The sequence below is a fragment of the Neoarius graeffei genome, chromosome 9 (assembly GCF_027579695.1).
Source record: "Neoarius graeffei isolate fNeoGra1 chromosome 9, fNeoGra1.pri, whole genome shotgun sequence".
NCBI classification, from domain to species: Eukaryota; Metazoa; Chordata; class Actinopteri; order Siluriformes; family Ariidae; genus Neoarius; species Neoarius graeffei.
The window spans coordinates 90,072,016-90,179,515 of NC_083577.1; the positions used below are offsets into that span (position 1 = coordinate 90,072,016).

General features: G+C 42.3%; 3 protein-coding genes across 4 annotated transcripts in view; 1 reads left to right on the plus strand and 2 right to left on the minus strand.

The window, feature by feature from the left end:
- The first annotated feature begins 8,142 nt into the window (after positions 1-8,142).
- si:dkey-69o16.5 (Alpha-aspartyl dipeptidase-like) lies at positions 8,143-20,663 on the plus strand. 2 transcript variants are annotated; one of them, XM_060930442.1, is made up of 9 exons: positions 8,143-8,224; positions 9,167-9,297; positions 11,051-11,139; positions 11,267-11,341; positions 11,427-11,506; positions 12,685-12,858; positions 16,012-16,071; positions 16,144-16,226; positions 19,035-20,276. In XM_060930442.1, the coding sequence occupies exons 2-9, from the start codon at positions 9,203-9,205 to the stop codon at positions 19,102-19,104; spliced, it is 726 nt and encodes a 241-aa protein (XP_060786425.1). In that variant the 5' UTR covers positions 8,143-8,224; positions 9,167-9,202; the 3' UTR covers positions 19,105-20,276. The 2 variants fall into 2 exon arrangements, with proteins under 2 accessions (XP_060786425.1, XP_060786426.1); XM_060930443.1 differs by lacking the exons at positions 8,143-8,224; positions 19,035-20,276 and adding an exon at positions 20,283-20,663 and having other exon boundaries at positions 8,975-9,297.
- A 5,709-nt stretch (positions 20,664-26,372) lies between these two features.
- itgav (integrin, alpha V) lies at positions 26,373-86,318 on the minus strand. The gene is made up of 30 exons (XM_060930444.1): positions 85,727-86,318; positions 78,989-79,119; positions 75,432-75,520; positions 75,205-75,319; positions 74,756-74,817; positions 70,491-70,536; positions 58,292-58,414; positions 57,150-57,194; positions 56,764-56,807; positions 56,600-56,656; positions 54,938-54,990; positions 54,563-54,768; positions 53,741-53,932; positions 53,426-53,471; positions 52,979-53,086; positions 52,413-52,468; positions 50,108-50,262; positions 49,334-49,471; positions 46,839-46,906; positions 46,585-46,732; positions 46,288-46,377; positions 46,066-46,145; positions 45,868-45,948; positions 45,676-45,781; positions 33,677-33,835; positions 33,312-33,437; positions 31,748-31,861; positions 31,343-31,450; positions 29,088-29,210; positions 26,373-28,919 (listed from the first exon to the last, which is right to left on the minus strand). Exons 1-30 carry the CDS (start codon positions 85,882-85,884, stop codon positions 28,821-28,823), a joined length of 3,126 nt encoding a protein of 1,041 aa, XP_060786427.1. The 5' UTR covers positions 85,885-86,318; the 3' UTR covers positions 26,373-28,820.
- A 10,142-nt stretch (positions 86,319-96,460) lies between these two features.
- The window catches only part of zc3h15 (zinc finger CCCH-type containing 15), a 26,227-nt gene continuing 15,187 nt past the window's right edge, over positions 96,461-107,500 (minus strand). Inside the window, exons 8-10 of the mRNA XM_060930445.1 lie at positions 102,911-103,018; positions 97,919-98,051; positions 96,461-97,773 (exon numbers count right to left, since the gene is read on the minus strand). Coding sequence (XP_060786428.1) covers positions 97,565-97,773; positions 97,919-98,051; positions 102,911-103,018 — 450 coding nt within the window. The 3' untranslated portion in view covers positions 96,461-97,564. The remainder of the gene's footprint in view (positions 97,774-97,918; positions 98,052-102,910; positions 103,019-107,500) is intronic.

The following is a 107,500-nucleotide window of genomic DNA, read 5'->3' on the forward strand; positions in this document are numbered from 1 at the left end:
CAGCATCTCATACACTACACTTTCCATCAGCATCTCATACACTACACTTTCCATCAGCATCTCATACAACTACACTTTCCATCAGCATCTCATACACTACACTTTCCATCCAGCATCTCATACACTACACTTTCCATCAGCATCACATACACTACACTTTCCCTCAGCATCACATACACTACACTTTCCATCAGCATCTCATACACTACACTTTCCATCAGCATCTCATACTCTACACTTTCCATCAGCATCTCATACACTACACTTTCCATCAGCATCACATACACTACACTTTCCATCAGCATCTCATACACTACACTTTCCATCAGCATCTCATACACTACACTTTCCATCAGCATCACATACACTACACTTTCCATCAGCATCACATACACTACACTTTCCATCAGCATCACATACACTACACTTTCCATCAGCATCTCATACACTACACTTTCCATCAGCATCACATACACTACACTTTCCATCAGCATCACATACACTACACTTTCCATCAGCATCACATACACTACACTTTCCATCAGCATCACATACACTACACTTTCCATCAGCATCTCATACACTACACTTTCCATCAGCATCACATACACTACACTTTCCATCAGCATCTCATACACTACACTTTCCATCAGCATCTCATACACTACACTTTCCATCAGCATCTCATACACTACACTTTCCATCAGCATCTCATACACTACACTTTCCATCAGCATCACATACACTACACTTTCCATCAGCATCACATACACTACACTTTCCATCAGCATCACATACACTACACTTTCCATCAGCATCACATACACTACACTTTCCATCAGCATCTCATACACTACACTTTCCATCAGCATCACATACACTACACTTTCCATCAGCATCTCATACACTACACTTTCCATCAGCATCTCATACACTACACTTTCCATCAGCATCACATACACTACACTTTCCATCAGCATCTCATACACTACACTTTCCATCAGCATCACATACACTACACTTTCCATCAGCATCTCATACACTACACTTTCCATCAGCATCACATACACTACACTTTCCATCAGCATCTCATACACTACACTTTCCATCAGCATCACATACACTACACTTTCCATCAGCATCTCATACACTACACTTTCCATCAGCATCTCATACACTACACTTTCCATCAGCATCTCATACACTACACTTTCCATCAGCATCACATACACTACACTTTCCATCAGCATCTCATACACTACACTTTCCATCAGCATCTCATACACTACACTTTCCATCAGCATCACATACACTACACTTTCCATCAGCATCACATACACTACACTTTCCATCAGCATCCTCATCACATACACTACACTTTCCATCAGCATCACATACACTACACTTTCCATCAGCATCACATACACTACACTTTCCATCAGCATCTCATACACTACACTTTCCATCAGCATCTCATACACTACACTTTCCATCAGCATCTCATACACTACACTTTCCATCAGCATCACATACACTACACTTTCCATCAGCATCTCATACACTACACTTTCCATCAGCATCTCATACACTACACTTTCCATCAGCATCTCATACACTACACTTTCCATCAGCAATCTCATACACTACACTTTCCATCAGCATCACATACACTACACTTTCCATCAGCATCTCATACACTACACTTTCCATCAGCATCTCATACACTACACTTTCCATCAGCATCACATACACTACACTTTCCATCAGCATCACATACACTACACTTTCCATCAGCATCTCATACACTACACTTTCCATCAGCATCACATACACTACACTTTCCATCAGCATCATACACTACACTTTCCATCAGCATCTCATACACTACACTTTCCATCAGCATCACATACACTACACCTTTCCATCAGCATCTCATACACTACACTTTCCATCAGCATCTCATACACTACACTTTCCATCAGCATCACATACACTACACTTTCCATCAGCATCACATACACTACACTTTCCATCAGCATCACATACACTACACTTTCCATCAGCATCTCATACACTACACTTTCCATCAGCATCTCATACACTACACTTTCCATCAGCATCTCATACACTACACTTTCCATCAGCATCACATACACTGCACTTTCCATCAGCATCTCATACACTACACTTTCCATCAGCATCACATACACTACACTTTCCATCAGCATCTCATACACTACACTTTCCATCAGCATCTCATACACTACACTTTCCATCAGCATCACATACACTACACTTTCCATCAGCATCACATACACTACACTTTCCATCAGCATCACATACACTACACTTTCCATCAGCATCTCATACACTACACTTTCCATCAGCATCTCATACACTACACTTTCCCATCAGCATCTCATACACTACACTTTCCATCAGCATCACATACACTGCACTTTCCATCAGCATCTCATACACTACACTTTCCATCAGCATCACATACACTACACTTTCCATCAGCATCACATACACTACACTTTCCATCTCATCTCATTATCTGTAGCGCTTTATCCTTCTACAGGGTCGCAGGCAAGCTGGAGCCTATCCCAGCTGACTACAGGCGAAAGGCAGGGTACACCCTGGACAAGTCGCCAGGTCATCACAGGGCTGACACATAGACACAGACAACCATTCACACTCACATTCACACCTACGCTCAATTTAGAGTCACCAGTTAACCTAACCTGCATGTCTTTGGACTGTGGGGGAAACCGGAGCACCCGGAGGAAACCCACGCGGACACGGGGAGAACATGCAAACTCCGCACAGAAAGGCCCTCGCTGGCTCCGGGGCTCGAACCGGACCTTCTTGCTGTGAGGCGACAGCGCTAACCACTACACCACTGTGCCGCACACTTTCCATCAGCATGCTTTTTTAAAAGAAACAGAGTACTGTCCAAACCAGTGCACCCAAACCTCATCCTAGAGATAATATCTTTCTCGTGAGTGGATGTAGCAGTTGGTCTTGCACCGCCCACAAACCTTTGAATACTGTAATATTTCCTACCAGTGTTAGCATTATTCCAGTCACTTTGCCATTTTTCCTTGGACTTTGACTTGACTATCATTTTAATTTCAGATTTACTATAATGAATATCCATAGTGATCTCAGGAGATTCACATGCCTTCTTAGCGTTCTTATCAGCTAGTTCATTACCTCGTACTCCTATATGAGCCGGGACCCATAAAACACTGACATTTGTATCAGAGTTTAATAGTCTACTTATCTGTACAATTTCTAAAACAATGTCTTGTCTGGACTGAGACATAGCACTCTGGATGCTCATCAATGCAGATGCAGAGTCTGACGCGATTAGCACCCCATTCCTTACCTTTTTCTCTCAACCCAGGACCGGGCAATAAGAATAGCTACTAGCTCAGCTGTGTAAACTGCAAGATCATTACTCAATCTTTCTTTTTTTACAGATCTTGAGGCTAGGTATTACAAATGCAACACCAACTTTACCTTCTATTGACTTTGATGCATCTGTAAATACCACCAGTTTATCTTCATACACATCTCTAATATGATACTCAACTATATCTCTGTTGAGTTCCTCATTCATTTTCAATTCTAACAGGTCTAGGTCAACTAGAGGTTCTCTCAATAGCCACAATGGAACAGCTGGATAAGACACTGATGGACACACATTAAGCACCTGGAGGCCCATTTCACTTGCTTTCTGAGATATAATCCACCCAAAGCTTCTAACTTGAGACTTCTCTCTCTCTCTGTAGTGAATTAAAGAAGAATAACTTATGATCTTCCTTCTGCCCTCTAAGGTTGGCCCAATAAACCAGAGTTAACTGATCCCTCCTGATATGAAGAGGCATTTCACCCATCTCAACCTGAATTGGGGTATTTTTCATAGCACCACAACATAACCTCAAAGCTTTATGTTGAATAACATACAACTTCATTAAGAGTGATTTGGATGCAGATCTGTAAGCCACACACCCATACTGTAGTCAAATACACATCTAATGAGGATAATGTAAATAGTTTTCATGGCTGGCCTATTTGCACCCCAATCCACCCCACGTGACAAGGGGTATGAAGACTTACGCAAGCACAGCACAGCCCAGCACTCACATTATGATTTACAGGAAATCAAAGTACTGACTTTGATGACAGGATGATGTGTGTGTCTGTGTGTGTTTTAATTGTAGATGTTTATCTCGGTATGTTTAGTTTTATTTTAACTGCACATTGGAGCCTAGTCAAATGAAATTTCAATCTTCTGTGCTAACATATATTGACTTTGACATGATAATCAGCTTTTGAATGTTCTTTTTGTAAATGTAAAGATATCTTTTTATCCTTGGAAGTATAACCATGTGATTAATTAAATGCTTTTTTTTGTCACAAACTACCGTGAGTCGCTGTCACTGTTTTATACTATTACTGACTCGGGCAGCACATTTGTTATTATGCTATGATGTGAGTTTACATTTGTTATTATGCTGTGATGCGAGTTTACATTTGTTATTATGCTATGATGTGAGTTTACATTTGTTATTATGCTATGATGTGAGTGCATTCGGTTTTTGAGGTGGATGAAGTATTTCTGAAGTTTCAGAAGTGAGTAAGCTGTTTATTTAACTTTAGCTTCCCCTACGGCCCTATCACGTAAAAATATTTTCACTAAAAATTGGAAATAAATTGTATGGTTATTTGTCCTAAGGCCACAGTTATCCATAAGTATGCAGTGTTCGGCTTCTCACAGCAGAGGAATTTCAGCATGCATCCTGTCTTACAGTCTGTAGTATACTGAAATATTTCCGCCAAGCTATGCGTATTTTTTTAAACATAAAATGATTATTCATCATTAATATCATAAATACATACTTCCGTTTGTTTTTTTATATATATAACAAACCAAACCGTTTGAATATCGATTGAAATTTGAGGAAGTTACGGTCATCTGAAAAGTACATATCACTACCAACACAATGTAATGGGTAAGCCAGCTGTCTGAGGTAAGATGGCCGCCATGTGCGGACGTTCGACTTCGTTGACGGGCAACGGGGACGAGGCATCTAGTCTTCTATGTAAATCTATGCACTCTACAACCCTGCATCCCCACAGATAGTGTTGAAGGCATGAAATAGAGTTGCGCCCAAGGATTTATATGGCTGCAATGGAAGCAATCCCGAAAAGCTCAGGGAAGCTGGTTAGGAATGCAGTCCTGTGGTGGAATGAGGAGTGTGAGATGGCTGTGAAAGTCAGGAATAGGGCTTTTAGAAAGTTGAGACAATCACATAACTTTCAACGCTTTATTGAATATAAGCAGGCGCAGGCAGTCGTCAGGAGGGTCATTAGACAAAGGAAAAGGACTTACTGGAGAGAATACTGTAGCTCAGTAGGTAGTAGTGTGGACATAAATGAAGTGTGGGGTATGATTAAGAAAATGGAGGGTAACAGAAGAGAGTGGGGGTTATCCTATTCTTTCAGATGGAGACCAGCTGGCTGTGTCTGACATGGAAAAAGCGGAAATGATGGTGAAGACTTTGAGCAAGGTCCATAGTTCTGATAATCTGTCAGAAGAGGAAAGACGCGGGAGAGAAGAGACAATGGGTATATTTGGCGGGGTTGTTCAAAAGAAAGAAAAATCAGAGGATAAATATAATGTTCCTTTCACATTGTTGGAGCTTAAAAATGCTTTGGAGAGGTGTAGGAATTCAGCCCCTGGGCAGGACGGAATCTGCTATCGAATGTTATCTCATTTGAGTGACACGAGTTTGCTGACAGTTTTGAATCTGTACAATAGGGTGTGGGAGGAGGGACATATTCCAGCAGGATGGAAAGAGGCGGTCATTGTGCCTATAAAAAAACCAGGGAAGGATGCTAGTAACCCTGTCAATTACCGGCCTATAGCTTTGACCTCACAGTTAGGTAAGTTGATGGAAAAACTGGTCAATGGACGGTTAAGGCACTTTGTTGACGAAAAGAGGTTGTTGACAAGGTATCAAAGTGGTTTCAGGAAGGGGCGGAACACAATTGACTCTATTATATGTCTTGAAGATGAAATCAGAAAAGCTCAGACAAATAGAGAAACTGTAGTGGCAGTGTTTCTGGATGTTGAAAAAGCGTATGATATGCTTTGGGTGGAGGGTCTTTTGATTAAGTTGCACCTGTTGGGTATTGGGGGGAATATTTTTAACTGTGTGATGGATTTTTTCAGGAACAGAAGCATTCAGGTCAAGATAGGGACGGACATATCAAGTCGATGTTTGGTTGAGAATGGAACTCCACAAGGAAGTGTGATCAGTCCTCTATTGTTTAATATAATGATCAATGATATTTTTTCTGATGTTCAGCTTGATATTGGACAGTCCCTGTTTGCAGATGATGGTGGGTTGTGGAAGAGGGGGAAAAATGTGCGACATACTTTGAAGAAGGTCCAGGAGTCTCTGGCTCTTGTAGAGGACTGGGGTAGGAAGTGGGGTTTTAGATTCTCAGTTGAGAAAACAAAAACAATGTTTTTTACAAGGAAGAGGGTCTGTGACAGCCTAAAGCTATATCTTTACAACCGTCCTGTGGAAAGGGTTTCTTGTTTTAAATTTCTAGGAGTGTTCTTTGACACTAGACTTACTTGGAGAGTACATATCTCAAGAGTGGCGGATAAATGTAAAAATGTATTGAACCTGATGAGATGTCTTGCTGGAAGGAACTGGGGAGCAGATTTAGCCTCTTTAAAACTGATTTATGTTTACCTGATCAGAGCAAGGATTGATTATGGGTGCTTGGTTTATGCATCTGCAGCGGCATCTGTACTGGCTAGGCTGGATGTAATCCAAGCTGCTGCGTTGAGATTATGTACTGGAGCGGTGCGATCTTCCCCAGTTTGTTCTCTACAGGTTGTGACAGGAGAAATGCCTCTTGGTCTGAGGAGAAAACAGCTGCAGGCCAATTATTGGGTTAATTTGATGGGACAGAGTCCCAGTCACCCTGTTAGAAGAGTGATTGAGCCAAGCTAGGAGAGGGAGGTGGCGAATCTGCCCAGTTTTGGGTGGACTGTAGAATCTGTTGCCCAGGAATTGAATATTCTTCAGAGGACCTTTTGCCCAGGAGTATTGTGGCCATTGATCCCTATGTGGCAGCTGGAGGTCCCAGACATTGACCTAATATTGCTTAAAATTAAGGAGCGAGATCCTGAAGCAGAGATGGTTTATAGCTTTCATTGCCATGTAGAAGACAAGTATCGTGATTATGTATTAATATTTACTGATGGATCAAAGGATCAGGATACAGGGGTTACTGGGGCAGCTTTTGTAGTCCAAGGAATGAATGTGCAGGCCTCAAAGAGGACTTCTGATCTGCTGAGTGTGTTTACAGTGGAGTTGTATGCAATCCTGATGGCTGTGCAGTGGGCTGGAAAACTTCAGAATAGGAAGGTGCTGATATGCAGTGACTCTGTGTCGGCTATCAGGAGTCTTGGGAAGGGAATGTCCAAGGGGCGATAAGATATAGTACATGACATCCTTTTGGCAATTAGAGATGTGGGAAGATATGGAGTGACAGTGGCATTTTTATGGATACCTGCCCATGTGGGAATCAAGTTTAATGAAAAGGTGGATAAGCTGGCTAAGGAGGCGACTCGACGGGAAACCGTAGATGTTAATCTGTCCTTATCAAAGTCTGAAGGCAAATCTATTGTGTGGCAGCAATCTCTTTTGAGATGGCAACATCTTTGGGAGCGAGATATAAAGGGCAGGCATCTATTCTCAATAACTAGTAGTGTTGCTGATTCAGTTAATGTTTGCGGAAGTGGTAAACGTAAGGAAGATGTCATTATTACTAGATTGAGAATAGGTCATACGTGTCTGAATGGCTCATTATTTATTTTAGGGAAACATCTGGATGGGTTATGTTCTTGCCAGCAGATGGAGACAGTCCACCATGTTTTATTGTCTTGCAGGAACTATGACTGCCATAGAAAAGTATTGATCAGTTCCTTGATGCAGAATGGCATGAAAGAGGTATCATTGAAAAGTGTGCTGGACATGGGGACAAGTGTGAAGGGCAAACGTCATTTGTTCAAGTTTTTACGAGATACTGTAGGTGGCAGCAATGCAACATATTGGATGCCAGCTGCCGTAAAACTCCAACGAAGAAGAAGAACCCTGCATCCCAGTACTTCCGGCTACATGACCAACAGGTAGGTGGCTATTTATGTGCCTGATATTTTTGGAGCTGGGTGAAGACAAACAAACAAACAATATTTATTTATTTATTTATTTAGGTAAGCAAGCTAGTTAGCTAACATGCGAACACCTCGCGTTTCAACGGCAAACTACATGACCAAAATAATTTCGCTCGCGAAAACAGCTGTTAAAACGTTTCATTTTGAACATTGCTCATTAGTTTAATTTAAGTAATTGAAATAGTTTTTAGATCTTTTAAATGTAATTTATAAGACTCGAAAATAACTTGGCTAGCAAATTGATTTTAAGATTTTAAATCAGGCGAATATGATGGTAACCAAAATAAGGTCCTTGGCTGCAGAACACAACAGACTCTGTTTTTAAAATAAAATAAACTCGACATTGAAATTTAAATTTAATTCAGTTTAAATTAAATTAAATTTAGATGACAAGGTAATATTAAACTGTGGGATGATTTTATTTTGAGAAAATAATTGTATATAATTATTGTAATAATTAATGATTATCGTTTTGTGCGTGACCTTTAATTTGTAAATATTTAATGGCGGACAGCACTCTGAAACAATCATATATTTATTTTTATGTTTAGTTTCGGTTTCATTCTGTTCAACTTTATTGCTCTTATAGTTTATGATTGTTCTGCGTTCTGTCTGTTTTGCTCCATTTTGAAGCCTGTTTTTACTAATAAAGCTGTATAAATGATATTTGTGAAGCCCTGGTTTGATGTGTGTGTTCTCTAACCTTTCACCTTTGACCCTCTGGGTGTTCATGTGTCATAAACACTTGCGAACATGCTGTAATCTTATCTACACTCCCTCCTTCTTCAGTGTGAGAATAGCACAGTGGGATTAAAGATCAGCGTCAGCACAAAGATTATTTCCCTTTTCTGTGGTCATGTGCTGACTGACTGACTGACTCTTGGATTGGACTTTTAGGTTGGACTCCTGCTGGACTCGGACTGTGCTGTGACCATGAACAGACGTCTGCTTCTGGTGTCCAACTCCACGCTGTATGGAGGAGGATATCTCGAGCACTGTCAGCAGAACATCTCTGACTTTTTTGGAAAGTAAGTCACTTCACTCAGATTCCTCTCTCACTGAGTGTAAACTTGTTCAACAGTCGAAAAAAACTTTACTAATTTCACTTCAGAAACTCTTCTCAGTCAGGGAGATCCTCAGGGCTTGCTCTTCTGTCCCTTTACCTTTTACATTTCACCTCTAAAGCTGAATATTTGTATCGATTACAGCTCAGAGGATCGATATATATCTGTACAGGAAGTTACTCCAGATTGTCTATCACACTGTGACGTCACTCTTAAGGGCAAAAGTTTACACTCTTCGGAAAAAGTAAAAAGTGCCTCTGGTTTGCAGTGAAAAGGCTCTTAGAGGAAACACAAGTAGACATTTATCACCCAGAGGAAAACAAATGAATTCAATCTGATCCTCAAGCAAATAGAAAAGAATGGAAATGGGTTTGGATTAGAACTTTTTTTTGGGGGGGGGGACCGGAAATGATTATGTAGCTAATATCCAGTGGGTATTGATATGGACTGATGATCAGGGTTTAGGTTTTAATATTAGGAAAAAAAAAGTGATCTTGGGCGGCACGGTGGTGTAGTGGTTAGCGCTGTCGCCTCACAGCAAGAAGGTCTGGGTTCGAGCCCCGTGGCCGGCGAGGGCCTTTCTGTGTGGAGTTTGCATGTTCTCCCCGTGTCCGCGTGGGTTTCCTCCGGGTGCTCCGGTTTCCCCCACAGTCCAAAGACATGCAGGTTAGGTTAACTGGTGACTCTAAATTGACCGTAGGTGTGAATCTGAGTGTGAATGGTTGTCTGTGTCTATGTGTCAGCCCTGTGATGACCTGGCGACTTGTCCAGGGTGAACCCTGCCTTTCACCCGTAGTCAGCTGGGATAGGCTCCAGCTCGCCTGCGACCCTGTAGAACAGGATAAAGCGGCTACAGATAATGAGAAGATGAAAAAGTGATTTGTGTTCCTTGTGGTTATAAAATAATGTCTGTGAAACTTTAACTCACATTAAAAGTTTTTTGATTTTCACAACTGATCATGTTGGAGGTGTTTCAGTAACATTTATGGAAGGAGTCTCCACTGTCAGTGATGTAAAACAGTGCACATGGATCACAGCTTTATAAATTACAAATCAGCGCCCTCTGCTGGTAAAGTATCACATCTGCAACGATCTAAAGTTAATGTGATTTTATACTCATTTAGAGTGAGGGAGGGAATGAGGGAGTGTGTGTGTGTGTGTGTGTGTGTGAGAGAGAGAGAGTGTGAATGAGTGAATGTGTGTGAGTGTGAGAAAATGAGTGAATGAGAGTTACTGAATGAGTGAGTAAGGAGTGAATGAGTGAGTTAGTGATTGTGTGTGAATGAGTGAGTGATGTCGATTGAGCAGTTTGTCTGTATGAAGGAATGTGTGTTTTGGTGTACTGGTGAATAAACCCGTTTGAAACTGATAAAGTGATGAATGCAGTGATGAAATTTGATGAGACTGCAATTGGAGTGTAATTCCATGCAGTTATCCAGCTGTGAGAGTGAGTGTGATGTAGAAATGTGTGAACGTGCACATCATGGAAACATCTGGGGGGAAAAAGAACTAAACCGACTGTATAAACTGGAGATTGTGACGTTTTGTTGTATTTCAGTGTTAAAAATTAAATTTCTGCCATAATTCTGAATAAAACAGTAAAGTGTTGTAGTTTATCAGGCACTCAGAGATGGGCTACTGGTTGTATCGTTGTTTTCAGACTCTGTGTGTTTATGGTAATCTGGATGTTGTGTTGTGACAGCACTGTGTGTTTCAGACAGGTGACGAGGATCCTGTTCATCCCGTACGCTCTACACGACCGCGACGCATACACCAAGACGGCCAGAGACAAACTGAACAGTCTGGGTTCGAGTCCTCTCTGTGCTTTTACATCACTGTGGAATCATCATCATCTCTCAGCCTGATTCTCATCAATACACAATGTGTGTGTGTGTGTGTGTGTGTGTGTGTGTGTGTGTGTGTGTGTGTGCAGGTTATGAAGTAGACAGTGTTCATGAGGCTGCAGACCCTGTCGAGGCCGTGCGTAAAGCCGAGGGCATATTCATTGGTGAGTCACATGATACACATTTAATCCTATTTCCTCTGGTTTATAACAAACACACTTAGTGTGTGTGTGTGTGTGTGTGTGTGAGGTGGAGGAAACACGTTCCGTCTGCTCAAAGCCCTCTATGATGATAACCTGGTGACTGAAATTAAAAAAAGAGTGCTTCAGGTAAATACAGCACACGATACACTGTAAAGTACTGTTTTATACCCTGTGTGTGTGTGTGTGTGTGTGTGTGTGTGTGTGTGTGTGTGTGGTATACAGGACTGCACAACACAGACTAAAACATCATACAGCGATGAAAACAAGTTTGTTCTGTGGTTCTGTTTTTTAAGCCAAAATGATTCAAAATAGTGCACTGAATTATGAGTCACAATTCATTTGATTCAACCTGGATTTCATCAACATAAAGACACTGTTTGTTTGATTCATGTGATTAATTTTTTTTATCCAGTTCAGGAAATCTACAGTTTGATTCATCTGTTAAGTTTTGTCTGTCGATTCATGCGATTCATATGAGATGTATTTGATTCATCCGATTCATTCATGCAATTCACATGAATCATTTTAATTTTTCTGACATTTTCTTCATGTGAGTCACAAAATTTGAGTTATCTGATTCATAATTAATCTGACGCATGATCCATCTGGATAATCTGAGCTGCAATTCACTTGATGGATGTGATTTCATGAAAAACGTTCATTTGACTCACAAATTCATTGAATACAAAAGTATCTCTGCTTTATGCAAAATGTGGTTCGTCTGAGTCATTTGATTCATAATTATTCTGATACACAGTTCATTTAATTCATGTACAATGCATTTCATTTGAATTGTTGACTTCATATAAAATTCATTGGATTCATACAAATGATTCATTTGACTCGCAAATCACCTGATTCATACAAGACGGAATTCATTTGAATCATACAATTGAATCAAAATGTGATTCATTCATTTTTCTGACTCATAACTCTGTGCTACACTCTTCATCTGATTCATTCAAAATGAGATTCATTTTCACTGACTTGTTTGATTCATAATTCATCAGATTTATCAGAGATACAATTTATTTGGCTCATATGATTCATCCAAAACAGTTCTTCTGACTCTTTTGATATGTAATTGATCTGATACACAGTTTATGTGATTCAAATTTGACACACTCTGCATATGACTCATCTGGTACATGAATCATTCGAGATTATTCTGATTCATCAGACACATGATACCTGATTTTTGAAAACAATTAATATCATGGGAATGACACGCATGATATTGGGGTGCCTTAGTGATGTATGCGCCTCTGAGGGTCTTTTGGTGTGTGTGTGTGTGTTTATTACAGGATGGAATTCCGTACATGGGTTCGAGTGCCGGCTCTAACGTGGCCACCATTAGCATTAACACCACTAACGACATGCCCATCGTTTACCCTCCCAGCTTCTCTGCTATTGGCCTCGTCCCATTCAACATCAACCCACACTACCTGGACACCGACTCAAAGAGCAGGCACATGGGGGTCAGTAAGGCCACGCCCACTCTGGGAATACTGTACATGTACAGCCACAACCCTGCCAGGAAAGAAAGAAATATGTATTTTGTGTGTGTATGAAGAGTTTGGTTACAAAACGCGATAAGCACTATTTAAAAAAAAAAAACAATTCATGTTCCCGCAAAAGAAGTTTGGCATTTGATCACTCTTCAAAATTCCAAAATAAATTTTATGTAAATGTGATAAATGCCATGTTTCTCTGCAATGTACATCCCCTTTCTTTCGAAACCACAACAAACGCCACAACTGTTTTTCCACAGAACGCGTTCTCTCGGTTTGACCAATCACAGCACAGTAATAGCCCCTCCCACTGATTGTCAACATCTCAGAGAATCGCCATCTCAGTGAGATTTTGAATGAAATAAAAGAATAACTTTGATGGAATTGAACATTTCTGATCTTAAAGTTATTTTTTTCGTGGTCTGGTTTCCATTAAATCCTGCGCTCTGATTGGCTGGCGAGCGGGCCCGTATCCTACGATACGGACCCCGGTTGTGGACTTCTGGAGACTCGCTTGTTCACAACAACAAACATGGTAGCATTTTTGTCAACATTTTTTTTTTAAATAAGATTTATTTATAAGATTATAAAAAGTCTTATAAATGTTTGCCAGCATTTCTCAGGAGAATCGCATTAATTTTACAGCATGGATAGCGATAACGACAGTGTTCACAGCGAAAGCGAGTTTTACTGCCCTGAGGAAGAAGAAATAAAAGAAAACTTCAGGAGAAAGCTAAAAACCTCTAACTGTTGCTAACGCCGAGCAAAAACATGGCTGAATCCTGAATGACTCCTATTTGTATAAATAGGGGACTACATAGGCAGCAAAATGTAGTTTTTTTTTCCTGCCATGGAAGTGCACTTGTATACCGAGGAGGAAGCCATTTGCATTACAGCCGTGAATGAGGATTCAAAATGGCGGCTCGGCTCGGTTTTAGAATAGAATAGAATAGACGGGCGCTCTCGTTTTCTGTTAGAATTTGGTAAAGAAAAAAATATATATTATTTACCTGCTTAAGGTCGGTCCGTATGGTGAAATACCGTGACCTCGGCTCAGAGGGCCTCGCTCAGCACTTTCAAGACCTCGGGCACGGTATTTCACCATGCGGACCTCCCAGCTGGGAAATAACATATTTATTATTATTATTATTATTATTATTATTATTCCAGTAGATAATGTGGTCTGATATTTTCCACTTTGAACACTGGATTCCTCCTGGGATCGAGATATGACCGTGAATATATATATTTATGCACTGTGTAAAAGCAGAGTCCCGATGAGTGTAAAATGTTTTAGTAAATAATCCTACGTTATTTTTAAAAAGTAAATTAAAAATAAGTGCTGGATGAAAACCAATTTATCTTCTGGAAATAAAGATACAGATTTCGTTGCTCAGTGGTGAAGTGTTTGAGATACATTGCCTCATGTTTATAATCAGGTTCCCTGTGGTGGTACATGGATGTTATTCGCACGAATGTCATATGGTCACAACAGCTATCAGAAATCAGGCTGATGCTTTACTGTATTCTCCTCAGTGTGGAGCTTCACTCCGCTATGAATGTAACTGTACCTCCTGTACACGGTGTCTAAACTTCTAAATTTATGGTTCAGGATAAAAAAGTTTGTCCTTTTTAAAGAAAAAAAAAGTTTCCATGTAAACATCTGACTGGTTGATTAACATTCCTCAGAGCTTTGTGTGGGGCGGCACGGTGGTGTAGTGGTTAGCGCTGTCGCCTCACAGCAAGAAGGTCCTGGGTTCGAGCCCCGGGGCCGGCGAGGGCCTTTCTGTGTGGAGTTTGCATGTTCTCCCCGTGTCTGCGTGGGTTTCCTCCGGGTGCTCCGGTTTCCCCCACAGTCCAAAGACATGCAGGTTAGGTTAACTGGTGACTCTAAATTGAGCGTAGGTGTGAATGTGAGTGTGAATGGTTGTCTGTGTCTATGTGTCAGCCCTGTGATGACCTGGCGACTTGTCCAGGGTGTACCCCGCCTTTCGCCCGTAGTCAGCTGGGATAGGCTCCAGCTTGCCTGCAACCCTGTAGAAGGATAAAGCGGCTAGAGATAATGAGATGAGATGAGATGAGAGCTTTGTGTGTAAAATAGATTTGGGCTTTTAGACGACAAGAAGAATGTAATTTTGGAAAATCTGTGGTTCAGTATAAGAGATGATCTGAGGCTGTTATATGTGTAGATCAACTTTACTTCTTATTTCTAGTTATATTTCACAAACAAAAATCATTCTTATTGATGTAATGGATTTATAGCATTTTGAAAGGTTTTTTTTTTCATTAAAATTTTAAAATCAATCTCAATTTGTATTTTTAATGTTATTACAACCTCAGTGTGATATTAAAGTTTCAAACAGAAAGTGGTGGTTTTCATGCTACCAATTTTTTGGTAAAGAAAATACTTTTTTCCCCTCAAAGTTTATCACAGTGGATTTAGAACCGAACTCTTATATAAATGCAGTAAACGGAGGATATTACACAGCTGTGTGAAGATACCGTATGAAGTTTATTTTCGTGCGGTGAACATTGCCATGAGTGAGCTCAGCAAATGAGTGAAAATATTTTTCAACACGAGAAGATAAACTTCATATCTTCACCCCACCGTGTAATGTTCTTTATACTATATGGACACATGCACCAAAAAAAAAAACACAAGTTAATCAAAAGAATTTTAATTTTAACCCGGTTCACCATTTTGACAGCGCGCATCTAGTCAGTGGGAAAACACTGGGAGTGACATCATCAGAGTGAAATATCAGGAAGTATGTCCCTCAGATCCGTGATGTATTTCATATGAAAAATATGAGTTTTTCAACATGAGAAGATAAGCTTCATGTGGTATCTTCAAGCCAACGTGTGATTTTTTTTTTTTCTTTTTATTATATCGACACATTCACAAAGAAAAAGTCCCCAAATTTATCAAAAAACTTCATTGATTTCTTCATGAGTGACAGATAGAGCTTTATGTCCCGGTTTTAGTTCTCCATGTCCCGGATTTCCTACTAAAACACTCAGGTCCAGCCCCATATATACATTATACACACACACACACACTCTAATATATGCATATAATGTGTGTGTATGTAAAATACATTTACTATGTGTGTGTTGAAGGAAACACGTGAGCAGAGAATCACTCAGTATCACGAGGAGCTGAACACACCATGTGTGCTGGTGAGTGTTCTTACTGTCTTACACACACACACTTTCTCTCTCTGAGGGAGTAACAGTGAGTCCTGTGTTCAGGGTCTGAGAGAAGGCTCCATGCTGCTGGTGGAAGGAAATACAGCCACGTTACTCGGCACCACCAACGCTCGACTCTTCCAGAGGTAACACTCGCACACCAAACATCACCACACACACTCGCATTTAGGCATCTCATCTCATCTCATTATCTGTAGCCGCTTTATCCTGTTCTACAGGGTCGCAGGCAAGCTGGAGCCTATCCCAGCTGACTACGGGCGAAAGGCGGGGTACACCCTGGACAAGTCGCCAGGTCATCACAGGGCTGACACATAGACACAGACAACCATTCACACTCACATTCACACCTACGGTCAATTTAGAGTCACCAGTTAACCTAACCTGCATGTCTTTGGACTGTGGGGGAAACCGGAGCACCCGGAGGAAACCCACGCGGACACGGGGAGAACATGCAAACTCCGCACAGAAAGGCCCTCGCCGGCCACGGGGCTCGAACCCAGGACCTTCTTGCTGTGAGGCGACAGCGCTAACCACTACACCACCGTGCCGCCCCCTGTTTGAATGTTGAAATGGGAAAAAAAATAAACTTGTTGCAATGCTACACGTGTCGTCAACTTGATTCAAGATAGTCTCTGGTCTCATATCTAGAGTATTTTACTAATTACAGGTCACAAAAGGAGAATCTTTTAAGCTAGCAATGCTTAGTTGTAGAATTTAACAATCCTAATATTAGTATATTTATCTTAAATTCAGTTTTTCCTGCTAAGACTTTGTCATGAATTTAAGTGAAATACCCTTAAAATGAAATAAATAAAAATGACTTGAATGGCTAAATGTAAGAAGTACGATCTTGTTATAAGAACTATTTTGATTATTTTGAGTTAATCAGATCTCGCATAATAAGTTCCCCAATCTTATTTTGGAATTATTTCATCTAAAAACAGGTTCGATTTTTCATCTTACTTTAAGAAATCTTACCAAGTCAAATTTGACTAGTTCCATTGGCAGATTTTTTTCACCTGATTCAAGCAAATATGCTTTGTTTTAATCTTTTATTTCTTATTTTTGAAAGGCCATTTTTTGCAGTGAATATACTTGCACTCAAACTAAAATCATGCACTGCAAAAAAATGGCCTTTCAAAAATAAGAAATAAAAGATTAAAACAAAGCATATTTGCTTGAATCAGGTGAAAAAAATCTGCCAATGGAACTAGTCAAATTTGACTTGGTAAGATTTCTTAAAGTAAGATGAAAAATCGAACCTGTTTTTAGATGAAATAATTCCAAAATAAGATTGGGGAACTTATTATGCGAGATCTGATTAACTCAAAAATAATCAAAATAGTTCTTATAACAAGATCGTACTTCTTACATTTAGCCATTCAAGTCATTTTTTGGGGGCCTTTTCCACCTTTATTGGATAGGACAGTGTAGAGATAAGAGATGAGTTGGAGAGGGATTGGGAAATGACCTCAGGTCAGAATTGAACCCGTGTCCCTGGATTTATGGTATGGCGCCTTATCCACCTGAGCCAAAGTGGATGACAAAGTCTTAGTAGTAAAAACTGAATTTAAGATAAATATACTAATATTAGGATTGTTAAATTCTACAACTAAGCATTGCTAGCTTAAAAGATTCTCCTTTTGTGACCTGTAATTAGTAAAATACTCTAGATATGAGACCAGAGACTAGATTGAATCAAGTTGACGACACATGTAGCATTGCAACAAGTTTATTTTTTTCCCATTTCAACATTCAAACATTAAAACATCTCTTAAGATTCCACTTCCCCAGGACCTCAGGCACCAAAAAAAAAAAAAAAGTCTACGCATTTTGACTTGCAGTGCTTACACAACGCCAAAGCAACAGTGCATTTTGGGGGCAAGATTCAAAGATTTCAGTAAAGTTCATTTATTCCCAAAACGAGCATACTTTTTTTTTTTCTTGAAACAAGATGAACCGCATTTGACAAATGTCCAAAATGTACTTACTTGTTTTAAAAAAAACTTGTTTTATTTTCAAAGGTGCTCCAAATAAGACTTTTTCAAGACATTTTGTCTATACAAGATTTTCAAGATGGACTGTCTAAAAACTAGCCTTTCTAGCTAAATGAGGTTTTGCTTGTTGGGCAATCATGTCTTATAATAAGGGTGGCTAGATGTTTTGACTTGAAAATAGACAAATAAACTTCCTAAAGGCCCGGTCCCACTGGCCGATGGACACAAAATGTATGCAAAAAGGACACAGCGGACGAGCAAAATTTTGGGGGTGGCGCTATCCGTTTTCATCCGCTCCAGAAATGGACAAAATTGGCGAAAATTTGCGAAAACAGAACGGAAAAGAACGGACGTGGGTAGTATATAGCGGGGATGTTAAACGCATGTTCATAGGAAGCCTAGCAGATGAAAGCGGATGGAAGTGGATGACAGCTCCGAAGGGGTTACCGGTGATAACTGAGAAGCGGACGCATAGCAGAAAGAGCGGATGCGTAGCAGATGAAGGGGATGCATCACGTACGCCTAACGGAAACAAAGGGGATGTTGCGCGGATGTATATCGGATGCAGACCGTTCACTGCGCATGCGGGGGGTATGAATTGCGTCTGCTCCGCGGATATAAAGGGATGCAGCATGCACGCCGTCAGCATAAAGCGGAAAGACGTGCTGGCGGCTACATCGATACATCTCTACTACTAGATGATTTTCTCCCCCTTTTTACACAAAATATCGATTGTCCGCTAGGTGTCCTTCTACATACTCTAGACATACTCCAGACATCCTAAATATACGAGATACATCCCAGATATAAACGCTTTGTCCGTTTTGAATACTTTATATACGAGATGCATACACTTACATCCTTTCTATTTCCGTGCTACTAACGATGAATAGACGTTTCATGTACCTTATCTTTCCTCCCTCTTTCCGTTTTCAGCTGCAGCGGATGTGAGTTGCGAGGATGCCCAGAGGATGCAGAGAGGATACAGCAGACGTTTAACGGATGATAACGGACATAGAACGTTTGTTGCTCGTATATGTCGCGGATTTACATCGTACACGGCGGAAAGTTCATCCGTTCTAAAAGTTTTGTGCAGCTCAAATGAAATCACAGTGGACGGATGCTCGATGGATAGAGCGTATGAAGCACGTATGCAATGAGTACACAACGGATGCATAGCGTTTTCCAACGGATGGCAAAGATTTTTTTACGTTTTACATCCTCTTTGCATCCGTAAGTGCAGTGGGACCGGGCCTTTAGATTTTTATTTTTTGCAGTGTAAAAGCACAACTTTATTCATCACACACTTGTGAAATTCCTCTCTGCATTTAACCCATCTGAAGCAGTGAACACACACATGCGAGCAATGAGCACACACACACACAGCAGTGGGCAGCCATGCTAACAGCGCCCGGGGAGCAGTTGGGAGTTCGGTGCCTCGCTCAAGGCCGTCCCATATTAACCTAACCTGCATGTCTGTGGGGGAAACTGGAGCACACCCATGCAAACTCCATGCAGAAAGGCTCCCGCTGGCCGCGAACCCAGAACCATCTTGCTGTGAGGCGACCATGCTAACCACTTACACCACCGTGCCATACTTATTGATCAGTATTCTTAAATCAGGGTTGGTCATATTTCCCGGTCAACGACTTATTTCCCAGACGGCGTCCGATAAATAATCTCCGTAAAAATAATTATCATGGGGATGTCGTGGCTCAGATGGCTGGGGCACCATACCGTGGGTCCGGGGACCCGGGTTCGGTTCCGACCTGGGGTCGTTTCCCGGTCCCTCCCCGTCTCTCTTTCCTGCTCGTTTCCTGTCTCTCTACACTGTCCTATCTATTGAAAAAAAGAAAAAAAAAAGGTAAAAAATAAATAAATAAATAATCATAGTAAAAGAGCTATTCACAGGGGAACACAGTTTAAGCTACACTGAATGTCGCCCTCTGGTGGTTTAGCGGTGAAAAACCTCTAAACACTGGAATATATTGGCTGTTTCGTTGTTAAGTGCGAGTCCTTAGTGTCACATTTTAGTCATTTAAACACCACCTTAACCTTTTATAAATACTAATCAATGCTTCAGTATATCCATAAAATGAACACTAAGATTCATCGTCATGAGCAAAAACTGCTTTCATAAATTTAGCGTAAAGACTGTGTTTGTTTATTTGTTTGTTTCCACAGGGGGAAGGAGGCGACTGAACATGAACCTGGAAGTGATTTGAGCTTTTTACTAACTGATGCACACTAATGGATGAATGAGCAGATCAGGACACGAGACACAACTCCAACACGGCAGAGATTTTTGTGAAACGCTGCACATAAAAAAAAGTTTATATTTTAAAATACCAGAAAAAAAGAGCCACGTGTGTAATAAAATCTGTTCTGTAAAGTTCCTGAGACCCGACTGAGTCGAAATACAAATCAGAATCGAAAACCGAGCTTAAAGTTTAAAAGGTTTGAGATCATGCTTGATATTTTCTTCATTTTGCAGTGAGCGGTGATTTCCTTGTGTGTATTGTGGCTTAAACACTTTACAAGAGAATTAAAGTTCAGCATGAAAGACGTGACGTCTGGACATTTGATTTGTGGAATAAAGTCACTGTGACACTTTATAACATTACAATGCAATAACAACGAACAAGCTGACACTTAGCATAGCATTAGCTAGCATCGTTCCAGCTGCTGGTTCCAGGACGTTATTTTTCTGCTCCTGTTGTAGAAGGTGACGGTGATGACATTTAAACACTGATATACAGCACATGATACGACTGCAAAAAGGATTGACTTTCGCTTTACTAAAGTTGCAGGAGTGTGATGTTTAAATCAGCACTTTTACTGATCTGATAAAGAAATAAAATCCATTTTACAAAATGTCCCTCGATGAACGATGGATATTAAACATCTATAAACACCAACATGCACTGATTTTGAATTTTATTTTTAGCGCTTTCTGAAATACAGAGTTTCTGAAATCCTCCAGTTGGGCAATAAGCACAGAGGTGGAGTTCGTCTTCCTTTTGATGGAATTAAATCAAAGAATTCCAAGAAGAATGACGTAATTTAGGCCTGAATCAGATCCTTAGGTTAAAAAAGATATTTTTCAAACCTCTTTTTATTTTAAACAAATACAATTAAAATGCAAAGTCAAAACAGATATTCAGTGCTTTATTTATTTTTGTTTGTTAAATCACAGATCATTCTGGAACGTGCAGAATTTGGGCGACTCGCATAACCCTGGAGTGATAATCTCAGAGTTTAGGATGAAGGCTGAGAAAAAAGGGGAAAAAAACAATACGAATTTTGCCATTTGTGCTCCGGCGTGTAGCTCGGACACGCCCAGTAATAATTCATCAGAGATACTACAGTAATTATTAAAATAAGTCCAATACAGTGTTACACAATAAGATATTTAGTGAGCTAATCTGTTTATAATTCTGACCAAATAGACCTTAGTAGAACTTTATTTTAAGAAAAACAGTTATAGTAAATGTGGCAGGTGGGTGTGGTTTAACAGGAGTCTGCCACAGGAAGTTAAATCTACTGTATAATTTAGACTCTGCTTAAAACGTGTATGAGGTGATCGGGTCACGTTTGGGCAGCATGGTGGTGTAGTGGTTAGCGCTGTCGCCTCACAGCAAGAAGGTCCGGGTTCGATCCCCGTGGCCGGCGAGGGCCTTTCTGTGTGGAGTTTGCATGTTCTCCCCGTGTCCGCGTGGGTTTCCTCCGGGTGCTCCGGTTTCCCCCACAGTCCAAAGACATGCAGGTTAGGTTAACTGGTGACTCTAAATTGAGCGTAGGTGTGAATGTGAGTGTGAATGGTTGTCTGTGTCTATGTGTCAGCCCTGTGATGACCTGGCGACTTGTCCAGGGTGAACCCCGCCTCTCTCCAGGTGGATGGATGGAGTTGGACAGAATCACGCTGTGAATGAAAACCAACCGTGAGTGAGTTCAGCTTTTGCTGTCGTAAAATTCCCCCAAAATATTTTACCACGTCCCTGATGGTTAATGTGAACCATACAAAAGAAAATACAATAAAAAGTCAGAATGAAATGAAGATTCACCACAGATATTTATTTTATTGAGGTGTTTGATCGCCATTTCTCTGATTTTGATAAAAGTCTAATAATCTAGAATTAGATATTACACCGTGGTTATTTTTTACACACACACACACCTGCTGTACTTGGCTTCCCCAGAATTTTGTAAACAGTAACACAGCTGGATCACTGAGGGGATTGAAGTGGGTTTACTCAAACTTTATTGATGTAACTCTTGAATAGTGACGATAAAAATGGTGACTTTCAACAAATATTCAACTCATTGTGTCGGACAGGAAGATGCAGATTTGACCAAATATTCGGTTGTCCTGGACAGTCGGACTACCATTAATGTTGAACGTTGCTGTGGGACACATTAGACCACATAACTTTTGTAGCATAAACGCTAACATGTCCTAATATATCCATGACAAGGACGTAACCAGAAAATACATTCAAAATATGTCTGAGTAATAATATACTGTATGCACCTCACCACGCTACTGTATTAAACGTACATTTATGTCAACTACTGCACAGAGCTTTATAAATGATCTCCCAGAGTTATCAACTTTGATTGGGTCACTGTCAGCCCCTGCAGAACTTGATCAGGCAACTGAATGCTTAGAGTCAACATTCCGCCGTACCTTAGATAATGTAGCTCCTCTAAAAAGGAAAATGATCAGAGACAAAAAATTAGCACCCTGGTATAATGATGACACTCGCACTTTAAAACAGACCACTCGAAAATTGGAACATAAATGGCGTCAAACAAAATTGGTAGTGTTCAAATTAGCGTGGAAGGAGAGCTTCCTGAAGTATAGAAAAGCTCTTAGTGCTGCGAGATCAACATATCTCTCCTCCCTAATAGAAGATAACAAAAATAATCCTAGATTCCTGTTTAATACTGCAGCAAAATTAACCAGGAATAAGTCCACTATGGACACATGCACACCTGCAGTATGGAGTAGCAACGACTTCATGAATTTTTTTAATGACAAAATTGAGAATATCCGACAAAAAATTCAAACTACTAATTTAAGGTTAGACAATGTAAGTGACCCTGTCGTTAACAATATAACTGTATCAGATCATCAATTAGAATGTTTTACTCTCCTTAGAGAAACTGAATTACTTTCATTAATCTCCGCATCAAAAGCCTCAACTTTATCTCTAAGATCCTTGAAAAAGCTGTGGCACAGCAGTTATGCTCATATTTACATAGGAATAACATCCATGAAATGTATCAGTCAGGATTTAGACCTCATCATAGCACAGAGACAGCTCTGGTTAAAGTAGTAAACGACCTACTGTTGGCGTCTGATCAGGGCTGTGTCTCGCTGCTTGTGTTGCTTGACCTTAGTGCAGCATTTGATACCATTGATCATTCCATTCTTCTGGATAGACTAGAAAATGTTGTGGGAGTTAAGGGAACGGCCCTCTCCTGGCTCAGCTCTTATTTAACTGATCGCTATCAGTATGTTGATGTAAATGGTGATATTTCTAGACGTACTGAGGTAAAGTTTGGTGTTCCACAAGGTTCTGTCTTGGGTCCACTGCTTTTTTCTTTATATATGTTCCCTCTGGGTGATATTATTCGTAAACATTGTATTAGTTTCCACTGTTATGCTGATGACACACAGTTGTATGTTTCTGCAAAACCAGATGAGAGACACCAGCTTAGGCAAGTTTATTTCTATAGCGCATTTCATACACAGTGGCAGTTCAATGTGCTTTACAGAGGTAAAGGCAAAACAGTAAACAAGAGAAAATAAAATTACATAAAATAAAGGTGGAAGAAGAGAGAAAAAAATAAGAATTAAACAATAGTAGAAATAAAATAAAATGAAGTAAAAGTTCAGTAAAAAACAGCAGAATAAAATAGAATAAAAGTTAAGTTTAAAACATGTAAAGATGATGATATTTATCAGTTAGCAGAAAGCATCTGAGAACAGCTTGGTCTTTAGTCTAGATTTGAAGCTGCCAACAGCAGGAGCATTTTTGATGTCCTCTGGCAGTTGGTTCCATAGCTGTACTGCATAGTAGCTAAAAGCTGCTTCACCATACTTTGTTTTAACAACAGGTTTTACCAGTAAAACCTGGTAAAATAGAATTATTAATAGAATTGAGGAATGTGTGAAGGACATTAGACACTGGATGCTTATTAACTTCCTTCTGCTTAACCCTGACAAGACTGAAGTACTTGTACTCGGACCACATGCAGCTAGAAGTAAGTTTTCTGATTCCACAGTAACTCTGGATGGCCGTTCTGTTTCTTCACGTGCAGCAGTAAAAGACCTCGGAGTGATTATTGACCCCAGTCTTTCATTCGAAACTCACATTGATAACATTACCCGGATAGCTTTCTTTCATCTCAGAAATATTGCTAAGATAAGAAATTTAATGTCACTACGTGACGAGGAAAAACTAGTTCATGCTTTCGTTACCTCCAGGTTGGATTATTGTAATGCCTTACTGTCTGGATGTTCCAATAAGTGCATAAACAAGCTCCAGTTAGTTCAAAATGCCGCAGCAAGAGTCCTTACTAGAACTAGAAAATATGACCTCATCACCCCTGTCTTATCCACACTGCATTGGCTCCCAATCAAATTTTGTATTGATTATAAAATACTACTATTGACCTTTAAAGCACTGAATGGTCTCGCACCACAGTACCTGAGTGAACTTCTGCTCCTCTATAACCCGCCACGCCTACTTAGATCAAAAGGTGCAGGCTATCTGCTGGTACCTCATATAGTGAAGGCTACATCAGGGGGCAGAGCCTTTTCTTACAAAGACCCACAGTTATGGAACAGCCTTCCAAGTAGTGTTCGGGAATCAGACACAGTCTCAGTGTTTAAGTCTCGGCTGAAAACATATCTGTTTAGTCAAGCCTTGTGTTAATGGTGTTTGAGGTAAAGGTGTAGATCTGGAGGATCCTCAGACAGAGTGTTTTGGTAAACTGGGATGTATGGATGCTGTCAGTCCCCACTCGCTTGCTCACTCGAGTTTGTTGACGGTGTAGTGGCTGCTGCTTTATGTCCCGGGGCTCCCTCATGCCTGTGTTACCTTCTGGCTCTCTCCTTTTAGTTATGCTGTCATAGTTAGTTGCCGGAGTCCCTGCTTGTACTCAGTGCAATATGTATACTGTTCCTACTTATTCAGGTGACATTGGGCAGACCTAACAACCTGTGTCGTCCCCCCCGCGAGATCGAGATGCTGAACCTCTTCTGCTCCTTGCACCTGCCTGATCCATCCTGATGCCCTACGTCTGGTCAGAGTCTCATTACATCACTCCTGTAGAGGACGGCCCCATGTGGACAGTTGAAAGTCACACTTGGAAGACGCTCTGGACTCTTACAGTAATGCTTTTATGGCTGAGGACTACAGTTGACTTGCTAACTTTAGGACTGCAGTTGTCATGAACAGTTTTGCACTCAAGTTTCCATCAATGAAGAGTTTATAACATCAACGAAACTGACTTCTTGTTAAAACTGTTAATATTATAGTCAGGCTGTCTGTTGTTGCCCAAATGAGGATGGGTTCCCTTTTGAGTCTGGTTCCTCTCGAGGTTTCTTCCTCATGTCGTCTGAGGGAGTTTTTCCTTGCCACCTTCGCCACAGGCTTCATCATTGGGGATAGATTAGGGATAAAATTAGCTCATGTTTTAAGTCGTTCAAATTCTGTAAAGCTGCTTTGCAACAATGTTTATTGTTAAAAGCGCTATACAAATACACTTGACTTGCTCTTGAAAAATTTTTTTCTCAGCTAGCCCGTGCTAAACAAATCTGATGCATGTCTAAAACAACACACTGAATGAAATCATTCAGAAGTTTGAAGTTAAAACAAAAACAAACAAACAAAGTCAACATAATTAACCAAGCACAGAGATTTCAAACACAACCATTTCGAATCATGATATTTTCTGTTGTGTTTATATTCGTAGCTGAACACAGTTCCTTCCTTTTTCAGTTTTCATTTCTCAAACTAGTTTAGAGCTCCGGTTCTGGACACACATTTTATTTCAGACACCTTTATTTTCCATACCTGTCCTGCTGAATATAAACACACTGAAACAGAACTGGAGAACAGCAGCAGGCTGAGAAGAGAGCCCTGTGGGACGCCATAATGCTCTTTTTAATCTAGCAGGTTAATAAAGCGGTTAAATAAAATCTATTTCTTGTCAGTTTAAACCACCTGAGAGACACAGACTGATGAGAACACAGCCCCAAACTTTAATCCATTATTTATTTATTTTAAAATCAAGGAAGCGTTACAAAAATCACCAAAACCTCGCTGGGGGGAATAAAATCCTCAGTGGAGTGTGAAGGATGTTAACGAGTCGAGTTCTTCTTCCTGACATGATGTTTGAGACACAGAGAAAAACTGCAAATGCTGCCAGTTTGGATGAGGAGGAGTTGATCGGATGATGATTTGGATTGTAAATGTGACCCAATATGGGTAAATTCATCAAGCAAAGAGAACAAACCAACATTAATCATGTCTCAGCTATATCATGTGAGTATCTTATACGGGACTGTAAATTAATTACAGTATAAACACACAGATCGTTAACAAAAATAACAAATGTGCATTTTAGCAACTTATAAACCTGATCTGTTTGATTCATTACTTTTTGTACAAATCCATTTGATTTGTAGAAAATGGTTTAAAAAAAAAGGAAATACTGAAGGAAATAATGGTCCATAACAGTTAAAAAAAATTATATATATATAATATTCACTGTTTGAAACCTCATTGTGAAGCAGGGTGCCTCTGTAGGCAGCATGTTTAGGGAAGACGACGGAGGGTGTGTCTCAGAAAAGGTGATCATTCAGAACACGGGACGAGACTGAAGTTATGTCACAATTTCACATCGCACTTTACCACATTTTATTCGTACCTTATCCATTTCAACTTACAACAATGATTATCTCCTTTGTGTCAAATTTTAACGTTCTGTTCGACTTCTATGAATTTTGAGTTTCGCAAACTGTTAAAATGAACAATGTTGCTCATGAGCTGGTAACCAGTTTGTTTACGTTACCATGACAACCGTTTGAGAAACACTGGTTGCCCGTGCTATCGTTTCAATGTTTTTCATCACGTTGTGTCACTGTAACAATTTGTCATTTTTTTTAAATACTTTGTTGCTATGGTAACAGTTAACAACTCCAGATAACGTACAGGAATCTGATGAAGGTTACTTAGAGTAGCTGTGACCTTTTAGGAAAATACATATATATTATTTCCCAGCTGGGAGGTCCGTATGGTGAAATACCGTGACCGAGGTCTTGAAAGTACTGAGCGAGGCCCTCTGGGTCGAGGTCAGTATTCAAGGCCGAGGTCACGGTATTTCACCATACGGACCGACCTTAAGCTGGTCAATAATATATTTATTTTTTTCTTTACCAAATTCTAACAGAAAACGAGAGCGCCCGAAAGGGAAAACCGAGCCGAGCCGCCATTTTGAATCCTCATTCACGGCTGTAATGCAAATGGCTTCCTCCTCGGTATACAAGTGCACTTCCATGGCAGGAAAAAAACTACATTTTGCCGCCTATGTCGTCCCCTATTTATACAAAATTGAGTCATTCAGGATTCAGCCATGTTTTTGCTCGGCGTTAGCAGCAGTTAGAGGTTTTTAGCTTTCTCCTGAAATGTTTTCTTTTATTTCTTTTTCCTCAGGGTAGTAAAACTCGCTTTCGCTGTGAACACTGTCGTTATCACTATTCATGCTGTAAAGTTAATGCTACTATGCTGAGAAATGCTGGCAAACATTTATGATTTTTGACAAAAATCTTATAAATAAATCTTGCAAAAAAGATTTTTGCAAGATTTATTTGACAAAAATTGTGACTATGTTTGTTGTTGTTGTGATCGAGCGAGTCGCCAGAGGTCCGTAACTGGGGTCCGTACCGTAGGATACAGACCCGCTCGCCAGCCAATCAGAGCGCAGGATTTGATGGAAACCGGACCGCAAAAAAAACACTGTAAAATATTAAAACTAACATGATGGACACAGTTACTCGAGAAAATTTCCACTATAATAGTAAAAATATTTTAACCATGATAAAATGTTACACTGTGATTCATCCTGAACTGGACATTTACGTAAACACAGCATCCTCATACACCGTATCACTGATGCAATGTTTGTTTACTCACCATCGCTAGCTGGATCCTGAACAAGCAGTTAAAACGCTAACACGCTTTAATGGCTGGCAAATTTATCCCATTAATCGAGCTACATTCTGCCCCAAAAACACTTCCTACCTGGGTGTGGTTTAATACAGTACTGCGCTAATGCTAATGATTATCGGTAATATCAGCACGTGCTTTCACAAAGTACAGAAAGAAAATAAAGCAAACTTGGTACATTAAAAACATATAAACAAAAGAAACATCATGATATCATCAGAAGTTTAGTTTCCAGCTGTTACTATTCTGTATTTATTTATTTATTTTAAATCTCTCGTCTGTTTTAATGCATTATTTATGTGACTTGTGTTGAACTCTATCACTCTTTCATCAGTCAAAAATCAGCATGTGTTAATGTTCAACAGGTCAGTGCAGTAGAGGAAGGAAATGAGCCAGGAACACACACACACACACACACACACACACACACACACACACACACACACTCTCTCTCTCTCTGTGTGTAAGTTTAGTGTGTGTATCAGGCCTCAGTGTTCTTGTCTCCGTTCTCCTGAGGCTGAAGCTGCTCCTTCTCCGTCCCATCCTCCTGTGGGGGGCGCACTCGCTTAAAGAAGCCCAGCTGTAACACACACACACACACAATTTTCAAATTTAGGGTCACCGTCCCCGCCCCTAAAGTCACTCCAACCAATCAGCACACAGTCCCCGCCCCTAAAGTCACTCCAACCAATGAGCACACAGTCCCCGCCCCTAAAGTCACTGTAGTTAATGTAAAGGAGTTGTTCACCTTGTACATGATGAAAATTAGCAGCGCGAGCAGCAACAGACCGGCTAACACGGCTACCACCACCACCCAGATGGGGGCAGACTGGGTCAGCTCAGAGTTCACCCACACCACGTTGAGACTCGCCTACACACACACACACACACACAACAGCTGACTGATTGCTAATAGTTTGCTTCTATTGAACAACTACATTTTATTGTGGGAGACGTTAGTACTTAGCTAGCCGGTACGCTAACTTGGTCAGCTGACTGCAGTTGGAATATAACGTTATTATGACATCTGTTCATACTAGTATGAGTTAGTAATTAAATAATCAAGAGCTATATTTCACAGTTGTTCATCGCTGTTGTTTGTGTGCACATCACTGTTCATTTAAAGAGACATGCTCACAATTACCCATATAGGGTATGTAAAAGTTCTAACTACAGTGGGGCAAAAAAGTATTTAGTCAGCCACCAATTGTGCAAGTTCTCCAACTTAAAAAGATGAGAGAGGCCTGTAATTTATCATAGGTACACTTCAACTATGAGAGACAGAATGGGGGGAAAGAATCCAGGAAATCACATTGTAGGATTTTTAATGAATTAATTGGTAAATTCCTCGGTAAAATAAGTATTTGGTCACCAACAAGCAAGCAAGATTTCTGGCTCTCACAGACCTGTAACTTCTTCTTTAAGAGGCTCCTCTGTCCTCCACTCATTACCTGTATTAATGGCACCTGTTTGAACTCGTTATCAGTATAAAAGACACCTGTCCACAACCTCAAACAGTCACACTCCAAACTCCACTATGGCCAAGACCAAAGAGCTGTCAAAGGACACCAGAAACAAAACTGTAGACCTGCACCAGGCTGGGAAGACTGAATCTGCAATAGGTAAGCAGCTTGGTGTGAAGAAATCAACTGTGGGAGCAATTATTAGAAAATGGAAGACGTACAAGACCACTGATAATCTCCCTCGATCTGGGGCTCCATGCAAGATCTCACCCCGTGGGGTCAAAATGATCACAAGAACGGTGAGCAAAAATCCCAGAACCACACGGGGGGACCTAGTGAATGACCTGCAGAGAGCTGGGACCAAAGTAACAAAGGCTACCATCAGTAACACACTACGCCGCCAGGGACTCAAATCCTGCAGTGCCAGACGTGTCCCCCTGCTTAAGCCAGTACATGTCCAGGCCCGTCTGAAGTTTGCTAGAGAGCATTTGGATGATCCAGAAGAGGATTGGGAGAATGTCATATGGTCAGATGAAACCAAAATAGAACTTTTTGGTAAAAACTCAACTTGTCGTGTTTGGAGGAGAAAGAATGCTGAGTTGCATCCAAAGAACACCATACCTACTGTGAAGCATGGGGGTGAAAACATCATGCTTTGGGGCTGTTTTTCTGCAAAGGGACCAGGACGACTGATCCGTGTAAAGGAAAGAATGATTGGGGCCATGTATCATGAGATTTTGAGTGAAAACCTCCTTCCATCAGCAAGGGCATTGAAGATGAAACATGGCTGGGTCTTTCAGCATGACAATGATCCCAAACACACCGCCCGGGCAACGAAGGAGTGGCTTCGTAAGAAGCATTTCAAGGTCCTGGAGTGGCCTAGCCAGTCTCCACATCTCAACCCCATAGAAAATCTTTGGAGGGAGTTGAAAGTCCGTGTTGCCCAGCGACAGCCCCAAAACATCACTGCTCTAGAGGAGATCTGCATGGAGGAATGGGCCAAAATACCAGCAACAGTGTGTGAAAACCTTGTGAAGACTTACAGAAAACGTTTGACCTCTGTCATTGCCAACAAAGGGTATATAACAAAGTATTGAGATGAACTTTTGTTATTGACCAAATACTTATTTTCCACCATAATTTGCAAATAAATTCTTTAAAAATCAGTCAATGTGATTTTCTGGATTTTTTTTCTCATTTTGTCTCTCATAGTTGAAGTGTACCTATGATGAAAATTACAGGCCTCTCTCATCTTTTTTAAGTGGGAGAACTTGCACAATTGGTGACTGACTAAATACTTTTCTGCCCCACTGTAAGAACTCAAAATACCTTCTGTAGCCTCAAATTCATGAGTGGGCGTGGCCTATTTGTGGATAAACCGCTCAGAGCTCACAGCTCTGAAAGAAAATTAGCCCGGTCCATAAAAACAAACTATTTAGAAAAGCATGACCCTTTAACATGGTGACCCTGAGAGCTTATTTGCATAATTAGCACATAATGGTTCAGCCATTGGGACGATTTCATAAAATCACAAACTCACAGATGTGCTGTTAACTGGCAGCTCAAATTCCAGGTTTTTGTACGGCATCTCAATCACACTGAATGCAGCTGATGACTTCACCACGTATGAGTGGTTCTGAACATCGGCCTGGGAGCAAACACAACACACACCTCGTTACATTCCCATGTTACTGCGTTTACAATAACCACTACCCATTCAGTAACGCATGCCAGTAGCCTACATATAATTTTTGTGACGCTAGCTACCTAAATGTAACCATAGGACACAAAGACTGCCAAGAAAATGTGAGCCACATTACAGCTAGTTCTAAACTTCAGTATATATTGTATGATGGTGAACTTTTTGACTTGGAAAAAGTATTTCTAGCTTTTTCAAAACTGTGTGAATGTGCTACATAAATATATAAATAAGGTGTAAAGAGACCTGCAGGAAGGTGGAAACGGCCAGTCTGGAGGAGATGAAGAGGATCACACTCTGATCTTTCTCCAAGCGGCCAACCTGACACTTAATCTTCAAGCACTGAGCCTTCTCACAGTCCTGTAAAGAGTTCACAGTAAAAACAGAACTTGGATACATTTCATATAAAAAAAACTGTCGCAAAATCAACAAGAAATCAACAACATTGAAGATTCTGTGAACTGCAATTCAAATTGGGTTGAAGTCCCTAAGCTGCTATTCAAATCAAGTCAAAGTCCCTAAGCTGTTAATCAAATGAAGTTCAGGTCTGTAAGATACTATTCAAATCAAGGCCATAACACTAAGCTTCTAATCAAATGAAGTTCAAGGTCCCTAAGGTGCTATTCAAATCAAATCAAAGTCTCTAAGGTACGACTCAAATCAAATTAGGGTCCTAAGCTGCTACTCAAATCAAGCCAGGGTCCCTACAATGCTCCTCAAATCAAATCAAATCAAGGTCCCATAAGGTGCTACTCAAAAAAAGTCAAGGTCCCTAAGCTAATACTCAAATCAAATCAAGGTCCCTAAAATGCTCCTCAAATCAAATCAAGGTCCGATAAGGGGCTACTCAAGTCAAGGTCCCGAAGGTGCTACTCAAACCAAATGTCGCTAAGGTGCTACTCAAATCAAGCCAAGGTCCCTGAGATGCTACTCAAATCAGGGTCCTTAAGGTGCTACTCAAATCAAATCAAAGTCCTTAAGGTGCTACTCAAATCAAGGTCCCTAAGGTGCTACTCAAATCAAATCAAGGTCCTGAAGGTACTACTCAAAAAAGCCAAGGTCTCTAAGCTGCTACTCAAATCAAATCAAAGTCCTTAAGGTGCTACTCAAATCAAAGTCCTTAAGGTGCTACTCAAATCAGGGTCCCTAAGGTGCTACTCAAATCAAGGTCCCTAAGATGCTCCTCAAATCAAGGTCCTTAAGGTACTGTTCAAATCAGGGTCCTTAAGGTGCTACTCAAATCAAGTCAGGGTCCTAAGCTGCTACTCAAATCAAATCAAGGTCCTGAAGGTGCTACTCAAAAAAGCCAAGATCCCCAAGATGCTCCTCAAATCAAGATCCCTAAGCTGCTACTCAAATCAAGGGGCTCTCAAACTGCTGCTCATCAGTTGATGCGTCCCGATGTCAGGATCTTATGCTGTTCCTGGACGACTCTCAGATCTCACCTTCTGTCACTGCAGGCAAACTTGGGGATAACCATGGACAATCAACTGCCCTTTCCTGTCACGTTGCTAAACTGACATGCTCATGACAGTTTCTCCTTTGCAACATCAGAAGGACTGATCCATTTCTATCCACACAGGCCACTCAGGTGCTTGTTCAGTCCCTTGTTATTCTGAGACTGCACTACTGCAACTCACTCCTGGCAGGTCTGCCTCTCAGCACCATTCGACCTGTGCAACTGATCCAGGATGCAGCTGCAAGATTTGTTTTCAACCTTACTAAGTTCTCCCACACCACCCCATTGCGAGGTAGTGATGTTAGTTAATGAGATCATCAGTAGATATGATGTAATGTGTGATGGAATTACCAGCGTGAGCATGTCTTCCTCAGCCTTCTGCTCCGACAGGTCTCGCCGGTGAACACGGTTCCGTGAACGCCCCTCGGTCCGGTCGCCCCCGGAAACAGTTGCGTTCTTATTCCAGTACATGGGGTTCTAGAACACAGATGGGCCATGTCTATTCATTATTACATTCCAACAGGAGATCAGCCTGGTCTGTTCGCACTGCTTATATAATAATACTACTCAGATAAAGCAAGCTACAATTCCAGACGAGTGCTTTGTTCTGTGGGGTGTCGGTTCACACTGCACCACCTTCAGAAAGGTGATGGAAACAACACTGGTCAGTAGTGTGTGTGTATACAGTATGCACGTGTGTGTATGGTGAGATGTACCGTGACGTTGAGGGGATTGATCTCGATGTCGGTGCTGCAGTTCATGGCTCCGTCCACCTCATACTTGGTGATGTAGAGCAGAGAGCCGTTGTTGTAGCGATATGGCCACTCCACATCCAGCATGGCTTTTGAGAATACACTCGGACCTTTATTTCTCAACTGCAACACAGAACCATAAATACACACACGCACAGTGTTTACTGAGTTTATAGCTACACATCACTGACAACTAAACAACAGTTGGTCATTCTGTGAAACCCATCAGAGATATTCAGGATGTCAAAAGTTCCTGTGCTTCCCTCAGGTTCCCTAAAGAGTCCCTAATTGCTGAAACTGTTTCAATATTCGTATCAAAGTTTTGGAGTTCCTGAAACATGGCCTCAGTTCAAGAGTTAGCTCCAGATTTCTGGAAAAAGCCCCCGAGTTCCTAAACTGTTCATATCAGTTTGTTTCTACTAACCTCATTTTCAGGAAAGTTGGGATATTTTCCAAAATGCAATAAAAACAAAAATCTGCGATTTGTTAATTCATGTGAACCTTTATTTAACTGACAAAAGTACAAAGAAAAGCTTTTCAATACAACCCCGATTCCAAAAAAGTTGGGACAAAGTACAAACTGTAAATAAAAACGGAATGCAATGATGTGGAAGTTTCAAAATTCATATTTTATTCAGAATAGAACATAGATGACATATCAAATGTTTAAAGTGAGAAAATGTATCATTTAAAGAGAAAAATTAGGTGATTTTAAATTTCATGACAACAACACACCTCAAAAAAGTTGGGACAAGGCCATGTTTCCCACTGTGAGACATCCCCTTTTCTCTTTACAACAGTCTGTAAACGTCTGGGGACTGAGGAGACAAGTTGCTCAAGTTTAGGGATAGGAATGTTAACCCATTCTTGTCTAATGTAGGATTCTAGTTGCTCAACTGTCTTAGGTCTTTTTTGTCGTATCTTCCGTTTTATGATGCGCCAAATGTTTTCTATGGGTGAAAGATCTGGACTGCAGGCTGGCCAGTTCAGTACCCGGACCCTTCTTCTACGCAGCCATGATGCTGTAATTCAGGCATCACCAAATGGCGGACCTCGGTCTGGATCCGGACCCAGTGATGGTTCTGTCCGGACCCGTGACCAATGGTAAATTCACGAGATTAAGTAATTTTCATGGAGCATTATTTTGGACGGTCGTGGCTATTGACAGCGGGCGCTGCTACTCCAGTTAATACGACAATAGCTTCACTCAGTTGAGCCAATAAAATCGTTAGTTTACCCAGCGCACCACAGCACAGCAACAAGCAGAGAGGAAGAGAGTTAAGTTCAGAGACAACCGACCGAGACAACATGGCGTGCTCCAAAAGGCGGCGGAAAGTAGACAAGAAAAATCGTTTTAAAGATGAATGGACGGAGAAATATATGTTCATTCTTCCGGCGAGCAGTTCAAAACCAGTGTGCCTCATATGCTCCGAAAACGTGGCATTAATTAAAAGCGGCAACGTGAAGCGCCACTACGAAACAAAGCACAGCTCTTTTGAGCAAAGTTATCCCCTGAAGTCTGAGCTGAGGGCGCAAAATAACCCAACTGCAAGCACAGTATGATAGGTCTACCCGACTCATCACACATACACTTACAGCCCAGCAACGTGCAAACGAATGTTCCTTAAAAGTAGCGTGGATTTTGGGGCAACATAAAAAAACATTTAGTGATGGGACAGTTGTGAAGGAGTGCTTAAACGCCGTTGCTGAGACATTGATCTGCAAGGAAATGCTGCATTAAGAGAGCATTTTGAGACAACTGACCCTGCTACTTTCTGGTTACAGACTGTTTCTGAGCCCATGTTTACATTAGACCGTATCAGCGGATCATCAGATTAACGTTTTTAAAACGATTAGTGTGCACACAGCAACGCCAATACACAATTTGCGTGCACACAGCAACACCAATACACGGATACGCTCGGCTCCGCAGGCATCCTGCGCTCCAAATCACTCCGCCCTGAACAGCGAGTGCCCTCTGGAGGGTGCGCACTCCGGCCCTGCGCAGCTCACAGAGCGCGCAAGTGAAGTGCACAAGCTGTGATTCGGGACTGAGCCGCTGTGTGTGTGATCCCAGCGCATATCACTTACCACTTGCAAGTGGAAGGATGGCAAGCCTAAAGACAATCATAACTACACAATGGGCAGTATTTGCATCAGTATTTTCATACTTTTATACTCTTTAATGAAAGGTGATACAAGGTGGAAGTCCGCGCCGTTTTTCAGCAGTCACGTCACATGACCAACGCCAGCGAATCAGGAAGGTGGATGTCACAGTGACGTTGTCCAATGACGACGCCAGCTAGAGCTCAGCACAGCGTATCCGCGTATTCTCAATGTTTACACAGCACCGGACCAGACACGATCTTGATTGAATACGTGGACCCTGGCGGATTCCCGTTTCCCGCCGTTTCCAGGCGGTTTAATGTAAACGGACAGTGCATCCGTGAAGAAAATGAAACAGATACGGTCTAATGTAAACTTGGCCTGAGAGTGTGTTCCCTGGTCTAACCAAAGGAGCACTGCACACCTTGACTATGTTTGGATCGACTTACAGCTGTGAGTCAGCTTTTTCCACGATGAACATTGTCAAAACCAAGTACCGTTCTAGGCTCAACAATGAACACCTACATATCTGCATGAGAATGGCACTAACTCCATTCCAACCAAGATTTAAATTACTGGCAGGTCAGCCACATGCCCGTTTTTCTCATTAAGAAGAGTAAAAGAAGAATTAAAAGACAAAAGTTCAAAGAAAAATGTTCTGTTTGCATTTCCCCCCCAAAAAGCTACTTGTTTTCTGAAAATGTGGACTTTTTTTTTCTTGAAAAGTCGGCCCTCATTTTTTTAGGCTGGGACCTCCTTATTTTAAGAACAAAGAAGAGAAAATGTGAAGTCAATGCTCTGTTTGCACTTTTTAGTTAATGTTTTCTGAGTTGACTTTTTTACTTGAAGTGTAGGCCTTCAATTCTTCAGGTTGGGACCTCTTTAATTTAAGAGAAAAAGGAGTTATTCCACTCTGTTTGCACTTTTTTATTTATTTTATTCTGAGGTTTCTGTTTTCTTTAATCTGAAATAAAGGCCTTGAATTTATATTCCTGGGACGACTTTTATTTATGGTAAAAGAGATAGTTGTGCACTCAGTTCATTTCCTGGATTGGAAATTAACAATAAATATTGTTGAAACCATATGAAAATGTGGACATAGGGGAAGGCTATAAGACACAAGCTGGACTTCGGTTCGGACCTTCTACTTGGACAAAATTTAATAACTGGACCTCAGTGACTTTTAATTGAATACCCCTGCTGTAATTGATGCAGTATGTGGTTTGGCATTGTCATGTTGGAAAATGCAAGGTCTTCCCTGAAGGAGACGTCGTCTGGATGGGAGCATATGTTGCTCTAGAACCTGGATATACCTTTCAGCATTGATGGTGTCTTTCCAGATGTGTAAGCTGCCCATGCCACACGCACTAATGCAACCCCATACCATCAGAGATGCAGGCTTCTGAACTGAGCGCTGATAACAACTTGGGTCGTCCTTCTCCTCTTTAGTCCGAATGACACGGCGTCCCTGATTTCCATAAAGAACTTCAAATTTTGATTCGTCTGACCACAGAACAGTTTTCCACTTTGCCACAGTCCATTTTAAATGAGCCTTGGCCCAGAGAAGACGTCTGCGCTTCTGGATCGTGTTTAGATATGGCTTCTTCTTTGAACTATAGAGTTTTAGCTGGCAACGGCGGATGACACGGTGAATTGTGTTCACAGATAATGTTCTCTGGAAATATTCCTGAGCCCATTTTGTGATTTCCAATACAGAAGCATGCCTGTATGTGATGCAGTGCCGTCTAAGGGCCCGAAGATCACGGGCACCCAGTATGGTTTTCCGGCCTTGACCCTTACGCACAGAGATTCTTCCAGATTCTCTGAATCTTTTGATGATATTATGCACTGTAGATGATGATCTGTTCAAACTCTTTGCAATTTTACACTGTCAAACTCCTTTCTGATATTGCTCCACTATTTGTCGGCGCAGAATTAGGGGGATTGGTGATCCTCTTCCCATCTTTACTTCTGAGAGCCGCTGCCACTCCAAGATGCTCTTTTTATACCCAGTCGTGTTAATGACCTATTGCCAATTGACCTAATGAGTTGCAATTTGGTCCTCCAGCTGTTCCTTTTTTGTACCTTTAACTTTTCCAGCCTCTTATTGCCCCTGTCCCAACTTTTTTGAGATGTGTTGCTCTCATGAAATTTCAAATGAGCCAATATTTGGCATGAAATTTCAAAATGTCTCACTTTCGACATTTGATATGTTGTCTATGTTCTATTGTGAATACAATATCAGTTTTTGAGATTTGTAAATTATTGCATTCCGTTTTTATTTACAATTTGTACTTTATCCCAACTTTTTTGGAATCGGGGTTGTAGTTTTACTGACCAACTTAATTGTGCTCTGTAAATATAAACAAAGTTAGAATTTGATTCCTGCAAAACACACAAAAAAAAATTGGGACAGAAACAAAATAAGACTGAAAAGTTTACAGGGTATTCAAGTTTGGCCATTTTGGAAGATTCCACAATAAGCAGGTTAATTGGTAACATGATTGGGTTTAAAAGGAACAGCACCAAAGGCTCAGTCTTTGCATGTAAGGATGGGGCGTGGCTCACTGCTTTGTGCCAAAGTTCGCAAGAGAATTGTTCATCATTTCAAAAAGAACATTTCTCAGTGCAAGATTTTAGGTCTTTCAAAATCTGCAGAACATAATATTGTGAAAAGATTCAGGGAATTTGGAGACATCTCAGTGTGTAAAGGGCGGGGCCAGAAACCACTGTTGAATGGGCGTGACCTTCGAGCCCTCAGGCAGCACTGCCTGAGAAACCATCATGCTAATGTGACAAATATAGCTACATCAGCTCAGGAGGACTTCAGAAAACCGCTGCCACTTAACACAGTCTACTACTGCATCCAGAAATAGAACCTGAAACTGTATTGCACAAGGAGGAAGCCATTCATCAACTCTATACAGAAACGCCACCGATTTCTCTGGGTCTGTACTCATCTCAGATGGACCAAAAACAGTGGAAACATGTGCTGTGGTCAGATGAATCCACATTTCAGCTCATTTTCAGGAAAACTGGACATCAAGTTCTCAGTGCCAAAAGGGAACATGACCATACAGTTTGTTATCAGAGAAAGGTGTAAAAGCCAGCATCTGTGATGGTGGTGGTGGTGGGGGCCATCAGTGCCCAGGGCATGGGGGAGTGGCATGTGCAGAGTCCGTGTGCTTGACTGGTCTACTGCCAGTCCAGATCTGCCTCTTATTGAGATTGTATGGAGCATCATGAAGAGGAGAATCAGACAATGGCGACCACCAAATGTTGAGCAGCTGAAGTCTTGTATCAAGTCAGAATGGACAAAAATTCCAACTGCAAAACTGCAACAATTCGTATCCTCAGATCCCATACGATTAAAGTGTTATTACAGTACAGGCATTTAGCGGCACGGTGGTGTAGTGGTTAGCATGGTCGCCTCACAGCAAGAAGGTCCGGGTTCGAGCCCCGTGGCCGGAGAGGGCCTTTATGTGCGGAGTTTGCATGTTCTCCCCGTGTCTGCATGGGTTTCCTCCGGGTGCTCCGGTTTCCCCCACAATCCAAAGACATGCAGTTAGGTTGACGTGGGGCGGCCTTGGGCTGAGGTGCCCTTGAGCGAGGTATCTGCTCCCTGGGTGCTTTGGTGTGGCTGCCCACTGCTCTGGGTGTGTGTGTGTGTGTGTTCACTGCTTCAGATGGGTTAAATGCAGAGGATGAATTTCACTGTGCTTGAAGTGTGCATGTGACAAATAATAAAGGTTTCTTCTTCTTTTCTTCTATTTAGCAGATGCTCTTATCCAAAGAGCACACACACATACCCAGTGCCTGGGGAGCAGCTGGGAGTTAGGTACCTTGCTCAAGGGCACTTCATTCAACCATCCATTATCTGTAGCCACTTATCCTGCGCAGGGTCACGGGCAAGCTGGATCCTATCCCAGCTGACTATGGGTGAGAGGTGGGGTTCACCCTGGACAAGTTGCCAGATCATCACAGGGCTGACACATAGACACAGACAACCATTCACACTCACATTCACACCTACGCTCAATTTAGAGTCACCAGTTAACCTAACCTGCATGTCTTTGGACTGTGGGGGAAACCGGAGCACCCGGAGGAAACCCACGCGGACACGGGGAGAACATGCAAACTCCACACAGAAAGTAGCGCCTCCGATTTTCTGCGATCGCGGAAAACGGACGGAAATCGCGGAAATTGGGGTCGGAAACGGAATCTACACATTCTGACCTTTTCAAAACTTTTTTCGGAATTAAAATCCGTCAATTAGTCCTTTGGTGTGACTGATTGATTGTCCAGGTGAGAACATGACACGATTGCATTGGTCTCATCTTCTGAACAACCCCCAGTGTGATTTGCTCGCAGTGACGAATTGATTCGACTCTGAATCGACTCGTGTGCAGGAAGCGACTCGAGCGTGCTGCGTGTTTTGGTTTGGTGGATGTAAGCCACTAAACTGAGCTGTCATGCAACAGAAATGCCATGTGTTCTGGATATCTGGACCACTGAACAAAAGAGGAAATGAACGATGTTTGAAACTAGTTATTTATATAATTACTTAATCACTTACTAAGCGCCAGGTCTGTGTTCTCCATGCTCGGGTGAGTTTTGTGATTTGTCCGTGCACCTGCAAAGGGTGTTTTTTTTTTTTTTTTAAACCTTTTTCTCTGTCTGCGTATTTCAGACAAATGAAGGAGTTTATGAGCACGTTTTCAGTTGTACACATCCCTCGGGCAATGGGTTTGTTATTTATTTATTTAATTTCCCCCCTCCTTACCCTCCTTTTTAAATCCATGCAGTGTGAAACCAAACCGAGCAGCAAACAAACCAACGAATCAATTTCTCTCTGATTCATTATAATGTGAAGGAGGATAATAATAATAATAATAATAATAATAATAATAATAATAGTACATTTCTATTTGACGTGTGCAATAAGGCTAAGGCTGTAATCCACAACACTCAGCTGTGTGTAAATTTTATACGTTGAAAATCTAAAAATGCCAATTTAGTTGTCATTTGAGCATATAACTGAAACAAACTGTCTGAAACGGAATTGAAACGGAATTAGCCATTCTCTGAAATGGAATTTAATGTTTTTTGAAACGGAAAATAGGAGGCTCTAGAAAGGTCCCCATCAGCTGCTGGGCTCGAACCCAGAACCTTGTTGATGTGAGATGACAGTGCTAACCACTACACCACTGTAAGGGCACGTCAACCATGGATTTTTTTTCTGCCAGTCCAGAGAATCAAACCAGTGACTCTTTGGGCCCAAAGCTGCTTCTCTAACCTTTAGGCCATGGCTTCCCCATTATTAAAAGGAAAGTCACAACGGTAATAATGTCTCTGTCCCAACTTTTTTTGAGTGTGTTACAGGCATCAAATTCTACCTTTGTTTAAATTTACAAAATACAATTAAGTTGGTCAGTAAAACTATTGAAACGCTTTTCTTTGCTCTTTTGTCAGTTAAATAAAGGTTCACGTGAATTAACAAATCACAGATTTTTGTTTTTATTGCGTTTTGGAAAGTATCCCAACTTTTCTGGAAATGGGGTTATCAAAAAGCCCAGAAACTCCTGTCCAAATGTCTGGGTTCCTCAAAATGGAGTGGGTTCCTGAAAAGGTTCCTGTTACATCATAAAAAGAAAAAATGCTGAGCTACTGAGTTTAGGCTTATGAGATCATGTATAATATGCCACTGCCCTGTCCTTCAACCTAACTACCGGCAACTGACGATTATATTGCCTGTTACTTTAGAGAGGTGCAGGCTCCAGCAATGCCGATGGGGGAAAGAATGGGACATGGCCAGACAAATGCATCATGTGTCGTGTGTATGGTACATCATTACAGTCAGCCATGTTTCCCACAGACTTTTAAATCATCCAACGCGATAGTTGGACTCCTATCAGTGATTCCCAACATGATCGCCAATCATTCCAAGTCTAATGGATTCTCTGAACCCTTTAATTGATGGTGTACAGAGCACAGAGACAACAAGATTATGTAAACTGCAGAAATATTTTTATACCAAACATAATGTCAAATATTGGTATTCTGGAAATGGTAAGGTTTAGTAATAACAATGAATAGTTTAAAGTTATATACATGCACACATACCAATCACAGGTTGAAACCCAGAGCTCAATTTGGCTGAATTATAAAAGCCGAAAGTGGTAGCAAATGGAGAGCCGTTTGGGAGCTGAAAGAGCCTGCTCTTACTGGTGATAATCTGGCTCACTACAAAGAGCTGGAATTCCCATCACTATTACTCGCTTTTAAAATGTAATATCTCAAAAAAGAGAGTGTTTAAAACGAAAAACAAAGAGGAAAGAGGGTGGGACAAACAGTGGTAATCAGTGATTGGTCGAAAACGCATTCCAGGCGTTACACTGAGAGTCAAGCGAACCTGCATCCTAAACCCGTATAACAGCGGGTTATCTTTTTTTAAATTAAAGTCAATAAAGGGATCTCAAAATTCACTAAATCTAGTGACAAAGTCTCTTCACTGACAACACTGAAGCAGCGTTTGGATCTGGAAGTGCCTATTGGCGTCAGACTTAACAAGTGGGTAGTGATACACTTACTAAATGTTCTATGTATGCACAGCGCAGAGGTTTGGAAATTTTGAATCGTCTTCTCGTTCTTGCGTGGAGAGATTAAAAATAACCCCACATGTATTGTGGACACAGTCCTTTTCAAAACTGATAGAAATGAGTGAGTTTTCAAAAATATCTGGATAAGTGTAGACAAGGCTCCAGACCAAGCCAAAAGCTACATGAGGACGACAGCACACCCAGATAAGAGGAAAAAAAAGCTGTTATGACGGTAATGATGGTGATGGGATCCACACTGCGGTACACCTCCCATATCGTGGTATGGCAGTGATGAGGTTATTGTTGCAGCCCGAGCTGTTAGGCGCAATAATATCTGTCTGCACAGCCACAGTTTCATCACTACTCCTTCTTGGATCATCACCTTCTCATTGCTTGTGTGCCCCATTGATCCTGAGAGCGATGCCATTGGGAGCTCAGGCTCCTGGTAGGGTCACCCTTGGCAGCAAGGTCAAAGGGGAGGGGCCAGACAAAGAATGGTCCGAAGTGCTACATGGACGCACTCAAGGGTGAACCCCAATGGACTGGGGTTTCAGTCGCCGCCGCAACCTGGTTTCCATCCATCACCTTAATGTCTTGTTTTGCCACGGACCCAAATGGAGAGTGGGTCAAGGATTCGGATCCAGTCTTCTGCGCAGTCAGATCTATATGAAGCACAGGCGTAAGGGATAAGCCCATCGGCAATAAGTGGAGAATGACGGGGACAAGCTCCGATGTAGCTGTCAGTCCTTAGTTCGAAGTCTACACATATGGTCGTGGAATCATGATGGTCATTTCTCTTGCTAAGCTACAGGGTGAAGCAGAGAATCAGCAGCGGTTTCCACAAATGAGCCGCCATTTTTATGGACAGTACTGCTCACCTTGAATGGGGAAGGGTCTTGATTTCCTGTCCAGACCGGCCAAGGAAATTCCATCCCAAACTTGGAGCTGCCTCACATGCGAGAGCCCGACACGGACGTCCCTGAAACAAATCCTCACTCGCGAGGAAAGGCCAACGAACAAATGAACAAGTTTCATCAAAGTGGCTGCTGGTTTATCTTTCTGACTCTTAAGCTAATTGTAGAGGTACACCCAGCGTATGGGCATGTTTTCTTTTATGCACTCCGCTCTTACTATGATGAAGCCCCATCGTAAAGACTACATATAGCAGGTCACCCAATCACCTACTGCGTAAGCTGCTGTGATGGCCAATGGGGAGTGTGGAGAGGGAGGGACATGCGGGAGACGAGAGCCACAGAAGGAGAAGATGGCGGCGTCCTGATACGGTTATCATGCAGATTTATCCTGCCGAAATATATAGCGTGAAAGTACTAACGAACTTCATGAACACTGTATGTTTACGTTGAAGTTTAAAGCGAGCTGGGTTCAGTTTCTATGTGCGGAAGAACTGCGGTTGAAGTGGTCGAGTCAGAGGGGCTTCAATCAACTTTCAAGACCGCGAATCGTTGTAAGTGAGAAAGTGTTGGATGTCGTAGAGCGAGGAGAAATTTCCTCTAGTTAATCTTTCCAGTGAGTTTATGCTTAGAGAAATTTAGTCCGTCGTCTCCAACGGGAGGACATCACGACAACACTCAAGGAAAGCCAGTGAACTCCACTTCCGCGGCAGCAGCTTTTCCTGGATCTGCTGCCCACGCCTCCTCCCTCATTCTCCGTTCACTCTCCCCGGCCTGCAGCACTGACGGTGTGGTTTGTGAGTATTTCCCCTGCCACATGAGACTCTCCAGTACTGTCAACCAGCCCCAAAGACCGAACTGATTTCGTGAACAGTTCATGGGCCAACATAGTCTGTTTTGAGTGGAAGGGACTTTCGGTTTAGACAACCCTTTTTGATGTTACAAACTGTACTGTTTTTTTTTTTTTTTGGAAGAAAGACCGAAATGCTTTTGGTTTGGGGTTGAACACTGTAGTGTGAGAACTGTGTACTTATTGGTCTGTCTATTATTGAGCTAATGTACACCAAACTATAATTTTGAGGTAAACAGGTGGCGCACAGCATCCTAAGTTAATTTTATGGTTTAGGTGATTGGAATAAGAATCATTACTTTGGTCAAAGCGCCCTTTTCTTTTGTTAGACTCACCGGTGAGCAGGAAGGTTTTGCCATTTATTTAATTTCCTGTTTCGGAGTTTGAGAGGGTTTTTGGTGGAAGCACCATTTCGTTAAATATCTGTTTAAGAGTTTGAGAAGGTATTTACTTGGAAACACCATTTTGTTATTAATATAATAAAAATCTTAGGTAACTTACCTGAACCCAATCACATCGTGGGTTTCATATGTTACATAATCAACATTTCAATTGTTTTAGGTGGGTTTCTGATAAATTTGTGATATAAAACTAAAATAAAGCAACTTTTTTTTCTTCTTCTTCTTCTTTCCAGTGTTGTAAAAGTGCTGCCACTTATAAAAACTATCTATATTCCATTTTGGCTAATAGATCCTCCTAAATCTGACACAGTGCACCGAAAAACATCTGAAGAAAGTTCCTGGAAAAGTTAATGACTTGGACAGTTACATAGTGAAGAAATACTATTGAAATAGTTTCTGAACTGTTGAAAAAATGTTCCTGGAAGGAATCCCAACCTTGTAAATATGGTTCTGAGTTCCTGAAAGATGAGCTGGGTTTTTTGAACAAAGTTACACGGTTACCGAAAACACGTTCTTGCTCATTGGGGAGAGATTAGGGATAAAATTAGCTCATGTTTTAAGTCGTTCAAATTCTGTAAAGCTGCTTTGCGACAATGCTTATTGTTAAAAGCGCTATACAAATAAACTTGACGTTCTGAAATATGACGGTAAGTCAAAAAGTTCTAAGACATATGTTATAATTTCAAAAGGAATTCAAAAGAATTCAAAAAAGGAATACAAAGAAGGAATTCTCCGATGGAAACATCACTTGCAGAAGTGTTTAGAATTAAATGGAGGCTATGTAGAGAAATAACTTCGTTATTTTCATAAATAAAGATTTTTTTTTTCATTTGTCTTAGAACTTTTTGACTTACCCTCGTAGTTCCTGGATTCAGTTTCCAAAAAAAAAAAAGAAAAGAAAAAAAAATCCCAGAGTTTCTGAAACAGTTCTTGAAAATTTGTGGTTCCTAACAAAGTTTCTCAGGTCCTCTAAAGGTTCCTGTGGTGGCAATGGGGCGGATGTCTTCTTTCCCATGTATAAAGTAGGACAGAGTATTAATAAGCTTTACCTCTCACTCTCACACACACACACACACACACACACACACACACACACCTCATAGACGTGTTGCACTAATGGGCCGATGTCGTCCACCACCACAGGATTCTCTTTGGGCTGCCAGTTAGCGATGGGCAGGAACACCTGCTCTGGGGCAGAAGCACTGTAGGAACACACACACACACAGAGTTATTATTATCATCATTATTATTATGACAGTGGTAATGTCGGAGTGTGTCAGTGTCTCACCCTCGGATCTCCACCTTAGCGAGTACAGCCAGCTTGGTGATCACAGTAACCAGGTTACTGCTGCTGTTATACTGATTAGAGCTGAGAACAAAACAGAGAGACAGAGATTAACCAGCAGGGCGCGCTAATGCACCTCTAACACAGCCGTGTGTGTGTGTGTGTGAGAGAGAGAGAGAGAGAGAGAGAGAGAGAGTGTACCTTAGTATCTGTAGGTCAAACTTCACTGATGTGTCCTGCTCTGACAACTGATGAACACTGATGTGCAAACCAGCCATGATCTGTCACACACACACACACACACACACACACACACACACACACACACACACACACACACACACACACACAATCTGAGCTTCAATTTGCCCCAAAGTTGTTTAAAAAATGTGCCATTTGTATTGTGTGTGTGTGTTTTTTTACCTTAGTTTCTTTTTTCATGGGGTTTCCCAGGTCACACACCACTCTGGTCTGATTCTCCCTCTTATACGCACAGGAGAGCCGTGACAACGTCTAACACAACAACATCACGCATACACACACACACACACACAGTCAGAGTACTATAGCAGGAATGCATGTAAACCCACATGTTTTCACGTCTAGACTACAGGGATTAAGATTAACAACAGGTTGCTTAATACCACCCCAATGCAGATTATTAAGTGTGTGTGTGTGTGTCTGTGTGTGTGTGTGTGTGAGAGAGAGAGAGAGACTGACCTTATTGTTTCTCACCACACCGATGAAGTCAGCCTGAGGTGGGATGATGATGCTGAGCTCCGCCTCGTACGCTCCCTCACCGCAGTTCTCTGCGGTCACCTCCAGAGTCAAAGGGCTATCGTCTCCGATATAGATCTGCTTCTGATCGCTGACACACGTACAGACAGACGCAGTTAAGGGGAGAACCTGAAACCCCACTCAACTAGGTGGGACGTGACAGGTGTGTGTGTGTGTGTGTGTGTGTTTTGACTCACCTGGCAACAGCCAGCTTCAGATCTGGTTTACATATATTATCATCACCACAGTCCAACAGTATGTGGGCCTACAGAGCACACACACACACACACACACACACACACACACACACACACACACTTCTTATAATCCCTTGTTTTGGTCTGTAACTAAAACAGACACATGATTGTGGACATTAGTTTGTTATTTAGTCAGCCGGAATACTTGTCCAACCCCAATTCCAACGAGAACTGGGAGTAAACTCACTACAGAGTACCCCCCGCTTACGAGCCTGTCATCATATAATCGCCAGATGTCAGGGGATAAGTTGAATTATCTCCCCTCTGAAACATCGGACCAGGATTATTTTCCTTCATGCACATCTTCAGGTGGTTTAAACTGCAACTATGTAAAGTTCCATCAAAATCCATCAAACCGTTTCAGAGGAGTTGCACTTACAAGACACATGGAAAGATAGACGGACGGACGGACGGACAGACAGGGTGATTCCTATACCCCCCCCCCCCCCCCCAAAAAAAAACACTTTGTTTGCCGGGGGGGTATAAAAAAGTTGGGATGCTGTGTAAACTGTAAATAAAAACAGATTGTGGTAATTTGTAAATCATGGAGATGCTATATTTCATTGAAAATAGTACAAAGACAACATATAAAATGTTGGAACTGAGAAATTTTATTGTTTTTGAAAAATTTCTCCTCATTTTGAATTTGATATCAGCAACACGTTTCAGAAAAGTTGGGACAGGGTCGTGTTTACCGCTGTGTTGCATCACCTCTACTTTTAACAACACTCTGTAAACGTTTGGGAACTGAGGAGACTGAGTGTGTAGTTCTGAAAGAGAAATGTTGTCCCATTTGTGCCTGATATATAATTTTAGTTGCTCAAGAGTTCGGGGTCTCCTTTGTCATATTTTGCACTTCATAATAAATGGGAAACAGGTCTGGACTGCAGCAGGCCAGTTTAGCACCCAGACTCTTTTACTCCAGAGCCATGTAGTTTTAATATGTGCAGAAAGCGGTTTGTCATTGTCTTGCTGAAAGAAGGAAGGTCTTCCCTGAAAAAGATTTAGTCTGGATGGCAGCGTATTGCTCTGAAACGTGTTTATATCATTCAGCATTAATGATGCCTTCCCAGATGTACAAGCTCCCCATGTCATGTGCACTAACGCCCCCTCATACCATCACAGATGCTGCTTTTGAACTGTGCACTGATAACAAGCCGGATGGTCCCTCTCCTCTTTAGCCTGGAGGACGCTGGGTCCATGAATTCTAAAAACAATTTCTACTTTTGATTCGTCAGACCTCGGGACAGTTTTCCACTTCGCCTCAGTCCATCGTAAAAGAGCTCGGGCCCAGAGAAGGGGGCGGGGTTTCTGGATATTGTTTATATCTGGTTTTAACTTGCGTTTGTGGATGCAGTAATGAAGTGTTTTCACAGACGATGGTTTTCTGAAGTGTTCCTGAGCCATACAGTGATTTCCACTACAGACACGTGTCTGCTTTTAATGCAGTGTCTCCTGAGGGCCTGAAGATCACAGGCATCCAATGTCAGTTTTCAGCCTTGTCTCTCGCATACAGAGATTTCTCCAGATTCTCTGAACCTTTTAATGATATTATGGACCACAGATGATGTGATCCACAAATTCTTTGCAGTTTTACACTGAAGAACGTTATTCTTAAATTGTTGCACTGTTTGCCCACGCAGTCTTTCACAGAGCGGTGAACCCCGCCCCATCTTTACTTCTGAGAGACTCCGCCTCTCTGGGATGCTCTTTTTATACACAATCATCTTAAGCTGGGCAGACACTGTGCGATTTTTTCAATCGTGGTATTCAGCTGCTGCTCACACTGTACGAATGAATCGCAGGGGTAAACAGCACGCAGCTTACGATTCCAGTTCTCACACTATACGATCCGATGCTCAGATGCGATGCTCAGGATTTCAAACAGGTTTGATTTTCATCCGATCGATCGGGAGGTCGTGAGGTGTTAATCGCTTGTCGTTACCCCATGTATACTACACGATCCGAGACGCACGATTGAGCCAGAACTCGGCCCCATCTCCAAAATAGTCGTACGAGTGAAAACTGTGTCAAAATTGGGCCAAAAATCGCACAGTGTATGCCCAGCTTTACTGACCTGTTGCCAATTAACCAAATTAGTTGTTTTTGTTTCTTGCATGACACAACTTTTTGTCTTTTGTTGTCCCGTCCCAACTTTTCTGAAATGTGTTGTTGACCTCAGATTCAAAATGAGCATATAGTTTTCAACAAAACAATAAAATTTCTCAGTTTCAACATTTGATATGTTGTCTTTGTACTATTTTCAATGAAATATAGGGTTTCTATGAGTTGAAAATCTTCATATTTACATTTTACACAGTGTCCCAGGTTTTTTGGAATTGGGGTTGTATAATGATGAGGATGAGAAGGATGCTGCTGCTGATGATGCTGATGATGTGCATGTGTGGATTTGAACACTGCTCGGTGTTAAATACCTGTTTGGTGACGTTGGCGGGGTTAGACTGGTCCAGGATGGGCTGCAGACCCGTTTTATCTGCTGCGCTCATGTAATCCAGACTGAACTCCATGAAGATGGAGATGGGCGTGATCTTGTCCCTGAACTCTGACTCATCCTACACACACACACACACACACAGAGAATGGGAGTGAGCTCAGGCATGGGGAATGTGTGTGCACTTTACTTTTTGCTCATTGCCTTTTCAGGTCAAAACTCCCTCTGGCTCTGCTCTGTTGTTTTTTACCAAATAACACAGTTATGTGTGTGTGTGTGTGTGTGTGTGTGTGTGTGTGTGTGTGTGTGTGTGTGTGTGTGTGTGTGTGTGCATTCTGTGCCAGCATGGCTTACACAGCACGAGACTAATTAGAGCAATTTTAAGCTGTTTTTCACCCCGAGGCAGAGAGCGGCTCCACTGAAATCAGGATTATTATCGCTAACAAAAACTAAAACCACATACACAGGAATAAAACAGTGTCAAATTAAACTAAATATCCAAACACTGCATCTAATTAATGATCAGTGTTCTGCAAGGGGTTTATTAAACATCAGCCACAAACACAGCTCCAGAACTTTCAGTCTAGAACAGAAACTTCTGAAACTAAAACTAAAATTAAAAACAGACGTCATTCTGTTCTCTGTTCACTTTCAGGATGAGTATTTCTTTCAGAAAGTAAAGCGTCATAGTGTGTGTGTGTGTGTGTGTGTGTGTGTGTGTGTGTGTGTGTGTGTGTGGTGTGTGTGTGTGTCTCACTATGAGATAAGCCCGCAGCTCCTCACAGGATGGAACTCCTCCGTTAGTGACACTCATGAACTTGGTGTACTGAGACAGACGGTTGTGAAGAAACAACACGCGCTTTATCGCTCCCTTCTGCTTCAGACGGTCCAGAGTGAGGTCCACCTGGAACTCTACACACACACACACACACACACACACACACACACACACACACACACCTTCAGGTGACCTTGATTCATTTCTTTTCGCAAGTTTTTTTAGATTTGTTTTGAGTCATTTGAGATGAATTGATTCAGATTTACTTTCCACTCCTTTTGTATCGTCTGATCATTCATTTTTAGATGTTATATAATTCAGATTCACATTTTAATTCATTTGTAGTTTACATTTGATTAAAGTTTCCAAATTGCAATTCGTTCATAAGTTACACTGGATTCAGGCTCATTTTTATTAGTCTTGATTCAGGTTCATAAATTTGATTTACTGGCAGATTTGACTTAAATCTGGTTGATAATTATTCAAAAGGATTCCAGTTAATATATTTGATTCCTTTGTAAATTACACTCAGTTCAGTTTAATTTTTATAAGACAATTCAGGGTCATAGTTGATTCATTTGTAGGTTACATTTGATTCAGATTCATCCAATTAGTTCGTTGTCATCTACAGTATACTTGATTCAAATTCATTTGAACTATTCTTGATTGAGGTGCATATATATATGATTCATTTGATTCAAGCGACTCCTGCACGTGTTCACACACACACACACACACGCACACACACTCTCTCTCCTCCCAGAACACTTCATGCACAATCCCACCACACACACACACGCATGCGCACGCGCGCACACACACGCACACACTCTCTCCTCCCAGAACACTCCATGCACAATCCCACCACACACACACACACACACACACTGTCCCCCAGGTGCTCCCGCACATACTCCCTGCACGAATTTCCCCCAGACACACCCCTTGGAGACTGTGTGTTTGTGTGTGAGTGTTTCTCCAAAAAGCATACACACCTGGTGCAGAGTCACACATTCCCTGTGCGTACTCTCATTATTCACTACACTGTAGCTCTCAGGGATGAGAATGGGACATTTAAAAAAACTCTGAAATGTCTGCCAAGGGCACACATAAAGCACGCAAAGCATGCATGGGGGGGGGGGGGGGGGGGGGGGGGGGGGGTTTCAAAGGGGGGGGTGCCCAATTCACCATCCCCCTTTCCCACATATATATATATGCATGTTTTCAAATTCAATGATGGTTTAAAATGTTTATAAACTTTAAGATAACAAATCCCTACAGATATAATCATATATATATATCGTGAGTGATAATGGAGGTAACCGTAACGATATATTCGATTCCTCCTGACTCTATCTTTGACAATTTAAGTAAAACGTACCTTTGTGCTTTTTTGTTTTGATGTGCTCCTGGACGTTTCTCGCTCCTCCGTTTCCATAATTGATCATATCTGAGCACAGAATACACAGAACCTTTCCGGCACGGCCACTTTTCGGATATGTTCCGTCAGGCACGTCGTCACAGTTTGTGTCCCTATCTGCACGGTAACGCTACTATCGAGCCATGCCCATCGGAAACAGTTCGTTTGATTTATCGATTTCCCTGGCACGATCCTCATTTTTGCGGTACAAAACTTTCACCATATTGGCGAAGTAATTTTGAAAACTAACCAAAATAACTAGAACTTAAGAAGTGATCAAAACCGTGTACGTGTAGCTTGTTTCTCCGTGAATTGCAGAAGTGAGATGAAACTAGCGCCAAAACGTTGCCGGAAATCGTCGTGAGTTGTCGTTAGCATAAATGTTGAAGAAAGCAATGACGATTTCCGTTATCACAGCTGCAACTAATTTTGCGATGAGCGTTGCCGAAAGATGCTGGTGGGCGGGCGGTCGGTCGGTCCTGCCTGCTTGTGCCACCACAAGCCTCGCCTCGCACCGACCCCCCCCCCCCCCCCCCCCCCCCCCCCGAAATTTTCTCAACGGATTTACATGTTTCACAAAAATGACATTTTCAGCGGGAAAAACTCGGAATTCCGCAGATCCGCGGAAAATTCTCATCCCTGCACTCTTCATTCAGTACAATATTATAAAGCTTCAAAGTGCAAAAAGTGTGCGTGTGTATGTGTGTGTGTGTGTGTGTGTGTGTGCAGCAGGGTGTGTGTCTGGAGACTATTATATTCATGTAGTCTCAGCATGACACAGTTTACGACATCCTCTCCCTCCTACAGAGACAATATTCAAACCCACGCGTGTGTGTGTGTGTGTGTGTGTGTGTGTGTATTTACTCAGATTGGACGGTGCTCCTTTCCCACTGGCCTTCAGACAGTATTTCACCATGAAACTAACAGAACAGAAAATGCATTTAGATATAAAGAGATCTCGAGGATCCTGATGATGTACAGCAGAAATGAGCCGACGACTCCGTCACAAGGTTTTCTGCACTGTATCCTTTTACTTTTATAAAAGAACACGACAAATTATTAAATCAAAGCACTTTGTAGGTTTTAACATCAGTAAGTGCAAGTATTAGACATCTGTCTCCCTACAATTATTTGTTCTCTAAATTACGACGTATATTTTGGTTATAAATGATTGAATTTTTCAATAAAATATAGCAGCAAGCAGCGATGAGGGGGCCAAGCATGCCGGCAGGACACAGTTGTCATGGAAATCACACAATGATCACTCGATGGGTTTATACGTTATCAGCCTGTTATGATTATTACGTGTAAATATTAATTCACTAATAATCCTGGGTCCAGCTAACAGTGTAATGGTGTTGTGGTTAAGGTCGACTCCAAAGAGGGGAAGTTAATAAGGGCGCATTGTGAAATGAAACACAGCCACTGACCACGACACCATGGTGCTTGTTCCAGGGAGTGTGCAGGTTTTATCCTCCAGACTCAGGACCTGGGGCGTTATATCCAGGGTGGAGTTCACACTGATCACTGGGCGAGCCCTGAGGTCCAGTCACACACACACACACACACACACACACACACACACACACACACAGAAGCCAAGCAAAATTCCATCTTTACACATCCTCCTGGATTTGAGTGAAAATATCACTTTTTTCCCATCCTTGTGTGTGTGTGTGTGTGTGTGTGTGTGTGTGTGTGTGTGTGTGTGTGTGTGTTTCTTTCAACATAAGTGTCAGCTGTTACAGCAAACTTCCTTAATAGGCCATAAAGCTAAAAGACACACTGTGAGTTAATGAGAAATGTGTGTGTGTGTGTGTGTGTGTGTGTGTGTGTGTGTGTGTGTGTGTGTGTGTGTGTATTAAACACTGCAGTACCTGTAAAGAACAGCTTTGTCAGCTCCAAACACACCCACGACCAGATCTACACACACACACACACACACACACACACACACACACACACACACACACACACACAATATGATACAGAAATTAATGAACATGTATCAGATATTCCTGTACAGATCTGCAGGTGTCCCCTTCCTTTATCTCCCATTATTCTTTCTTTTTCAGAATATTACAGATCATGCCAATAAAACACAGGAGAGAGAGAGAGAGAGAAACAGAGAGAGAGAGACAGAGAGAGAGAGAGAGATGAGATAAGGGAGGGGTTCCCGGTGTGGGTCGTACCCGGGTAGCCGTTCCGGTCGATGTCTGTGGCTCCGTGCATGGCGTACCCGAAGCTGGGAGGCAGTGAGGCCGATGCCCACTTTCCCTCCAGGACCTGAGAGGGCTGAGAGTCCAGCCCACTCGCTCGCCCGTTATAGATATACACCAAACCCTGTTGAGAGGGACCACCGTACGGAGCCGACACCGCCACGTCTGTACCAGAAACACACACACACACACACACACACACACACACACACACACACACACACACACACACAATCAGCTAAAGAAGAATTAGTCAGCCATTTCAGAGAAAACTCACACAGATACAACCTGGGAAGATGAAGATGATGAGAAAGAGGAGGATTATTCAGAGATAAAGAAGAAATGTGAAGGAGAGGTGAGGGACGAGCTGTTAGAGAGAGAGGAGAAGAAAAGAACAGAAGGAAGAAACAAGGAGGAGGAGGAAGGGGCCTGTCTGTTTCTGTCTGTCTGTCTGTCTCTTTGTTTGTCTCTCAGTCTCTTTGTCTGTCTTGCTATCTCTTTGTCTGTCTGTTTCTTTGCCTCGCTGTCTGTCTCTTTGTCTGCCCATCTGTCTGTCTGTCTCTTTTGTCTGCCCATCTGTCTCTTTGTCTCTCTGCCTGTCTGTCTGTCTGTCTGTCTGTCTTTTTTCTAGACAGAAAATAGACTAAGAAAATAAAGAAGGAAATGGAAGGGAAACAAAAGACTAGTGGAAGAAGAAAAGAAAAAGGAGAAGGACAAAAAAAACCCAAGTGATCTGTAGGGTGAATGATGTACTATAATGGGCCTGAGAAGTGTGTGCGTGTGTGTGTGTGTCACCGTTGAAGCCGTCCCCGTCCAGGTCCCCCAGGCTGGTGATGGAGCTGCCGAAGCGAGAGTAGATCTCAGAGCCGGTCAGTTTAAGAGGAGGCTGGAAGGAGAAGCCGCCGTTCGACAGGTAAACGTACACCTGTCCCACTTCACGCAGCTTCCCATCAGAGCCACGCTCCATAAACAGAGGAGCTCCAACAAACAGGTCCATCCTCCTGCACACACACACACACACACACTTATTACCAGTGTTTGGATTACCAGAGAAAAGGGAAAAACAACCACAGATATTATCATAAACGCTTCAGTAATAAAATAATTACTGTACATGAGGACACAGAGGAAAGGAAGAGGAAGGAAAAAAATAAGTAGCAGAACAATGACCTGTCGTTATTGATGTCTGTTGCAGCGACTGCGTTTCCGAAATATGCTGCCATCTGAAACAATAAATCATTCATCACTACAGCCGCTAACATACATTTACACACATCACACTATCACTGCAGGGACGGTGGGGAAAATACAAATTCAAAAAAACAAAAACCCCAAAGATGTCTAAATATAATTAGACGTGTATTTCATTGCAGACAGAATGAACCCGAGATATTTCATGTTTTCTTGGTCAACTTCATTTCATTTGTTAATATACATCCATTCCTGTGTTTCAGACCTGTAACACATTCCAAAAAAAGTTGTTACAGGGCAATTTAGGGCGAGTAATGAGGTACAACAGTTAAATAATGATGTGATTTGAAACAGGTGACGTCAACAGGTGACTGTAATCATGATTTGGTATAAAATCAGTCTCCAGGAAAGGCCGAGTGTTTGAGGAGTAAAGACGGGCCGAGGATCTCCAGTTTATCAACAAATGTGTGAGAAAATTATGGAAATGTTTAACAATAATGTTCCTTAAAGAAAGATCGGAAGGGATTTGGATATTTCACTCTCTACGGTGCTGAATATCATTAAACCATTCAAGGAATTTGGAGGAATTTCAGTGTGTAAAGGGCTCAAGCCTAATCTGAACCCCCGTGATCGCTGATCCCTCAGACGGCATCAAGAACCCTCATTCATCTACAGCTGATAGAACCACATGGGCTCGGGATTACTTTGGGAAAACCTTTATCAAGCTACAATACGGAGTTACATCCACAAACACCAGTTAAAACTTTACTGTGTAAAAAAAGAAGCCTTATGTTAACTGTGTCCAGAAACACCATCGACTTCTCTGGGCTCGGAGGCGTCTGGGACGGACCATCACACAGTGGGAACGTGGATTGTGGTCAGACGAATCAGTATTCCGGGTCTTTTTTGGAAGAAATGGACGCCGTGTGCTCCGGACCAAAGGCGAAAAGACGATCACCATCCAGACTGTAACCAGGAACAAGTCCAAAAACCAGGGTGTGTCATGGTATGGTGTTGGGTCAGTGCCCTTGGCAAAGGTAACTTACACTTCTGTGATGGAGCATTAATGCAGAAAAGTCCACTGAGATTTTGGAGCAACATCTGCTGCCTTCAAGACGACGTCTTTTCCAGGGAGATTTCAACAAGACGATGCAAAACCACATTCTGCTCACATTACAAAGGCGTGGCTGTGGAAGAAGAGGGCGTGTCCCCTGTCCCCAATACAGAATGTGTGGCGAATTTAGAAATGAAAAATACGACAGTGACGACCCGAACTGTTCCACACCTTAAGACCTGTTTACAGGAAGAACAGACGAAAATAACACCTGAGACACTTCATCACGTGGAGTCTTCAGGCCATAAACAGCTTTTAAGTGCTGGGAGAAGGAACAGCTGTTTGTCTGTTTGACCGTCTGATCTGTCCATCTGTCTTACCACCAGCCAGTCCATGTCTTCCTGGCTGTCTGCCTGACCACCTGTTTGTCATCCTAACCACTTGTCTCACTCTACCTGTCTAGCTGTCTGTCTACTTTCTAACCAATCATATCCAATAACTGGGAAACGCCCCCAAACCTGAGACTCGTTCAAAACCCTGAGGTCCGATCAGACGTTTCTGACAGCAGGAACGTGAACGGTTCTCACCTGCAGACCGGTGAAGTTCACTGTGGAGGCCATGTTCTTCCCATTAAAGACGTTCACCTGCAGAACCCAGAGTGAGCGGAGTGTGAACCGGAAGTCCATATAAGGATTTCCCCCACAGATACAGGACTCATCACAGTGAGATGAATAATGAATGATGCACTCACGTATCCCAGAGCTTTCTCTCCCCTCGGAACGCCAGTGACGTAATCTAGAGAACGCAAACGGAGTAAATACAGTATAAATATAAACCGTGAGCAGCGAGTAAGGGGTCCAAGCATCATGCCATGTGGAATTTACATCTTTAACCATTACATTTATGGTTCCACCATGAAAACCCATGATGCATGTTTACAACCACTGTTACATTAAAATTTAGTTCATCCTGTAATTATAGCGCCACCTAGTCGTGGAATTTCACAGCACCGCTTCAGGATCTTCCTGTTTTGATTATGAATATTAAAATAGTTTAGTTACGTTATAACACCTAGGTTCAAGATGATAAACTAAAATTTGTACAAACAAGAACCAAAAAAAAAAAAGATTTCCTTACCATCCACACCATCGTCATTAAAATCTCCGACTGCCACAGAGTAACCTACACACACACACACACACACACACACACACACACACACACACACACACACACACCAAACTGTATTTAAACTCTTTCTTAGTTTTTACTTTTCCTTTCATTATTTTTCCATTCCTTTTCTTATTTTTTAAAATCTCATTAATCCCTCGTTTATCTTTTTATCCTCTTTCTGATTCTTTTTTCCTTTGTTTCCAATCTTCTCCTTTCATCAAACAAATTGTTTTAAGTTCATCCATTTCTTTTTCTTTCTTTGTTTCTTTCTTTTCACGTTTGTTGTTTTCATTTAATTCCTCTGTTTCTTATCTTTCTTTTTAATTTTTTTCCTATCTTCCTTTTTTGTTCCTTTACTTTTTGCTTTTTCATTCTTTTTTCAAAGAAAATATTTTCCAATTCTCTTTTGTTACTCTTTTCTTTCTGAAAATTCATTTTCACTCTTTTCATCTCCATTTTTATTATTCTATCTCTGCGTAATCTTTCTTTCCTGAGCAGCTGATTATCTCCTCATCCGGCTGACAGGTGATGAGTTTATGCCATCATGTGCTGTCCAGCGTCGTCCACATTTCACAAAAATCGCTTCTTTTCTCTCAATTCTTCACTGATTTTTATCCTTTTTGGCAGGAAGGTAGGTCTGCCTGGGGTGCATATGGCTTCTACCCTAATTTACATAATTGCAATGAATAATGAAGATATGGAGTAATTAATCAATCCCTAACGAGCAGTTTCCACACAAATTGCTTCTTCTCCCTCAATTCTTCACTGATTTTGATTCTTTCTGGCATGAAGGTAGGGGGACCTAGGGTGCATACATGTATAATTCGACCCAGATTTGGGCCGGAGTGAGCGACGCCGTCACTGACGGTCTCATGTCTCTCCTGACTCTGTGTTTTTGAGGATGAAGTTTAGTGATGATAAAAGCAGCTTCCTTTCCTCAACCTGACTGTAAGAGGAGCAGGACTGTGAGTTCCGCCCTGAATAACGCCGTCTGACCCCCGGCTCGGTAAATATTTATTGTGCACCGTAAACAGTCAATCAGTAATGAATGAATATTTCACATCATTAATATTAAAGAGGAATAATAATGAGCTGTGGGTGTTTACCGAGGTAGCTGTCGTCGTACTGGGCGCTGGCGGGCTGCGTGGCCATCTGGTTACTGTATTTAGTGGTGAACTCTTTCGTGAGCCTGTTGAGAACCTCAGAGATATCATCTGAGATCAGCTGCCCTGAGGAGAGAACTGCACCATTAACCTCTCTCTCTCTCTCTCTCTCTCACACACACACACACACACACACACACACCCACATACACACCCACACACCCCAGCTGTGTCTCAGACAGAGCGGTGAATAATCTACAGGTCTGATCGAGTACATTACAGAAACAGAGCAGGTGTTTCAGTGTTTCAGCGTAAAGTCTGAGGTTTCACCCGTTTTACAGTGTCTTGCAAAAGTATTCACTCCCCTTGGTGTTTGTCCTGTTTTGTCGCATTACAAGCTGGAATTAAAATGGATGTTTGGAGGGTTAGCACCGTTTGATTTACACAACATGCCGACAACTTTAAAGGTGCACATTTGTTGTTGTTTTTTATTCTGACATAAACAATAATTAAGATGAAAAAAAAGAAATCTGGAGTGTGCATAAGTATTCACCGCCTTTCGTATGAAACCCCTAAATCAGAGCTGGTCCAAACAATTCACTTCATAAGTCACATAATCAGTTGATTAAGATCCACCTGTGTGCAATCAAAGTGTCACATGATCTGTCACATGATGTCTGTATAAATCACCCTGTTCTGGAAGGACCCTGACTCTGCAACACTACTAAACAAGCAACATGAAAACCAAGGAGCCTCCAAACAGGTCAGAGACAAAGTTGTGGAGAAGTATAGATCAGGGTTGGGTTATAAACTTTGAATATCCCAGTGAGCTCCATTAAATCCATTATGGCAAAATGGAAAGAATATGGCACCACTACAAACCTGACAAGAGAAGGCCCCACCCACTAAAACTCACAGACCGGGCAAGGAGGGCATTAATCAGAGATGCAACGAAGACACCAAAGACAACACTGAAGGAGCTGCAAAGATCCACAGTGGAGATGGGAGTATCTGTCCATAGGACCACTTTAAGCCATACACTCCACAGAGTGGGCGGGGCTTTATGGAAGCGTCGCCAGAAAAAAGTCACTGCTTAAGAAAACATGTTTGGAGTTTGCCCAACAGCATGTGGCAGACTCCCCAAACACATGGAAGAAGATTCTCTGGTCAAATGAGACTAAAATTGATCTTTTTGGCCATCATGGGAAATGCCATGTGTGGCGCAAACCCAACACCCTGAGAACACCATCCCTACAGTGAAGCATGGTGGTGGCAGCATCATGCTGTGGGGATGTTTTTCATCTGCAGGGACAGGAAAGCTGGTCAGGACTGAAGGAAAGATGGATGGCACTAAATACAGGGCAATTCTGAAGGAAAACCTGTTTGAGTCGGCCAGAGGTTTGAGACTGGGACAAAGGTTCACGTTCCAGCAGGACAATGACCCTAAACATACTGCTAAAGCTACACTGGAGTGGTTTAAAGGGAAACATTTAAATGTCTTGGAATGGCCTAATCAAAGCCCAGACCTCAATCCAATTGAGAATCTGTGGCATAACTTGAAGATTGCTGTACACCAACGCAACCCATCTAACTTGAAGGAGTTGGAGCAGTTTTGCCTTGAGGACTGGGCAAAAATCCCAGTGGCTAGATGTGCTAAGCTAATTGAGACATACCCCAAGAGACTTGCAGCTGGAATTGCAGCAAAAGGTGGCTCTACAAAGTATTGACTTTGAGGGTGAATACTTATGCACACTCCAGATTTCTGTTTTTTCATCTTAATTATTGTTTGTGTCACAATAAAAAAAACAACAAACAAACAATGTGCACTTTTAAAGTGGTCGGCATGTTGTGTAAATTAAATGGTGCTAACCCTCCAAACATCCATTTTAATTCCAGCTTGTAATGCGACAAAACAGGACAAACACCAAGGGGGGGTGAATACTTTTGCAAGGCACCATAGAGCCACATCCCACCCGTTTCTCTTCCTTCCCTTTAATTTGACGTCATTTAAAAGGCTGAGGCAAATAAACCTTTTTGTCAGGAACCTGTACTCTCCCCAGGTGCTTTCAGGCCAGAGGAACCTGTCCTTAGTTCTTACAACTGTTGGAGGAATGACAATAAATTCTGATTCTGAAGTTCCTCCTTTCTGTGCATCACACTGCAGGAACTGAGGCTACATCCACACGACAACGGCAACGAGATTTTTTTTTTTAAAATATCGCGTCCACATGGGCAACGGATCAGTAAAATATCAGGTCCATATGGCAACGCAACGCTTGCTGAAAACGATGCAATACACATGCCACACCTCTACGTGCACTGTAAGACGGTCCCATCAGAGACACCACAACAATAGAAGAAGAAGTAGGACGCATGCGCATGTAACGGGTTTATTTTTTTCCACTTGCCATTGTGTGTAGTGGTGGGGAAATTCTGCGCTGGCCCTTTAAGAGCGCAGGTAGCTATGGGAACGAGGCGCTGGCCTCTTTCAGTTCGTTTTGGAAATGTAAGCGCCAATGCCACTGGACGTTTGCAGCCCGTCCTCAGCAGTGTATTTGTGTCTCATTTCTTCAGAATAAAAAGACTGGTGAACAACACAACGCAACGTCTGTTACACGCATAAACCCCGTCTTCTACCCGGCGTGAAGCACTCACAGGAACAAGCACACAACAACAACAAGATGGCTGCGACTACGCGAGGAAATCGTGCCTTCTGTGTGTACAAATTAGTTTTATTAGTGTGCATAGTTTTATATAACTTAATTTTCTTATTGTGTGTGAACATTTTGAAAAGCATTTTTATATAATTTATATAACTTTTATATTGTGTGTGAACATTTTGAAAAGCAGTCTTATCCAATAAAAAAAGAAATTCAAGAAATGGTTCAGTTACTTGTTTATTTAAAAGAAAAGCTGTAAACAAAAGTGAATGCAATGCAGTGGTTCATACAAAACAGTCTGTTGAGGGTCTTCTGCAGTGTTGCCAGATTGGGCGGTTTCCCGCCCAAGTTGGGCGGTTTCAAGTGCATTTTGGCGGGTTTTGAACATATTTTGGGCTGGAAAACGTCAGCAGTATCTGGCAACACTGGTCTTCTGACCCTTTTCCCCTCTGCCTCCATTATAGTCAGGTGACTGTTGCTTTGTGTGGAAGGCTGTACTTTCTGTTCATCAAAGCAGGTGTAAATTGTCTGTCTGGCAGGTCAGTCAGGTTAATGTGTAAACAATTTCAATTTCTGTTGTTGTTACGAATGATGCGCGCGAGAGTGCTGCTTGTTCTAGTCATGTGGTTGTGACGTCATCGTAAACAAATCCGTTCTACTCATCCAGACGACTTCGCAGCGGCGCCGTTGCCAGATTTTTTCACTCGGGAACCCGTTCTCAAAAGATTTCGTTTTGGGGCACCCAAAACGCCGGTGCCGTGTGGACGCCAGGCCGAAACGATAAACAATTTTATCAGCTTCACCTGAATCCGTTGCCGTGTGGACAGGGCCTGAGGATGACTACAGTTCTTAAAACACTGCTCTGAGGGACTATTTTAGCTCCTCCTTCAGGGTGGGTTCTCTCCCAGCGCAAGAGGAACCCTGAGGGACACAAGTGTACAGTGATGCAGGCTGCGTTATATAGAACTGGCAACCTTCTGGTGTAAAAATCTGTGTAAAACGTCAGCCAACAGCTTTTAACTTTAGTGTTAAAACGAAGAAAGAAACATGGACTAATAGAGCAGCGGTGAAGTCCAGGCTTTACTGAGCGTGTGCGATGATGGAGGAAATACAGCGTGAATCTGATGTGTCTAAATGAAATATAAAAATCTATACATATATACGAAATTTAAATTTAAGTTCCATTCTTATTTGTGTACATTACATACATATCCCATGTTTTTACTTTTTTATTTGTTGTATTTTAATTATTTTTTATACCTTTATTACACTCTATTTTTTGTTACCGTTACTCTTTCTATCTGTGAGCTGCTGGAACATGTCAATTTCCCCACCGAGGGATGAATAAAGTTTATCTTATCTGAATTAAACTAAATGTCCTCGTCCATGGGCTTTTTTATCCATCACATAAAAACGCACGCTAACATGTGAGGTAAACGTATTTTAAGCAATCAGTAACTATTTTCCACCATGAATTCGCTCTTTATAATGTAAAACCAGATCAGCTGTGAGCTGCTGCTCCCTGATGTATCCCCCACTCTCGCTGATCTCAGAACGCAAGCGATGAAGGAACAGGACGCTTATTATGAATGTCGACTTCGACAAATAATGAACCCTGAAACAAGTAAAGCGCAGCGTCTCTCCTCAGGGATTTCAAACAGCATCCTGGGAAACTGGCATTCTGAAACAGCATTTTGCTTCTTGAAATAGTGTCAAAATCCACCCTGTATTGTGGGTGCTAAAAGAGAGCAACCGGACTTGCTTGAAGATTCTTGAAGACGTTTCACCTCTCATCCGGAACAGAACTGAAGAAGCCTTTCGGATGAGAGGTGAAACGCCTTCAAGAATCTTCAAGCAAGTCCAGTTGCTCTCTTTTACCACCCACAGTTTACCATGACCTGGATGACTGAGAATCTTCACAGACATCCACCCTATATGTTTCGTAAATACATTCAGTCGGTAAACAGGAAGTTGATGTGCGACAGACCTGAAAACAGTAAACACGGTATAGAACCCCAAGCTGAAGCTCGGTACCAAGTAGCTATAATTTGTGGTTGCTGAGAAAAAGGGTGTTTCGGACAGACGGAGATACGGATGGACGGACTGACAGAGGTTTTAAAAAAATAAATAAATAATAAATAATTAAAAAAAAAAAAAACACAGTATACCCCTCCTTCAGAGCGCGGGTATGATAATAAATAATTTAATGTCAGCATGTTGAACTTCCAGCTCTCCATCACTCTACAGCTCAGTGGAACGATCCGTTTCTATAGAAACATGTGACCGAAACATAACACATGAAAGTGGACAAGTTTAAAGTGCATATCCTGGACCAATTTCAGTTTTTTTTATATGAAAGTCTGTCCCTTTACACCAGGGGTGTCAAACCTGATCCATAAAGGGCCTTGTGGCTGCAGGTTTTCATTCCAGCCATGCAGCAGCACACCTGACTTGGCTCACTCAATCAACTGAACTGTCTTCACACAGTCAAATACTTGCAGCCACACCCACCCTTGATTAAAGGGTGGGTGTGTCAGTTGATTGAATAAGCCAAATCAGGGTGCTGCTGCATGGCTGGAATGAAAACCTGCAGCCACACGGCCCTTTATGGATCAGGTTTGACACCCCTGCTTTACACACTCATCCAGAAGGGTAATTGTGCACAAGGCCATCTGTCTACAGCAGAAAAAAATAAAATAACAAAACACGTCTGGAAAAATCCCAAGGGAGTCTGGAGCCAGATTCGTGACGCCACCTGCGGAAGCGCCAGTTTCAGTGCACAGCCTGTGTAGACCAAGCGCTCCCATTTCTCTCCGGTCTTTTGGGAAACGATGAGTACTAATCCCATCATGATCGGTGTTGCTACACCCTCCTACGATACATCTGTTAAAGGTGCAGTACGAGATTTTTTTCAGGAGTATTTTTTACCATATTGCTTGAAAAGCTCCTCACACCCATGTTGCAAGCAGTACAATAGAAGGTTTGACCCAAAAACAAAATATTTTAATCCAGTCTACAGTGTAAAATAAAGGAAAAACGCCATCAAATCCTATCGAGGTACCACCTCAAAATGATTGGATACTGACACGTCAATCAGACTGAAGCCCGCGATCCCAACCCCCCCCCTCACCGCCCCACCCCCGCCCCTACCCTTGTGTGTACAGTATGCGCAGGGACCACGCCAGGTGAACTAAGCCATTTCAAAGCAACGGATAGATAGCCTACCATACTAGCCCATTTTATCTAGATACTGGCCTACAATAATTACATAACACTATGGCAGAACAGACGCACACAACTGGTCAAAAAAGAAAACGAAAATCTGTATTCGAAAAGGCAACTGCCAGGAAACTTTATGAAAAAGGACGAGTCAAGACTGGCGCAGCGTTCGAGCGCTGGCGGCGACTCAAACAACGAAAAGGACTTCAAACCGATGCAATGGTGGCCCTGTTTCTACTCGATAGGTAAGATAACATTATGTATTTATTACATTTTCAGATAGGACAGTGTTGTCGTTTTAACAAGTGTACACTAGGGTTATAACCTTTTTACAACCTCTATACCCTGTATCGTATTTTGATGAACTTTTGCTAGTAATGAAAGGAATTGACCTTCATTTGGTCATATTTTTGAAAAAAGTCCCCCCGGACTCAAAATGAAGTTTTCGTAAAGCCTACCAACAACCAGAATAATACCTGCAGTCTCCTGCACAGCGTCAAATGAAGGAGCTGACATGCTGGCAGGTGTGCTAGCTTTCAGCCTTTTGGATGGATGTATCGTTTTAATGTCAGCGCATTTTCTACAGGGTATCTGCACATTTCTGATAACCAAAAATAATACTTTTTAAAGGCGTCGTGCGGTAATTTCAGCAATCAGGCTATATCATGTGTCAAAATGTCGGGTTTGGTGGGTTATTCAAGCCCCTCGGTTTCCCGCGATCTCAGTGTCACGATGCGCCCGCTACAAGCATTTAAAGTTGACGCGCACAGCCAAATTTAGGCAGCCAGCCGTTAACTAGGTCAACTTATGTGTGACGTCATACCAGTAACCTCCCTTGGGTGATGCTGGCCTGTCGCCATGTTTTCTCTATAGCGTGCGTTTACCAGAGTTGTTTACATTGCGGATTTTGTGGATTTATTCAGTTTGTGGATAGTTTTGAACACTCAAAACACTATGAAATGATGTATTAATATTCTGTGATACAAAATGCCTAATCGGTGTGTTGTGTTTGGCTGTAACAACGAACACTGAACACTATTTGTGACTGTTGTTATCAATGGATCTGATTTCAAGGTCATGGCTAGGTATTGATAGAAAAAAAAAAATTTTTTAAAAAGACATGTTTTAAGTGTTTCTATGTATCAATCATTAATTGTACAAAATGATTTTCATACATTTATGTATTTGTCATATCTTTCTGTCACATGAAGTGTTGTCTTGATAACATATGCGGCACATAATTTTAGCAAATGGATGACAGAAGATTAATTGAAAGATTTATGCCACACAGCGGCCTTTAACTAATAATTATCACTTATTACTGACGATTGTACGTTTACTAAACAATACAATACAAAGCTCAATACTCCCAGCCTATAACATACTGAATATCAAGTTAAAATCAACCGCAATAAAAGGAAAATGATGAAAACTGGAATATCAAGGGGTCTACTGTATCAGAAGGCCCACTGCATTTCGCAAGATCGCAAGCTGTCAAGTTGCTAGAATTCAATCTTTCTAGCTATACTTTCACCCCCTACAGCTATCAGTATTACACACAATCATAGATTAATCACACAGCATTCTAATTCAAGTGAAAACGGTCTTTAAAAATACACACAAGTAGTGATTTAGTCAGAGAAACCAACCAAAACAAGTCTTCAAGTCGCCGGTCTTCATTCTCGTCTTCGTTTCTGTCGTCGTCAGAACTGTCCTCATTTTCTTCTGAAGATGAGCGCTCAGGTTCAAATCTGTAAGGCTGGATACCACCAGGACATTCAGCTGTCAAAATCTCTACTTGTGGGCCATTTTCTTCTTCTGTATCGGTAAAATCAAAGCTAATTTCCTCAGCATCGCTCCTATTTTCTGGTGTGTCCGCCATTGCAACCGCACCGAGTGGTTACTGGTATGACGTCACGCAGCTGTTCCATTGACCGAGAGGGGGCGCTGCGAACGCGGGAAATTTCAAGTGATGGGCATGACCAAATAAGGACCGATTACAACCGCGGGAAGCTTTTGAAAAATCGACGGTCAATTTATTTCGAATCTCGAAAGCATTCTGGTGCAGAATAATGCGACTTTTATCGCCGCTGCGTGACGCCTTTAAGGCCATTTTAAGACCTGTGAGAATAAAAAATAAGAGCACTACCGCGGGGAAAAATATTTTTAAAAAATCAGACTCTAGGCTATTATGGTCAAAGCATATTTATATTTTAATCAGTGCATCTCCAGTTTACGAACAGAATCTTGTCTTTCCCACAAGTAAACGATTTTGCATATTCAGAATCAGGGAACATTGCCCTGAAGACGGTGCCCACGTCTTCGTTCGAATTGTAGGAGTGGTGTCGGTCAATCGTTTGCAGAACCCACAGTATTTCAGCCTTAAGTGTAGCGGTCGAGGCGAAAGCACCGAAGGCACTTGTGCTGGGAGAAGTAGGCACCGAAGGGAAAGTGGGCTTTGCGCTAACGTTTGCAACCGGTGCTGCAAACATCTGCATGGGAACTGTTGTTACCTGACTGGCGGCAAAGCGTTTATGCTTTTCCCCTTTCATGTGAGCGTCAAGGGCAGTAGAGCCCATTGTTCCCAACTTTATGTCTTTCTTGCAGAGTTTACACCGAGCTTCATTTTCGGACGCTGCTTTTGACAACCAACCGCTATATTTCTGGTCCTCAAGCCACTTGTCCCTAAACTTACACTTCCCCATCCTACATGTCTGCCACGCTAAAGAAACCACTTCTTCGTCTTTTCCCACAACACTAAAAGGAAAACACTGCCCCCTGAGTGTTGTGTGACGCCTGTACTTTTAGGTACGGAGCGGTCTTTTTGCCATCTTCTTGTTACACATTGACGTGCGCTGTTTGAACAACGTTAGCATGGAAAAAAAATGTACAAACATATATTTTTGTGCCCCGATGAAATTTAATGCCGCCCATATGAAAATTAATGCCACACTTTGAAATATTAGCAAAATATAAGGCTATTTAAGGCCTTAAATGCCATATACTGTATATCAGACTTTTTACGGATCCGTGGACACCCTGTTTCTAGTGGAGTAGCCCACTTGTCCCCTACTCTCCTGTTGTACCTTGGTCAGTTCTTTGTCCTCAGCATTCAGCCATTCCCCATCCAACTTTGTGACATCAAATACATCATCTAAACATCCATAATCTCCCCGTCTGGTGCATTCATCAAACACTTGCACCACTTTCTCCAACTCTGCACTTACTGCTTGATCAGAGATTATTGGAAAGTTCAGTTGTTCAGTTCACAAAAGCTTCACCTCCTTGGAAATTTTCTTCAGTCTATCTTTCTGGCCTTTGATGTCTGGTGCCATGTGTTTAAAGCAGCCAATTATGTCTCTCTTTAGTGGCATTCTTGTCCTGTCCATTAATGGGGTTTGCACTGATGGGATAGGCCCTCTCACCATCGTGGATTTCTTGAAGTCAATCACATTCTTTTTCCAAATCTTCTTGTTCCTCTCAACTTCGCTGGAACTCTTTCTGTGTGACATTCTGAGCCAACCATTCACTATGGAACAGCTCGACATGGTAGTGCATGTATGAAAGTGAGAACAGAAACTGAAACTCCAGAATTCTGGGATGGCTTTAGGCCTACAACGTATCACTAGTTGAACAAAACAGATTTCCCCAACTCTACATGGCTTATACAGTGAAAGTGAAACTGAAACTCCAGGATTCTGGGAAAGCTGTAGGCTACAATAGATCACTACTAAACGAGACAGATTTCCCCAAATTTACACGGCTTATAAAGTGAAAGCAAGAATAGAAACTGAAACTCCAGTATATTATGATGGCAGTACAACACATCATTGATCCATTTTCAGTCAAATTGACTTGTAATGGCCCTTGTGATAACTTAACACGGTTTCGCATTTCATATCATTGGCTGTAATGTGTATTTAATACTTTTTTGTTTTGGGGGGACTTTTTTTTTAAAAGAGTGTTGAAAATGGAGTTTGGTTTCTTCAATTATACCAAAAAGTTCATCCAATCATGATGCAGGACTTTGATTTTGGAAAAAAAGTTCAAAAAGTTATAACCCTAGTGTACACCCTGGCAGCGAGAGCATAACCGATGATACGGACCACAATGTAGGTTTTGCTAAGTTAGCATGATTTGCAAAGTTAGCTGACACGGATTGTTATACTAACGCGTATAGTCGTATTATGTATTAATACACGTATTACACTGCTTGGGCTAGGGCGGTGACTGCTACAGAACCCCCGACATATCAGTCTTACTACTATAGAGATCTTGCAGTCACGTGACCGGAAAGTACACAACCGCCATCTTGTCGGTCAAAAACACAGCTGAATACTGCTGCACTCGTGTACAGAATGGATCAATTTCAACCGACGGACTACACGGCTCATTTTTCTAATGAACAGATAACTAGATATATGTCTAAAATAAACGATCTACAGATTTGTGACCCTTATGGCTTACCGGACGGAGTTTTCACGACCGGATTTTGAACTGCCAGCGGAATACCCGGACGTGTATAATTACCTCATCAACTTTCCCTCGCTGTTCAGTGGTGAAGCACTGCGTGCTTATAAATCTCTGGACAGTTATCTTTACAGAAATTCAGGATTTGTCAGCGACTCAGATGTGGCATCTTGTAAACAAGAATCCTCATTGGATGGGTAAGTCACTTAAGTATTGAGTATAGCGCTGACCAGCCGATTATAGAATAGAATAAGGTAATTCCAAATCGTCCGTCTTGTTTACCATGGATCTGGCGTTGGAGAGGTAGAGGCTTGGCAGTGGAGGTTTGAGTAGCTGTTTTCTGAGCTTAGTCAACAGGCCGGCTCTGCCTGTAGCCTCGCTTTTGCTTCGGCTCCTGGCACCGCCTCCTTCGCTTTGCTTCCGATAACAATCCACGGAGACCCCGCTGGTCTCGCTATCTCGTCCGGAATGTTTTTTTTTTTTTTCTCGTCCGGAATGTTGTGCATGCGATGGAAATCACTACAAACCGTCATTTTCTGCTGGAAACCAATGTCCAGTAAGTCCATACGGTTGTAGTGGATATTGAAGTCCGGTACAGACGAACAACACGCAAAAATACACACAAAAAACATAAAAACCGTGCACAGGTAGGGAGAGCTTGTAGCCGCAGCCGTTGTAGTAGAATTGTATATAGTAGGGTTTTCCAGAAGAAAAGGTAGAAGTAAAAGCAGAAGTAGAACCAGAAGTAGAAGGCGGAATATGGCGTTTGACCGACACGATGGCGTCTGTCACAATCTGGATCGGCTGTGACGTCACATGCAAGTGCTCCATTAGATTAGGTATAACAAGTACGAAAACAAGTGAAAAGTCAACTTCTAATGTAGTATGCAGACAAATATTTCTTGAAATGATAATCATGTTAGTTGGTTACTTTCACTACGATGTTGTTCAGTCTTACCTGAGAAGACGCCACGGCACACCTGATGATCTCTCCTTCCGCGCTAACAGTGGCTGAAACGCACTGAGCTAATGCAAACAGTCCTCACGACAACCATGAACGCTCGGGAACTGGCAATGCGCGTTCATGTGCTTTGGAGGCGCGGGTAGGGAGGGGGGTGGAGACGCAGGGGGAGGGGGAGGAGGGGTGGAGACGCGGGGGGTGGAGACGCGGGGGGCGGGAGCATGTCGAGGGCGGGAGTGTTTCTTTTCAAAATATGGCTTGCGGGAACCGTTATTCCAAAATCTCATACTGCACCTTTAACCATTTTAATAATTACGCGATAACGTTGAAGAAATTTGGAGAAAACCACCAGCTCGTTTCCTCATAAACAAACCAGCGCTGACGTAGGATTCAGAGGGAGGCGTCCCGCATGCGATGTCATGGAAATCAATATTTGCCGGGAAATCCAAATGCTAAGTGTTTTCAGAGGCGGACCAATTTGCCTCAAATGGCTTGATTTCAACTGAATTTTTCTGGTATTGCGCAAGGTGAAACAATTGCACAAAATGCAAAATGTGACAGATATTTGACCAAAGTTTAATATAAAATAGGAGAATTGCATCGATCTTGCTCCTGAATTTACCCGTGATACGCACTTTAAGTCCTAATGTTGAGAGTTTGATGTTTTCTCACCGACACAAAAACAAACAATGAACTACTGACATCGCTATAGCAACCATCAGCTGGCTAACGATAGTGTATGTAGTTCCCCAGGGGGTGGTTCCTGGATCTACATACCATACTGAGCCCAGACCTGTGGGACCGAACCAACCTAATTCCTCCCAGACCCTGAAATTGTGATGTTCAGTGTTTAGTCCCAGATTAAACACAGTGAGACAGCGGTGTGACTTACCCTGCCAGTAAAAACTCCCCGGTCCTCCAACCACCACACGTTTATTCTAACAGAGTAAAGGAGAGAAGCAGAAGGTGTTCAGACACACACACTTTCATCCATTTCCTGCTGCTCTCACTGACTTTTTATCCTCCGTTGGGCCAAAGTGATGAAACAGTAAACATGGAGGAGAAAAAGATCGGAGTCTCGTTACTGAGTGAACATCAAAAGATTGACAAAATGGAAAATATGCTAATATTTGGTTACACCAACCTGTATTTCATCTCTGTTACTGATCGTAATAAATCTGATCTAGAGTCCGAGTCAGGCTGGTTAGTGAGCAGGCATTAACTAGGGCTGGTCAAAGTGTTGTCATGGTAACAGTGTTTTTAATCGGCACAAAAACGCTGAGGTCAGTGATTTTACAAGGAAAGAGAAAGTGTGTGTGTTTTCTTTTTCATGTTTTTTCCTTTCATCCTGTTTTCATAAATCTGTTTCCTTTAATTTTCTCTCTTCTTGTTCATCCTCTTATTCTTTTATCGTTTTGTGTCTTTTTTCTTTCTTTTCCTTTTATTAACCACATTTATAACCAGAATTCATCCACTTTTCTTTTTTATATATTTTAATTTTCCTCTCATTCTTTTGTTTCTTTCCTTCCTTTACAGTGGTGCTTGAAAGTTTGTGAACCTTTTAGAATTTTCTATATTTCAGCATAAATATGACCTAAAACATCATCAGATTTTCACACAAGTCCTAAAAGTAGATAAAGAGAACCCAGTTAAACAAATGAGACAAAAATATTATACTTGGTCATTTATTTATTGAGGAAAATGATCCAATATTACATATCTGTGAGCGGCAAAAGTATGTGAACCTCTAGGATTAGCAGTTAATTTGAAGGTGAAATTAGAGTCAGGTGTTTTCAATCAATGGGATGACAATCAGGTGTGAGTGGGCACCCTGTTTTATTTAAAGAACAGGGATCTATCACAGTCTGAGCTTCACAACACATGTTTGTGGAAGTGTATCATGGTACGAACAAAGGAGATTTCTGAGGACCTCAGAAAAAGCGTTGTTGATGCTCATCAGGCTGGAAAAGGTTACAAAACCATCTCTAAAGAGTTTGGACTCCACCAATCTACAGTCAGACAGATTGTGTACAAATGGAGGAAATTCAAGACCATTGTTACCCTCCCCAGGAGTGGTCAACCAACAAAGATCACTCCAAGAGCAAGGCGTGTAATAGTCAGCGAGGTCACAAAGGACCCCAGGGTAACTTCTAAGCAACTGAAGGCCTCTCTCACATTGGCTAATGTTAATGTTCATGAGTCCACCATCAGGAGAACACTGAACAACAATGGTGTGCATGGCAGGGTTGCAAGGAGAAAGCCACTGCTCTCCAAAAAGAACATTGCTGCTCATCTGCAGTTTGCTAAAGATCACGTGGACAAGCCAGAAGGCTATTGGAAAAATGTTTTGTGGACGGATGAGACCAAAATAGAACTTTCTGGTTTAAATGAGAAGCGTTATGTTTGAAGAAAGGAAAACACTGCATTCCAGCATAAGAACCTTATCCCATCTGTGAAACATGGTGGTGGTGGTACAGGCCTAGAAATTCATATATTTTTTCACCAGCCAGCCGGACTCGTTGCCTTCCAAAGTAACTCGCCAAACAGAAAATCAACTCGCCAAAATTTGTTCATGTATGAATTTTACTTCTGTCAAAAATAACGCAAAAGAGTCTTGTTACCATTGTTCATAACTAATGTGCATTTATTTCAAGACCCGAGTATTTTGATACTGTTGTTAAATACATAAATGAGAACAACACAGAGCACCATAATATAATATCAACAAATAATAATATACTGGAAAACTTGGCAACTTGGTGTATGAGTATTGAAAACAAACATACTTACTACCATGACCAAACATCCCAACCTGAAGAAACTCATTTCAGGGAGGTGTCATGACACACAACCCCCCCACCCCCACCATGGGAAAAAATTCATGCTGCATGACTTTTTCCCCCCATCGCGTGGGGGGGGATGAGTTTCTGCAGGTTGGGATGTCTGTAAACCAATCAGGATGCTCTTTGTCTAGCATGCGCTACATGAACGGGCACACACGCAGTCTCTCTCGCTCGCAGTCATATGCGCGATGCAGACAGTAATGTTTTGCGTGCACGCTCTTGCTCGCTTGCTCTAGATTCCGGGAGATATTCTCCAATTTGCGGGCATCAGGGAGCCGCTATCAATATGCAGGAGGCTCCCTGATGCCTTCCCGGGAGACTTGGGATGTCTGCATGACTACAGCACCCAAAATACGTCCAACATGCTTTCTGTATTTAACCATTTATGAGACAGAAAGCATTCGGAGCTTCATATTGACTAGAAATCAACTTGAAAAAAATTAATTATTCCATAAAAATCATATCGCAGCCAAGGCCTACCCCGCACCCACGTTTGCTTATAAGTCCTTTGTCGTTTCTCCTTCTCGTACGCTTTATCGGCGGCCTTTTTCTCCTCTTCAGACCGAGGTCGCTTTGTCCCCGTCTCTGGCGGTTTCTGTACACCTTTCAGAAAATTCCACATCGCAACATAGCTTTGGCAGATGTAGATGTAAACAACAACAAAAACACGTGTTTAAATGGGCGATAATGTGGCCACATCTATTGAATTTGATAACATGATTACAACGATATTCAACGAGATGCATTATATGCATGCGCAGTAGTGAAAAAAACGACAGCCTGACTCGTACACGATATGATTCGGAATTCTTCGGTATTTTCCGTCCTGCCGATAAACACATCGATTAACACACACATGGCACGCGCTTAATATGTGGCGGCTTTAGTTGACGGTGTGTCCGAATCTTCGCTTCATATATATTTTTTATTTTCAACTAGCCAGCCGGGCTGCCTAGTGACAGGAATTACCCGCCAAATGACAAATTAAGTTGCCTCGGGCGACCGGACCACCGCGAATTTCGAGCCATGTAGTATCATGGTTTGGGCCTGTTTTGCTGCATCTGGGCCAGGACGGCTTGCCATCATTGATGGAACAATGAATTCTGAATTATACCAGCGAATTCTAAAGGAAAATGTCAGGACATCTGTCCATGAACGGAATCTCAAGAGAAGGTGGGTCATGCAGCAAGACAACGACCCTAAGCACACAAGTCGTTCTACCAAAGAATGGTTAAAGAAGAATAAAGTTAATGTTTTGGAATGGCCAAGTCAAAGTCCTGACCTTAATCCAATGGAAATGTTGTGGAAGGACCTGAAGCGAGCAGTTCATGTGAGGAACCCCACCAACATCCCAGAGTTGAAGCTGTTCTGTACGGAGGAACGGGCTAAAATTCCTCCAAGCCAGTGTGCAGGACTGATCAACAGTTACCGCAAACGTTTAGTTGCAGTTATTGCTGCACAAGGGGGTCACACCAGATACTGAAAGCAAAGGGTCACATACTTTTGCCACTCACAGATATGTAATATTGGATCATTTTCCTCAATAAATAAATGACCAAGTATAATACTTTTGTCTCATTTGTTTAACTGGGTTCTCTTTATCTACTTTTAGGACTTGTGTGAAAATCTGATGATGTTTTAGGTCATATTTATGCAGAAATATAGGAAATTCTAAAGGGTTCACAAACTTTCAAGCACCACTGTAAATCATTTTTTTTCTATTCGTTTTCTTCTTGATTTTATTCTCTCCTTTCATTTTTCACCTTTTCTTGACTCATTAACTTTCTTTCATTCATTTTTTTCATCCTTTTCATTCTCTTCCACTTTTCCCTCCTTTCTACTTTTTCCTCTTGATGCATTTATATTTTCAGCTCTCTTGCTGTTTTAATTTTCTTTTTCTTTTCCTGTTTTCCATCCTTTTCTTTATTTTTGTTTCTATTTCTGGATCTGTTTTTATTTATAATTATTTCTTCTTTTTTTTACCCTTCTCATTTTCTCTTTTCTTTATCATTTCATTATTTTTCTTCTTTTCATGACTTTTCTCTCTTCCCACTTTTCCTTTTTCTGTACATTTATTTTCTTTATTGTCTCTCTCTTCACCGTTATTTTCCCTCGTCTCTGTCAGGTGAAAGCGAAGCTGCCGATTGGTCGGATGCTGTAAGTCTCGTTATGACCTCATCAGCTGCAGGAATTTAACTTTAAAGTGTAAACACTCCATCAGTGTGTTTAAACTCTTTGATCTGAAGGAGTTTAAAAGTGTAACATTTATTTCTGAGATTAAAATCTGTTATTGAGGAAGTGCTTTAAACTTTACCTTCACGATGTCAGCGCTGAAACCTGCCTGGCAAAAGCCCTGTCCTTCAGGTGTGGCTGAATCTGTCTCACACACACACACACACACACACACACACACACACAGGAAGTCAGTCAGACAGAAAAACTGAGTCAATGAGGAAGTGCTGTTTCATGCCCTACACAGGGGTTACAGATATTAATCCACTCCACGCAGTGAGTGCTCTGTATGAGCTGAGCACAGAAGGGTAGAGGAGGTGACCGTAGTGCACTTATTTACTGAGGGAGCAGAGACCTGAACCCTGTGCACAGACAGAAGAGGTCCGTGCTCCCTTTCTCAGTGCACTACACAGCGCTGAGTGGAGCACAAGTTCAGGAATACAGGAAGTGGGGAACACTGTGATTTGAGTGTGTGCGTGTGTGTGTGTGTGTGTGTGTGTGTGTGTGTGTGTGTGTGTGTGTGCGTTGTACCGGAGCGACAGGGAGAATATTCCACCACTGTGGAGCCTTTCTTCAGATAACATGTCCCAACAGGTTCACGTTCCTTAAAGCCGTAGGTACTCCACTGGTACAGAGGTGCACACGCCTTCACACACACACACACACACACACACACACACACACACACACACACTATAATACCTGATACAGTCAGACTAATAAAGTTTTCATGTTTTGAACTGAAGTGCAGGATTTACCAGGATGTGTTCTCCGTCTGAGCGCACTGTCGCTCCGAACCACTGACTCGACTTAAACTCCATCTGCTGCCCATTCTCTATCCGGTTATCTGAGAGATGGGGGGGTAGAGAGAGAGAGGGGAGGGGGCAGAGAGAGAGAGATGGGGGTTGGAGAGAGAGAGAGGGGAGGGGGTGGGGAGAGAGAGAGGGGAGGGGGCAGGGAGAGAGGGGAGGGGCAGGGGGAGCGAGAGGGGAGGGGCGGGGGGAGAGAGAGAGAGAGAGAGAGAGAGAGGTGGGGGCAGGGGGAGAGAGAGGGGAGGGGGCAGAGAGAGAGAGAGAGAGAGAGAGAGGTGGGGGCAGGGGGAGAGAGAGGGGAGGGGGCAGAGAGAGAGAGAGAGAGAGAGAGAGAGGTGGGGGCAGGGGGGGAGAGAGAGAGAGGTGGGGGCAGGGGGAGAGAGAGGGGAGGGGCAGAGAGAGAGAGAGAGAGAGGTGGGGGCAGGGGGAGAGAGAGAGAGAGAGAGAGAGAGAGAGAGAGAGAGAGGTGGGGGCAGGGGGAGAGAGAGGGGAGGGGCAGAGAGAGAGAGAGAGAGGTGGGGGCAGGGGGAGAGAGAGAGAGAGAGAGGTGGGGGCAGGGGGAGAGAGAGGGGAGGGGCAGAGAGAGAGAGGTGGGGGCAGGGGGAGAGAGAGAGAGAGAGAGGTGGGGGCAGGGGGAGAGAGAGGGGAGGGGCAGAGAGAGAGAGAGGAGGGGGGAGGGGGCAGAAAGAGAGAGAGAGAGAGAGAGGGCAAGACAGAGAGTGAGCTGTTACTATAGAAACGATAAGATCAGAACAAGTGCATTAATATAAACCTGCAGGACTGTCAGCGCTGCTGTTAGAGAGAATTAATCAACACCTTCGGACCAATCAGAGTCCAGGATTCAGTGCTGTGATGTAAATAAACAGTAATTCAGCGTTAAAGCAGAAGTGCAGGTATAAATAGATTCTCTGTACTTTATTTGTGTCCTTATAACATATAGTGTGTGTGTGTGTGTGTGTGTGTGTGTGTGTGTGTGTGTGTGTGTAAAATGATTAAACCTGAACATGAATCACACTCTGTGATTCACTCTGTGCCTCTCCATACTGTGTCTGTATGATTACAGGGTCAGAACAGACTGCATGTGCAAACATGTCCACACACACACACACACACACACACACACACACACACACAGACACAATTTTGTCTTCGGATACAACTTTAAAAAAAAAAATTAGGTTTAAACATCTCAGGCTTTTCTTTTTGAAAGCACACGCTCCTTTTCCCTCATGGCACATTTTATCTGCTCAGGACACGCCCTTTCACCGAGGACACACCCTGTTACCCCCACTGTGCAGGAGACGCCCTTTCCCCGATGACACACACACACAGGATCACACACATCACACTTTCACCATCTGAGGACTGTTCTGAGGTCCTTGAGGTGGGCGGGACTCGCGTCACATATGTGACTGAGCAGGTGTCTGGCGTTTCACTCGGGTCACGGACAGCTGCGTCCCCAAATTAATAAAACAGCAGCAACTGCAGCCTGCACCGGACCAAAGACGTGGACATGGGAGGTGCCAACTTAACCTCCGGAAGGACCTGCTGAAGCAAGCCAGCTAACCCTAACCCTCTGTTCGGACCACGCCCTGGTCCGGTCGCGTGTTGGGGGAATGTCACAGCGGGGAGGTGATCAATCACCAGCTGTGAGGGAGTTGCTGAGAATGAGTGGGTAATGACTGACAGCCTACACCTGCGTGTGGGTTTATTTTTCTCCTCAGTCAGCTGTTAGAACCCAGAGAGCCACGGAGCTGAGAGGATCTGTCCTGTCCAGAGCTTGATGTTCGCCTTGATTGTGTTTGTGTGCTTAAGAGCACCAAAATGCATCGAAAAACTGAATATTAATGAAAAGAATAGCCCCGCCCTCCTCACGCCTCGCCCCATCAACCAGGATTATCCCAACACCCTGCTAAGAAGCTGCAGCACTCTATACTATAAAGCTAAAGATCATCACACTGAGCTACGCGAGAGTGTGTACAGAGTTAAATACGGTTTAACTTCACGCTCCTCACTGTGGATGACGCCAAGGGATTTCAGGATGTGACACAATTTAGGACAATGTCCTTGACTAGTGATTACAAGCCTGACCTGAAGACATGAAACCTTTCTACACATCAGAAACGGGTTTTTCACGGCCCCACACACCTGAAGTGAACATGCTATGAGACTCTGCACGTAAACCAGCTCCTAGTGAAGCGCTAGAAGGCGTGAGACGGGCGTGGCATCACTGTGTGTCTCTAACAGTGGTCTAACACTCTGGACTACTGACGGTGAGATTGTAGACCTGAGACAAGAAGCCACAAGGGTGCCAATACTTTAATCCTAATGAAAAAAAAAAAACATCTAGTGCCATGTATTCAAAAAAAACACACTGAGTCAGCATAAAGTGTGCTTCGTGCTAAATTCCTCACAGGTCCGGACATGACAAACCATCCTTCTGCTGAAATATCTGCCCTACAGGCAGGCGCACACACACACACACACACACCTCAGGCCCAAAGCTCATCTGTATCCCCATCACACCTTTACAACCTGCGCACAACCACAATGCTGCCTTTAGGGCGTTATGAATCAAAACACAGAACTCACGCTGAGCCTTTACAGCCTTCTGAATTCCACTAAAATAATCCCACGCAGATTTGGTTCTTGCTTTTGATAAATTAGAATGAATAGTTCTGGCTTAAAGGCACTCTGAACCATCATCACCATCATCAGAAAAACACAATAATGTCTTCTGATACATAATTATTGCAATTTGTGTGTTACAAAATGAAAACTCTGCCTTGAAGGCATAGTGAATAATAGACAATAACAGAAATCCACTAATGTGTAATTAAAGACAAATCTCAAATGCAGCCTTCAGGGCATTTGTAAATATCGTTGGAGCTTGGAAAAAGTATCATCACTGCCTTTAAGGCATTTTGAATTATCACACAAAACAGCGCTGCTTTTAAGAGATTCAGAATTATCAAGGGGAAAAGCTATCGCCTTTGGGGCATTTTCAATTATTTACAATCATTCCAACAGAATTGTTAATTACAAAAAATAATCCTGCTTTTAAGGCATTGCTACTTCTAACAACAAAAAAAAAATCAACTCTGAATTTAAGGCGTTACACAAATCTACTGTTTTTGAAACAGTGAATTATTATGAGAGCCAAATGCTGCCTATGAGGCTTTCAAGGTTATCACAAGACACAACTGTGCCTTGACGGCATTTAAAAAAAGATCATAGGGAAACAAGCATGGCCTGTAAAGCACTTTCGACTGTGTAGGGAGAAAATATTGTCTTGAACGCATTATGAATTTTCACTGACAAAAAAAAAACCGGCTTTAGGGTATCGTAGTTACATCAAAAGGGAAATATCAACACCACCTTTTTGGGTATTTTAATCATCAAAAGAGGAAAACCAAACACTGTCTTTTGTGCATTCTGTATTATATCAGAAATCCCCATACTGCTGCCTTTAGGGCACTTTGCTGTAAATGTACTGAGCTCACCTGTGTTGTCGAACTCTATCTGCGTACACTTATCAACTGAATTCCATGGACAACTGTACACGGCACCTCGCTCCAGCACCGAGGAAAGAGAAGACGTGTTGGCTTTAGGAGCACCCACTAGGATGTTCTGCCTGAGGGAGAAACCAGCACAGAGACAGTGAGGCCTTTAGGGCATTCACACAGTGACAGAACACAGTGTGTTCACATACAATAATAATTATTGATACAGTTTGTCCATCAAATTAAAACAAGTTTTTAAGATAATGTTATAAAGGTGATCACACGGAACTCCACTAATTAATAATGAAAATTATACCAGAATTGATTTCCTTTACATGTGGGTTGAAATAAAGTTTACTTCACTGATCATTTTAATTTGTATAACCTCCACTTTGACTATTTATAATATAGTCATAATTAGTTTATTATTACAGAAGAGTTAAAACAATTAATTCATAACATCACATTTATTTACTTTATATCATAACAGTAAATCTGTGATACTGCAATAATTATGAATAATATTACTTACATAAGCTTTAACAAAATAAACAAGCAAATAAAAAACACTATATAAATGGATTTATTAACACTTAAGGCCACTAAAAAATAGTGGAAATAAAAAAAAAAGCTGGGAAAAGAGATTAGATCCCTAAAATAAAATAACCTTTATCATTTCACATTAATAAGTTTTAATAAGTACGTTATCTTTAACATTTTCAATTAAGGCCAAACTTTATTATACACTCAAGTGAGTCTTACAAAAAAACCTCAAACAGTAAAGTATAAATATGCATCATCAATTTGTTGGAAAACAGTCGAATATTAAAAATCATCCTTCATAACCAGTCCATGCCATCCGAGTTAGTTTATCAGACACCAAGATCAGATTATCTACACCTAGATCAGATTATCCACACCTAAATCAGATTATCCACACCAAGATCAGATTATCCACACCAAGATCAGATTATCCACACCAAGATCAGATTATCTACACCTAGATCAGATTATCCACACCTAAATCAGATTATCCACACCAAGATCAGATTATCCACACCAAGATCAGATTATCCACACCAAGATCAGATTATCCACACCTAAATCAGATTATCCACACCAAGATCAGATTATCCACACCAAGATCAGATTATCCACACCAAGATCAGATTATCCACACCTAAATCAGATTATCCACACCTAGATCAGACACCAACATCAGATTATCTACACCTAGATCAGACACCAAGATCAGATTATCTACACCTAGATCAGACACCAAGATCAGATTATCTACACCTAGATCAGACACCAAGATCAGATTATCTACACCTAGATCAGACACCAAGATCAGATTATCCACACCTAGATCAGACACCAAGATCAGATTATCCACACCTAGATCAGACACCAAGATCAGATTATCCACACCTAGATCAGACATCAATATCAGATTACCCACACCTAGATCAGATTATCTACATCTAGATCAGACATCAAGATCAGATTATCTACACCTAGATCAGACACCTAGATCAGATTATCCACACCTAGATCAGACACCTAGATCAGATTATCCACACCTAGATCAGATTATCTACACCTAGATCAGACATCAAGATCAGATTATCCACACCTAGATCAGATTATCTACATCTAGATCAGACAACTAGATCAGATTAGCTACACCTAGATCAGATTGTCTACACCAAGATCAGATTATCCACACCTAGATCAGACACCAAGATCAGATTATCTACACCAGGGCTCGACATTAACGCTTGTCCGAGACAAGTGATTCTTTATGTCGGACAAGTTCATCGTCTCAGTTATTGTCCGATCAGACAAGTGCCAAAATACGCCGATATTCGGGTCACATATCAAATTTATCAGTTTATTCACATGATTTCCGAAGCATCTCACTCGACATATTGTTCTGATGAATCGCCGGATGTTTCTATTGGGAAAGAGCGATGTGCGCATGCGCAATATTCTACTTGTGAAACCGGCCAATACCGCTTTGTGTATTTGATCTGAAAAGTAAACGGTCGTTTATGATTGGTTTTAATCGTGCCATACACGTGGATTTGTTGGATCATTATTCAACTGTATATTTACGTTGAGTTTGTGGTAATTTCCAAATCTTTGAATTGTTGTTGATGGTGTTCGTTATATATCCGAGCGTGTGTGGCGGGGAATGTGCGCCTGCATGCGTGTGGACTGACGGGGAGTGAGGGAGGAGTGGGGAACGTTATCTATGAAATACCAGAAAATACTAGAAAATGTCCCTCCTGAAGTTGGCTTCAGGGTGGGGTCCGAACACGCAGAACTCAAGGGCTGATAGATGAAGATGAATAGAAACTTTATTTGTAGCCATTCATCTGTGAGTCAGTAGAGGTGTGGAGGTTTTCATAACAGGATATATTATCTTGTCATTTGATAACTAGATTTCAGTGTATAATAGTGATTTACAGTATTAATCAGTCAATGTTGTTATCAGTTGTTTTTATTTGTAGCATTGTTGTTGTTTGTTTCTCTTGTCCAAACGAGTGATATCTCATCAAGTCATAAATTTTATGATAATGTTAGTTTTTGTGATATTTGTTGCTGAACTGCAGCGTGCTGATCTGTGTGTATATAACGGTTAGTGTTTCTGGATCTCATAGTATAGTTATTTTGTTCTTAAAATTTTATGTTCATAATTTCTACTCTATTGGAATATATTGCTTCTGAACTTCAGCAGAATAATCGGTGAATTATGGTATCAATCAGTCTGTTTTACTACATTTTTGGACTTTTGCCTCAGTATATCAAGTATTGATTACTTTTAATTCATAGATATTATGCATATGTTGTGAAGTCGGAAACAAATGCAATAAAGATTGTTGGGTTACAAATAGTTTATTTGTGGGGGGTTTTCTCAAATATTTCTTCGGACAAGTAAATTTCCTTTCAACTTGCCCGACAGGACAAGTGGTTTCAAAAGTTAATGTAGAGCCCTGTACACCTAGATCAGACACCAAGATCAGATTATCGACATCTAGATCAGACATCAAGATCAGATTATCCACACCTAGATCAGATTATCCACACCTAGATCAGACACCTCGATCAGATTATCTACACCTAGATCTGATTATCCACACCTAGAACAGATAACTAGATCAGATTATCTACACCTAGATCAGACATCAAGATCAGATTATCCACACCTAGATCAGATTATCTACACCTAGATCAGATTATCCACACCTAGATCAGATTATCCACACCTAGATCAGACATCAAGATCAGATTATCCACACCTAGATCAGATTATCCACACCTAGATTAGACACCAAGATCAGATTATCCACACCTAGATCAGATTATCTACATCTACATCAGACATCAAGATCAGATTATCCACACCTAGATCAGACACCTAGATCAGATTATCTACACCTAGATCAGACACCAAGATCAGATTATCTACACCTAGATCAAATTATCTACATCTACATCAGACACCAAGATCAGATTATCTACACCTAGATCAGACACCAAGATCAGATTATCTACACCTAGATCAGATTATCTACACCTTGATCATATTATCTACACCTAGATCAGACACCAAGAGCAGATTATCCACACCTAGATCAGACACCTAGATCAGATTATCTACACCTTGATCATATTATCTACACCTAGATCAGACACCAAGATCAGATTATTCACACCAAGATCAGACACCTAGATCAGATTATCCACACCTAGATCAGACACCTAGATCAGATTATCTACACTGAGATCAAATTATCTACATCTACATCAGACATCAAGATCAGATTATCCACACCTAGATCAGACACCTAGATCAGATTATCCACACCTAGGTCAGACATCAAGATCAGATTATCTACACCTAGATCAGATTATCCACACCTAGATCAGACATCAAGATCAGGTTATCCACACCTAGATCAGACACCTAGATCAGATTATCTACACCTTGATCATATTATCTACACCTAGATCAGACACCAAGATCAGATTATCTACACCTAGATCAGATTATCCACACCTAGATCAGACACCAAGATCAGATTATCCACACCTAGATCAGACACCTAGATCAGATTATCCACACCTAGATCAGACACCTAGATCAGATTATCCACACCTAGATCAGACAACTAGATCAGATTATTAACACCTAGATCAGATTATCCACACCTAGATCAGACACACGGATCAGACACCTAGATCAGACACCTGGATCAGATTATCCACACCTAGATCAGACACCTACAGTGAGAGCGAGAGAACATCCCTATAAAAGTGATCTGATTGATATTGACGAGTAATCCAGTGGGAAACTGATCAGGAGAGAGAGAGAGCGAGAGAGAGAGAGAGAGCCTGACCACTTTCCTGTGACTCAAAAAGAAAAGCACCGGCAGTTTCCCGACGTCCCGCGAGCAGAGTTTTTACTCTGTTGTACCGACTTCAACCCGCCGTTCCTCCCAAAGCACTGAACAGATCTTAACCAGATACATTTCTCCGGAAAGCAGAGATTAGATTTTTAATGATCGAAAATATTCAAGAGTTAAGCAATGCCAGGTTTGGAAACTCAGATGAGCGTCTGCATGGAGAATTTTCACAGTGCGGCCAGCGAATGTCTGATACGCCTCATTTAACGCTGTGCTGGAAAACTAATGTTTGGAATCTGAAATGCTTTTGGACTGACTCCATGAAGTAGAACCGCGAATTGGCCTAGTGGTTAGCATGTCCACCTCTCAATCGCGAGTTCTACTCACAGTCGGGTCATACAACAGACCATCATAAAAGTGGTACCTACTGCCGTCTGGCAAGGCACGCTGCAATACAGATGCGAGTGGGGAATCAAACTCTCGCGGTTACCAGAGGACCCGCCCCCCACTGTAACCCTAGCTATGTAATAGGCGAGAGGCCGAGGGCTATGGAAACGGAGATCGGCGCCGTCCTGTGCACCACATGGCATGGGAAGGGACTTGACTTGACCATGAAGTAGAAATCATAAATTAAAAATCTATAACAAAGTTTCTGCTGTTTGTACTGTCTCAAAAACTCTTGCACAATACTCTCTCTCATACAGATATAAAACATCAGAAATAAAACCCACAGATTTGATCATTAGTGTTGTTTTGTTTTAGTACAGTATTGTTCTGGTGAATATTGTGATTATATAATCATACCAATTATCAGCACACAACTAGATCAGATTATTCACACCTAGATCAGACACCTATATCAGATTATGCACACCTAGATCAGACACCTAGATCAGATTATCCACATCTAGATCAGACACCTAGATCAGATTATCCACACCTAGATCAGACACCTAGATCAGATTATCCACACCTAGATCAGACACCTAGATCAGATTATCCACACCTAGATCAGATTATTCATACCTAGATCAGACACCTATATCAGATTATGCACACCTAGATCAGATTATCCACACCTAGATCAGACACCTAGATCAGATTATCCACGCCTAGATCAGACACCTAGATCAGATTATCCACGCCTAGATCAGACACCTAGATCAGATTATCCACACCTAGATCAGACACCTATATCAGATTATGCACACCTAGATCAGACACCTAGATCAGATTATCCACACCTAGATCAGACACCAAGATCAGATTATCCACACCTAGATCAGACACCTATATCAGATTATGCACACCTAGATCAGACACCTAGATCAGATTATCCACACCTAGATCAGACACCTAGATCAGATTATCCACACCTAGATCAGACACCTAGATCAGATTATCCACACCTAGATCAGACAACTAGATCAGATTATTAACACCTAGATCAGATTATCCACACCTAGATCAGACACACGGATCAGACACCTAGATCAGACACCTGGATCAGATTATCCACACCTAGATCAGACACCTAGATCAGATTATTAACACCTAGATCAGATTATCCACACCTAGATCAGGCACCTAAATTAGATTATCCACACCTAGATCAGATTATCCACACCTAGATCAGACACCTAGATCAGACACCTAGATCAGATTATCCACACCTAGATCAGACACCTAGATCAGATTATCCACACCTAGATCAGATTATCTACACCTAGATCAGACACCTAGATCAGATTATCCACACCTAGATCAGACACCTAGATCAGATTATCCACACCTAGATCAGATTATCCACACCTAGATCAGATTATCCACACCTAGATCAGATTATCTACACCTAGATCAGACACCTAGATCAGATTATCCACACCTAGATCAGATTATCCACACCTAGATCAGACACCTAGATCAGATTATCCACACCTAGATCAGATTATCCACACCTAGATCAGATTATCTACACCTAGATCAGACACCTAGATCAGATTATCCACACCTAGATCAGATTATCCACACCTAGATCAGAGACCTAGATCAGATTACCCACACCTAGATCAGACAGGTATGGTGTTTATAGCAGGACATAAACTGTTGGGCTGATTATTGTAAAGTGTATTATAGAGTTATATGTTTAAGAAGGTTGATAGATAACTATGTTAGAGTTGATTAGACCCGGATGATCAGACAGTTCATGTTAATATTAATGGAGGAACTCTAACAGACAGATCCACAGCTCTGTTTCCTGCTGACAGGACTCGGTTTAGTGAATTAAAGCCATTTGAAACCTGATGGAGTTACAGATGGGACTCACAGAGTGTCAGCAGCGCTGAAGAAGTCCACAGAGAAGCCGAAGTAACTTCCCTCCGGTCCTGAGAACACTGCCGGCTTCTCCACATCCAGGTTAAAGAGCAGCGCAGGAGGCGCACACAGGAGGAACACGCACAGGGACGAGTACAGCTCAGCCCCCATCTCTCTCTCTCTATCTGTTTCTCTCTCTGTTTCTCTCCCTCTATCTCTCTCCCTGTATCTCTCTGTGTCTCTCTTTCTCTCCCTCCGTTTCTCTCTCTCTTTCTTCCTGTGTCTCTCTCTCTCTGTATCTCTCTCTCTCCTTCTCTCTCTCTCTGTGTCTCTCTCTCTCCCTCTCTGTGTCTCTCTCTCTGTGTCTCTCTCTCCTTCTCTCTCTCTCTCTGTGTCTCTCTCTCTCTCTCTCGCGCGGTGGAGTTGCTCCTCCCTGTCCGGTGTGGATTAAACTCTCCCCGCGGTCTTTCTCTCCTCTTTTAGTTAAATAAACTCGTTATAAACCTCCTCCGGGCTTCATTAAAGCTTTATAACGCTCTACAGTAAAGCTGCCGCACACAGGCGCGCCGATGCTGCTCTGAGCAGGTCCGGAAAGTTCAGGCCGGAAGTGACGTGAGGAAGCAACTCCAGGACGTCATCAGCAGCGCGTTCAACCAGGAAGTGATTCAGTAGCTGCATGCGCGTGGAGCGTCTGTTGTTGTTTCTTTTCTTTTGATAATTTATTTACATATTTATTAGAATTAATGATATAAACATGAATTTATAAATAAATACTGCAATAATGTTTTATATTAGGTTATATCAAGTTTTACAGGAGTAAACAAATAAACACCACATAGAATACAGTATGAGAATGAAAATAAAAATAAACTGTAACCTGCATTCTTAAAACTGACAATATATTACTGTGAATCATTCCACCTGCAGCGTCAAAATATTCATCATAATTCTATTCCAAGCACACTGTAAGCTGTTTACTCTTACCGGCAGCACTTCAACAGTCTGCTCATTTCTTTAAAAACAATGAAGATGAATTTTTATTGGATTTTACTGTTAATGCCAATCTTGCTGATATTAGTGTTTTTTTTTCTTTTCCAGTTTTGTTTTTTATTTTATAATTTTTTTTGTTTCTTTGGTAATTTGTAAATATGGTGTTTTTAATTCTTAAGAGTTTATATATATTGTAAATTAGATTTTTATCAATGAATTTCAATAAAGTTGTCATACACTGAGTCTGTGCTCATTTAAAAATCCTGGGATTTATTTGAGTTAGTGTGTGTGTGTGTGTGTGTGTGTGTTAAACAAATTTACAAGTTTTTGTGAGGTTTTTACAGATAATAATTTATCACTATATGAGTTTTTAATAAGGACCAGTAATTGGATGATTGGTAAATTGATGACGAAACTCATCCTGAACAATTTGCATTTTTATCTGGATAATTACTGCGATCTTCAGCCACATCCTAGATTTATTTTATAATAAAATTCTAATTCTTTATTTTTATCATAAAATAATCACTTTATTTCACAAAATGTGGCCTAAAAAGTCTTATTTATACAATTAACAACATACCAAATGAATCATCCCTATTCCTCTGGTAATTAATAGCTGGGCAATAAATTAAAATTGGCTTAATCCCTTAAAAATACTAATAATGATCTAAAGATACAAATTTTGATATTACAGGCATTTAGCAGATGCTCTTATCCAGAGCAACGTACAACGTACCCAGAGCAGCCTGGGGATCAGTTGGGGGTTAGGTGGTTTGCTTAAAGGTACTTCAGCCATTCCTGTTGGTCCAGGGAATCAAACCAGTGACCTTTTGGTCTCAAAGCTGCTTCTCTGAGCATTAGGACATGGCTTCCCCTCTCTCTCTCTCTCCATATACTGTATATAGGGGTGTTCACACGACAACGTTTACTCCGGTGTAGCACCGGGGCTGCCCCAGTAGAGCGTTCACACGGTACAAAGTTATACCGGTGTAGCCCCTGAAAGCTGCTTAAACCGGTACAAATCTTTTTTTTTTTTTAAAGATTTTTTTGGGGGGGCTTTTTTTCACCTTTATTGGATAGGACAGTGTAGAGACAGGAAATGAGCAGGAGAGAGAGATGGGGAGGGATCGGGAAATGACCTCGGGCCGGAATCGAACCCAGGTCCCCGGATTTATGGTATGGCACCTTATCCACCTGAGCCACGACGCCCCCAAACCGGTGCAAATCTAACCCTGCTCGGGAGGTGGTTTAAGAAATTTACTCCGGAGTAAATGCTAGTTTGCGGGGCAGCACCGATATAAAATGGGACGTCTGAACGCTACAGGGGTAGACTCGCTACGCGTGAGAAGAGTTGATTACATACGGGCATTGCATAATTTGCATCCTGGTATTTTGCGCTTCCAAAATGGTGAATATCAACAACAACAGAACTGCGTGTCTTCCAGTGTTGCCAGATTGGGCGGTTTTAAGTGCAGTTTGGTGGATTTGAACATATTTTGGGCTGGAAAACGTCAGCAGTAGCTGGCAACACTGGTGTCTTCATCCACGTTGTTTTCCCGGCGCTTGGTGATGCCATGACAACCGAGAAAGGGAAGTACATTTTCACGCATGCGCATATTTCATTTCCGCATTATTACTATCGTATAGCACGGTCGCAAAAACTGCCGTGTGAACGCAAGTGGGGCTGCACCGGTGCTAACACGCTTCTCTCTAGTAAGCAGGTTTGTGACGTGTGAACGCTCCACAAAATATACACGGGTGTAAGATATATCGCAACAAAATACATCGGTGCAGCATCGATGCAAATATGTGCCGTGTGAACACCCCTTAAGATGGCACTAAAAGTTGGCTTGATCTTAATTAATAACTAATTCAAAAACCTAAAAATTACTAATTAACTATGATGTTTGATATGAATTCCCGCTAGTCATTTATCTACTTCTAAATCCACTTCAAGAATGTTTGTACTCATCCTCCTACGTGTTCTTGATCCTCTAAGACAGCAGAGCTGACCTCAAGATAGTGAATGAGACTTTACCTCGTATCCACAATATGGTTGTGGCATAGTCCTCCCCTTTCTTGGTCTAATTCTTTTTGTTTAAATGTATTTGATCATGTTATGGTGAATTTTCACTTTGGTTAATGGTTTCCTACCCATTGCGTCATTTGACTCCGTGCTTCCAGCTTATTTTTTTATTTCCTCTACTCACATTGATTGCTGTTTAACTATCGACTGATGGAAATGCAGCGGGATCTAGCCTTCTCTTCATCTTTACATGGACTTTTAATTAACATGACGCTGTTTCCGGATCATTTTTAAATTACAATCATGGGGGTTTCACCTTTAAAGAGAACTCCTACGTAGGTGAAGACTTAAATTTCACTCATGAAATTTAGTTTCTGATCTAAGAAACTAAATCAGACCCTTAAGATGGATCCGTGCGCTCAGTCAAGGTGATGGTGGTGGTGGGGTGTCAGGGGAGTGGCCAGTGAGTTTTACATGTTACCGTAGAGTCTGTAAACTTGTGCAATGCAGTGAAGAGTGTGCTATGTTTCTGAAGGGCGTGTGATGGACAGGAAGTGATAAAAGAACAGCAGCTCCACAGTGTAGAGCGATAGAGCTGAAGGAAGAGCATTTCCAGGTCCGTGTGTGAGGGAGTTAATGACAGAAGCTGAGCCATTGAGCTGAGTGTTTTTCCTCCTCTGACACAGACTGTCTGACATCATGACTAATGCAGCTGCGAAATCAGAGTCTCGGCTTATTTGGATAAAGTGTGTGTGAGTCAGGATTTAGGAGGGGTACGGCTGCTATGCTGAGACTGGCATACGTGCGCACACACATTTATTCCCTCTTCCCCTGCCTTTCTCTGCCCTCAAATCCCTGCAGTTCATCCCAAACCACACATATTATCGTGCAGTACGTTTATAGGGAATAAGAATCATCGTTCCATCCAGTGTACTGATATAAATAGAAAATGGCAGGGTTCTGCACCATGTGAGGCAGCGCGTGGTTCACTAATCATTGTTTTCCTGATGAGGGGAAAATCCACACTTCAGCACAGTGCCCAGCATTCTGGGAAAATATGGCCTTTACTCACTGATGACATTTCAGAGAGAGAGAGAGAATTTCCCCTGATTCTGACCTAAAGTCAGTCAGTCAGTAAAATGGAGCTGAAGCTTTTTACATACTATAAATACAGGAGATAATTTTATATCTTTACCAATATGTCAGTTCAGACAGGATGTAGTATTTCTACTGCTCATTTTATAGAAAGTGCACTCTCAGTCTATAAAAAAAACATCAACATGAGGATGAGTGTCACACATGGCAGTGCGTAAGGTCATTATTATTGGGAGTAGCTGTTATTTATTGCAAAAAGTTCCTTCATTGACACACATATCCATCCGTCCGTCCATTATTTGTAACCGCTTATTCTATACAGGGTCGCTGGCGGGCTGGAGCCTATCCCAGCTGACCATGCGTGAGAGGCGGGGTTACACCGTGGACAAGTCGCCAGGTCATCACAGGGCTGACACATAGACACAGACAACCATTCACACTCACATTCACACCTACGCTCAATTTAGAGTCACCAGTTAACCTAACCTGCATGTCTTTGGACTGTGGGGGAAACCGGAGCACCCGGAGGAAACCCACACGGACACGGGGAGAACATGCAAACTCCACACAGAAAGGCCCTCGCTGGCCACGGGGCTCGAACCCGGACCTTCTTGGTGTGAGGCGACAGTACTAACCACTACACCACCGTACCACCATTAACACACATTAAAAAGTCAAATTGTGTATGGTACTGTACACTAAGCACTAAAAAAAAAATCCATTCTTTTTACCATTCTCAGTGAAATCTTTCTTCGTGAAGTGTTCTTCATATCAGATCTGGAAAATGAGAACCAAAGTTCAGATATGTTCAACTATTTTTTCTGTCACATGGTCAGGGATTACAGTATGTCATTTCATGGGGATCAACTAATCTAATCCCATCTGAATATACCACATCTGACAGGAATCTATCAGTTTATGGGTAAACAAAACCTGTTTTTCTGTAAATGGTGAGAGTCACTGATGATAATGAGCAGTATTTTCTTACATAATTTACTTTTGGATAAAGCAGGTATTTATTGACCCCTAGTGGTAAGGATGTGTACATGCCCCAGGCTTCCAAATACTGTTCGACCACTAAGGCCTGGCTGTTCGAAAAGTTTAATCTGGACCAGAATGATCAAGACTTGGAAATCCCATCTTTTGCGATCCAGGATCAGGTAATAAGCAAGAGAGGAGGAAGAGAGGGAGCAGAGGTTATGACGGACTGTAACAGTGAGGGGAGGAGGGGGATGCGTGGAGAGGAAGAATGAAATGGTGATCAGAGAGATGGAGAGGGGTAACTGTGGGATCTGAGGCAGACCAGGTCGAGAACGTTGCCAGCTTTATGGGGTGGAGGAGAGTTCAGCAGGGAGAGATCAAAGGAGTGGAGTAGGGGAAGGAAGGCAGCAGAGTGGAAGGCTTCGAGGTGGAGATCGAAGTCTCCCAGGAGCATCAGTGGGGTGCCATCTTCTGGGAAGGAGCTGAGTAGGATGTTCAGTTCCAAACGGTGTGGAAAAGGCCATTTTCTCTCAGGACAGAGGAGTCAAGGGGATCTGCCAATATCCCTTTGTTAGATCCAGTGTTGAATAAAAGCAAGCAGCACCTAATCAATCAAGCAACTCATCAATGCGAGGCATTGGGTATGTGTCAAATTTAGACACCGCGTTGACCTTTCTATAGTCCACACAGAACCAGACCGACCCGTCGGTCTTGGGAACCAGGACCACTGGGCTGCTCCAGTCACTGTGGGACTCCTCGATTATGCCCATTTTGAGCATGGCTTTGAGGTCATCCCGAACCACCTTTCTCTTGTGTTTGGGCAAGCGGTAAGGGCAGCTACGCACTACCAACGCTGGGGACGTGAACATGTCGGAAAACTCCTTTTGCAACTTGGCCACCTCTGTGAGTTGGGCTGGTGAGAGGTGGTCTCCACAAGGGACTGGAGTAGTTGTGAGATGTTATCTTTTTCACCTCCAGCCCCAGCTCCACCTTCTCCGGGACTACCGACGCCAAGGGGACCCCCTCATTCCAGCGTTTTAAAAGGTTAAGGTGGTAGATTTGCAATGCCCCACTCCTATCCGTTTGCCTTACCTCGCTGTGTGACCTCGAAGGGCCCTTGCCACTTGGCAATTAATTTAGAGCTCGACGTGGGCAACAATACGAGCACTTTTTATCCCGGCGCAACCTCTCTAAGGCTCGTGCCCCTGTCATACAGCCGGTTTTGACGCTCTTGCACCTGCTGCAAATTCTCCTGGGTTAGGTGCATGAGGGTGTGGAGTTTTGCGTGCCGGTCAAGAATGTATGGAGTTTCGTTTTTGCTAGGCAAAGGTCCCTCCTTCCAATTTTCTCATAGCACATCCAAAATGCCATGCGGCTTACGCCCATATAATTATTCAAATGTAGCAAACCCAGTGGAGGCTTGCGGGACCTCTCGTACTGCAAATAACAGGGGCTCGAGCCACTTATCCCAATTACGTGCGTCTTCACTTACGAATTTCCAGATTAAGTTTTTGAGGGTTTGGTTAAAACACTCCACTAAGCCATCCGTTTGTGGGTGATGGACACTGGTGCAGATAGACTTGATACCAGGCTTTTAGGCAGGATTTTTTTTTAGGGAGTCTAACTTTTTTGCAGGTGTCACTGTATGTGGCGAGGTGTAGCGGCGCGTTGAGCGCCGCTGGCACGAGTGTTTTAGGGGGTTCCGGGGGTACTCCCCCGGAAAATTTTGAAATTTCTAATGCTCTCAAATGCTATTTCCTTCATTTTGACAGCAAATTTTGAGCAATACAGCCAAGTGTTTTTGCCTTTGTTACAACATTCTTGTATCGTATATTTTTAATGAATATTATTATTAAAATGGGTATATTTCTGGGATTTTTTGAGCTGGAGTTGCATATTAAGCATGACAAATTAGCTATAAAGCTTTCTGATCGCAGAATACTACATAAGTAAAGCTTGTTGTAGCTGTGTTTGTCTCAGTCAGTAGTGCACCTATTGCAATTGCATTACATGTGACAACCAACCCCGAACACAGTGTGACAACCAACCCCGGCTGACCAGTTTTGCTTTCAAAGCCGCTAGCGTCCAAAGATTTAGCATAACAAAGAAAAAAACACACAGGAAATATGGCTAAGTCTTCAAACATTATAATGGTATTCGTTTTTTCAATAGAAACCCATTAATTACAAAGCTAGAAGCTATCTTCCTTACCAAATATCCCACGTGTTCGTCCTTTTCACGTGCGTTCTTTGGAATCCCAGCATCCTTTAGAACGTGTCGTATTTGATTATTGTTTAGCCTACTAGAAATACTACCCGCCGGCTCGACTACCACACTCTCCACTACGTAGCCTGTAATGTTGGGAAAATCTGCATGAAAATGTGTTATTTACTGTTAAAAGGATTTATTCGGGATAAATAACATGTCAGGTAAGGCCGGTTTTCTATAGACTACATTCCACATTTAGCTGCGGAGTCTACGGCTATATTGTCTGGATATTTATGCCAGTGTCTCCTAGGCATACATCTTTTCCCCCTCTGCTCTGGGAACGCATATTACAAGTGCTTTGTACACCAAATTTATTTAATAACCCATTTATTTATAACGAGGGCTCTCACAACTTTGAAATTAGTGCAGCCATAGAAACGCGTGTTTCTGTAGCTCTGCGGCGGGTGCCTATATTTTGTACTCTGGGCTCGTGCTGTTGCTATGGTAACCCTGGGCGTCTTCGGGAAAGACAGCTGTCAAAGCGAGACTTCTGAAATTTCCAAAATGGCGGTGTCAACAAAGCTTGTAGATCCTCGGAAAGCTCAGACTCGGCGATTTTTTAACATATTCAGCTAAGTTACCGGACATAACACGGGCGGAAATATTAGGGCGTCTTTAGGGCGTCGTACTAAAAAGTAGGGCGTCCAATTTCTTGTTTTTTTCAGTACAGGGCGTCGAAAAGACGCCCAGACGCCCCTCTATCTAAAAGCCTGCTTGATACCCAGTAACCCATACAGCTCGTGCAGTGTGCATGACAAACAGTGTCTTGGTCTGTCAGGATTTCTTTCGGAATCCCGACCCGGGAGATAATACGGAAAAGCGCTTCCGCAATACTGCATGCTGAGATATTGCGGAGAGGCATTGCTTCCGGATATCGCGTTGCATAGTCCACCAGAACTAAAATAAAGCGATATCCTCATGCCGACCGATCTAATGCCCCAACAAGATCCATCCCAATTCGCTCAAATGGGGTCTCGATTAGAGGGAGAGGGTGTAAAGGCACTTTTGGAGTGGCCGCGGGATTTACTAATTGGCATTCACAGCATGCCACATACCACCGACGGACATCTCCGCGAATCCCTGGCCAGTAGAACCGAGCCATTATTCGGGCTAGTGTTTTATCTTGCCCCAAGTGTCCAGCCATGGGACAAAAGTGAGCCACATGGAATACGAGTTCCCTGCAGCTCTTTGGGATTAATCATTAGGTTATTCGCTCACCAGTTTGAGTGTCCTACATCACTCGGTACAATCTATCTTTAATAATAGCAAAATAAGGGAAGGCTGGTGTTGCGCTCAGCTGAAGAGTTTGACCATCGATTACTCTCACTTGGTCAAACGCATGCCGCAGAGTCTTACCTCACGACTGTTCTAACGGGAAATCCTCAAGGGAATCCCTGAGAGGGAGGAGGAGCAGGCTGCTCCTCACTCTGACGCAGTGCTGACATAGACAGCTCTGTGACAGCTTCTCCAGTCAACGCCACACCGGGATCTTCCTGTGACTTAATCGTGCAGGACCCACTATGTGTTAAATATTCCATCAGCTTTTTAAACCCTGGCCAATCAGTACCCAAAATCAACGAGTGGGTGAGACAAGGATTAACTGCCGCCTTTATTCTATGCATTTGGCCCTGGAATAGAACACAGACAGACACTAAGGGATAATTGTGAACATCCCCGTGCGCGCACACAACACTTTCACCGCTTGTGCTCTCCCCAATGCCTCACCTTGCACCAGGCATTGGTGAATTGAGGTCTGATTACAACCAGAATCCACCAAAGCGTGATATGCAACCCCTTGAACACTTAGTATGTGATATATTCCGGCCCAATCGGGGGCGGTCTCTGGTGCGTCAGCGATCTGGATCACGGCCTCCACCGCCCTTGCGGAGCCCTGATTCTGGAAATGCTCCGGCTCCCCGCCGTGCCACCATACCAGCCCAGGCCTTCCTTCTGCACTGGTGTTAAGGGCGTCACTCACCTAAGGGGGGGAAGGACACAGACACGGAATAGGGAGACGGGGAGGACACCATGGGTGCGATGTGCTGGCTGGGGAGAAATCAGCCCCTGCCTCCACGGTGGTGGAATGGGGAGAGAGAGAGAGAGAGAGAGAGAGAGGAGACAGAGAAGGGGAGAGAAGATAAACAGAACCACTGTCATCGGAACCGCCACCTGACTGTCCTCCGCCAGCTCAATGGCTCGCTGGAGCGGCGCCGGATGGGGACACTGGACCCATTTTGCCGTTCCTTCCGGAAGCCAAGAGATGAACTGTTCCAGTGCCACCAGGTCGATGATCCTGTCGGCGTCGCCATCTTCCACCCTCAGCCACCGTCGCCAGGTGTCCCGGAATTGTTGGCCAAATGCGAACGGTCGGCCGACCTCCTCCAGTGTCAGCTTCCGGAACCGCTGGCGATGTTGCTCCAGGGAGTGGTCGACCCGCTGCAAAATGGCCCTCGAGGTCGGAGTAGTTGAGCCGGCTGTCGGCAGGGAGCTGCTGGGTTGCGACTCGCCTGTCAGAAGCAGGAAGAGACGAGCCACGTGCTACTCGATTGACCACCCCCACACTTGGGCTGCTTGCTCGAAGAGAGCGATGAAGGCTTCAGGCTCGTCATGCGGGCCCATCTTCATGAGAGTGACGTGAGAGGAGTCCATGATGGTAATGTTGGACGCCCCTGCCGACGCCAGCAGATGCCGGAATGCCTTGCGATCTTCCCGATGGGCCAGCATCAAGGCTTCAAAGCGTTGTTCTTGGTCCTTCCGGAGGGCAGTCAGCGCTTGATGCTGGTTCTGCTGGGCAGCAGCAAGGGCATGGATGAGTTCCATAATTGGGGAGGACTCCATGGGGTGGCTCCTTTCCGTACTCGCGTCCCGGGTTTCGGAACCACTGTAGTGAATCCCTGACATGGGTGGAGTACAGAAGCATGGCAGGCAGGAACTGAAGTTCGTGCAAACTTTATTTTTAAGGATATCTATACCTTTTCAGCTCCCTCACCCGCCCCACCCCCCACACACACCGGTTGGGAGTAAGTTCTTCTCTGCTTTCCCCCCTCCTTTTATGCTCCATCCCTGCAAACGCGCACACACACATTGACACCAGGTGTAATGACTTAGCCACTTACCTTCCCTGACCCCGCCCTCCATTCGCAAACTGCCACTTGGCCACACCCCCGTTGCCATATCTCCTTTGAGCTCCACAGTGACATGACTGATGTTTATCTCCTGTTCTGGCACATACCACAGGTGTTCCAATGGATACAGACCCAGTGATTGGGGAGGCCACTGAAGAACATGTTCACATTCATGGGACCCGTTTGAGACGACGTGCGCTGGAATCGAGCTTCTGACCGTAATCCATCTCGCACACACACCCCACTAATAACACACGCCTTTACATCTGTCTCCACTATGCTTTATTTACACTTTCACCTTGGCCAGGAGGATAAAAACAAACACGCACACACCTGTACACCCTCCAGATTATACACTCAGCAGGTGAAACTTTTTTTTTTTTTATTTAAGAAATCATATAGCTGATTCACACACCAGGGGCGGAGCTCAGGTTAACCCTGATCATGTGACAAAATGCATCTTGGCATTAGCTAACATTTACACCATTTAACAACACACTTAAATGTTAGCTATAATAGGATGTTACAATAGCTAGCATACCAACATGAGCATAGTGCTGAATTTAGCTTGCTAGCCAAACAAAAAACAGCAGTTAGGCTCAAGTTGGCGAGTTCGTTTGCAAACGTGACTAGCTACATAAGCAGATAATGAACAAGTGAGCCAGCTAATGCTAGCAGAGGGCTGCATGTACGTATCTATAGCTTTCCTGGGGGTTAGCTTGAGTAATTTTGGCTAGCTACATAATTCAGATCAAGCCAACATGATAGATGGTGGATGTTATTACAGTGCTGTTTATTTATGTAGCTTGCGGTCAGTTTGCCAGCGACATGATCTCAGATAGCTTACTGTTCCATGTTACTGTTAAACTGGCTCACATTAGCTTGCTAGCCTAACTGCAAAATCATGTTAATGTGAATTAAAACAATATTAATCAAGCCAGATCAGTAAAAAACATGGCAATGGTCACATGATCAGGTAGGCTGATGCGATTGGCTGAGCAGACTTAACCAAAGCTCCACCCCTGCTCAATTCCATTTAGAAGTAGGCTGCCTTTGTAAGCAGTGAGGTCCCGTTCAAAAAGTAGCACAATTCCGTTCGCTGTTCGGACAAAGATGGCTGACGGACTGAAGACGGGTTTCAGTAACGCACTGTAAAATACTGTGCTAAAACGTTTGCTTTTATTACAATGGAAAAAAAAATTTAATTCATTCTGGACCAAATCATGTAAGCGCAGTATCACAGGACCCTGATCATCTTTATTCTCATATGTCCACAGAGCTGGTTTGTCTATGGCTGTTATGATTGGTGGAGGAAAACAAAAAAAAAAAAAAATAAAAAAAATTGTTCAGATCGAGGCGAGTGTTACTCGTCCAGGTCAAGTGTGTTAAGCTCCTCCTCTAGTTCATCCAGATCCTCCCCTGTAAACAGATTCTCATCCACAGGTACCGCCTCTGACTCCACCTCCTCATCCTCAGTCCCGCCTCCATCGCCATCTGTGCTAGCTCCGCCCTTCACCAGTGTGTGGTCCTCACCGTTCTCACACCCACCTGAAGCTTCGCTCAGTTTGTGGTCTACACACACACACACACACACACACACAGAGAGAAATAAAACAGAACAGTTTTAAATTACCAAAAAAAAAAAAAACCTACAATACTCTCTGAGATGTTACCATGGCAACATCAGCACCTCAGAAGTTTGTGTGTTACGTCTCACCGTCTGTCTTGCAGCTTGGCTGAACTCGGGAGGAGAACCTGTCCGCCGCCGCCACCGTTATCCCCGTGTTGTCCACCTCTTTAAGGACAAACCGCGCGATGTCGATGTCCTGGCACTCATCTTCCTCCTCCACCTTTTCAAACACACAGGTTCAAATCCCAACGATGCCACCAATATCTGGGAGTCCAAGAGCACAAAATTGGCCGTACTCATGTGGGAGGGGCTTACACTCACAGCAACACTAGCCAATTATGGCTTGTGTGTTGAGGTGGGTGGATAAGAAGCATGTACTTGGTAGCCGTGACATGATAAGGGAGAGCTGGCTGGAGAGTGAGAATCGGCTGAGAAAACGTTTATGGGCTTTAGTTTACTACACTATGTAGGAGACATGACTGTCTAATATAGAGGATGTGCAGTCACGTGACCCGTCCGTGTTTACTCCGCCATATTGGACGGCTTCAGGATTGTTTACCTTGCGCGAGCGTAATGGATCCAGGGAGTAATCCCCAAGAAAATTCAGAAAATACCCCATCTACATCGCGCGATTACTTGTCTAAGTTTGTTCAGCATCTTGAAGGTGACGTGAGGCAGCGTTATGTGGAAAAAAGTGTTCCAGGTTGGGGATTGCAGATCCGTACAACTTGCCGCAATCCTTGTTCAGGGAAATTTGGAGCTGCGGTGCCGGCGATTTGCCCGATCTGGCCTACCACGACATTTACAATTTTCTCGTTAATCGTGTTACACTGGCAAAGCCCTCAAAGCTTACAAGAGCCTAGAAGCTTATAAATATTTTGTTGCGGGATGGATATCCCAACTAAACCTCTGGAAGGTCCCGAAGAAGGAAGTCTACTTGATAATGCCACTTACCCGTGAGGTTAAGACGTTTATCATAAAGAGACTATGCAGGACGTTTTATCGTAGTAATGTTCGAAATCTAAACTCAGTTCCAGATAATGACAGGGTTGTAAATATGTATGTTTTTGTCTGAAACAGGGATGCAAACGGTGTGCCTTTTGGCGGATGCCGCCTTTTTCACGGCTGAATTGCGCAGATCCGATTTTTGGGGGGGGGTTGGAGTGTCTGATTATAATTTCAAAGTAAATTCTGTATTAAAATTATTAAATAAGCAAATGCCGTTACAGTCCATGAAACATAGGAAGTATGAGAAGAAAACAGTAAATCAGAAAGCTGCGTACGTTTGCGCGAAAGCTGCGCAAAAGTGCGCAGCTTTGATTTACTGTTTTCTTCTCATACTTCCTGTTTCATGGACTGTAACGGCATTTGCTTATATACAGAATTTACTTTGATGAAATTATAATCAGACACCAACCCCCCCCCCAAAAAAAATCAAAAAATCGGATCTGCGCGATTCAGCCGTGACAAAGGCGGCATCCGCCAAAAGGCACACCGTTTGCATCCCTGCTGAAAAAAAAAAAAAAAATCACTGCTATCTTTACCTGTACAGAATTATTATTCAATATCAGATATAAATGTATAGGGGTCACAGATATGTCCAGCTTCTATATTCAAACAAATTAAAAAAACATTTTCTTGCACCTCTATGTGCCTAAAATAACATACATATTCTTTTTCAGTACTTTACACAATCTGATAGGAAGAACTTTATAAACAAGTTATGCATTTGTATACATATCTTATTAAGAACATTAATATTACACGTCCATGTGAAAACCAGTTATATTTTTTTGATCACAACTTGGTGATAGGTGGCGCAGCGGCCACCCATTTTGCGCGTCTCTCCTCGTCTGCGGGGAATCTATAAAATGACACACCCTCCTTTTGGCCCTGTCTATTGGTACAACCAAATGCTGAACAAGATATAACCATTCTCGAAAGATCTACTCCCACACACTTGATAATTAGAACGGGTTTGTCTAAGTTCTATGCACAGCCATGCCGTCCAAGATGGCAGATAAATATCACGTGACCTCATGACGTCACGTGCACACTCTCTATAGTACACTATACAGTGGTGCTTGGAAGTTTGTGAAACCTTTAGAATTTCCTATATTTCTGCATAAAATATGACCCAAATCATCAGATTTTCACACAAGTCCTAAAAGTAGATAAAGAGAACCCAGTTAAACAAATGAGACAAAAATATTATACTTGGTCATTTATTTATTTATTTATTGAGGAAAATGATCCAATATTACATATCTGTGAGTGGCAAAAGTACTCGGGGGTGATAGCGTTCCGGCGCCGCGCCGGATTTCCGGCGTACCGCGGCGCCGGAAAAAAAATAAATAAAAATCTAGTTCGCCCATTATCCTGCGTCATTCTGAGATGCGCAGATAGACAGTAAAGGGAATTCCGAATTCCCTTTACTGTCTATCTGCGCATCTCAGAATGACACAGGATAATGGGCGAACTAGATTTTTATTTTTCCGGCGCCGCGCCGGAACGCTATCACCCCTGAGTACATGAACCTCTAGGATTAGCAGTTAATTTGAAGGTGAAATTAGAGTCAGGTGTTTTCAATCAATGGGACGACAATCAGGTGTGAGTGGGCACCCTGTTTTATTTAAAGAACAGGGATCTATCAAAGTCTGATCTTCACAACACATGTTTGTGGAAGTGTATCATGGCACGAACAAAGGAGATTTCTGAGGACCTCAGAAAAAGTGTTGTTGATGCTCATCAGGCTGGAAAAGGTTACAAAACCATCTCTGAAGAGTTTGGACTCCACCCATCCACAGTCGGACAGATTGTGTACAAATGGAGGAAATTCAAGACCATTGTTACCCTCCCCAGGAGTGGTCGACCAACAAAGATCACTCCAAGAGCAAGGTGTAGAACAGTCGGCGAGGTCACAAAAGGACCCCAGGGTAACTTCTAAGCAACTGAAGGCCTCTCTCACATTGGCTAATATTAATTTTCACGAGTCCACCATCAGGAGAACACTGAACAACAATGGTGTGCATGGTAGGTTTGCAAGGAGAAAGCCACTGCTCTCCAAAAAGAACATTGCTGCTCATCTGCAGTTTGCTAAAGATCATGTGGATAAGCCAGAAGGCTATTGGAAAACTTTTGTGGACAGATGAGACCAAAATAGAACATTTTGGTTTAAATGAGAAGCGTTATGTTTGGAGAAAGGAAAAACACTGCATTCCAGCATAAGAACCTTATCCCATCTGTGAAACATGGTGGTGGTAGTATCATGGTTTGGGCCTGTTTTGCTGCATCTGGGCCAGGACGGCTTGCCATCATTGATGGAACAATGAATTCTGAATTATACCAGCGAATTCTAAAGGAAAATGTCAGGACATCTGTCCATGAACTGAATCTCAAGAGAAGGTGGGTCATGCAGCAAGACAACGACCCTAAGCACACAAGTCGTTCTACCAAAGAATGGTTAAAGAAGAATAAAGTTAATGTTTTGGAATGGCCAAGTCAAAGTCCTGACCTTAATCCAATGGAAATGTCGTGGAAGGACCTGAAGCGAGCAGTTCATGTGCGGAAACCCACCAACATCCCAGAGTTGAAGCTGTTCTGTACGGAGGAACGGGCTAAAATTCCTCCAAGCCGGTGTGCAGGACTGATCAACAGTTACCGCAAACGTTTAGTTGCAGTTATTGCTGCACAAGGGGGTCACACCAGATACTGAAAGCAAAGGTTCACATACTTTTGCCACTCACAGATATGTAATATTGGATCATTTTCCTCAATAAATAAATGACCAAGTATAATATTTTTGTCTCATTTGTTTAACTGGGTTCTCTTTATCTACTTTTAAGACTTGTGTGAAAATCCGATGATGTTTTAGGTCATATTTATTAGAGTTGAGCCGGATACTCGGCTGAAACGAGTATCCGGTACGGATAAAACACTTTTGCCAAGTAAGAGTATTATACGAGTAATACGAGTCAATATCTGTGCTCGGACTGAATGAAAATCCTCACACAGCGTCACAGCGCCCCTCCCCTACACACACCGCTCTGCTCACTCACACAGAGAACAGCTCTCTGTCTCTCAGGTTCGCGGGGCTTTTCCGTTAACATTTCGGGTTTCTTCAGTTTCAAGTTTGTTTTTATTTCAGTTTGTACTTACTTATAACCAGCAGAGTTCTGGTAAACGTGGGCTTGTTCAGACGTGGTGCTTGGTAGAAAGCGACCCGCGTCGCGTCTCTGCCTGTCGGAGATTTTTTTTTTCTTTTTTTAACCGTCGGTTAAAAACAGGGTTTTTTTACTTCACGCATTGAGTGTCTGACACTTTCTTGCTGTAATTCATGTAAAAATAAAGGTAGTAGTGGTCTAAGTATTACAAATTAAACTACACACACACACACACACACACACCCCTGGTGTGGAAATAAAAATAAAAAAAGAACCAAAAAAAAAAAAAAAACCCACACTGATCATAAAAAAAATTAAAAAGTTAAAAAAAGAAAATTGAGTATGAAAACTCTTGTTCATTACATTTCATAATTGCAATCGCATGTGTTGTATTCATTGTTGCAAAACTTGTTCTGTAAATAGTTCGTTTGCTATCTGATCAAAACAAGTGATCTGAAGCTCAATGCTGATGCTGTCTTGTAGTTTTCTAATCAGCAATAAATATAACAATTTCTGATCAACCCATATCAACTGGACGCTTAAAATAACATACTGGTTAAAGCCCCGCCCGTTTCAAGACAACCAGACCCACTTCCGGGTTAGGCCCCACCCACTCCGAGTACGGATAATTCATATGGTTAACAGATACAGATAATGCTGTACTCGCTCATCCCTAATATTTATGCAGAAATATAGAAAATTCTAAAGGGTTCACAAACTTTCAAGCACCACTGTCTGTCTAATAGGAAGCCAGTGTCGGGGTTTAGTTCTCCATTTCCCATAAAGTACACTTCAGAGAGGATTAAATAATGACCCCTCCCCTGTACATGGAGTATAACACGCTAGTTGTGCATTACTGTATATACTGTATGATACATAATGGAGTTTTGATGTAAAGATGGCTGTGGTGCCTCACCTCCTGTATGAGCTCATCGTCCACTTCGGTGTATTTGGTATCGTCTGCTTCCTCGTCGTCGTCATTAACCAGCTCGGGCCGGAACTCGAACACTTCTCGTCCGCTCACCTGCACAGGTAACATCGAGGAAAAGGCACGACATTCCACATCATCATGAGCTGATATTTTAGAATGAATGGTGAATTCATGAATTAAAGCAAAAAAAAAAAAAAATCATCTGACTGAAAAAAAGAAAAAAAAAAAGCTCCATGTCGTTGGCCCCTACCACGTCAGCGATGCCTCAAATTTTAAGCGCCGTGTTGTCCATTATCCCCTCGGCCCCTACTTATAGTACATTTACATAATTTTAACAATGACTAAAGCTAAGGTAAGACTTTACCACTGTCATTACTGGCTATAAATGATGAAACATCAAGTTTTCAGCGCAAAGTGCAAATTTATTTCAACAATACTTTAGTAATGCACAGCAGTGGTTAAGAGAAAAGTGCAAGTGCTGTCGAACTTGAACCATGCTTTCAAAAGGGTGGAACAGAAAGAAAAATAAGAAAATCTGTTGACATAAAACCAGGAAACAAGAAAAGTAAAGTGAAAGTTCACTTTTTCTGCTTCTTCACAGTGAAGCCAAAGGCATCTAGTTTTTTGCCATTGCTTCCATGGACTTTTTTTTTTATGGCAAACTACACAAAAGCACACACCTGCCATTTTCATCTTTTTGCACCATGGACTAAATGGTTTGCCATTATCGCCCATTTCATTTCGCCAAGCCCATCTCTACTTAAGGCCAATTTATGCTGACAACCCAGTCCTCGCAGATAGTGTCGCAGACAATGGCTGCGTAGCCCCCCCCACCTTCGCAGACGCTCTGCGCGCACCTCCCAAAAATTGTGACCACCGCAGAAGCCTCGCAGACAAGAGGGCTCCGATTGGTCCACTCTACATCCGCTGTACACGCACTTCCACTTCCCTACTTTCCCGGTTTGTTTTGTTTTCATGACCGGCATTTTTAAAAACACAAGCGAAGATGGAGCAGCATGAAGAGCGGTTGATTGAGGAAGTACGTACATCTATACGACTCCAGTTCTAGTCATTATAAAAAAAAAAAGTTCTAGTCATTATAAGTAACCGGAGGATAAACACTCCACTAACCACACCCACCAACTACTCCTAGCGACTTCGCGCCCCCTTGCGTTGTGCCGGTGAATAACATCGCGCACGCCTATTATCCCCGCTCAACAATAAATTACAACTGTCTGCGAAAAGCTATCTGCGAAAGCCTTGTTGCACGAGCATGCAGAGGCCTTTATTCTTTACCGTTTTGTCGATGTCTGACACATCTGTGCCTTCATTTAAAAGAAGCGCGTCCATGCTGGCAAAACCGAAAGTAATTTGACGCGCTCTAGTGATGGAAATCGAAGGGCCTATATCCGGTGAAATATGGCCTTATACGCAGTACTCGAGTTGTGGGGGGAGGCATCCCCCTTCTGAAATAAAAATCTCAAATCATCCCCCTTATAAAACGGCCATCCCCCCATCACATCCCTTGTGCCGTTTTACCAATTAATGTGGAAATTAGCCTACTATTATTTTAACAAATATTACTACCATTTCAACATTAGAGGCTTTGCGCAGTGATAGCCTACATGTAGCCGGATAAAAAAGACGCATATTTATTTATTCGGTTGCACCTCTCATTCACACCTACAGTTGAACTCAAAATTATTAGCCCCCCTTGTGGAATTGAACATAATTCTTGATTTCTCCATGAAAATGACCATTGACAACAAATGTTTTTATTCTTGAAATAAATGCACTATGAAGACATTGTCCAACAAGTTTCATTACGATATCTTATTATCACACTGAGTTTCAACCAAAAACAGCAAAAGTGAGATGTTCAAAATTATTAGCCCCCTGACCCTTTTTGACCCACAACTGACAACAACCTCTTGGAATAGTTTTTCACTAGGTTGGCACAGGTCTCCTGAGGAATTTTGGCCCATTCCTCCATTGCAAACTGTTCCAACTGGCCCAAATTGGATGGTTTTCGTGCATGGACGTTCTTTTTCAGCACTTGCCACAGGTTTTCTATTGGATTGAGATCTGGGCTCTGTGCAGGCCACTGTATGACGTTGGTCTTGGTATCCTTGAAGTATTGCTGGACTATTTTAGATGTATGCTTTGGGTCGTTATCTTGCTGGAAGACCCAACGACGACCTAAGCGCAAAGTGAGAGCAGACTTCTGCATGTTTTCCTTCAGTATTTTTAGGTAATCTTCCTTTTTCATGGTGCCATGCACCCGAACCAGACTGCCTGTACCTGAGGCTGCAAAACAGCCCCACAGCATGATGCTGCCACCACCATGTTTAACTGTGGGAACTGTGTTCACAGGGTTGAAGGCCTCTCCCTTTCTTCGCCATACATAGGCAATGTCCATATGCCCAAACAGCTCCAATTTCGTCTCATCTGACCAAAGCACAGACTTCCAAAACTCATCTTTCTTCTTCAAGTACTCACGGGCAAACTTTAGTCGGGCTTTGATGTGACGATGTTTTAGTAAGGGGGTTCTTCTGGGACGATAGCCCCGAAGCCCATTCCGATGAAGAGCCCTCACAACAGTGTGCCTTGACACACAAACTCCAGAAGAGGCCAGGTCAGCAACAATTTCCTTTGCAGATGTACGGGGCTCTTTACGGACATCTCTGACAATTTTTCTTTCCAGAGTTCTTGAGATCTTACACTTGCGTCCACGACCAGGTTTGTTCTTGACCGAATTTGTCTCCTTGTACTTGGCAATGATGCACCGAACTGCAGTTCTGGAGACTGTAAACCTCTTCGAAATGGCAGTGTAGCCTTGGCCCTTGTCATGAGCCTCCACAATCTTTTGTCAGAGTTCAAGACTTATTTCTTTAGTCTTCGGCATTGTGACAAATAGTAATCCTCCTCATTCATTCAAATGCCCTGTTCCTTGGAGTCCTTTTAAACTGTTGAATGGAGCCAATTGACTACAGGTGTTGCTAGGAAGCCAATTGATTGCACAGGTGTTGTTTAAAAGCTGATTGGTTAATTAACTGTGTTTTAAAAGCAAGAATCCACATGGGGGCTAATATTTTTGACCAACTCATTTTTACCATATTTCATATAAAGACAGCCTAAAACTAATTTCATATTCCAAAATGCACCACAAACATCTGAATAGTACTGGTGATTGTTTGTGTATATCAATTTTTATCAATGCTTTAAACATTTGGAGGATATTTGGGAAAATGTTCCAAAATTTAAGGGGGGCTAATAATTTTGAGTTCAACTGTATACGGAGGTTTCAGTCACTGAAAACAGCTACTTTCGCAAACTCTGGGCAGAGTGGAGATTTCTGAAAACTCCATCTTCAGACACGCGTGTAAATCGGGAAAACGAAGCAGCAGTGGGCGAGAGGGCGCGCGCGAATATAATGAGTCAGAGGTGTGAATCTTTCACCGAATGCCAATTGTCCCGGTTCTTCATGAAATCGCACGCACAAATTCATCAGGTTAACTTTCAAATAACTGTTCTTGTGCACTTGCGACACCGGAGCCACTTTCCTGAATTTTGAGCTTCGGAGTATTCGCTTCTTTATCTATTTAATCAATGAATGTGTCACATACATTAAATTACTAATATAAAACATTAGTAGCCTATTTAAGCAATCGCTGTTTTCTGCACTGTTTTCCGACCTTTTGTGCTTAGTGAATGAGACACTTCATTACACTCCACTGACCGACTTCCAATTCCGGACTTTGTTGAAAATGTAAAATATAGGCCTACGAGATGGTTTTTTTGGGACTTAATTCGCGTTGGTCCTTCACTATTAATTTTTGAGACTGACGAGGCACTAAATACTGTGGAATTATTTTCTCCTTACTATGAAGTTTGGCATCTTAAACAAGTGTCGGGAAATCTTGCAGCCCGACTCTGCAGCCTCCAATGTTTAAGCGAACTGCTGAAACCATAATGTTTAAAGATTAAATCGTAGGCTAATCAAACCAAAGAAAAACACAGCCTTTCCAGAACGTTGTCTGCCGAAGCCTACAAAAGGCTTAATAGCAAAGGTCTTGCTGCGGCTTCAACTTTTCACCTGATCACCTTTCAATAGGCAAATATCATTATTACTACTACAAAAGGCCTAGTATTAGTAGTAGACAAGTAACCTAGTTGCCTAGTAGTCGGACAGCCAAATAGTTTCATCAGTGGCCTACGCCGAGCCTCCCCAGGACTAGACAGTAGTGGAGGCTGTATTTATTTATTTATGCCTATCTAGCGCAACAACTTATTCCTTTACATATACTCAAACATAGCACAAGAAAGGGTTCAACAACAGGCAATCACAGCAGCTTGGTGAAGTTCTAAATCACATCGGTGTCAGACCTGTGGGCCTACCCCCCCTTTTTTTCCCTCGGATCTGCATCACTCTCATTATTGACCTTTAGCACTCGCAGTTGACGGAAAACTTTAATCCATGTGAATTAAACACAGCTGCTTTCACACTTTTAGCATGACACAGGATGTCCGAAAGGTTTCCATGGTAACGCTTATAACCTTCACTGAATTACCTGC

Coding starts and splice junctions, on each gene's coding strand:
- si:dkey-69o16.5 (XM_060930442.1), top strand. CDS start 9,203: ATGAACAGACGTCTGCTTCTGGTGTCCAACTCCACGCTGTATGGAGGA. Junction 11,140..11,266: donor AGACAAACTGAACAGTCTGG/GTTCGAGTCCTC, acceptor GTGTGTGTGCAG/GTTATGAAGTAGACAGTGTT. Junction 12,859..16,011: donor CAAAGAGCAGGCACATGGGG/GTCAGTAAGGCC, acceptor TGTGTGTTGAAG/GAAACACGTGAGCAGAGAAT.
- itgav (XM_060930444.1), bottom strand. CDS start 85,884: ATGGGGGCTGAGCTGTACTCGTCCCTGTGCGTGTTCCTCCTGTGTGCG. Junction 56,808..57,149: donor TAATGACGATGGTGTGGATG/GTAAGGAAATCT, acceptor TGCGTTCTCTAG/ATTACGTCACTGGCGTTCCG. Junction 31,862..33,311: donor AGGAAGACATGCTCACGCTG/GTAATTCCATCA, acceptor AACTCTTTACAG/GACTGTGAGAAGGCTCAGTG.